The sequence below is a fragment of the Macaca nemestrina genome, chromosome 16 (genome assembly GCF_043159975.1).
Source record: "Macaca nemestrina isolate mMacNem1 chromosome 16, mMacNem.hap1, whole genome shotgun sequence".
NCBI lineage: Eukaryota > Metazoa > Chordata > Mammalia > Primates > Cercopithecidae > Macaca > Macaca nemestrina.
This window is the reverse complement of record NC_092140.1, coordinates 9,404,316-9,548,494: the sequence shown is the minus strand read 5'-3', so window position 1 is coordinate 9,548,494 and position 144,179 is coordinate 9,404,316. Positions and strand designations below refer to the sequence as shown.

General features: G+C 36.5%; 1 long non-coding RNA gene across 9 annotated transcripts; it reads left to right on the top strand.

Moving 5' to 3' along the window:
- Positions 1-34,629: 34,629 nt before the first annotated feature.
- Positions 34,630-101,935, top strand: LOC105485347 (uncharacterized). 9 transcript variants are annotated; one of them, XR_003018856.2, is made up of 7 exons: positions 34,630-34,962; positions 40,805-40,910; positions 53,904-54,149; positions 55,537-55,693; positions 56,014-56,093; positions 65,373-65,452; positions 66,685-67,083. It is a non-coding gene; the product is annotated as an uncharacterized lncRNA (long non-coding RNA). The 9 variants fall into 9 exon arrangements; XR_011614605.1 differs by lacking the exons at positions 53,904-54,149; positions 66,685-67,083 and adding an exon at positions 101,529-101,935; XR_011614606.1 differs by lacking the exons at positions 53,904-54,149; positions 66,685-67,083 and adding an exon at positions 69,505-69,540.
- Positions 101,936-144,179: the final 42,244 nt, after the last annotated feature.

Below are 144,179 nucleotides of genomic sequence, written 5' to 3'. Positions count from 1 at the left end.
TTTTTCATTTTTACAAATTATGTTTCTTTCTTATATATGCTTGCTCTCTTTTTTTCATAGTGCCTCTTCTTATACATTTGATTCCTTTTCTTACATTCTCATTTTAAATATGCTTGTTTATTAGTTTTTTTTTCCAGATTGTCTGTTATCTGACAAACTTGGATTCTCTTTCTTAGGTTGATTGTGTATGTCAAAATTTGCTCACTGTGGATTGATATTTTTTGTGAGTTCCTCTGCCTCATCGCTTTATTCCACATGGCCTGAATTAAGGATGTCCCCCCTCCAGAGTAGTTTGGCTAATTTCTTGGTTGCATTTCTCATCTGGGGGATCTTCAAAACTTTGAGTATTACACATTGGAACTAAAAAACAGAAGACTGGAAACCAAATTAAAAATTATCATGCAAGAGTTTCCCCCTGAGTTGGGATTAAATACCAATTAGTTTCCCTGTTTCTTTCTTTACCTGTGAGATCATTTTTCTGGCCCAACATTACTACATCACTATAAAGCTGTAACAGTTAAGGTCCAAGGTTTATTTGAAGGCTCCTTTCCAACTCATTGCCTCATGTAAGCTCAAGATCTCAACTTCTGTTCAATTATTGTTATTACAATCCAGGCTTCTGAATTACTGCAGTCCACATCAATAACACAATGCGCACACACACACACATACATACACATGCGCGCGCACGCACATACACATATTTTTACATATGTGGAAGCCAACTACGGCTTACACACTAACCATCCTATTTTTCAGTTTAGGATACATTTGCTTTTCTGGCACTTTGGATTTTTCTTTCTTTTTCAGTGTTCGTTATTTTTGACCAGAAGCTCTTGTTGTTAGATGCACAAGTAATTCTGTTTATATATTTTATCATATTGCCACAACAAACAAGAACCTTATTTATAGTTTGTCTTATTTCAAACACGATTTTCTCTATGGGGTCACCTTTATTTTTAAACATTATCGTGTGATCAACTGGAAAGAAAAAAGAAAAACCTACTTGGACAGGAATCATATTTAGATGGTGAAACTGATCAGTTTTAGACAATTTAGGACACCAGTTTTTCAAAGCATTACAGTTTGGAGTCTGTCTTTTCTTATGCTTTCCGCTTTATGCTGAATTGAAGTCTTCTAATATGATTTTTACCTATTTGGAGGCAAAATTTGCCAAGCAACTCTTCCTATCCATATTTGTATAGCTAATGATCATAGATCTGAGCAACCAAAACAAAATGATGTAACTCCTTCTTTATGTTCTTGGCAAATGTTCCAGGTTAGCCTGTAATGGCTACATGCAGATTCTTGAGAAAATTTTGAATGAGATGTGCCCTTCATGCCTTAGGGATGGTGGGATGTCAGTTCCACATGAATTAAATGAGATGGGGCTGAACTACTCACAAGAGAGACATATTTATTACAAGAAGAAGAAAGGGATTCGATGCACATTCTGGACTGGGAGAACAAACTGTAACTATCACAGTCCAGTAGAGAAGCTGGGCCATCTGCAGAGAGATTCTGTAATGACTTCTCTGAGCTCTCACCACTTCTGAGTTGGTCGAAGGCTCTACGACACTGATGACATCGCTGCACTAAACTGTTTGAATATCATTTCTACTCTTCTGTAAATCCATGAAGATCAAAAAATATTTTGTTTCATATTTGAAATCTCAGTCATGAAACCATTGTGATTGCATCAAAAAGGTTATATAAAAGATGAAAACAGAGAGAAGAGGAAAGGAATAAATAAAAAGAAAGGAAGAAAAGAAACATGCTGAGTGAGGTTAAAAAAAAAATCTTCCCAGCACCACAGCCAGTTAATAATAGAGCTGGCAGAACTCAATTTTCATAAACCCAGACAACCACACTTTGTTCTCTATGATTATTCCTAAGTGACAACATAAAAATATTTACAATGCTGGTTAGAAAAACAAAGCTAATGAAACTGGAAACTGAAAAAAAAAAAAATAAGAAAACGAAATGCATTTCACTTTTATTAGAACAGCTCATGGAAAGCATTAGGTTTGAATATGGTTTGTTTCAGGACTTCCAATTTTATCATTTGGTTTCAAGCTCCATTTGCTTGCAAGCCTCGGTTTTGCCTTCCTCTGGGTTCAATGCTATCTCCAGGTTGGTCTTCTCAAAGTACCAGAATGGCTGTGGATATTGTCCCATGAAAGAGTGATTGTCACCTTCAAAACCTGCTATGAAAGATTAAGTTTCAGAGTCACTAATAAATACCACATTGGTTCTGATTGCATGCCTTTAAACACACAAATTCTCCTGCCTAAAAGGTTGGCTCTTGCTGTTTGACTTACTTCATTCAGGGCCACCCAAAATACCCACGTGGCTCAAAATACGAACGTTGGGTTTCTGAAAGAAAATGGTAGGAGTCTAATAGGAAGGAGAACAAAGGAATGCTGGACGGTAAAAGCAACCACCAAGAAACACCTTCCCCCCTAGAGTAGATTGTAATCTCTGTGTGGATGTTGACAGTGGCTTAATCAGATCATACTTTGCCAGCGCATAGCATGCTGCCCATTATTGATGTGTATTTGCTACCACGTAATTGTTTGCTGCTGCAGTTGCTCTTACTTTTACCCTGACAAGTCAGAACTACTCTGTTAGCTGCTTTCTTCTGAAATCATATTCTTCTCACAGACTTGGTACAAACATCTATACAATATTTGAATCCCATATGATGAAAGCTCAGTGTTTTAATTGTTAGGCCTAATGATATATTTACTTTGTATCATGAAATATCAGGCTAATTAAAGATAGTGAGTGATTCACAAATCTTGCTTTACAGGTCCTGTTCTATAGATGTGAGCGTCCACCTTGTGTCATGCTGTTGTTAACTTTTTCCCATTGGGTGCATTGTACGCTCTTAAACTCCACATTTTCCCTTCAATGCATGCAGTGAGTGCGTCTTAATTAGAAGAGGGCTGTCTGGTATACTGAATCCTCCATACCTTCTCTGAGACAAGGAAGTGATTAATAAACTTAAAAGTTGGTTTCCTTTTCTGCTAGCTCCTGCTGGGCAACTGTAAACTATGACATTATTTATGTCAACAAAGTATAATCAGCAAAGGGCTAATCCACATGCTATTACCCAGAGTTAACTGTAACAGATCAATTTCTATGTATAGTTTTGAAAACTTGTCAATATACAGCAGCCACAGAACCCCTGAGCTTAACCAGATGTGAGAATCTGGCTGGCGCTGTCAGTCCCTGAGGAGGCCTTGGCCAAGCTTGCAAAATCTTTGACCTTATTCTCACCCTCCAACAACAGGAGCAATAATCTGAAGTATTTTTTCTTTCTTGTATTGTAGCTTTTTTTTTTTTTTTTTCCTACAGAGGTGCAATTTCCATTTTGTAATTTTCCTTTTGGCGCTTTTCCTATCTATTTTTTTTTTCTCAGAACTTGGTGAATACAGGAAAATACTTCTTCTTTAATTCTTGAGCAAAAGTAGGATAGGAAGATAAGATGTCATTTTGGCAGGTTGAAATAAGTCAGGAAGTGTGTGTTATAACACCTTACGGATGTATCATATTTCAGTTTACAAATCTCTTCTATGTGCATCAGCTCAAACCTCAGCAGGGCCCAGTGGGATAGGAGGCTCAGAAAGTTGAAACGTGTGCGATATCACATGCGTGTGGTGGTTCAGGAATATATACCTACCATACCTAGCTTCACCTCCAACGCCTTTCCACAGCTGTCTCCCCACATGCTAGTATCATGTAGATCATGTGGAATAGGGTAAAACATATGCATTTGTTTGCTTATTTTTAATTACTGTTTCCATTTACTTGATTTACTGTTATGTTGTCTATACTGTTGATCTAAAGCATTATATTAGATAATATTTCTTTCTCAATAGTTTTGCTTCACAATCATAGTTCTAATTCCTTCATAGGCAAATAATTAAGCAGTTCCAAGAATATTTCCCAATCACATACTGAGGCTTCTCTGCGTAGAGTGCTGAGTCATCAGTGTTAACACTAATAATCAGAGTTCAAGGTGAGGGGCTGTCCGGGGATCACACCCATGAGAGGCTGCTTTGGGGTAAAATGACACAATCTGCACCACCTGCACTTAGTCTGAAGAAGGGTATTGACATGGTGATGTGAACAGCTGTGATCCTGGAATTAGAAAAAATAAAGATATGAGTGATATTTTCCTGCTTTCAAATGTTAAGAACTCGAAGCCAGAACTGATATGGAGAGATTTAGATGGATATCGGAATCTATCTGAGGTCAGTGGGCCCGGTTTGTGTCAATAACCCACACTGACGTCTGTGGCAGCAGCCTTGGTAAATTGCAAAGACTCAGGCAGGATGACTTCCTGGTGCACTTGATGAGGATGAGTCTTACATACGGGTATCCCAGAAGTCCCACTTCTCCTGTGATCCAGTACAGCATGAGTGTGGGAAAGAGACTAGCCCAGAAGGCACTGAAGGGATCATGTTGGTTCAGGTTAACAGTATCTAAAACATCTAAGTCATGGGTCCAGCGTAGGAGAGACTGAAAATATTCTAGAATATGCACAACTGTGGAGCAATTAGGCCATCTTTGACCTAACCTTTTCACAATACTCCTTGGCAGAGAGACGCTGCTTCCTAGAAAGAATATACAACTTCAGCTTCTCCTGGAATACCATGTAGCTTTCTCAGACATCAACTGTGTGAGACATGGATATCCCACGAAGTGTATTTAGACCATGACACATGTTACACTTGTTGGAATAAACGTAAATATGTGTTTCCCTCGATTCATTAAAGGTATCAATTCCCTCCACATACTCAGTTAAAGTATCAGTGCAAGAAGTGAATGGTGATGATTGGTTAAAAACACTTGGGTTTACATCCTTTAGCACTTACTCTCCTCTAAAATAATGAATAATAAATTGATTATATATTTGCCAGACTCTTGTGTGGATGGGTTGGGCCACATGACCTAGTTCTGACTTGCAGATCAGTGGAGTACACTGCATCTCCAGGTACATTCTGGGAAACATTTTTCTCTTTGAAAAATAGATGTCACTGTAACCAACAAAGGACTGTGAAGGAGATGTGTATGTTCTTAGTCAAATCCTAAAATGGCGACTGGGTATCTACTGATAGCTTTCATTATTCTTCTGAATATCAGGTTCACTTCAAATTTAAGGAACGTTCTGTTTGAATACCCATACATTCCCAACTGTAGTCCTTACACATATATCTTAAGAGAGCTTCCTCTTTAGTATTGCGAGGTGGCCTTCTTGTATTCACCATTAATTGAGGTGGGATACAAATTCCATAATGTCACCAAGTGTCTGGGTTAAGAAATAAGCTTCCTTAGAAAAACTAACGAGACAAGGGGCAGCAACAAAAGAGAAAAGACAAGTTCTTCTCATCTCTCATTTTATTTTTGGAGGGGGTAATGCCCATATCCTGACAGATATGCCAGCCTCTGTTGTCTGCATACTTACATGCCAGGCAGGTAGCATCCTGTCCATCAGTCTTGGAAGGACTGCTTGGCCAGTTGATAGTCTGGGTTTGCATGGCAGCTGTTCAGTTATATTAACTCAGAAAGCAGACTTCCCACACCCAGGAAACATAGAGGCCACGGGAAGATGGTGGCCTTCTTGCTGGGAGATCGAAACTGCCATCCTGTAGGAGGTGGACTTTGGGTGCTGCTCTTCCTACTGGGAGAAGGAGGATGCCCGTGGTTCCCATTGGCTCATGGTCCAGGCAACACAGACCGAGTGCCAGAGTGATTTTTAGACAATCCTGCCTCTTGCTTCGTGACCTCTTATACAATATTATGATCTGTGTACAGTCCTAGGATATTTCTCTTTAATGTAATAGTAACAGACTTTGTCCAATATTCAGGGATTATCTGTGTTCTAGAAATCAATATTTTTATTTTTATTTAATTTTTTAGATCCTTGGGAGTGAATTGATTGAAGCTAGGCAGTCATCCAGCTTAATCCAGCAAAAATTTTGCTTAGAATTATGGTCTTCATCCCCTGGAGTGAAATGGCATTCTTTGTTTCCTATCCATGAGATAAATGACTCCAGAAAGAGCCTCGAAGTCTCTGAGAGAACATGATTCTGTACACATAATCTAACATAAATCAAGTTTTGATTGGACATCATGGCAGTATTAGCTTAAATAAAATAATGGTGATACTTCAGCAACACATCCTTCATCATAGAGAGATGATTTTGTGTAATAGTATTGGAAGAGGTGCCCAGGGAAATGTAGAAAGTGAGATCAGATGGTCTCATAATATTACAGATATGTTAATGCCCATTTTAACGCATCCAAATTAGTGAAATTTTTATCGATTATGAGAAAAATGAATTTCCACAGGTCTTCATTCACATTTATGAATTCTGCTAGTTTTTGTTCTTTCTTAATCTGGTATAATAGTGGCTTATGTCAAACGAATCATATGCTTTCATTTTGGCATTGTATCTACTCTTTTATATTACACTGTTTAATTTATATGTTCATCTACAAGAAAGCAATACATGTGATTTTATAATTTTATAGGTATACTGATATTCACTAAAACCATTATGAGTACTCAAAAATATCAGCAATATTCTTTCTATGGTAATTTAACAACTCAGAACCTAAATTACAATTTATTTTGTTTAAAATTACAATAATTATTTTTATCTATGCACAGTTATCATAAAGGAATGCTTTTGTACATTACACAAACCTCTTCATTTACTTTAAATTCTTTTACAAATCATATGAACACATGAATTCCCATTCCCAATGTCTACTTTAAAAATAGATGTTCTCAATGAGGGAGAAAATAATCTCAAGGAAAGGGCAGCCATGATGCAAACTGGTGTGTGTGTTTGTGGCACCTGTGTGATGTATGAGGTGTGTGCAGTGGGTGTAAGTGTGGTGCACAATGTGTGTGTGTGGTGTGTATGAGGGGTGTGTGTGTGTATATACCCTAATTCCCCCATTGGCCCTAAGCGGCCAATAGGTGAACAGCACGTATATGTAGTCAGAGGTACAAGAATTCTCAGGCAATGGATATATATACAACAGATTGTTTAGTTCAATTTAAATCTTCTGAATAGAGTTAAGGGTAAATATTTAAAAGCACATTGTAAAGGAGTGGCATGGTTGTCAATCTAGTTTATCTATTTTTAAAAATAATCATCTATTTGAAAACCAATAAATATCAAAGTTAGTAGATATGTATGAAAAATGTAGAAAGTGTGTATAAAATGTAGAAAACAGGTAGAAAATGTAGAAAAAAGAAAATATATGTATGCACAAACATAAACCATATTTTATATATATATACACACATGCACACATATGTTACTGCTATAGGATTAATATTATTTTGTTAAATTTTCCTAGCTTAGAATTATTTTTATATACAAATATCCATGTAATCACAACATATATTTTATGTTATTTCAATAATAATGCTCTTATTATTATTTTTCTATTAGGTAATCTTTACATGCATACAATAAATAGCTGTCTATCTCTATTAGTTTTAAAAAATGTTGGTGCATTAACATCACTGGCACTTTTATAAACATAATAATGCACTAGTTTGTTACTGACACATTTTTGCAAGAAGTTGTTCCTATTACTATCCCAAAGTATGACTTTTTTGGGTTCAAGAAAAGTTTTAAAAACAAAAGTAAAAAGTACTTTGCTTCTTTTTTAAAGATAATAATAATGTCTATCTACCTATCTTTTGTTTATCTATCTTTAGCATAATTTCATCTTCATACAATATATTTCAGAAATACTGCGGTTCATTGGAACAGTGTAGAGAGCCATTTCAGCACCTAACATGATGCATCGTAAATACTTCTCAAATAATGCTGGTGATAAATGTGAAACAGCTTATAGTTTTACAAAAGCTATTCCACATTTAAACATCCTGAAGAGTTTGTTTTTCTATTTTCCCTATGAGACAATTCCTGCTGAAAGGCCTGAACTATCGCCAAATTTTGGATGGCAGTCAACCTAAATTTTCTCTTTATTAATGTGGAGTGATTCAGGCTTTCTGATCTCAGCCTGAACATCTCTGCTCCAGCCTTGATATTTACATCCTGTAAGTACTTGTAAACAATTACCATATCCCCTACTTAGTTGTCTGTTAGCCAAGCTAAACAGATTGAGCTCTTTTAATCTTTTCTCATAAATCAATCTCTCCACTCCCTTAATTACTCCTGATGTTCAGTTTTGAACTTATTCCAATATGCTCCTCATATTTCTAATACTCAGTTTCCCAGAACCAAAGGAGTTTTTTAATGCATTCATGTGAAAATTGTGCTTATTCGATTAAAATAACTGCAGTAGAAGACGTTTTCCGCTGTGTTCAGCTCTCTGTATGGTTGCACAGAGTGGAAACACCAGCGTCAGGAACCTCATTATTAAACCTATTTCTTTTTCAGTCTTTGCGGCCTTTTGCCATAAACCTATTTCTTTTTCACTCTTTGCGGCCTTTTGCCAGATCACAGGGCTAGCATATGAGAGGTAAAGGGTAATGGCTTTAAGACTGCATGGATGGGCAAGGAGACTGTTCATCTAATTAAGAAAAACAAAAAAGATACTGTTTCACGATGTAAATAGGAGAATGAGTTCATTTTCACACATTAGCTTAGCAAATAATTTCCCTTTAGGTATTGCAAGCCAAAACAAGTATTTCACCAACAAATCAATTCACATTTAAAATAAGGCTCTACTATCATCAATGTATTTTTTATTACTGTTCTTGAAATATATATATATATATATATTTTTTTCTAATAGAGACAAGGTTTCAGCCTATCGGTCAGGCTGGAGTGGAGTGCAGTGGTGCAATTATGGCTCACTGTCGCCTCAAACTACTGGTCTCAAGCAATCCTCCCATCTCAGTCTCCCAATAAGCTGGAACTACAGGCACATGCCACCAATTTTTAATTTTTTTGTAGAGGTGGGGTCCTGCTGTGTTTTCCAGGCTGGTCTCAAACTCCTGGCCTCAAGCGCTTCTTCCTGCATAAGCTGCCGTGCCTGGCCTAAATAAATTCTTTATCAGAAATCAAAAGCTATGATTTCGTTTTCAAATTAAGATCTTGTGAACTTAACACAAACCATTTAATATCACTAAAAGGAAAGAGAAGAAGAAAAGTTTGACTTGGCTGTGGTTCTGTAATGCAGCAGGCAGTGTACTAGGAGTCCCCAGGGTCGGTCTTACTGCTGGTAAACCCAGGAGGATGAAACTGACAAACATGAAGACCCGAATGAGGTTACAGTGCAAGAAAGGCTCTGGGATGGAAACTTGCCACCAAGAATGTAGGAATGATTAAAAATGTAGAATTGAGTTGGCCCAGTGGCTCATGTTTGTAATCCTAGCACTTTGGAAAACTGAGACGGGTGGATCACCCGAGTTCAGGCATTTGAAACCAGGCTAGCCAACATGAGGAAACCCTCTTTACTGAAAATACAAAAAGTAGCAGGGCATGGTGGTGCACCACCCATAATCCCAGCTACTCGGGAGGCTGAGGCAGGAGAATCCCTTTAATCTGGGAGGCAGATGTTGCAGTGAGCGAAGATCACACCACTGCACTCCAGCCTGGGCAACACAGTGAGATTTTTTTTTTTTTTTTTAATATGAGGTAGAATTATTTTATAAGTATCAGAATCAGAATTTCATAAAATCTTTATTTATTTATTTATTTATTTATTTATTTATTTATTTATTTATGTTTGAGACCAAGTCTCTCTCTGTCACCCAGGATGGAGTGCAGTGGTGCAATCTCGGCTCACTGCAACCTCCACCTCCCATGTTCAAGTGATTCTCCTGCTTCAGCCTCCCAAGTAGCTGGGACTACAAGTGTGCATCACCATGCCTGGCTAATTTTTAATTGTATTTTTTGTAGAGTCAGGATTTCATCACGTTGGCCAAGCTGGTCTTGAATTCCTGACCTCAAGTGATCCACCCGCCTTGGCCTCCCATAGTGCCGGGATTACAGTCATGAGCCACTGTGCCCAACCACTCATTATACTTTATTATTAAACTCTGCTTTAGAAATTTTTTGAAGTCCTGGAGAGTTACAACCATTTAAAGAATCTAGTAACATAACTAGAAAATCTGAAAGAATTCCACGTTGTGGGAAATGAAAGGGAGGTCTCGGACAACAATCTAGTTTAGTGTAAACATTTCTTTAAATCATAGGAGCCATATTCGGGTATCACTAACCCCAGTGATTATTTCTAGAAGTCTGAAGAAGTCATCTTCCTACTTTCTTTTTCATGCTTCTTTAATTCTGTCACTTATTTTGCTGGAGTTTTACAACTTTTCAAAGCATTTTCAGAGATTTCTAGCAATTTATTCAATGAATCAATATTTATAGAAAGCATGGTGAATGCTAATTATTATTCTTGGGGCTTGATATAAGTGGAAATACACACTAGAAGAAGGGCAATGATCATAGAGGGAAATAATTCCTTCTCCAGGCTTGAAGGTGGCTCTGGGTGCAAGTTGTTGATATATTTTCTCAGCATGAGGCTTCAAGATTTACAAGTTGCATCATATCTCCACCTTCAGTTAATTATACTCCTTTACTCTTCCTGAATGTCTTAGTTTGAGTCACATGAAGCAGACCCCAAGAGAAGGATTCAAAAGGAAGAAGTTGATTTTAGAGGTGATTTCAGGAAACATAGAAGGGAAACTGAGAGGTGGGAGCTGGAAATAAAAGGAAGATAAAAAATCGGTTTGTTATAATCAAACCTGTTATGACAGTGGGTGACAGGAGCTTTTAATCCTGTTAGGCAACTTAAAAGTCAGTGTAAAGCAGGCACTTCAGAGTTATCCCCGTCCCAGGAGTGGGAAGAAATCCATTCTTAGAGAAGTGTAGCCTGGAGGGGTCAAATCATCAGCCCCTCTCGCCTGCCATATAAGCAAGAAAGTGGGGTCCAGAAACCAGAAAACCTCAGGAAAAGAAATGCAAGTGTTGGCAATGAGAACGCAGGCTGGTAGACAGTGGCGTGGAAGAGGTGAGGGATATGAGCAGCACCCGCCCTTCTGCAGTCACTTACCTGCCCTCCTGAGGCCACTCATGCACCATGTTAAGGTCCTTCCACCCCGTCATCAGTTCCTCAAAGGGATTGTTGGTCACATATGAGAATGAAACAAATAAATGAGAAACAAAAACCTTTAGCAGGAAGTTTAATGGGACAAGCGACAGTCCCTGTTGCAGGCCTTGGAACTGCCAGATATAGAACCCCACCATGTCCAGAATTCCAGCAGTTCTAGGTCACTTGTGGACATGCCTAGCTAGGCTGAGAACATGAATGTGTAATGCTGTCTGTTTCAAGTGAATGGAAATTGCTTCTGATTCTCCTTCCTGGTAGAGATTAAAAAGAACACATTTGCTGGATCAATACCTCCATTCAAAGTGTCAGAGGGCATGTGGATTCAGTCAAGTAATGAGGGAACATCCAGCTAGCAGTTGCTATTGGAGCTACCACTTCAAGTTTATGGTTACTTGCTGGGATCTGGCACCGTAGATCCATCTTGTGTCAGCAGGGACCAGACCAGTGAATTAAACAGGGATAGGATGATGGCCACCGTTTCTGAGCTCTGTAAGTCTTTGTGTGTCTCTGTCATTCTATTTAGGATACAGGACTGATTCTGATTTACTAAATTTGTCAGGACCGGAGCAGGGCAGGTATAGTTTTAGGGGCTTCTTTTTGTACTACCCTGTTATTATGTTACAGGTAAAGAAGCCAGTGTGACTGAGGGCTTGACAAATGTAAATATATTCATCTTGGTCATAAGATGATCATAATTTCAGCCTAGTAATCAAGGCTGAAATTTGCATCTTGCAGGATTGGTTCTGTAGGCCCATTGAATGAACTATGATATGGACACGGCCCCAACTCTATTTATTGCCTGGTTCCCATAGCCTCCACTCTAACCAGAGGCCATGACGCAATTACGAGTCTCCTGGTATAAGGGTCACTTCAGACCCTGTATCTAACAGTCTAGATAACTCCTTTACTCTAGTAAATAGCTTCAGGGGAAAAAAAATAGATGAATTACTATTGCTTATGTTTAGTGTGTTCCTGCATTGCAAGGTTTAAAAGTAGCTGTTTCCTCCTTTCATTGATGGGTTCTGAGTCCAAGAATTGTCTCAGGTCTGAAAACTCATTGAAGAATAGTAATTTTTCTAAGGGGTGACATTAGCTACCAGCCCATCTGCTGTTCAATCTTTTTTGCTGCATAGATCAAGTAGCATCTGTTTGTCTTTCTACACCGCTTCTAGGCTCCCCAGGGTCCATCAGCCATCATCAGAGATTGTGGGGACCAGGGGTCTGTGGTTACCATTCTAGCCTTATCGCTCATTTCACAATTATGCCCACCTTGCTTTTGATGCTTGAGGGCAGCCATCAGCTCTACCACCACCTTCAATGCAAGAAGCCCAGTTGCACAGTCATACCTCTTACCATCCAGCCGGGTCCACAAAGGAGAAACACCACTGAGCTTCTCAATGATGCCAGTGCCTCCTCACTAGGCTTTTCTTATTGCTTTAGTAAAGGGACTGTTTTATGATCCCTTCCAGGGCATATGATGACCTGGTGGGTTCTCATATTTTATCCAGTAAATCAATTCTAGAATGCCTACGCCTTGAACCCATTTCATTCCTTCCACAACACTCTCAAGAAAATGCCACAATCTCCCCATCACGTTTCCAAGCTTCAAGGAGCACTTCCTGCTGCACATCAAGATCAGTTTAAGCATCCTTACTAGGAATTAAATAAGAGGTGTATTGGAATAAATGTGTGTCTCCAGACTTCATGTGTTAAAGTCCTAATCATCAAAGTGATCTATTAAGGAGTGGTTAGGTCCTGAAGGTGGAGCCCTCATCAATGGTATCAGTGCTCTTATAAAAGAGATCCCAGAGAGCTCTCTTCTGTCATACGGGGACCTGGTGAGAAGATGGAAGAGGATCCTCATCAGAACTCAATTTTGCTGGCTGGCACCCTGCTCTCAGACATCCAGCTTCCAGAACTGTGGAAATTGCATTTCTGTGGCTTATGAGCTTTACATCCTCCCCTCTCTTAATCTTGGGCACAAAACATCCATCCCGTGATTGTTTTCCCAGTTCTTGACCACATATCATAGTGAAATGTGACACGATAATTATGGAAAATCCCTTTTTCTCTGAACCTGGGATAAAGCTCCCTCTGTACGCTGCTGAACCTCTGAACCAGTGACTGGTCTAGAGTGGTGAGGAGGTGGGAAGGGGCAGTAGGAAGCTGGGGGAAGATACGGGAAATGGAAACATCATCTCATGAGGCAACTGTCTCAGCAGAAGCCTTTCAATATCCTACACATGGAAGTTGCTATGCTCTCACAAGTGGTAGTGAACCATTTCTAAGCCGGAGAGTTCATGGGAATCTGGGTGTTCAAGGTTCTTAAGCCAATACACCCAGATGTCTCCACTCGGTGTCTCAGGGCTCCATTGCTTCCCTATCAAGACACCAACTTCAGTGTCGGAGGCTTGCTGGGCTTCAGAATCCTGCCTTCTTTTTAATTATGTTATTTTCGTAGTTAAGCCCTGGGGCTGTTTTTCCAGCAGGCTCTGCCCTCTGGTCACAGGAGATGAAGGTCTTTAAATTCTCCCATTACTCTATGCCTGAAGTATAGGTAGATTGAGTCTATAATTTTATTTTTTCAATGAGTTGATTGCATTTAACCGCAAGTTTCTCCACAGTCTTCTGCAATGCCATGGTCTCCATATATCTTAAATCCTGGAGATCCTGCATAAACCAGTGAATTCCATCCCAATTCACCACAGTTGAGTTTCTTATTAGTTGTGATGGTGAAGCATGCTAGTGTGTATCACTACTCCCTTTTAACACCAGTAAAGGGGTCCTTGTTGCCATCTTGCTAGCAAGCAGTCTAATTCTTAAATCTCATTCTGAATATCTACTTCCTGTAGCTTTTTCTGCACCAACTGTCTGAGACTAGTTACCACTAGAATAGAACGTGATCTGGGGATTCCAGTGCAAACAATTTTTTCTGAGAGTGATTCCAAGAAGCTTCAGTAGGGGAGTGGGAAAGGCAGAGAGTGGGGAAAAAGCATTTAATAAATTTTACTGTCATGCACTTTGCAATTGAGGGTAATAGGGCTTGATCCCACAGGAGAAGTCTTGGGTGTTAGAGTCCAACTGCATCCCAGAATTATCCCATCTAAGGAGCAAAGAGAATAAAACATGCACATCAATTCCAACTGGTCTTTTATTAAAGGCTGCTTTTGAAGGACATAGATTCCCTGGTATTTCAGGCAGGAACTTGGTCTTCAGACACAAGACAAAGCCAGCAGGCAAAGACAAGGAGGTGCTGGCATTTGGAAGCTAAGCTGAAGTGCATGGAAGTAGTAAGATCAAGGGAATCTGGGTAGGACACTGTCTTTTGGCTACGCTTGGATAAAAGGAAACCTAAAAAGTAAAAATAGCATGTTCTAAAATTATAACCTTACAGCCTTTGTATTCAAGCCTATGATGCTAACATATATTTATCCATTCTATTCTTAGCGCTACTAAAATTTCATTTCAATAGACCCTTCTTATCATTAATAGTTACAAACTAGTTTTATATATGCTATTTCCATTTGCTTTGTCTTGTTATGAAAAGTCCTCTAATTTAGAAAATTTCTGTAATCTATTGGAAGAATAATATAAAATATAAACATAACATCAAAGATGATAAAATTTCTTCTTGCTAAATAGGAAGATGTAACCAGATTGAGAAAGTTTATGAAGCTAGATAGAAAAGTAACAATTTGAGAGGTAAGACAAGCAATTTGCATATATGAATATGCCTGGCTGAAAACACACATATGCATACACACGTGGACATATGTGGGTCTAGGTATGTGCACATATATATAAATATAGGTGCATGTACACGTATATAAATATAGGTGTGTGTACATGTATATAAACATAGGTGTGTGTGCATGTATATAAATATAGGTGTGTGCACATATAAGTAAATATAGATAACATTTCTGTGAAAAACTTAATTTTATCATTGTTGGAAAAGAGAAAGAGATTATCACTTTTAGATGGTGGTTCTGATAAGGGAGATTTATACCATATAATGGTTATAAACACAAACACACACAGACACACACACACACACACACACACACACAAACACACTCAGGTGTACAAATAGAAAGTTGTCCTCAAAATAAGAAGGGTTGAATATTCAGTCCAACAGAGAAGTCATTCTCTGTTGTTGAGATGCATTCTTAAAAATATATTTGCATATCTGTTTATCAAAAATCAGTAATATCAGACATATTATTTGCAAGGAATGGCATGTTCCTGAAATTTTATTTATCTGTATATTCAGTTACATAAATAAAATATAAATAGTTACATATAACTGTATATAGTTATATGTATAGATTCCTATTTAACTATATAACTCTCTACATATAGTTACTAAGCTTCCTGCTGGGGTTACCTTTATTGCTTTAGAATTCCACTGAAAAAAATTCAAAAGACTTGGAAATCCTAGGGCTGCATTTAGCTGACAGTACAGAGACCATTACTAGCATTACTGGTCCTATTGTCCAAAAGACTTACCAATTCGATTGAGGCATCTCCATTTTCTTTCCTGAAAACCACCCACCTATACACAACACTGAGGCAGCTCTTTGCCTAAGTGCAGGTGATTATCAGGTAATATTGCTTGCAGTAGCTTGAAATCATTGGTGATGGATTTACATTTTAAAAGGCTGAATCAGATATAGAAAGCAATTTAGCATGGTCAATACAAAGTATATGTACATTGTCTTATTTAATATGAAATTTTAATGTAGTGTGGTGGCAGAATCTGTGCTGTTAGGGGATATTATTTGGCTCACAAGAGCTGAGAGGGGAATTGCAGAAGCATAAAATGTCAGCTGGAGGAGAGATCATAACAAGCTGATGAAGGAATCGCCTTTGGATGAGAGAAAGGTACAGAAGTGTGGAGAGTGTGCTCAGAATACTGGTCTCTAAGACATATTTTCAGGAGTTTTTCAACATATACGTTATGCATGGCTACTTGATAGCGTGCACAGTGCCAATCCATTCTAATTCTCTATGAATATCAACAAGAGTTTTACATGACAGTGTCAAAGTAGGTTAGTTGAGAGTCATTATTCATTAAATAGCAATTAAGTCACCTAACTGAAACTTAAGGTAGATATCAGCGAGAGAAAACAGCCAAAGAATACACATAAAAATACATCAGATCAAGGGTAAAAACAAAGGACTATCCAAGATGTAGGTCAGGCGTTGCCCTTTCAAGGTAACAAACTGATACTGCAATCTCTTGCCCCTGGTAAAACAGCATAAACTGTTTAAATACAGAAATAAAACCATAATTGAGTTATAAGTGTTGGGAAGGAGAAACTATCATCTCTGAGGCAGCATCAGCGCAGATAGCACATTCCATGGTCAGTAGATGTGAGAGTCTAATGACTGTAGCACTAAGTGGTCTTAGGTATTGGAGAGGTCTATGAAGCACAGAGATCAAGCCAAAATCTACCTGAATGCATCGCATTGGCCAATAACAATAATATGAAAACAATGAAAGAAAAGTCAAAGGAAAGAGAAGACAGGTCCAGATGTTCCAAACATCATCTAACATAGTAGTTCTCAACCAGAGGTGATTTGCCACTGGGCATTTGGCAGTGCCTAGAACCATACTTCATTGTCACAACTGCATAGAATAGTGGAGGTAGTGAAGGTAGCTGGTATTAAACAGGTAAGACAAGAAATGCTGCTGAATATCTTACAATGCACTGGGCGACCCTCAACCCAAATAATTATTTGACCCAAAATGTCAGTAGTGTCAATTTTTTTTAAATGCTAGAAAGTCTGGAAGAAAAAAAAAAGGTGCAATGAGTGGTAAGTGTATTATAGAAAATTATTAGATAGTGTTACAGTCAACCTCCAAATTCAAGTTGTGTGACAAAAAAGAAACATACTTTTACTCAAATAACCATTCAATGCAGGTGATCTTGGGCAGTGAATAAGAGGCTTTTCTCCCGGGATTGATTCAGGGATTCAGCCTCCTTCCATTTTTTAGTTCTCTTTATCAGGAATGGCCCAAGAATCCTGTGCCTGCAGCATGATGAGGGGAAAGAGGAAGTGAACATGGTATATCAGCTTCTTAAAAACCCACACGTCACTTCTGACAGGTACTGATGTGGATACTTCTAGTTGCAAGAGGCTTAAGATAGTTAGTTCCTGGATAAACAGCTATGTCATAATGAAAATCCCATACTGTAGAAACAGCATGGACTTTGGGAGCAACTAGCTCAGTCAAGACTCCATCTGCCCCTCTTTCAACCAAATAACTGCAGGAGTTACTTTTCCAACAGAGACCATTTTCCATCCTTCCCAAGGAAGACAGAGACAAGTCCCATCCACTGTCTGTGTCCAGATCAGCCTTGAGGAGGATGAGATGGATCATAGGCTTCCTCATCTGTTCTACATGAAGGTTAGATGACACATCAGCTTCCCCATTGTTCCCACCACCAAAATCAAATTATAGAGTGAGGGAGCCTCAGGTAATACTGCACAATACCCGAGAGTCACTAGGCCATATGAAATGTGCTATGCAGGCAAGGAGAGGGCCCCCTGCCCTTGCAATGAAGGAAGTTCCCTGACAAGTCTCTGAATCTGCTCTCTGTAAGGAAGTCTCATTGATTGCAAGATTCATCCACTGTACATCCTGTCTTCTGTTTCCAAATGCTGAGAATTCCTCCTTGTTCAGTTTCTTCCTAGACCACATCTGAAAGAATGCCATCTTGGACAATGCCATCTTGGAGAATGGCAGTTTCCTAGCCTGATTTTGGGTTTTTCACCATCATAGGATTACTTGGGTCATACTCAAGGTTTCCTTGGGTATATAATCCCCACAAATGCCATTGGCCTTCTGAGCTATTTGCTTCAATTTTCAGGAACCCCAGGTAAAGTCATTGTCTCTGTGTTCATCTCAAGTTGGCCAGTTTCTTCGCCTGTGTTTTCTGTCTTGTAAACCTAAAGGAGACCACTTTGAAACCATTTAAAACAATTTGGTGAGAAGGAAACCGTCAATCTGATCTTTGCCGCAGGGCTTAGCTTCCCTGTTTGAGTGATGATTCTTCCCGGACCTTGTTGTTCAAAATTTTTACTTTCGGCCTTAATCACTTCACTCTGGTATTCAGCCAGGTTCCGGTTTTACAACGTGCCACATCTCTGCATTCCCTCTTTGGCCTTTACTTCTTAACTCAAACAAATTGACTTTTGCTCAATTTTATCTCTTGTTGCATCAAGAAACTACCACCATGCAACTAATAGTTTTCTAACCTCGTATCTTGAAGCTGTGGGCTTGGCCAGCGTGTGTTCTGATTTCCAAGTTATCACAGCTGGCAGCTATTGTAATGGGTCACCACACACATATTGTGACCAATCTTTATCTTCTCAGAGTCTGGTATCAGTTTCCTGACTGCCCATGACTTGATTATTAAAGCAATACTGTGTGTTTTCATTTCTTTGTGTATTTGCACTCTGAGGCCTATGGAGTACTAGGTAAGGAATAATAGTCACACTTAGATACATTAGGGTACAATTCAGAATTTTGAAAATTAAAAAATGCTAAAAGTTTTCCATAGCAAGAACAATAACAGCTCACAGTTATTTAGCATTTTCTATTTGAAGGCCTAAGTATATCTTTTAACTACATAATTTAACCATTACAATGACCTGAGGAGGTAACTAATATTATTATCGTTATGTTACAGGCATGAAAACTAGGGCACAAATTATTTAAATAGCTTCCTCACATAATGTGTATGTATAGTAAGTGGTATATCCAAAATTCAAATTCTTAATTTTTAATCCTACTCTATGTTAATTTTTCTAGTACCTTCGAAGGAATAAGAATCAGATATATAACATACGCTTCATTATCTCCAGTGAATGCAGAAGACAATTAAGAAATATTGTCCAAGTATCAAGGCATGATAAATTTTATCCTGTTTTATACACAGCTGAAGGAAAATTCATGTTTGAGAAAATATATCACTAATTTAGGTATGTAAGGGATTCAAAAACATACCACAAAGATTGGTTTAAATGTCAGTAAATAGAGGTGTAATCAAGGATATACAATTACACACTGCAAGGCAATTACATTATGACCTAAAAACGTAGCTAACAACAATATGGTAGAGTGTGAAGTGAGAAACTGAGAACAGGGTATGTTATAGGTATTTAGTGTCTCTATATGGTTATACAAATATAAAACTGAAACATGAATTATAAAGATGTGTTACTACTGAAAGAAGAGAAATCACATCTACAAAAAGTCTTGGAACTGAGTGGGTGCTAAATAACTAAGTTAGGTGAATTATTTAATAAAATGGACACAAATGAGACAAAAACAGATGGACCTTAATAAAGTCTGAAAGTCAGACTGCGTGGTGATCAGATGGTTGCGTATCTTGACAGCCTCACACGTACAGGGTGTGTGCATTGCACTCACTTACAAATTCTTGCCCACAGCTCTTCACTGAATGTTAATAAGAAGTATTGGTGGCAGAAGAAGAGAAGTAAGAGTGATCTTCTTTGAGGAAAATCTGAGGGCAGGACAGATAAACCGTATAAAACCCCTCCAGACACACCACGTTTTACAGTGAAAATGTGCAGTGACCACTTGCTGCTTTGGGGAAAGGTGACTGTGCCAAAAAACACAAGGGTAAGCCCACTGGGCCTCCTGGAGTGTGGGAGAATGGAGACACCCTTTGGAGCACTAAAGCCCAAGCTCTGCTGAGCGAAGACCCTGATACTTGCCTCAGATGAGTTGAGTTGAATTCAAGCTGCACTAAATTTAAATCAGCAACAAAGCCCCAGTCTATCTCAATTATAGACAATGGCTCAAATCTGCAAACCAGAGGCCTGATAAAAGAAAAGTCGTGGAATTTTCCAGATAATGTTATTTATTTAACTTCCTGCTGTTCTTGTAAACATTTAATCAACCATTACATGATTCCTAAAGAAGCAATAAAATGTAACTCACACTTAAAATTTCAGCAGAACTAGTCACACAGATGATCAAGATATTGTAATTATCAGAGAAAAACTTTAAAATAATGATGCTACATATTTGAAAGGATTTAGTGAAAAAGATGGGTAATAGGTATGAACATAGCGGCAAATTTAAGAAAATCTCTCTAACCAGGCTTGACATAGTAAGCACTTCATAATTATTGGTTGATTACATTAAAATAAAGATTAAATTTGTTGCCCTTCATGATAATCCTCTGAGCAATGGAATAAAATTCATATAATTATATCAGCAGTTCCCAAGTTGGTTGACACCAGGAGCTGGTTTCATGGAAGACAATTTTTCTACCGATGAGGAAAGGATGGTTTCAGGGTGATTCAAGTACTTTACATTTATTATGCACTTTATTTCTATTATTATTACATTGTCATATATAATGAAATAATTATACAATTCACCATAATGTTGATTCAGTGGGAGCCTGAGCTTATTTTCCTGAAACTAGATGGTCCCATCTGGGCGTGATGGGAAACAGTGACAGATCATCAGGCATTAGATTCTTGGAAGGAAATGCACCTAGATCCCTCATATGTGCAGTTCACTGTAGGGTTCAGGGTCCTGTGAGAATCTAATGCCATGGCTGATGTGACAGGAGGTGGGGCTCAGTGCTCAGGCAGTATTAGTATTACAAAGGGCAATTAAGAGTGGTTTTGTAACTTTTGAATTTCCATTTAGAGCTCAACATTACCTTCCCTTCTGTGAAATTTTTAAGTCCCGTGTCTTGATCTCTGTGAACTTTTCAGACTAACTAAAATGTTTCCTTGATTAAAATAATGGATTTTTATTTAGAATAGAGGCAAAGTGTAGGAAAGAAAGCCCCTGATTTTTCACCTTCTTACTATCCATTCAGTCTTTCTCAAAGTCAGATAGAATTCTTTGTAGTCATTACCTTTTTAAGAAAATTTAATGTTTTTGCTTTTTGAATGTTATTTTTTCCTACCATATATAATTTTATTTCATTTTTTATATATGGTATATGGTAACCATAAGTTTCGTACATGCATATAAGACTAGTTAAGATCAAACTTAGCAATGACAGGCACTAACATGTTGAAAATAGTTTTGTTTAATATTTAATAAAGATTCTGTAGTTTAGACATGCAGTATATTAATGAGATCAATTTAAATCCATCTCAAAGCATGTGTTCTCAAGTATGGATGACCAAGGCACATTGATCTAGATGAGAAACATTTGTTATTTGTAGGTTTTCCTTTACTAGTTCTACCAAATGTTAAACTTGTCTTCTGTGCCACCCTGGAGCCAAATATTATTCAGATAGATCCTACAAGGATGATGTATTAGTCATTTCTCACGCTGCTAATAAAGACATACCCGAGACTGGGTAATGTAATAAAGGAAAGATATTTAATTGACTCACAGTTCAGCATGGCTGGGGAGGCCTCAGGAAACTTACAATCATGGCAGAAGGGGAAGCAAACATGTCCTTCTTCACACAGTGGCGGCAAGGGGAAGTGCTGAGCAAAAGGGGCAAAAGCACCTTATAAAACCGTCAGAACTCATAAGAACTCACTCACTATCACAAGAACAGCAGCATGGGGGTAACCAAGCCCATGATTCACTTACCTCCCACCGGCTCCCTCCGATGACATGTGGGGATTATGGGGACTACAATTCGAGATGAGATTTGGGTGGGGACACAGCCAAACTATATCAGATAACATGATATTGATGTTAAGTCATCCAAAGACAATAAAGAAATTTAACATTGTGAAAAAAGACTCTATCTGAGATACTACTATGGTTATGAAAATAATTTGATGGAATGTGTGCATATGTGACTGTCAGTGTGTGTGTGTGTATTTGTGTGTGTGTGTTTGTGTGTGTGTGCGCGTGCATAATTTAAAGGGAATTTAAAAAAGAAACTTTCAGGCAAGTTTGGGTATTAATTAACTTAATTATTGGCATAAATTTAGAGAATTCCAAGGTGACGACTAGTAGGCTAGTACATCATAGTAGAAAGAGCACAAACTGTAGTGACTAACTTACGTGGAATCCAATGCTTGTTGCACAGTACACCAGTTGTTTGACTTTGGACATACGACATAACCCCCTCATGCCTCAAATTCCACATTTTGAGCATGAGAAAAATAGTAAGTATAACAGAATGTCTGGCATAGAGAAGAAGGCTCTGGGTAAATGTTAGGTCATTTCCTCTCCCACTTTCACCCTTCATGGAATAGTCAAGTCCTAGCAGTTTGGTTAAAACTCTTGGTTTCACTCATTTTTTTTCACTTTATAAAAATCCTCAGATTCTCCTTAGTGCCTAAATTACTCAGTGATTTAAAATAAAGTGTCATTGAAACCTATGTTGTATTTATGGATCTTTTAAGCATATAAGCACTGCAGTTATCTTATTTACAAAGATGCTATTATTAACCTACTATAAATCAAGCTTGGCTTGATTTACAATGGCTCATTCTCAACTGCACAATGTAAAGGATAATAGAAGACATCATTAATCTTTACTTACATTGAGAGAAAAAAGGTCATATGTTCATTTGAGCTTACGTAGAGGGTATCGCGGTATATTGGAGTAGAATTCGGCTATCTTGCAGGTTAGTCCAAATACATGTACCTGCCTCAGGACCTACTGAGGCTTCCTGGTCCTCTTCTCTGATTTGGGGCCACCATAGCTATGGTATGGGCTGAAGATAAGCCTCTGTTTATTAAAAAAATTAGAACTTTAGCTTTACAGAGATAGGAGAAACTTGGAGAATAAGAACACCTCTGAATTTATACATGAAGGTCTGGAGTCCTATATAAGTAAAATGATTTGCTGGCGGTCATGTGGCAGAATCAGGTAGGAAACTCCTGTGTGCTAGTAACTCCTCTTTTCTCCACCATATGATACAGAAGAATTTTTCTTCTTTTTGTGTTCTGTTCATATGATTCCATGCACTGGAGCATATAACAGCACTGTTGAATCTTCTCAGACTATAGAAAATTTGAAGTTTTAACTTTGTTTTAATCTATGGTTTAGCTATATATTCAGAAGTCATTATGGGCACTATAACTCCCTCTTTTACTCTATAAAACATTTTACTTGGTGCATATTTTATACAAAAACACAAAATAGGTGATCGGTAAAAATGGATCGATTATTTAATTTTGAAATAAATTGCAGATGATACTCTCTTATAATAATGAAATACTTTCAAAATACCCCCAAATTATTTTTATGCACTGAAAGTTAGTTGTATTGACTGTAGTTCATACCAGAAGTGCCATTGGCAAGAATTTGGAAATCTTTGTTATATGGGGGATGTTTTAATATTTGTTGTAATGGTATTTGCACACAGCCATGCACTTGTAGAATATTACTAGCTTTAGGCTTTCTCTAACCCTGAACAAACTCAATTCCCAAGCTCCCAGAGCAATTTTTAAGCAGAAAGGGGGAAGGCAGATCTGAAGACAAACATAGTAGTGATCCCATGCTAGGTGAAAATCAGAATTGGAAATGGTAGGGTCAAACACAATTTAATAGTTGTGGCACAATATTCTGACCACTATTACTTTGACATGCTGGGGTGGAGCGTAAGCAAGACCATCTCAATGGAAAAGAGTACTTTCATTATGATGTGCTCCAGATTTCGAGACAAAAACTTACATCATAGCAATATTAATAGTAAGGATATGCAATATTCATTAATAACTTACTACATGCCTTTTGCTGAGAAAGTGTTTTTTAGCTCTGAGATATGTTTAATCTTTGGAAGAAGTCTGTTTGATATACTATAAATTTTTCTATTTTTGTCCAGAATAATACATTCATTAATGGACACATCTGGGACTAAAATACAACTATTTATAAATCCATAGTAATCAAATAATATAATATAGCATCTTTCCATATGAAGTCCTAGTAATCACTTTTGTCAATCTAAATATAGAAGAGAAAATAGAAATATGAATAATAAAACCCATAAAAATATTACTTAATATGAGTGACTTGAGACATGGGCATATTTCTGGACTCTTGATGTTACATATGTCATAACAGGCCTGTTTTCTTGGTAAAGAAAACTCTGAGGCAACTCATAAAAACATTTGTTTTATAGAAATATTTTGAGAATAAGAAAATAGTTTGGTTTATTATTAGGTTTATACACAGTCTAAGATATCAGAAATGTTTAAAATCATTTTAATTGTCTATATTTTCTATGTATTATTCTACATTTTCTGAAAAGGTAGTTTTATTCCATTTTTAAAAGCTTATAGATGAAAAATTTTAAGAGAGACACATTTAGTAGAGTATTGAATTCTAGAAGCAGACAATCCACAGGGAAAGCATGGACTCGTTCCATTGAGATTTTACAGGTCCTCCTATTGGATCTCAGTTACATAGTCCTTGTTTTCAATCTTTAAGGGTTTTAATGGATTTGGCAGATTAATAAAATGTGTTTTTTTCTAAATCTTTTAACCTTTCACTTTTTATTGCATGGTGCAGCACACACTGTTTTCACATAGAGGGCAGCTTCGTCCCTCTGAATTGCAGACGCTCTGCCATTTGTACAGCCTTCTCCAGACAGACGAAACTGAGCAGAGTCCAAAACATTATAATAACATTTGTCTCCGATGTTGATGAGGGCCAACACATATTAATTTGTCATTTGCCGCATATTTATCAACCAGATTGCAGACTATTTCCAGACTGAGGCAGTTAAAAGCCTTTATTAAAAATGATGCTTTTGAAATCTAATTTATGTCAGCATGCATATATTTTTGTCTAATTTTTTTATGTTTTACAAGCTAATAATGTTTCAAAAGTGACAAACAGGAATGTTAGATTTATGAATCTATTTTTAAATTAATTTCTGTTATTACAAAGTCATTTTATTTCGCTTTTTGCTATTCCAGCCTTAAATATTTTAGAGGAAACCACACTACCAGGGTTACCATTACAGTGGTAGCTGGTAGTTACCATGACAATCATAATTTTAAGGAACTCTGCCTCAGACCTTTATAGTGAGATAGTATCAAACAAATAGGACGCATAAAGGAATCAGGATAAGTAATGCAATAAATATTTGAACAGAGCTTTTCTAATCCCACATATAGAAGCAAAGGGTAAGTGTGAGGTTTGTATTTACATATACTGCTATGCTAATATATATAACAATGTTAATTTCCAAGTTATTAAAAACATATAAAGTTTTTTATAAGGATAAGTGTGAATTGCAAAACAATGCAGACTCAATCTATACATACAACTTAAAATGTCTTCACAAAAACCTTTTGGCTAAAAAAGGAAAAGAAAGAAAATAAAAGGAAAAAGAAATCACATTTTAAATATTGAAGAAATACATGTTTGACAAATATTTTTACAAGCAAACTACATGAAATCATCTGATATGTTGCTACATACTTGTATTGCATCATGAATAACCTATGACATTGGTTTTCGACTCCCTCATTATATGTTATTCACCCCGCTTATGTTACATTTTAACGTCTGATCATTGACTTCTCAACTTTAGACTTTGGTTCATATGCTATAAGTGATATAAATATTTAGAAATACGGTCTTTGCCTACTACAAGCTTAAAATATAAGGAAAACTATAAAAATAAATAACTATGGTATTATAAATATTCCAAATTAATGGTAAAAATAGTAAACAATATAGAAATCAGAAGAAATTATCAAACTAGAATCTTTATTGTACAGGTCTGAGAAAATACTAAATGTCGGCTGGTGGCATTTCAAAAACTGAGTTTGATGCCTGATACTGCTACTTATTTTCATATGTCATTTATAAAGTTCCTTTTTCTCTCTAAGCTTCATGCATTCATCAGAGAGCAACCCTGTGTTGGTTTGCTCAGGCAGTTATAACAGAGCACTGTACACTGGAAGGTTTAAACAAGAGACATTTAATTTCTTAAAATCCTGGAAAGCAGAAATCTGATATCACTGTGTTAGCAGGGATGGTTTCTTCTGAGGCCTCTCTCCTTGGCTTGCAAATGGCTACTGTCTCTTCTGTGTCTTCATGTGGTCTTCCCATGTGGTGTGTCTAAATCTCTTCTTCGTACAAGGACACTAGTCATAGTAAGTTCAAGTCCATCCTAACAACCTCATTGTAACTTAATTACCTCTCTAAGGACCCATCTCCAAATACAATCACATTCTGAGGTACTGGGGTTTAGCACTTTGATATATACATTTGGGGGTAAAACAGCAGCTCATAAGAGTCACTAATTGTACTCATGTCATATGAGTGTTGTAACGGTAAAATAGGATATTACTTGTGGGAAAATACATTGTAAACTTAAAATGGGTAATCAAGGTTAAATGGTGCTTTAGGCAGGGTAGGCATCAACTGCTATCATACACACAAAAACAATAATTCTCAGGGACTTAAGACAATAAAAGTATGATACAAACCCATGAAAAATCCATCGTAGATGTTCCCAGCAGGCACATGGTGAATTGAAGACGTAGGCTAGTTCCATCATGTTGTAAAGTCTTGGTGTCCTTTACTGAATTCAGTGCTTCCAGTCAAGAGGTGAAAAAAGATAGCATAGGAATTGTGTAAGGAGGACATGTGAGAGGATCAGGCCCAGAAGTGGCACCCACCCTCCCACACACATTCCACGTTCCACAAACAACAGTCCTGTGGTCCCAATCAGATATGAGGAGCCTGGGAAATACGGTCTAGTAGTGAACAAAGGAAGGAATAAAGAATATAGGTCTTCTCAATTGTGGTGAAAAATTAGCCAATCCTTGCCATAAAAATTATCTGTATATTTATTTTAATTGGACTTTGAAACATAAGTAGGCATCCAAAGATGAAAATGGGGCAGTGATTGCATTCTAAAGAAAATGATATGGCCAACAGATTAAAAAATGTGTGATACTTTAAATCAAGGAAATACAACGTAGAGGTGAAAAGTCTATAGCTGGGGGCTGGGGTTTATATCCTGCTTCTCCCATATTTTTAGCTGAGATGCAATTCATTGTTAAATTCTCGAAGCTTCAGTTCCTTCCACAGTCAATTATCCGTAGTATTACCTTATTGCTACTATAATATAACATCTCATAGGTATTGTTTGTTAGAATTAACATGGAGAATATGAATTGAGTAATTTGCACATCTCGTGTTGTGAGCACTTAATAAAGATTCAATAATATTGTGATGTTCCATGGCAACAGTGGACAAAGATCTACTGCCTAAACCAGTGCATTTTTTCATCTCTATTTCCAAATTTGATCAAAGTTAATATCTTTATTAACTGAAGAAGTTATAATGAAAACTGTGAAGACGAAGGCAGAACAAATAGCTTGGATGATCATGTTAGATACCACTAGTGGCTTGGCAATAGTACTTGAATGGGTCTTCAATTTTTAAAAACTTTAGTAGTTTATGGTTCAGGAGTTCTAGGAAAATTTCACAAAGATGTTTTTCAGAATGGTGTCCAAAACTACATGTATTCATTCTGAGAGGAAACTTACCCACCTCATCTCACCCAGAACCCATTTCAATGAAAAGACTGACTTGCTTAATTAGACTCACACAGAGTTTTGGTTCTGCTGTAAGGTAACCTCGAAGTCCAGTTGAATCATTGACAAAATTCAAGCTAAAGAAATTTTGGAATTTCACTATGAATACTTCTTGGCATTAGTGATAACTGTTGGAGGCTAGACTTTGTCCATAGACTGACTAAAAAGTGAGTTAACTTCAAAAATAGCCCCTCAGAACATTCATTTGCTTGGGCACTTACCAGAGAAGCACTCAGGACTTGGACACGATTATAAATGAAAATGTCAACACTATGAATTACATGTAGAAACAAAGAGGCAGCCAGAGTGGGCTCTAGAGCACAGCTGGTGGAGGCATCACAAATCCGATGACCTTAAGCGTATGGCCACTGTTGTCTTCCAGCTGGGGCTCCTGAGTGTCACTCAGTGCTATTATCCCAAAGCAGATTACCACAATTAGCTCTCAATCATTTGAGGCTCAAACTTCAGAAAATCTAAATAAGCAAATGAGCATGTACCTAGAGGTCATATATTTAACACAACACATGCTCAGCAATATTTCAAAACAGATCCATATAAATTTCCCAAACTTTGTATTGTAATATAAAATATCGTAACTTAGATCATTTCTACCTACCTAAATATTCCTAAGAGCATTCAGATTGGTAACTGAGTTTGAGGTGACTTCTGTATCTCTTAACTGTGACTGTGAATTTTAATATATATATTTTTTATTTTTCCAATACTAGCAGTAGTAGGGATCAGTCAAATTAGCTAAACCAGGTTGAGGAGTCAAAAACATTATAGTTATAAAAAACTCAGTGGCTTCTGGGTTGCAAATGTTAAATTTACTCTCTGATTATCTATTATGTGTTGTAAAGGTATACGTATATTTAGTAACACTTACCTTGTAAGAAATATCAAAAGACAATAATAAACATATTATAATAATACAAAATCTCACTTACTTTCTTCTGGATAGTAAATGTTACATTTATCCTCTTATTATCTATTAGATACTTAAAAGGTATGTATAAATTTAATAACATTTACCTAGTAAAAATATCAGAAGACAAAAAAATAGTTAAATGTATTATGATAATAAAAATATCTCAATTAGTTTCTTCTAGATAGTAAATCTTAAATTTACTTTCTGATTGGCTATTATATATTTAAAAGATACATTTAAATTGAGTAACATTTACCTAGTAAGAAATATCAAAAGACAAAAAAATAGAGTTCACACATGTGGAACCATGTCAAATGAAGCTTTAACATTGTATACATCTAGCAGAATAGTCAAAACATGTATTTTTTAAAGTCTATTTTTATCTTGTGGGAAATTCTGGAAAATACATTCCACATTTGAAGCTTATTAAGCAAAGCAAAATAGCATTGGCAGATGGATACGTTATCCTGAAAGCCGAGATAGCTGCCTTTTCTGGCTCAGGAGAAACTCTCTTTTAGGCCAAAAAGTATATATGCTTCAAATTTGTTCATTTAGGAAATACTTACTGAGTGTCTAGTGCATGTTTGAGTTTTGTCAAGCCATTAGGAATATAAAAGTAAACAAAGCTCTTTAATGGCGCCTACCTTCTAACAGTTTCACAGTGAAAATAGATAGATAATTTTCTGTACAATTTCAGTATAATATGTCATGGTAAGCAAGCTTCCACCAAAATCTGTCCTTCTTTTCAAATGTACACGGGGTGCAGCCCTTTCTCTCACTGCTGCAACGTCGGCAAAAGCCCCGTGTGCCCACTTCTCAAGGCTTGTAAGGTAGCTCCGTCCTCCATCCTCTCTTCAGCTGCTACCAAGACAAGACTCGGAAAACAAACAAACAAACAAACAAAAACTGCAAATGAAATGAACCTCTCATCCTGAGTCCCCACGAAAAGAACCACCACCCAGTGACCAGGAATATTGGAATATTCACTTCAACTTAAAATGTGAGAGTGACATAAACTTATTAGACTCGAACCATTATGCATCGGTTGGTCTATTTATACCGCAGTTGAACTTAATTAACTATTACATGTGGGGAAAATATGACAGCATAAGGGGAAAAGGCATGCCTAGGCAGTTGGAGTGGGGAGGAATTCAACTTGGTCAGATAAGCCCTTCTCATGAAATGACATTGATGAGTAATAGGAGATGGTCTAGGAGCCTTACCCTCCACTCAGGCACCAGGGTACCCCTTGTTCCCTACCCCCACCCCAAGGACAATGCTCCATCCCTTCCCCCTTCACCCTCCTTTTCATACATCTTCCATGTACCCTTGTCACTGACACACTCCCATGCTATTATATCACTCACTTTAAAATTCCATTTATTCCCTCATTTTTTTTTTTTTCCTGCAGGAACTGTCCTTATGTCTACAACCGAAGTGCTAGAAAAGTCTGTCCATGTTTATTGCCTCTCCTTCCATTCTTCTATGGATGATCTCTATTAAGTTTCTGTCAAGGGTACCAAAAACCACGTAGTCTTATGACCATTTCTTGATCCTTACCCTATAAAACCTGCCTGAGGCATCTGAAAATTTTCTTCCTTGAAACGTTGACTTCAGTTAGTTTTCAGGATGCCACACTAACTTGGTTTTTGTTCTATTTTTCTTCCGATTTCTTCTCTTCTATTTGGCTTGTTACTCCTTATCTCCTTGTCCTTTTAATGTTGCACTACTCCAGGCTCAGATCTTGAAAATATTTTCTGTCCTTCCTCATTCCCTAGTTTATTTCATTCGGTCTCATGAGTAGATATGTGCTCTGTCTTCTGATAATTATTCAATTGGAATTTCACACTTAGATTTTTCACAGGGGTGCTAGAGTGGTGTAGCCATTTTCTACTATGTTCAAAACTGAGTCCCCAAGTTCCCTAGATCTGATGCTTCTGTAGTTCTTCCCTTCTTAGTTGTATGCATCCACCTTCCCGACATTATTAAGGCCCGCAAATTTGATGTTGCCAGAGACTTCTCAATTTTATCACCCTCAGTCTCTTATTCCAATTTGTCGGTAAATCCTGGCAGCTTCAATATATAGAATTCAGGCACATTTCACCCTCCCAACTCACTATCGTCTCTTACCAAAGTGCTATAATACATCAATCGTTTCCAACCTGAGCTCATTTCCACCATTTCACCTTGCAGTATCTTCTCAAAAATCAGCCACAGCTGTTCAACTAAAATGCCATTCCTCACTCAAATGTCCATAATGCCTTCTCAGCTCACTCAGAGTAAAATACAAAATCTTGTGACGCTAAACCCTACATGACTTAGTGTCTCTTTGCCTCTTCTACTTCCTATTTTTTCTGCCATCCCTTGGGCACCAGGGCACTCTGGCATCTTGGAAGAGCCTCAGATTTAATTACGGTTCCACCAGGATTCACTTCTCATGGAAACCACAGATGTCAACATGGTGAATGTTCTCACTTTCAGCAGGTGTATTCAAAATTCATCTTCCCAGTGAAGCTATCCTTGGCCACCCTATCTAAAACAGTAACTCTCAACCATGGCAGTTCATGCCCCTGCCTCTCTGCTTTATTTATTCTTTAGTCCTTACTGTCTACAATGTAAGATCTTTGTACACAGACACAAGCTTATTTGTTGTTTCTGCTTGTTTATACACTGTGTGAAGGTAGAGTTGTCTGTTTTTTAACTTTTGCATTCCCAGTGTCTAGAACACAATGTCATACATAGAAGATGCAAAATAAATATTCATGGAATGATTGGCTGAAATATTTAGAAAATACTATAAATTGTGCATGCTATCATTGTGAATAATATGTTTATATATCCAAAGATAACATTGTCATCTTTTTTTTCTATCTTGCTAAGTTATGAAATACTAAAATACTTTTTAAGAAGTATGAATATATAGTTTTAGTCCATTGTGTTGAAGTTTATGTATCAAAATATCATAAAAATACAACAAACATTTAAAATGAATTCTTCCATTTTCTGTAAACCACTTTCCACCTATTACAGGCAATAATGCTAGTATGTCAGTGCTAAATGCTAGATTCCAAGCTTTTTCAAAAGGAACTTTGAAAAGATGAGTGTCTGAAAATATTCTTTTTTCTATAGGTTCCACTTCAGAAACAGAATTTAATCAAAATTGGCTTGTATAGTCCTGCCATGATTATATGCCATTTCCTAACCAACCTGATAGCTACAAGGTTCAAACTCATTCTGGGATTGGAGGATTCACTTTTCTATTCATCAATTATAATTTCTAATAATAATGCTCCTGCCTTTGTAATTTACAATGGTTCTTTAATTTAAAAAATCACAAACTTTCTGAAATAATCAGGTTACCTTCTGGAGTTGCAGGTTTTTTATCTTTTAAGTGAACACTAAACATTCTGCTATATATGACATTTTCTAAACACCTGTTTGGAGATAAGGGCAGTTGTTCTCTTTGTTCTATACATGTGTTTTCTTTTTATGTCTAAAAATGGAAACACACAATTAAAATGCTTCTTAGTAAATTTATTACTGCCAAATTCATAAGTTAAATAAAAAAAATCACATCTTTGGAAATTTCTTTAAAAAATATTCATAGGTTATTTCACAGTAGCAAGTACATAGGTATAAATGCCTGTCATTTAACAAGCTTCTATTCTTCCTTTAATTCCTTTTGATGTTGAGGTCTCTGTAAAGATGAGAAAACCAACCTAAATGGATTTCACTTTAAAATCAAAATGAGTTGAGTCTGAAATGTTCTTGTGTCTGTGACAGTTTAAATCCCTCCTGAACATTCTATACTTCTCTGGTTTTATCACGAGAAACATGGCAAATGGGTTAGAGTATTTTCACTCAGTCAGATGATGGTAGTGAAATAGAAAGAGAGTAAGGATACTGTATCCAGAAGTGGCGATGTTTTATTGCTTTGTGGGCCCTGCAGCCACTTTATGAAGGCTGAGGGAGGGAGTTTCAGAGCGCAGGTGGCTACCGGCTCGCCTTCAGTACCGACCTAAGCACTTACTCTGAAAAAGAGGCCAGGTGACCCCTGAGGAATTATAGAAGGAAACCGTGTAAAAGTTGAAATAAGAAAAACCTAGGGAATAAATACAAAAGCATGTGTTCACAAGAGCAAGCACTCCAAGAAATGCCACCTCAGCAGAAATCTGGTAACTAGGCCAGGCAGAGAACATCCTTCCTAGGTTAAATTATTCTCACAAAAATTTTTCCTATCTCTTCCTTAACCTTCAATTCTGCTGTATTTTTTTAATGTTCAGGAAAAAAATAAGTATAAATTTTAGAAACAGACTCAAATTCAGCAAATTTGATGTTATGTATTTATAAAGCCATTGATTGCAATTCCCCCAACTGGTTAATATATAATCTTCCTGATGAAATTGACAGGTAATTGATGTTTTTATTTTCAGTTTGAGCATTCACCTTAGTATCAGTGTAATTTAGACTATGCAATAATATAACTGCATTAATGAATAGTTTTTCAATTATGTTTTAACATTTCATATTCAAATTTTACAAGAATCCTTGATGAAATAGTATCTTTTAATTGCTTAGATTTATGGACATGATATTATTTGTCAGTTCAGGGGAAACAGCTCACCAAGCTTGACCTATGCTTCAGGCCTTGTGCTAATTAATCAAGAATAGGCTGCAGCTCCTCTTGCTAATGACCTCATCAACAATGGGTATAGTTTCAGGATAGAAAAAACAAAAGGTGAATCCCAGTTATTATTTTTTTTTCAGTTTGGTTTTCTCCTTGAATAGCGTGGGGAGGCTCTGGAGGGAAGCAGACTGGCTGAGTTCATAGTCTAAAAATAATAACTTATATTTACTGTGCCTTTGTCAATGATAGGCATATAGGAAATACTTTGTAAATGAATCCTCTAATTAAATTATCACAACAGTGCTAAGTGATAGAAACTATTACTATCCTCGTTTTTTATACAGACCAAATCTTAGCATGGCTAATTCACTTGTTCAAAGTGATCTATCTAGCAAATGGTAAGGTCAGGATATAAGCCCAGGCATTCTGGTTCTGGACTCTATACTCTCTCTGAATCTGAGTACAGTAGGTCATTGATACATGTTAGTTTCTTTCTAGCTATACAATTTTTAAAACACTTGAAAGCATGATTTTTTTAATTCAAAGAATATTTTTTATTACATAAAATGTTATATATACAGTTGGGCTTTTATTTGTTGTCTACCTGGACCTTTCTGTCCTTCAATACACCAAAGGTAAGATTATGTTAAATATGGTGCATTTCTTTCCAGGCCCATTAGTTATGTGGTTATAAATGTACATGACTCCATAGCACATTAAGAAATGTACATATTCTTCAACTTGGTTTTGTTATCATTATGTCTTAAAATTTACTTTAGTTATCTATGTTAAATTATATAAATGTGTCAAAGTTTACCCATTCCACTATTGACATAAACTTAGATTGTTCCTACATTTTACCAAAGTAATTGGTTTTGTAATGAGCCTACTTGTCACTTTGATTTCTGCATATACAAATTTCAGGCAAAAGTTGCTCATAGTTACTCAATCTATTTTTCCTGCAGGAACATTTCTTTGTGTAGAGACATGACAACAAGTCTGTTAAGTCGTAGGGCGTGTGTAATCTGCTAACTGGGAAAAGCCTGATAGTTCTCCTTAGTCTCAAGAGTAAAGAGTCTTTTTGGACTTGATTTCTGCCATATCATCACCATCAGTTTATAAATCAGATTTGTTGTTTGTTTTTTAAAAATATTTTCTGCCATTATAAAGGTTACAAAATAGTGTATCATTAGTGATTTATTGCGTCTCTCCCTGATGACTGTGTAAATTGAGAATCTTTTCTATTAGTTATTCAGGATTTCTTTTCCATAAACTCATTCATTCGCTTATTTATTTAAGATCTGAAGGGAGTCAAGAGGAAATGCAAAGTGAACACAAGAACATAATGGTAGTGATTTCAGGGGTGAGGCTGAGATCATAGAAGTTACCGTGGGAATCATCAGCGTAAACATGGCACTTACTGTCATATAAATGATACCACACCAATAATGAGTAGGGAGACAGGAGAAAAGCTTCAAGGCTTGAACCTCAATGCTTGAATATTACAAAGTCTCAGAAAAAGGAGGGATAGCCACTAGAAAGAGTGAGACAAACCAAAAAGAAGAAAAAATGAAGACGATTTGATGTTTAGGAAGGCAAGAGAATGCTCCCAGAACGAGGGAGGAAACATCTGGGTAAAGATTGCTGAGAAGACAAGAAAGAGGAGGACCAAAGTTTGATCATTTGAGTTGATATTTTGAAGATTGTGGATAAGAGCAGCTTTGGTGGAGTGGTGGAATTTAGTGAGTACAGACAGTTTTTTCATTCAGTTCTTCCTTTATTTTTCAGCTTTCTTGTTATAATTGATAAATAAAAACTGTATACATTTACTGCATACAACATGATCATTTTACATACATATGTACATACACATGGTGAAATGATTACTGAAACCAAGCTAATTAACACATCCATCACCTCATGTAGTTATGTGCATGTGTGAGAACACTTAAGACCTACTCTCTCAGCAAATTTCAAGTATGTGATACAGCATTACTCACGAGAGTCAACATGCCACACATTAGAGTTCCAGAATGTATTCATCTTGTAACTGAAAGTTTGTAGCCTTTGACCAACATCACTCTGTCCCCTACCCATACCAAGTCCTAGCCCCTGGCAACTACCATTTACTATCTGCTTCTACAGGTTTGACTTTTTAGATTCTGCATATAAGTGAGATCATATAGTATTTGCCCTTTGGTGTTGGGTTTATTTCACTTAGAATAACATTCTCCAGGTTATATAAAGCACACTTTTTTCCCATTCATCCATCAATGGACACGTAGATCATTTCCATATCCTGGCTACTGTGAATAGTGTTGCAATAAGCTTGGGAATGCAGCTATCTCTTGAAGATACTGATTTCCATTTCATTTGGATATATATACCCAGAAGTGGGATTGCTGAATCATCTTGTTATTCTGTTTTGAATTTTTTGAGGAAACTCTGTACTGTTTTCCATAATGGTTGCACTAATTTACATTCCCATCAGCAGGTGCACAAGGCTTTCCTTTCCTCCACATTCTTACCAATACTTGTAATCCCTTGTCTTTTTGATAGCATGTTATATACATGTGTTTTATTTTTATAACACACCAACATCCTGATGTGTGTGAAGTGATTGTTCATTGTGTGTGTGTGTGTGTGTGTGTTTTGTTTTTTTTTTTTTTTAACATAAATAAGGTGTTGTAATGAAAAGGACAATTTCAGGATGGCACCATTAATGTGTGTATATTTCTTTTTTATTATTATTATACTTTAAGTTCTGGGATACATGTGCAGAATGTGCAGGTTTGTTACACAAGTATACATGTACCACGGTGGTTTGCTGCACTCATCAACCCATCATCTACACAAGGTATTTCTCCTGATGCTATCACTCCCCACCCCCGACAGACGCCTGTGTGTGATATTCCCCTCCCTGTGTCCATGTGTTCTCATTGTTCAACCCCCACTTATGAGTGAGAACATGCAGTGTTTGGTTTTCTGTTCTTGTGTTAGTTTGCTGAGAATGATGGTTTCTAGCTTCATTCATGTCCCTGCAAAGGACATGAAATCATCTTTTTTATGGCTGCCTAGTATTCTATGGTGTATATGTGCCACATTTTCTTTATTCAATCTATCATTGATGGGCATTTGGGTTGTTCCATCCAAGTCTTTGCTATTGTGAACAGTGCTGCAATAAACACACGTGTGCATGTGTTTTTATAGTAGAATGATTTATAATCCTATGGGTATATACCCAGTAATGGGATTCCTGTGTCAAACGGTAGTTCTGGTTCTAGACCCTTGAGGAATCACCACTCTGTCTTCCACAATGGTTTAACTAATTTACACTCCCACCAACAGTGTAAAAGTGTTCCTATTTCTCCACATCCTCTCCAGCATCTGTTTCCTGATTTGTTGATGATCGTCATTCTAACTGGCTTGAGATGGTATCTCATTGTGGTTTTGATTTGCATTTCTTTAATGACCAGTGATGATGAGCTTTTTTTCATACCTTTGTTGGCCGCATAAATGTCTTCTTTTGAGAAGTGTCTGTTCATATCCTTTGCTCACTTTTTGATGGGGATGTTTGTTTTTTTTCTTGTAAATTTGCTTAAGTGCCTTGTAGAGTCTAGATATTAGCCCTATGTCAGATGGATAGATTGCAAACATTTTCTCCCATTCTGTAGGTTGCCTGTTCACTCTGATGATAGTTTCTTTTGCTGTGCAGAAGTTCTTTAGTTTAATTAGATCTCATTTGTCAATTTTGGCTTTTCTTGCCATTGCTTTTGGTGTTTTAGTCATGAAGTCTTTGCCCATGCCTATGTCCTGAATGATACTGCCTAGGTTTTCTTTTAGGGTTTTTACAGTTTTAGGTCTTAATTTAAATCTTTAATCCACCTTGAGTTAATTTTTGTATAAGGTATAAAGAAGGGGTCCAGTTTCAGTTTTCTGCTTATGACTAGCCAATTTTCCCAACACCATTTATTAAATAGGGAATCCTTTCTCCCGTGCTTGTTTTTGTCAGGTTTGTCAAATATCAGATGGTTGTAGATGTGTGACATTATTTCTGAGGCCTCTGTTCTGCTCTATTGGTCTATATCTGTTTTTGTACCAGTACCATGCTGTTTTGATTACTGTAGCCTTGTAGTATAGTTTGAATTCAGGTAGTGTGATGCCTCCAGCTTTGTTCTTTTTCCTTAGGATTGTCTTTGCTCAATGGGCTCTTTTTTGGTTCCATATGAAATTTAAAGTAGTTTTTTCTAATTCTTTGAAGAAAGTCAATTGTAGCTTGTTGGGGATAGCAATAAAGTACTTCGGGCAGTATGGCCATTTTCACAATGTTGATTATTCCCATCCATGAGCATGGAATACTTTTTTATTTGTTTGTGTCCTCTCTTATTTCCTTGAGAATTGGCTTGTAGTTCTCCTTGAAGAGGTCCTTCACATCCTTTGTAAGTTGTATTCCTAGGTATTTTATTCTGTTTGTAGCAATTGTGAATGAGAGTTCACTTATGATTTGACTCTCTGTCTATTATTGGTGTATAGGAATGCTTGTAATTTTTGCACATTGATTTTGTATTCTGATACTTTGGTGAAGTTCCTTATCAGCTTAAGGACATTTTGGGCTGAGACAATGGGGTTTTCTAAATATACACTCCTGTCATCTGCAAACAGAGAAAATTTTACTTCCTCTCCTCCTGTTTGAATACCCTTTATTTCTTTCTCTTGCCTAATTGCCCTGGCCAAAACTTCCAATACTATTTTAAATAGAAGTGGTGAGAGAGGGCATCCTTGTCTTGTGCCAGTTTTCAAAGGGAATGTTTCCAGCTTTTGCCCATTCAGTATGATATTCCTGTGGGTTTGTCATAAATAGCTCTTATTATTTTGAGATACGTTCTTACTATTTTGAGATACGTTCCATCAATGCCTAGTTTATTGAGAGTTTTTAGCATGAAGGGGTGTTGAATTTTATTGAAAGCCTTTTCTGAATCTATTGAGATAATTATATGTTTTTATTCCACTGGTTTTGTTTGTGTGATAGATTACATTTATTGATTTGCATATGTTGAACCAGCCTCGCATCCTAGGGATGAAGTCGAGTTGATTGTGGTGGACAAGCTTTTTCATGTGCTGCTGGATTCGGTTTGTCAGTATTTTATTGAGGATTTTCGCATCGATGTTCATCAGAGATATTGGCCCGAAATTTTCTTTTGTTGTGTCTCTGCCAGGTTTTGGTATCAGGATGATACCAAATGAGTTAGGGAGGAGTCCCTCTTTTTCTATTGTTTGGAATAATTTTAGAAGGAATAGTACCAGCTCCTTTTTGTACCTGTGGTAGAATTCAGCTGTGAACCCATCTGATCCTGGGCTTTTTTTGGTTGGTAGGCTATTAATTACTGCCTTAATTTCAGAACTTGTTATTGGTCTATTCAAGGATTCTACTTCTTCCTGGTTTAGTCTTGGGAGGGTGTATATGTCCAGGAATTTATCCATTTCTTCTAGACTTTCTAGTCTATTTGCCTAGAAGGTATAGTATTCTCTGATGATAGTTTGCATTTCTGTGGGATCAGTGATCTCCTCTTTATCATTTTTATTGTGTCTATTTGATTCTTCTCTCTTTTCTTCTTTATTAGTCTGGCTAGCACTCTATCTATTTTGTTAATCTTTTCAAAAAACCAGCTCCTGGATTCATTGATTTTTTTGAAGGGTTTTTTTGTGTCTCCATCTCCTTCAGTTCTGCTCTGATATTAGTTATTTTTTGTTTTCTGCTAGTTTTTGAATTTGTTTGCTCTTGCTTCTCTAGTTCTCTCAATTGCGATATCGGGGTCAATTTGAGATCTTTCCTGCTTTCTCCTCTGGGCATTTAGTGCTATAAATTTCCCTCTAAACACTGTTTTAGCTGTGTCCCAGAGATTCTTGTACATTGTGTCTTTGTTCTCATTGGTTTCAAATAACTTATTTATTTTTGCCTTAATTTCGAGAGATGTGGAGTCAGGGTATTTTTAAAAACTTGTTTGTTTTCATAGTGGAAGAAGGTATAACATATCTTTGGGCTCAAGGGATGATCCAGTAGATACATAAGGAAGTTTATTTGCAGAGGCAACATTCTTGTGTAGGTGAGAGAGCATGAGAGCCACTGAAAAAACAAATAGTTAGCCTTAGAAAGCAGCAGAGAGAGTCATCCATGGAGATGGAAATGAGGTCAGAGTATGTGAGTATACAATGGGAAGGTGGTAGGGTTAGGGATTATGTGGAAGTTATTTTCTGATTTTTCCACATTCACATTTAAGAGACTTAATATTGCAAAATGAAATCATTTATCTCAGATCCCTATTATTCATGTGTAGTGTGCTAGTAATGTCCTCTCCAAGAGAAAGTTTATGAAGAGAAGCTGTGACCATTCTCCAGGTATAAGATAAAAGCATTGGAAAACCTTCTTAGATAAAAATCTGCCTTTTTCCTAATTTTTTTGTGGGCAATACTGCTATTTTCCTTAATATGAACCTATCTCTGCTTCACTGGTAAATGAGGAATTGAACACTGATGCTATTCCATAATAATGGTATATATAGAAACATACTGATAGAGCTTAAAATTGAAAACATAATTTGAAAAAAAACCCTTATATTATTATTTTAAATTTTCTTCAGGAAACATAACCATGTTTCCTAAGCTGATGGCACACCTTTGAATTTTCATACTTATTCAGAATTAATAATTACATATTTGATATGGTTTGGCTCTGTGTCCCTACCCAAATCTCATGTGGAATTATAAATCCCTATGCATCAGGGGAGTGACCTGGTGTTAGGTGGTTGGATCATGGGGGTGGATTTCCCCCATGTCATTCTTGGGATAGTGAGTGAGTTCTCATGGGATCTGATGGTTTAAACGTGTGGCACTTCCCCGCTCACTCTCTCTCTCCTGCAGCCTTGTGATGAAGTTACTTGCTTCCACTTTACCTTCCCCCATGATTGTAAGCTTCCTGAAGCTTCCCCAACCATGTGGAACTGTGAGTCAACTAAATCTCTTTCTTTACAAATTACCCAGTCTCAGGTAGTTCTTTATAGCAGTGTGAAAACAGACTACTTTCTTTCTGAAATAAAATCCTCACTTTTGTAATGTGGAGAGATAGTTACTTTTAGTTCATAAATTGTTTATTAAGTTACCAAAAATAATTATTTTTAAAGTAATTTTCTGGCATATTATTTTTTAAATGAACATATCAGTGCCAATACATAGTCTGAGGAAAGGCTACAGAAATCCAGAGGTCCTGATAATTATGTTGAGCTGCTCCTGGGTATATCGGAGTGTTCATTTCTCTGTGCCAACCACACTGACATAACCTTGCTTAATGAATGGCTACAGACACAAAGACACTAGATTCTTGCAGCATCAGCCCTCTGCTGACATACCTTATCACTGCAATTTGTCTCACCTTTCGTTGTGTGTACTATCTTTCTGAAGTTTTATCTAGTCAACTGCCATAAACTGCTGTTCTAAAACACATTTTTCACATCTAATGAGAAAGGTGATTTTGGAAAAGAAAGTTAATGGCCTCTTTGCTTTTGCCTTCTCTCCCTCAAACCTGCATAGCGGTAGCATCAAATGTCTTGAGATAGATACTGCTGATCTCATGTTTGCTTTGGATACTTTCAAAGCTGCAAAGTGTGACACAGCCTTGGAGAGGAAGAGAAAAAGTGTAAGTATTATTTGGAACTCCGGGGAGGATGAAGAACTAACCTCACAACTGAAAATATGTAATAATCTACACTTGGCCACTAAATGTGGAGGGTAGTGATTTTGTCTTCTTTTTCTTTCTTTCTTCTCTCTCTCCCTGTCTCTCTCTCTCTCTCTCTCTCTCTCTCTCTCTCTCTCTCTCTCTCTTCTTTCTTTCTCTTGCTCTCTCACCCAGGCTGGAGTGCAGTGGCACAATCATGGCTCACTGAAGCCTGCGCCTCCCCAGTTCAAGAGACTCTCTCGCCTCAGCCTCTGGAGTAGCTGGGATTATAGGCATGCACCACCACACCTGGATAACTTTTGTATTTTTAGTAGAGAAGGAGTTTCACTATATTTTGCCAGGCTCATCTTGAACTCCTGACCTCAAGTGATCCACTCGCCTTGGCCTCACAAATTGTTGGGATTACAGGCATGAACCACTGCACCTGGGCGAGAGTGGTGATCTTTAATGTCCATTTGGTGGAAGGAAGAAAATGGGAGCGAGAACTGAGTGAGAGGAAATGAAACCATTAATCCTCTTGCTTTAGCTCCGTGGAGAGACAAGGTGGACAGGCACAGTTGTTGCAGTGGACTCACCTCTACCTCCTGAGTGTGGAAACAGAAAAGAACACAGCCTAAGTGAAGGACATCATTCCCCTCTCATACCGCATCTTTGGTGACTGGTCTCCGAGGTCTGGCCACAGGACTCTTTCCTTACTTTTAGAGGCAATCCCATAATCAAGTTCTTTTCACCTCTGATGCTTTTATGGTTCATGTTCACTTTCTCAGGCAAGGTTGAGGAGGAAACGTGGTCACTTGTTCGGAAAGCTATTTTGTTCATTTTTTTCTCTGTGGATATGACAGAACCATTGTGACAGGGTTCAGCAACGGCAGCTGACAATGCCTGCTTGCCCCCTGCTCTTCTTTGCATCCCTACCTTTCCACCTGCTGATGCTGCTGGAGCCAACTTGGTTGTCAGGTCCTCAGGAAATGCCCATGGGAATCCCTGCAGGGGCCCCCCCATCTGCTCACCCGCCTCTTGGGAAGACTCAGCACGCACACCCCTTCATCCCAACACCATCTGCAATCCACGGGCATAGCACAGGGTCCAGACTAACTTTGCTCTTGCTCTGAGAATTCCTCGGTGACACGTCGCACTGTAGCCTTCACCTTACATGCTTTATCTTAATGCCCTTGATTCTCTCTCTGTCACTTATCTTTAATATTCTAATTGAGAAAAAATCATGGCTTTATGTGGCCTTTAGAGTGTCCCTAATGGTTATTCAAACAGTGAATGACTCCTCTCATGAGCCAGGAAAGTAGATACTGGAGTGTGGATTATATTCTGGAAGCACATCATTTTCCAGAGAACTTGACATCACTGTTTTTCAGATTTGAGTGTCTATCTACCAGGTTTAATTTTTAAAAAGAAATTCTACTTAGGATAGCATGCTTGACCTTAAAGCATGACCTTACTTGTTATGAGAAGAATAGGGGATTTTTTTCTAAGTTTCATTAAATGATAGAGTTCTTGAATGGATATCTGTGTGAATCCAGTGGGACAATTTAAGGAGGGTTTTCAATACTTGAAAAATTGTAATAGACTATATGAGTAAATCTGGCCAATTGCTGTACCAATGGGCTCCCTCTAAAAGGCTCTGTGAAAGACATTCTTCTCTCAGGCTCAGGGAGAGTCATTGACTACCTGAGTTTTCACCCATTTTGCCAACACTCAACAGCAAAGATTTCTTCCTATAGAAAATCAGGATCCAAGTATTTAGTCAGAAGATAAACAAGGAATACAAACATATGTTAAATAAAGTCTCATAAGATATTTGGGAACATTTAGGGTAAAAGTAGATATAATAAAAAAGATACTTCAATGTTTTGGAAATGACTATAATTTTAAACATGTATAACTAGTGGGTACTGGGCTTAATACCTGGGTGATGAAATAATTTGTACAACGAACACCCATGACACGTGTTTACCTATGTAACAGACTTTCACACGGACCCTTGAACTTAAAATACAAGTTAAAAATGTGATGAAACAAAATATAGTATAAACTATGGAGCGTTTTACCTCAAGGCATTTTTCTTCCTCCAAAGATGAAAGTTGCCCAAACAGGCCAAGGGCCTGGTGATTCTCTTAGGGTGGTAGCTGCTATCCCCTGACCTGCTTTTCTAAGCTATTGTTAATGTTCTTTCAACTTAAGCTTCTTGGCTGTCTCGGTTTGGTGAGTTTGCTTCCATCCTTTCGTATTCATTGAGATCATGCATTACATTAGTGATTTGGTGGCTCCACATATGAAGGTCAGAGAGTAATTAATCTGAAATTGCTTACTTCTTAGGAAACTGCATCCTGCTTCCCAAATGCCTACTACATATTCCGTTTGAGTGTCATGCAAATGTCACAAGCTCACTCTGCTTCAAGTATAGATTATTAGATTCTAGAGGAAAAAAAGTAATCTTCAGTTTCTTACATAACATTTGTCAATAATTTCTATGATTCTGAGCTGTTCTGTAGCTCAGGAAGCACCATGGTTCAACCTCAGTATTTTGGAACTTGGAAAGTTTCTATTAGTCTTGTTTGTTTCATGTTTGACTACCTAGTTTTCATGCATTTTGCCATCGCCAGGCAGTACTTGCATAATGTGGAGAGCTAGTGTGGCTTTAGCCAGGAATCATCCTGGGGCTAGGTGGGGGTTAGGCAGGGGTTAGATGGGGTCTAAGGGGGTGATTGTTGGAGGCCTAACTTTCTCTGCATGTTTTACCATGATGTGATGCAGAGTTGGCAGCAGCGGTTTTGGAGTGAACCAGCCCTGGGTTCAAGTTCGGTTCTAGCAGTTTCTTAGGTCTGATTCCTTAGAAGTAAGCGCTGTCTTGACAACTCATGAGCAAGCGATTTGGAGGAATTCCTTCTAAAAAAAACCACTAAGGGAGCCAGGGGAAAGGGAGGGGGAAAGAAGACAATTTCTGTTGTGAGCTCAGGTGTATTCCCAGCCCCACCTCACTCCACAGAGAGTTCTGAAGTACAACTTACACCTCAGAGTTTGCCTCACCTTAAAGCAAGGGGCAGTGATTGTCTTGTTTCAGTTAAGATATGTTCTGGAGAAGGTGTAATTTTCTGGGTACCTCCATTTTTTGTAAACATAGGTGGCTCCCACAGTTCAAACACATCCATGGAAGAAAGTGCCAGGTGCTAGTTATCAAAAGCAAGGCACCCAAAAGACGGGGGAAGAACGGGCATGTAAGTGCGCATGGCATGCATACACACACCATGCAAACAGACACACGTGCACACACAAACATACACACAGAGACATGCACACATGTACATACACCACACACACGCACATATGTACACCATGCACACACAGAGACATGCATACATGCCCACCACGCACACCCACAGCTATGCACACAGCATGTCATGCACACTATGCACACGCACACACACACGTAGATCACACAAACACATGCATATGATGCACATGTGTACACACACGCATGTCCAATGATACAAAGGATCTAAGGGTGTCTGGTCAGAGCATTGTAGTGTCTACTACGACTATTTAGTAGCTGTCACATTGGGGCATAGCTATTTAATTCATTCAGATTGCAATTCAAATCGAATATAAAAGCACATATCACCATGCCTGGCACAGAGTTGCAGTTCAGTAAATGATAGCTTTTATTAATACTGTTACCAAAAAAGCCTTATTTCTATCTTTTCCTTCCGCCTTCCTTGTTATATTCTTTCCCTCATTAATTCCTCCCCAGGCTTTCTTTAATTTTTTTTTTTTCAGATCCATCCATTCCTTCCTATTTCCACAGGCTTATTCCAAGGTACATTCTTGAAATCCTACCAGGAGCCTCCAGTTAGGACCTTCCTAACTCACCTCCATGTGCCTAATACATGTTTTCTAATCCATCTTGCGCAATGCCTGTGGCTAATTGTATGCCTGTAATCACCCACCCCTGTAATTAATCCCTGCATTAATTTTCCAGGTTACACAGTCCTCCTACATCCCTTGGTCTTGGAAATCAAGTATTTCTCTAGCATTAAAAATGGCCGAATTGAGTATTTCAAAATTTCAGCCCCATTTTTCTCTGACGCTAAATTGGTTTTGATCTTTTGAAGAGACCCCACGATTGTTGGTGTCCAAGACTATTTGCCTCCTTTGGCTTGCCCTCTACTCTTTTACCTCTCAACACTCCATTTATAGTCTAGAGCCTGTTTTGGAAAACCAGGTCCATATCTGGAGGCCCTGCATCCTGCAGAATGGTTCTACTGAGTCGCCTCTGCAGTGGCAGTGTGAACTTGGGCATCCCATTAAAGGAACATCCCAGGGGATGTCAGTAATTTTCAGTCATGATTCGTGCACTGCTCTACTTCATCCAGCAATGCCATTCCTCACCCAAATTCTTCAACTTCCTGTACCAGCCTCACAGTTCCTTCCTCTGGACCTGATTGCCTTGCCAATTTGGCTTTCATCACATTTTCTTCACTTTCTTACCGATAAATTCAGTGTATTTTCAGACTGTTGTGGCTAAAATGCATGTGTGTGATTGGTGAGGACTCATGATCTTCTTTAACGGAGGACCCTCCAGCTGGCCTACAGGACTTTAACGGGTAGGGCCAAGAAGGGAAATGATCACCGCATCCTACTTGCCTCTGTATCCACAATATCCACCATCCTCCCTGTGCTTAGGACGTTTTGAAAATGCCTTTGAAAATTAAACTTCAATTTAGTGTGAAAAAATGAGCGTAACTCTATTTCTCTTTTCCAATCCACAGTCCTTCTTGCCTGCCAGCTTCGTCCAACGTTGTGTCCCCAGTTCTTAGCACAGAGCCCAGATAGCACATGGTGGGATATAAGTACATGTTTATCCTTGAATGGATGAGTTTTTTCCCACAGCCTAATCACTCAACTTTACAGAATGATAGGCCATCTACCTCTTAATTCTTCTACCGAAAATCACTTAGCTCAGCCACCATTTAACTGGACTGCTCTGTTTCGATTACTAGAGTATTTTCAGAACATTATATCTTGCATACTTGAGATAAGCATCTTCCTTAGCTGAAATTTACCTTGAGGTCAGCTTTTAGGGGTCTTAGGTTTTAATGAACTCTTGACCTCCTAAAGTCATTAAGATTCTAGAAACTGGCCCCGTTTGATGTGTTTACAGATCACAACAGCCCTTGAACCTAGTCGCCCTTAGTTTCATTTTGCACGTGATTTCTGCTTTGTTGGTCACTTTTACTCATCCAGCTTCACTCTAGCCAAATCTCTTTAAACACAACTACTTATACATGCTGCATTCTTCTACCTCCACAACAGACCTTGTACTTTATTAGTTTATAAGGTTTTTCTGTTCTCTGTACAGATAAATCACTTCACATTTTTTTCCAAGGGTCATATAACATTTTGTTTCCTCTGTGACACAGTCCCTCACCCCTGAAGTTGAAGTACAATGACATTTTCTTCCTCTACCTTGCAATTTTAGCTTGTTTAGAAGCATTAAATTTTACCCTGTGTAGTTCTTCTTTCTTCATTGATTCTTATCATTTTCTTTCTTGAGAGCAGGGACCATGAAGTGTTTTGTTTCTTTGTTGGGTCACTCACTCACTTGCTTTGGTGTGTGCTGGTATGCTCTCAGTAAATATCATTGAGTTAATGAATAAATAAATGAACGATTCTCCAAGTAGTCTAGATATAAAAAATACCAGAAAGATATGAATTTTTAATAGTATAGCTAATAATAAAGTTCTTGAATTAAGGGGAAAGTAGTTTCAAAATAAAAATTGTAAAGATAAATAGGCCATTATACATTTTCTTTACCTTATGTTGCTGTTTTTAAAATTTTGGCTGGATCACCAAGAATGATGAATTTACATGGTGAGGTGTGTCATGATATCAGATGGCTCAGCTGGCAAAGCAGATTCGGGCCAGGGAGATCAATATCATTATTGGTGTAAATGAAACAGGTTTATATTCTTTACTTAAGATTCTCCCACCTTTATGATTTTGCCCTTTTTTGGCTTCTTTGTAAAATTCAGCCTGTTTAAAATGGACTACTTAATTTTATTCTGTTCTCTGCCTAACAAATCCAATAGCCATTGTGCTGATTTTAGGACAAACTTTTAAATGGTCAATTTATGAGCAATAGTAGGGATATAGGTTTCAATCTCAGTAGAGCATACAGAACTCAGACAAGACAAGGCTGCTGCTGGTGTTCTTGACACACTGATGATCCGCAGGGTTTTGTTTTGTTTTTTAAAAAGTCTGGTTTCTTGACGCATACAACAGCTCACTACACTAATCTGAGATTTAGTCAAATGCTATTACTTCAAATCTTCCTATTTTTATCTATGCTATCCTAATTTTCTAATTTTCTTTTTTGCTTAGTGATTGCATGATTTATTTAAACATCTGTGTGAATTTTGGCCTCATTTTAGATTTACAAAATCTTTCTCAGCCATTGATTCAAATATCAATGAGCTATTGCCACAATAATACTGTATAGCATCTATCCCATTCTGAATGACTTAAGGCAACCAAACTTTATCCTACTGAGAGGTGAAGCCAGCTGGGCTTCTGGGTCGGGTGGGGAATTGTAGAACTTTTCTGACTAGCTAAAGGATTGTAAACACACCAATCAGTGCTGTGTGTCTAGCTAAAGGTTTGTAAACACACCAGTCAGCACTCTGTAAAAACGGACCAATCAGCACTCTGTAAAATGGACCAATCAGCACTCTGTAAAATGGACCAATCAGCAGGATGTGGGCGGGACCAAATAAGGGAATAAAAGCTGGCCACCGGCAACAGCAGTGGCAAGCGAGTCAGGTGTAGTTGGTCCACATCGGTGCTGTGGAGGCTTTGTTCTTTGGCTCTTGGCAATAAATCTTGCTGCTGGTCACTGTTTGGGTCGCCACTACTTTCATGAGCTGTAACACTGGCCACGAAGGTCTGTGACTTCACTCTTGAAGTCAGTGAGACCATGAACTGACTAGGAGGAAATAACAACTCCAGACACATCTACACATCTGAAGGAACAAACTCTGGACACGCCATCTTTAAGAACTGTAACACCACGAGGGTCTGCGACTTCATTCTTGAAGTCAGTGAGACCAAGAACCCACCAGAAGGAACCAATTCCGGACACACCATGATCGTGGGTTTGCAGGTTGACTGTGGTTTAGTTGATCATGTCTGGGATCTGCTGAGTGGCTCCACTGCAGGTTACGGGTCAAATGCACATGATGCCTGACTTTACTACCTTTGATGAGTTTACTTACATAAAATAAAAAAATGTAGTTTGCAGTATGTTGACCTTGAATATCAATCATTAAAGAGAGAAAAGAACCATGATAATAGTAGTTTCTTTCCAGTGTCAAGAGCAAGAGATGTGTTCACATAAATGTAAATACTGCTATTTCACATAAATGTAAATACAGAAGAAATCTGGACTCTGTGATGTCACTTTTAAATGACATTACCCTTAATGCCTGTTTCAAAACAGCACTTTGGATCCAGTGTCCAAGATCTTATAAGCAAAGTACTTCCCACTGGGTACACTGGAATGTATTTGCTTATTTCAATGATTCAAATTTATTAAAGAAATAAACACATTGTTTCTTTCGAAAGAAAACCTAAATGCCTTTGGAAGTGCATGGTAATCATACAGTTGAATGATTTGTTGCCTGGAAAATGGATTGTCCTAATGTTACTAACTTTTACTTTCTTCTAGACCGTTTACCCAATACAGTACTGGCTCTTATGAAACTTGTGAATAATCTATGCTTCCAAGAACTACAATTCCATCTCTATAGTATTTTTGACAGATGCCAACTGAATTGACTCATTGGGTATTGATCAAATGTAGCAACTTCTGCATGTATTCCTCATTTTGAAAATGTCTTATAATATATACAGCTTAGCTACAAAATATATTTCAGAGGATGTCAGTTTAAAACACATATTGTAACAGAGGTGGCTATTGCTCACCCATGTAGCACTACTTCAGGCATAGTTAAATCTATTCGTCTATGGATCATTAGTTTTTGCACCATTTACGTGGCCTACATAATAGAATCCTTGTTTAGCAGGAGAGCAAATGAAACCGAAGGTTGTATGAGCATTCTTCCTAAGACCAAACATCCTGAGCTAAGATGTAGAGCTCTGCAATCTCAGTCATCCTTCAACTACTCATTGCGTGTGTGTGTGTGTATATATATATATATATATATATATATTTTTTTTTTTTTTTTAGAGAGAGTTCTTTAACTCTATTGCAATCTGTCTCCAATGATGTCTTCTATTTTTTCCCAGTGTTAAGACTTCACCACAATCACCTAGGATTGTGATTTCCTTGCTTTCTACGTGCTCCAGTTACTGTGACTAACCAAATATTTCTTTTCAATTTTAGTGAAATTCAGCCTAATCCTCCAGGTTTCCTCTGTTCGGATTAGTCCCCAGTGACAGCTGTTCCTTTACTGTTGGCACCATCTTTCTCTCTTTCCTTTCTATTAGTTTACTGTGTTTTGTTGTTGTCGTTTTCGTTTTTTGTCTTCCTTACTCCTAGGTCAAAGGTTTAATGAAATGTTATATCTGTATGCATATGTGTGTGTGTGTGTTTTCATCACAGACTGTAACACATTTGTTGCTTTTTATTATTTATTCAACTATTCCAGAATGAATGTTTTCATCCAGACTCTAAAAGTAGTAATGACACAATTTTCTGGAAAACATTTTTCTCTGGCAGAATGAGAAGATGGTATGCACAACTTTTCTTGAAATATCTTTCTAAATGTACATGGGTAACTGTAGTTCCCTATTTGCAGAAAATTACTTTTTCCTCAAATTGTAATCTCTGTTGACAAATATTTACTAGTTGTTACAAAAAATAAAAACTCAGGTGTAATTAAGTTTGTTCAATTCCCATATCCAAATCTTCAGTTCTTTTCCTCCTCTCCTCTCCTGCTACCCACACTGACTCAGGCCCTGACCTGTTTTGAGACTATCTTAAAATCATCTCAAGGCATTCACCTCCTGCATCCCTTAGGTTTAGAACATTTCCCACCAGCCATCATAGTGTTTCTATAAATGAAATATAAACATATGTATCACCAGCTTTTGTTTCCAGATTAATATGATCTTATTTCTATTATATCTTGTTTTCATTTGTTGGTGTATTAGACGGTTCTCATGCTGCTAATTAAGACATACCTGAGATTGGGTAATTTCTAAAGACAAAGAGGTGTGATGGACTCACAGTTCCACATGGCTGGAGAGACCCCACAATCATGGCGGAAGGCACAGGAGGAGCAAAGTCACGTTTTACATAGCGGCAGGCAAGAGAGTGTGTGCAGGGGAACTGCTCTTTATAAAACTGTCAGATCATGTGAGACTTATTCACTATTATGAGAACAGCATGGGAAAAACCCACCCCCAGGATTCAGTTAACTCCCATCAGGTCCCTCCCATGACGTGGGGATTATGGGAGCTACAATTCAGGATGAGATTTGGGTGGGGCACAGCCAAACCATATCACTTGGCAAGCCACTTTGGCACTTGTATTAGCTTGCCAAAGCTACCCTAAAAAAAAAAAAAAAAAAAAAATCACAGAACAGGTGGCTTAAACAACAGAAATTTATTTTCTCATATCTCTGTAGGTTGGAAGTCCGAGATCAAGGTGCCAGCATGCTTGGTGTCCTCTGAGACTTCCCTTTGGTTGGCAGATGGCTACCTTTTCACTGTGTCCTTCTGTGTGCATGTTCTTCTGGGGTCTTTTCCTGTTACTGTAAGGACACTGGTCATACTGGATTAGGGCCTGTGACAATGGTCTTATTTTAACTTAACCACTTATTTGAAGTCTCTATATTTAGATATAGTCATACTGTGAGGCACTAGGGTTTGGGGGGTTCAAGATACCGGTTTTGAGGAGACACAATTTAGGCCCTTCTAGTACCATATACTGAGAGTTTTTTTTTTAAAGTTTTATACCTGAAACTCAGTAATTCCATTTTAAGGACTCTTGAAAGGAGTAGTTCAAAATAGACAGAAAAATGAAACCCTTTTTACAGAGTTATGCTTAATGCATCATTATTATCCCTGAGATAAAATTCAACATCACAATATACTCATGTCTCTAGATTCATCCCTGTAATCTACCACTCTGTGTTCAACCACATGAGTCTTCTTCGAGTTCTGGGGATGACCTCACATTTAATCCACAAGGGCTTCAGTTTTGCCCTTTGCTCCTTCTGGCTCAATTCCTGTCACTTTTTATTCAACAAGATCTTATCTTATATTTAAGACCTCTTCTTCAACAAAATACTCCCTAATGGTCTCAATATAAATTAATTTCTTCATTACATCACTCCATAGTACCCTTCACTTTTATATCATTGAACTCACGACAATTAGTAATTACAAAAATAGTTGTACCATTATTTGTGTCAAGTGTGTTTCCTCCACTAGATTAGTAGATCCAGAGGGAAAAGGCTGCATCTTCTTTCTTCAACTCTACATCATAGCACCGAGCATATGTGAGGTACTAAACAGATATCTGCAGAGTGCATAAAAGCATGGCACCCACCCCACCCCACTCAGGCCCCATTTATACTTGCTGCATCAATAAATAATCTCCAAGTTTTAGGTCAAATACTTCTGCATGATGTATTTTATTTTTTAACGAGGTAAATTAGATTTGTCCTCCTCAATTCCTTGATAACTTGCACACAGATCCTCCTTACACATCAGTTGTTTGGAAAAGAAAAACTTTCTAAAGAGATAGGAGAACCATGACTAGGCAAACCAGAACTTTAAGTTTTACATTTATTCTTACACTTTGTAAGAATGAATACCAATTTCTTAGATATAAGACATAATTTTCTTGCCCTTGATTTTAATACCTCTCTTGAGAAGAAGTAATAAAAATACAGTCTCACTGGGTCATTCTTCCTGAATTTGTGCCTGATCCTCTAGAAAAGAAGCAGTAATAAAAGACAAATTGAAAGTAAAGGTAATACTTGATTCAATTTCCATGGTGCAATGAATACTCCAAATATTAATTGCAGCCGGGCTGGTGAATAAGGAAGTAACACTAAGAGTGGGGTCTTTGGGTTGGCAACAGCTTTGCATTTAGGACACACCAAATTGCCTACTAGTGTTCTTGGTAGGGAATGAATGACTTTGGTCACACAGTGTGCACAGGTCACACAGTGGACACTGGCAGCAGTAGTAGCAGCAGGATCTTTGATAGTCATAAGGGCCATGATGGTCATTTCTGACTTGGAGAGTGACTAAAGACATCATTAGCATGAGCTAGTTAGGAGAGGATAATGATGGGCATACGAAGAGTAGGTGGAGAATTTTCCCTTCTGCTCCTCATCCCTGGCCACCCCATCCCATCCCATCCCATTGCATGGCATCTTATTCCATCTTATCTCACCCATCTCATTCTTATACCGTTTCATCTTATCCCATCCATCCCATTCCATCCAATTCCACCCTGTCCCATTCCATCCCCTCCCATCCCGTATCATCCCATCCCATCCCATATCATCCCATCCCATCCCATATCATCCCATCCCATCCCATCCCATCCCATCCCATCCCATCCCATCTGATCCCATCCCATGGCATCTCATTCCATCTTATCTTGCCTATCTCATTCTCATACCACTTCATCTCATCCCATTCCATCCTATTCCATGGGATCTCATTAAATCTTATTTCATCCATCTCATTCTCATAACATTTCATCTCATCCCATCCCATCCCATGGATCTCATTCCATCTCATCTCATCCATCCCATTCTCATACTATTCCATCTTTTCCCATCCCACCTCACCCTGTCTCATCTCATCTTTTTCTAACCCATCCCATCCCACACCCTCTACAGAGCTATATGGGAAGGATTTTTTGAGACTGAAATTTCAGCAAATTTAGTGGATATGAAACAAAAAAATGTCTAGTAGGAGTTTTTGTTATTTTGTTATTTCTACCAACAAGATTATATGGCCTAGTAAACACAACTTGTAAAGGAATATCTCTGTTACAGGTATTACAGATGTAACACAGATGTCAGCAACATCTAGAATTATTGCAAAATTGGGCTTGACATAAGTAATTCTCATTTAGAATGAGAATTCTAGATATTTCTAAAGGTATTTGTATCACTATAACCTACATCCCAAATATTATAGAAATATCTCTATAACCTACATCCCAAATATTATAGCAACTCTGGTTATACTTGTGCAAGAAAATCTCTGAAACATTGAGAAATATGACATATCTCCTGGCCATTTTTGGCTCTGAATTTCTTGAGCTGAACTAATAATATCTGTTAATAACTAATCTACCTTTTATATATAGCATCGGTCTGCGCTAAATGTTTTCTCAATATCTTCTCTCTACAAAGCTCTGTATAAGATAGAGGGAAATTGGAGAGAATGTGATTGCATTGTAAGACCTGTTGACACTCAGAATTAGCTATTCTTGTTCTGGCAAGCCTTGATTATTACCAGAAAATTTTCACTTGTTCTGTTTCTCCCTGGTGTTCTCTCTCTCTCTCTCCCTCTCCTTCTCTCTCTCTCTGTATCCTCTTTCAAACATTCTCCATAAGTGGACAGAGGTCATAATGAGATTTCTTCTCCAATATTTATAGTAAATACCAGGACACCTGAAGGGAAGGAGGAGCTGCTACACTAGAAAATATTTTGTCTTCACTGGCATTGAATAGCAAATGCCCCCTTATTTTCTCCACTATTGACATGATTAGACATTTTGGGGTGAAAGGAAATAATTTTTTAGTCAATTTTTTTAAACTATCCTCATATATCATTGCTTAGCTTTCATTTTGTTTTATCTTTTCTTTGATTTTTTTTTTTTTTACATTTGAGCTAGTAAGGCATTAAAATTAGCTGTCAGCTGCATTAAAATGGTGTTGGTTTTTTTAGATCCTGACAGCGGGGAGGAGAGTGAGGGAGAGAGAGAGTCCCTTCCTTGAGGACATGCAGGCTTGCATGAGCTTTCCATCCAGGAATCCCACCAGGTTCTGTGGTAAAGAGCAAGAGAAGATCCTCTGAGGAATCTGGCATGAAAGGGAGAAATCTACCTTTGAGAAATATGCCCAGAGCATTCTCCCGAAGGACACGTCTGCAGATAAAGCAACTTTATCAGAGCCTTCTCTCTGCTGGAGAAGGGTACTGCCTCTTCCACTCTCCCCAATTCCAGCCCCCTCTAGCCTTCTTATCTCACTTTAAAGGGGAAGGAAGCAGGGCCACTGACCACAGAAAAGATAAAATGTGTCCATCTTATCAAGGAATTGCTCAAGGTGAGAGCAATTACAATAATTATAGTTAGACCCATGTCTAACTATATTTCCCTGGTGGAAGTAATATTTCCCTGATTGAAGTAATTACTGCATTTGAGCCCAGCATCTTAAAGAGATACAAATATACCACTGTATCAGTCAGGGTTCTCTAGAGGGAAGGGACTCATGGGTTAGAGGTAGATGTGAAAGCGAGTTTATTACACAATCACAAGCTGAAGCTCCACAGTAGTCCATCTGCAAGCTGAGGAGCCAGGCAGCTAGTCCAAGTCCCAAAACCTCAAAAGTAGGGAGCCAACAGTGCAACCTTCAGTCTGTGGCCAAAGGCCTGAGAGCCCCTGGTAAATCACTGCTGTAGGTCCAAGAGGCCAAAAGCCGAAGAACTTGGATTCTGCTGTTCGATGGCAGGAAGCATCCAGCATGGGAGAAAGATGGAGGCCAGAAGACTAAGCCAGTCCAGTCCTTCCACGTTCCTCTGCCTGCTTTTATCCTAACCGCACAGGCAGCTGATTAGATGGCACCCACCCAGATTGAGGATGGGTCTGCCTCTCCCAGTCCGATGACTCAAATGTTAATCTCTTTTGGCAACCCCTTCACAGACACACCCAAGAACAATACTTTGCATCCTTCAATCTAATCAAGTTGACACTCAGTATTAACCACCACAACCACAAAACATAGAATATCTTCATTTGCCCTCCAAAATGATGGAATTTTAAAAGAGGTTCTCATTTTTTTCCCCAAAAACTCAGTGTGTATGGCCTTCTGAGAAACAGAGTAGGTGTAGAGAGAGAGAGTGGGAGAGAGAGAGAGAGAGAGAGAGAGAAAGAGAGAGTGAGGGTGAGAACTGAGAGAGTTTTGTTTCTCATCTATGTCCCAAAATTCATGGAGATATTTGCAGTGAATGTTTTCTGTAGAGAAGAATATGTAAACGTCTGGGAAAGTCAAGGCATTCTAATATTAGGCCTAGTGGGTGGTTTTCATGTTACATAGTGTGAGCATTTTACATTTGTTTATGTTGATGATGACTTGCCTAGCTAAAAACATCAATGTTGAAATACAAAGTCTTATTCTATGAGACTCTGCAGGGGAAAGGAAAGGGAGCATTAACTCAATAATGAAAAGAACAGCTTCCTTTTTTTGGACCTTGCCATGTACTGGTCCGTTATGTTCAGTATTGTGCATGCTCCATGCAAGGTTGTATAGAAATGTCAACAGGAATGTATGAGGCATGTATAATTTTTATCTCCAATTCACAGATAAGAAAAGTGACATGACTTATGCTGATTGTACAGGGATATCCAGTTACTAGGAAAAACCCGGATGTTCTGACTCTGTCACACGCACTAAATTTTATCAAATGACGCAAAATAACATGACGCAGAAGAGAGGCTAGACGGGTCGATGGATTGAATGGTGAGTGGTGGAAATGATATACATATAAATTTGGATTTGCTTGCTGAATAGGATTTGTGCAAATATTTAAGTAGAGATATTTTTAGGTTTAGGATGTTTGTCCCTAGTTTCCTAAAATTTGTATTCACTGATTGTATAAATTAGAAGTTGTCTCATGATCACTGAAAGGAATGTACAGATGCATTTTAATTACATGAAACCACTAATATTGGGATTTAATGGACTAGTGGACTGGTGATAAAATAATCAGGACATTTGGATTTTTTCATCATAATTTAACTGAATATAATAGCAAAAAATGGTCCTTCCTGCATTTCCAGGGAATTAAGCTATGGTGGTTTACAACTGATATGAAGGTTTTAGAAAACACAAATCGAATAACATCCATCCTGGAAAAAAGGTGAGCACTTACCTATGCATGTGTCTGTGTGTGGAGATATTCTTAGTTTCAGTTTATAGTGAGAAGAAGACATAACTTTTCCTGTCTTAGCAGGAAAGTTAATCTACCTCTAAATATCTAATATCAATATGTTTAAACACAACAGCTCACACTAAAACATATTTTAAATGTGTATTGTTTTGAGTGATTAGAATTAATAGGACTGTTGTAGTTTTAAGAAAAACTGGCTAGATCTTAAGATTTATGCATTTTTAAAAAAGAGATACTTTGCCCTTTGTACTAAAAATTATATTTGCAAAACCCACACAAATATTTTCCATTTGGGAAAAATTTTTTAAATATTTCATTAATATAAAATGTCAGTTCTGTGTCTAAAACAATCAACAAAAATAAAATTCACTGTTGCCTTTGAAAAGATCACAGGTTCGTGAAAGAAAATTTATTTAAATTAAACAGAAATCTTCTTCCCTCCTCCATCCTTCCATCCTTCACTCCCTTCAGCAAAGCAAAAAGTAAAACATGCCCCGGCCCCACAATACCTCTCTACAGCACGATATCACTGGCTTTTATGTTTACCCGGAGTTCCACTTGCTACATGCATATGCTTTTTCTCCTTTGTAGGAGTAAATCTCTGCCTTTTTCAACAAAATCAATCATTTTGGTTTTAGCTTCTTTTATTTCCAGCCTTCCACCCCTCAACCCCAACTGTGCCAGTCGGCACAGTAAGAACCTGAATAAAACTGGCAAAACAGAATTATCTTTGATGGGGAGTGAAGGAAGAGAGGCTATGAAACTCAGATGTTAATGTTTTTCCTGTCACACTAGATTTCATTTTTCAAGTCTTTGTAACATGGCCTTCTTAAATTGCCAAGTTGGTATCTGTCTGCCTCCTGTGCCAAAATACTGAGCCCTGAGAAGTCAGGGCCTTACCTCATGCAAAAACACCGTGTTGGATTCCTCCGTGGCAGGATTTAGGAAAGATGCCTTCCTTTGAAAGATCAACTTAACTCAGACTTTTCCTGAAATCTTCTTTATTTGGTTGTGATCCAGGTATGCAAGTAGAAAATGCCCCTTGTGGTCTCCGAGAAAGTGAGGATGTGTGTGCATATTTGTGAAATATCCAAATGTGTGTATCAGGCTTTAAGGAATCCGTGACATTTGCTGCTTTTTATCACTCAAGTGCTTAGAGATGGCTACAAAAAAGCCAGCAGGAAGCAAAACCCACATGTCATGTTTTGTCCCTCTAACAACTTGTATCCTTCTGTGTGCTGCTAACAGGACTGCATTTTCACACACTCACTTTCTTGAGTTATATGGCTTTAAGCACAGGTAAATGTTTCAAATTGAGTGGTAAGTGAATAATTACTGTAATACGGTGGGAATCGATATCCATTTGCTTGAATTTTCTCTATGACTCACAACAGTCTATGACATCTGTTCAATGATGTATATTAAATTACTCTTCAGATGCAACTGAATTAAATTACCAATTTTTGTTTTATAACACAACTTGCCGGCTAGAGTTTGTTCCTTCAAAAGTCATCTTTTTTTTTGTTTTCATTAACTTTGACATTTATATAAATATGAAGAAAGATGGTGCATAGTTTTCTTAAATTAAAGCAGATTGGGTCTAAAACGGACAGTTCTCCTGTTAACTGCTGTTTTATTCTATCTGTGCAATCCCTTAGCTATTGTGGCTATCACAGAGAGGCTTTAAGCACAGGCATATGGATCTACTTACGAGGCTTCACACTAAATTTGTTCAGTGCTTGATCTTCCATCTCTCTAATGGCACTTTTTTTTTGTTACCAACACATTCATGGCCTACAGTTGACTGCTTTTATTGCTTTTAATTAAAGTCTGAAATAGAAAGTGTCTATTAATCAGCGTGTGAAGCCAATCATGAGGAAGGATTTTATAAACTCTTTACAAGATGGATAACAGTTACATCAATTGTCCCACCTTTGTCATCTTGGCAGAAAGACAATCATTTAAGTCATTAAGGGAACACCTGTAATCTGGAAATTTGGAAGGCAGCAACTATTTTGACAGGTCAGCTACATTTTTTTTTTTTTTTTAGGAGCAAGAGATGTATTTAAAAATTCACCATATTATGGTCGTTGTATTCACTTTTGCAGCACAGTCGAGGAGAAAATGGTGGGTGACTATTGTGTGAGTTCCTCTTAAATCAGAGTATAGTCAACTAATCATTGAAAATGAATTGCAGGCTTTGAATATTCTGTCCTCCCTTCGCTCTCTCTCTCTCTCTCTCTTTCTCTCTCTCTCTCTCTTATATACACACACACATTTTAGTTTTTAATTTTTATGGGTACGTACAAGGTGTATATATTTATGGGGTATGTGAGATGTTTTAATATAACCATACATTGTGGGTCTGTTATATATGGCCTTTATCTTGGCATATGTCCCCTCTCTACCCAGTTCTTTTTAAAGGTTTTTAATCATGAAATCATGTTGAATTCTATCAAATGCATTTTCATCATAAATTGAAATGATCATATGGTTTTTGTCTTTTATTTTGTTGATATGATTTACCACATTAATTGATTTGCATATGTTGAGCCATCCTTGCAACCTAGGGATAAATCTCACTTGGTCATGATTAAGGCTTTTACTAATGTATTGTTGAATTTCATTTGTTGAGGATTTTTGCATTGATTTTCATCAGAGATAGTGTCCTGTAGTTTTCTTTTTTAGAATTGTCTTTGGTTTTGGTACTCGGGTAATATTGGCTTCATAGGAATGATTTTGGAAGTACTCCCTCCTTGTCTATAAAATAATATTTGCTTTATATATCTAGTGTTTCATGCATGCATATTTAAAATAGTTGGATTCTCTTCCTGAATTAACCTCTTTATGATTATATAATGACCTTCTTTGTCAAAGTTTTTGTTGTCTTGAATTCTATTTTGTCTAAATATAGTTACTCCTGCTCTTTTTTGGTTTCCATTGACAAGAAATATCTTTTTCTATCCCCTTATTTTCAGCCTATGTGTCTTTATAGGTGAGGTGATTTTCATGTAGATAACATATTACTGGATGTTATTTTCTTTTAATACAATCAGCCACACTATGTCTTTTGATTGAGAGGTTAGTCCATTTACGTTCAATGTTGTTACTGATAAGGAAGAACTTACTTCTTCCATTTTGTTATTTATATTTTTGTTGTTTTGTAGTCTTCTTTTCTTTCTTTCTTTCCTTCCTGTCTTCCTTTTAGGAAAATCACCTGATTTTCTCTGGTGATATAATTTAGTTTCTTGCTTTTTATTTTTTGTGTATCTGTTGTATGGTTTTTGGTTTGAGGTTACCATGAGTCTTACAAATACTATCTTACAACCCAGTATTTTAAGCTGATAACAACTTAACACTGTTTACAGTAACAAACAGAGAAACAAAAGGAACCTAAAATAACTCTACATCTTAACTTCATCCCCCCTGCTTTTTAACGTTTTGTTTTTACCTATATCTTATTGTACTGCCTGTCTTGAAAAGTTGTTGCAGTGATTGTTTTTACTGGCTCATTATTTAATCTTTCTTACACACCACAGTTAGAATGTTATAATATTCTATTCTTCTGTGTACTTACTTACTATTACCAGTGAGTTTTGTATCGTAATAATGAGTATTTCTTATTACTCATTAACATCATTTTCTTTCTGATTGAAGTAATCCCTTTAAGAGTTCTTGTAGGCAGGTCTAGTGTTGATAAAATTCCTCAGTCTTCTTTAGAGAGAGAGAGAGATACACACACACACACACACACAGACACACACACACACACACACATATATATATATATATAGTCTGGGAACGTCTTTATTTCTCCTTTATGTTTGAAGGATAATTTAACTGGATATACTATTCTAAGGTAAAAGATTTTTTCCTTCAGTACTTAAAATATGTCATGCCACTATCTCCTCTCCTGTAAGCTTTCTACTGAAAAGTCCACTGCCTGACATGATGGAGCTCCAATGTGTTAGTTGTTTCTATTATCTTGTTGTTTTAGAATCTTTTCTTCACTCTTGATCTTTGAGGGTTTGATTGTTAAATGCCTTGGGGCAGTCTTATTTGGGTTAAATCTTCTTGGTGTTCTATTACCTTCTTGTACTTGGATATTGTTATCTTTCTCTAGGTTTGGGGAGTTCTCTGTTATAATTTCTTTGAGTATAATTTCTAACTATCTCTTTCTCTATCTCCTCTTTAAGGTTAATAACTCTTAGATTTGCCCTTTTGAAGCTACTTTTTAGATTCTATAGGCACACTTCATTGTTTTTTACTCTTTTTTCTTTTCTGACTGTGTATTTTCAAAAAGCCTTTGAGCTCACTAATTCTTTCTTCTGCTTGACCAATTCTGCTGCTAAAAGACTCTGATTCATTCTTCAGTATGTCAGTTGCATTTTTAGCTCCAGAATTTCTGCTTGATAATTTGTAGTTATTTCAATTTCCGTGTTAAACTTATCTCATAGAATTCAGAATTCCTTCCCTGTGTTATCTTGAATTTCTTTGAATTTTCTCAATGCAGCTATTTTGAATTCTCTGTCTGAAAGGTCACATATTTCGTTTCTCCAGGATTGGTTCATGGTGCCTTATTAAGTTATTTTGGTACAGTCATATTTTCCTGGATGGTCTTAATATTTGTAGATGTTCATCTGTGTCTGGACATTTACTGGTCTTGCATTCTGGGTTTGTTTCTATCTATCCTATGTGGAAAGGTTTTCCAAATATTTCAAAGGATGTGGGTCTTGTGATATGAGCTGTATCTGATTTAGGGGGCACTCTAAGCCCAGTAAAGTAATGCTGTGATCCTTGAAGACTTGTAGAGATACTGCCTTGATGGTTTTAGACAAGATCTCGAAGAATTATCGGGATTACCAGTCAGAGACTTTTTTTTTCTACCCTTAGTTTCTCTCAAACAAGCAGTATCTCTGGGTCTGTTCTGAGCTACCTGGAGCTGGAGGTGGAGTGACACAAGCCCTTCTATGGCTAGGACCACAGGGATTGTGCTGGGTCAGACCTGAAGCAAGCATAGCACTGTGTCTCGCCCAAGGCCTGCTTTAGCCACTGCCTGGCTACCACCTGTGTTCACTCAAGGTCCTGGGGCTCTACAATCATCAGGTGACAAAGCCAACCAGGCCTGTGTCCTTCTCTTTGGAGCCACAAGTTCCCCAGGCCTTGAGTGGATCTAAAGGTGCTCTCTGGGAGTCAAGGACTAGAGTCAAAACCTTGAAGTCTACCTGGTGCTCTATTGTACTGCAGCTGAGCTCACACTCAAACCACAAGATCCAATTCTCCCCAGGCTTCCCTCCCCTTTCCAAAAGCAGAGGAGTCTCACTGCATTGCCATCAATACCCCAGGTCACAAGGAGTACTGCCAGCCTATAATGTTTCATTAAGGCCCAAGGGCTCTTCAGTCATCTTGTGGTGAATACCGCCTAGACTTTGACTCATCCTTCAGGGTAGTGAGCTCCCCTCTGGCCCAGAGCAGATCCAGAAATGCCACCCAAAAGCCAAGTCCTAGAATTGGGGACCCCAACATTCTGCTTGGTGCCCCACCGCCACACCATGGCCAAGCTGGTTACTAAGGTGGAAGACAATGTCCCCTTTACTTTCTCCTCCACTTTTCTCAAGCAGATGGGGTCTTGTCCCATAGCTACTACAGCTTGTTATGTGTTAAGTCTCTATTGAAGCACGCAAGTCTTAGAGTCTTACTCTAGGACCAGGACGTCCTGCTTCTGGTTATTCAGGGCCCAGGGGCTCTTCAGTTAGCAGGTATTGTATCCTGCCAGGGCTGGGTCTTTCCCTTCAAGGCAGTGAGTTCCCTTCTGGCTCAAAGTGTGTCTAGACATTTTTTCTGGGATCTAAGGCCAGAAAAGAGAGCCTTACAATTCTGACCAGTGCCCTATCCTGCTGTGACTGAGCTGGTATCCAAGATGCAAGACAAAGTCCTCCCCATTATTCGCTCTCCTCTCCTCAAGCAGAAAGAATGAGTCTCTTTCAGAGCTGTGAAGTATGCAGTCTGGGATTGAAGGAGGGGTGATGCAAGCACTCCCTTAGCCCATCTCTGTAGGTTGCATGATCCCCCACTGCACTGGCTCTGGGCCCACTTAGAGCATTAGGTCTTGCATAGGAGTTGTAATCTTCATGGCCTGGACTGCCTTTCAAGTTTATTTAAGACCCCAGAGTGCTTTAGCCCACAATTGTTAGACTTCTGGAAACTGAAGTCCCAATCACTGAGATCAACTATTTCCCTTTAGCTAGGGCTGGTTTAAAGGCTTCCTCCATGGGTAGGCATCTGCTGCGTTTGGGTTGAGTTGCTTTCTGCTATAACAGGGTGGCACTGATTTTAATGTCTCAGAACTCCTGGACCCTCCCTTTCCCCAGCACACAGAATCATTCTCTGCACCATGCTGCTGCCAAGGGATGGGGAAGGTGGTGCCAATGATTCACAACTGTTTTTCTTGACCTCTTCAGTGCCTCTGATCAGTGCCTCACTGATTCCAAGTTAAAACCCAGTACTATGAGTGCTCACCTGACTTTTTTATTCTTATGAAGATGCTTTTTTGAGTATAGGTAGTTGTTAGATTGGTGTCCTTCCAGGTGAGGGGGAAAGATCAGTGAAGCCTTCTATTCCACCATCTTCCTCTGCTCCTCCTCTTAGTGTATTTTAAATGCCTTGATTTTTCACATTTCTCAATTGAGACTTATAGAATATAAACTTCTGATAGTAAAACACTCAGTGATCTATTTCCTTAAGTTTCCAAGAGAGAGAGAAATGAAGCATTGTCTCTTGTCTCTCCTTTTATGTGCCAGAAAGTCTTTTCAAATTCAAACTAAATTTGATTCAGAGAAGAGATATCACAGCTTACTATGGTGATGATAAGTGTGTCCAACCCCACCCATATGCAGAGTTGTGTGGGTTGAAATAAAATTATTAAATTACAACTTAGTGAGATTGATCTGAGACCCTTAAGAGGTTCTGCAGAGTTCAACTTACTTTCAGTTGTACAGGTAAAATGGTGGGATTTGGGTGGATGATGAGTTGGTTTTCCAAATACTTTATCTCCAATAAGAGCATAAGGAAATGCATCTCATAGAAAGAAGTGTATATTATTATTTAATGAGAAAGTCACCATTATTTAGAAACGCAGAAAGGAAGAATCCCTGGTCATAGTCTAGGGGCTGGAATTGGCAAGGAGAGGGATGTTTCTTGGTCAAAGGAACATAGGAGTCCAGAATTTTTTAACTATCAAAATTTGAAACAATTACCACCTGTAAAACCTTGTGTCTGTGTCTTTTATCCCTGTTTCTTGATTTCTCCATCTTATACATGAAAGTGTTGAAATAAATTATTCCAAATTCCTTTCTGCCTTTAAAATATACCGACAATTCTGATCATTGTTCTTACTACCTCTTTCTTACTCTTTATTTTCTTCTTTCCCTTGCTATAGGATTCCTAGAAGTCAAGAGTTGGAGAAAATGGGTATCCCAAGATAAAGTGGGAAAACCATGTATGAGAAACAATGTCTATGAGCACTCTTTGGTTTTACAATGAGAGGCCAGGTAGCAGCTGTAGGGTTACTGTTCACTACTTTACACACCCTCTGCTATCATCGCAGTATCTGTCCTCGTTCTTGCCAAGCTACATCCTATCTCCCCATAGTTAGCATGTACTTCCCTGTCCACTGTCAGATACGGCCACATAACCTGTTTTGGTCAGTAGAATGTGACAGATGTCAGATCTATGCTAACACTTTAATGTGGCTTGTTGGTTTAGACCATCTGAGTTAATGCCCAAGATAGAGGCTGCTCCTCCAATTTTGGTCAAGGAAAAAGAAGGTACATGGAACAGAACCACATCCTGAAGCAGAGCCATGGTCCATGCACAGCGTACACATAGGGTAATCTTATGTGGAACCCCTATGTGAAATCTTAATTGAAATTCAATAAAATTGCAATGACCTACCATAAGCCTGTCTCTCTTCTGGGTATTTCCCGTGCATAGAAAAAGATGAGAACACCCAAGAGCCATTCTTCCAGGAGGAAAGGAAAATACATAAAAATAGGATGTAAGTGGTGCTGACTCAGCTACTTGCTACCTGGGGTTTCTCTCTGTGCACAGTCATGGCGGGCAGGACAGACGGGATGAAGGAAAGCTATGGGACACCTATCTGTTTTATACTCACTGAATATTCATGAACATATTCAACCCACATGCTTACTGGAAACGTTTCCAAGCATGTATCTTCAGTGTACACATAAGCCATTTCCAGCAATGCAGGCCCATTCTGCCTTCCCTTGTTGTCAGTTTTTATTCCTATACAAACCTCTCCCAAAACTCTCCTGTTACTCTCACAAGGAGTATTTACCACTTACTTAGACAACCAGTAACATCATCAACCAGTTACTTCTTCTTTGACATTATTGATCTCATCTGTGACGCTTCTGTACTTAAATATCATTATAATGATGACAAGGTCCTGTTATCCACAAGGAGTGGGACATATGCATTTTAGTTTCAACTGTGTGCTCTACTGTGTTTGGGCAAATCTAGCTGTGTATTTGGCTCACCTGCAGGCCTGCTGTTGGACAAATGCAGATATTTTTTAGTCTCTAGTGTTCTTTACCTGGTTCCTCCCATCCTGGTGACTGGTAAAAGTTTTCCTGAATCTCATTTCACATATTCCAATTTTATTCAAACAGGGAAATTGGTGAGAAGTGTAATTCTGCTCTATTTTTATTTTCCAAGCCAATAGATCATCCTTTTAAATCAATATTAGCCCCAAGCTCTAAACCACAACATATCTTTCAACATATCTCCTCTTTTATAGAGGAAAGTCCACTGTTTAGGAATGAAATTGTTTTCTGGCTCTTACCTTAGGGAAGAGGAAGAGAAAAAAGGAATTACATTTGACTTTATCCAATAAGGTAGGTCATCACCTAGCAAGGCCCTAAGAAAATGAAGCACAATGTAGTCTAGGGGCAAAGATATGGAACAGTGTCAGGGTGTCAGGAGAACAATAAGTTTATGGTGGGGCAAAGAATGATAACTGATGATTATCAATGTCTCCTAGTAATGAGGTCAGAATGAACCTACAATGAACAGGCATAGACATTAGATTTTTCACAGAACAATTTTTTATTTAATTGAAGCCCATTGCAGAGAATTATTCACTTTCTACTGTGTCAGGATATAGAGACAGTTATAGAGATATGGGGATATAGATGTAATAGTGCTTTTTTTTTTCTTCTTTTGCTGCAGGAAAGTAAAAATTTTTCATAAAAAATCTGTAGACTAGTGTTTGAGAAATTCTTGGGCAGAATACTCTGGGAGATAAAAAGGTAAGGATCCAAATGTAAATCACTAGACAAAGATCTAAATAAAACTTCCGGTTTGTTAATGAAGGAACTCAACACATTCAGCAGAAATTATTTCTAAATTGGGTCCTGACTATATACATCCCTCCTGAATGAAGCACTCAACTCAGTCATTTCTAAGGCCTTTAGGTAGGTCTGTTGAATGAGTAAACTAAGCACAATCTAGTCAAACCAGAATAGCCATAAAAATATTCCACTTTTACTAGATAAATGCAGACCATGTCCCTCAAATCAAAGCTGCACCCTTTCAAACAATGGCAGAAAAGAGTTTGTTCTTAAATTAACAAAAGATATTTGATAATTGTAGGGTCATTGATTTGTCAGTAAGTCCACAATTCTTGATAGCAGTCCTTCTAACCAAATAATTCAGATGTATGTGTCTACTATGTATGATGTTAGCCTTTGTTATTTGACAGCACGTTCCTTTTCTAAATATCTTTTGTTTTCTTTGATAGATCTTAGAATTTTTCCAGGGGAAATTGGTGCCTTAGTAAATAAATAGGTAAAACAAGAAATATAACTATTAGAATCCACGTAATGAATGAGTCCAATGTACCATTATATATGGGAATCCCAAACATGGCTATGTTAGTTATCCATCCATTCATTAAACAGTCAACAAAATGTACTGTGAACCTGCCATGTACATAGTCACTGTCTTAGATGTTGGGTATATTACAGTGAACAACATATATACAAAACTCCTGCCTTTATGTTACTTGTGTAAGCTATCATGACCTCAAAGGATCAATATTTAGGGTATTCCTACTTTGTTTAGCAGTCCTAAGAGAGCACACGTATATATACTACATCAATATTTTTGCCTTTATTAAAGAATCACAATGTGTCAAACCCAGTGCTAACTGCTGGAGATAGAAGGAGGAACATGTTATGCTCTGATTCTTAATGGGGCTCATAATCAATTAGGCTTAATAAAATAATCACACTCCAATGCAATGAGCACAATAATGAATTCCAGAGACAGCATAAGCAGAGACGAAAGGAAGAGTATGTTAAAGGCAAGGGCCTGTGGAAGTAAGGGCATCTCAGAAACTGACTTTCTTAAATTTTAAGAATTGTTCTTTTTAAAAAATGTTTTAAACATGTAAGATATCTTCATAGTAAAGCCAAGGTAAATAAAGTCAATTCGCAGAAATATAAATTTCATTTCTGTCCTGTCACCCACCCACACGTAGAACTTGTGAAAGTTGTCAGAATCAAAATGGGGCCTCTTGTGTTAAAGACTGTGCCAAGTGGAGTCAAGGATGGCCATGAACAGAGGTTTCTTATGCACAAATACCTGATAGCAACAACTATCACAAAAGACTCTGCAAAAACCACAAGCTTGTGAAAGAAAGGCCCACTACAACCTTACTACACACAAAAAAAACTGTGAGGACATCTGCACAGCAACTTCCTGTCTAACCTCGGACCGGCACCACCCTTGATATGGATCCTTATAGCTAACAATAATTATCACAAAACAATCTTATAATCTTCTTTATTTTTGCTTTAAAAATCTTTGTCTTCCTTTACCTACCTGAGTATGCATGTAGTTTACTATGGTATGGATATTGCCATTACAATGCCCATTTGTGAATAAATATCTTTTTCTTTTACAGAGTCTCTCTCTGTTTTTAATGTGACAAACTTAACTCTTAAGCTAAATCTTAAGGAAGTCTTTTACAGCTTCCTCAAACAGTCATTGGTTCTGTTAACTATTCAGACTTCCAGGTCCGATGCAGACATGCTGAGGTGTGTTGGATTCTACTATACTTAAGAATGAGACACTTGTTGAAAATGGAAATTTTGGGACCTTATACTCAAACACCCCTTGTCCATAGATTTTGGTGAGTTGGTTTAGACAGAGAAGTAATGGAGCAGTGATAGGACAGGGTGGCTTAAAAGAGAGGTATTCCCTGGGCCCACTACAGAGGTTAGGACAGACTTGGGAAGGCCTTACAGGGCATTTAAGCAGGGGAATGAGGTAGATTTGTATTTAAGCATTTTAGAAAGACAAATCTGGACTCTTTATGGAGCACACATGAAATGATTCTTTAAGTTTGAAAGAAAGGGGACCAGAAAAGGAGCAGGCTCTGTGGTCCAGGGAAAAGAGGTGAAGGTCTGAGCCAGGGCAAAGATAAAGCAGTTTTTCCCAGCTCAGCATCTCCTCCTCCTATCAGACACAAAAGTTTTCTTCAACCTAAAATTGCCATTGACAAATCCAGCAATCACTTACTATTTTGATATTCAGGCTACTCTTGCAAATCATCTCTTCATGTGTTGTTTAAAAGCTTAATTTGTTATTTTAAATGGCAGGTTCAATAGCTAGAGAATGAATTATTCAATCAGTAAATGTAAAATGAACTTTTTCTTGGAAATAAGCACATAGCATATAGTTTCCTTTCACCTGATATTTCTTCTACCTGGTATATAAATATGCTGTGATTGTAATTAGGTGTCTAGGGCATGGATTTAGTAATTATTATATACAAATGTATATTCTAATAATTTCATTTTTTTAAATATAGTATTTGTATATTTCAAGCTCTTTGGGCATCAGCACACATCCAATTCTAATTTATATAGGCCAATTGATATATTATTTTTCACATCTATAAAATAAAGATAACATATGCATATGTAAGTTTAGCAAAATACATAAATATGAGCAAGTATTGACCAAGACAGCCTTCATGTTCCCATCACGTTAACTAATCTTTAGACAGGTTAACATGACTATTGGACTTTGACCTTCTTTATCTTAGAGCATTTACTTAATAAATAAACTTGCAGTCGTAAATTTTTTCTTTGCTCCTTTGGGATGTAGATCTTCTACAACTGAAGGATGTCTTTTGCAAGGACCTGAGAGCCATCCTGTGAAATGTAATCATCAAAAAAGACAAGGATCTCTATCACCCAGTATCTAGGGGTGGAGAGGAGCCTAACTTCAAGAAGAGACAATTAGCAAACACGGATGGCTAATTGCATTGACCAATTTTCTCCCTAATATCTTCCAGCATTTTTCCCAGCAGTTCACCCTCGTGCTTAAAAACCCTACCATCTTTTGTTTCCATGAGGTTGAGTTCAATCTTTCTCCTATTACACTAGTCTTGAATACATTTCCCTTGCCTCTGTAGCTGGTTCAGAGCAATTTTTCTTCTATAGTTCATCCGTGAACATGTAACAAGATACCCTTATTGTATACGTGTACTCTAGCTATACATACACACACATCTTATGTGAAAACACTTTTTTATTTCATCTGTTTTACAAAGGAAAAGTAGTAGTGTTTAATAATATTGTTTATGTCATTCTAAATCACAATTCATCTATCATTTATTCAACAAACATTTATAAGGAATAAAGTCAGGGGGAGCTCACTATACTATGCATAAATCAAAGGTAGTAATAAGGAACTTTGTTCTGTTTAAGAAAGCCACATCCTTCACCCCACTATACCATCTGAGTTGGGAAAAGCAGAACTTTTGTATTATTGTCTTTTTGCTGGTCTTGCTCTGAATGGAGAGGTAAAAGAGAAAACCAATTCCTTTAAACATTTTGTCTTCCCTTTACATACAGACATCTGGAACTATTTCTTAATTACCTGTCATTTTATTTCTATGACTTGAGGTCTGCAAATATCATCTTTAACAGTAAACCAACAACAAAAACTCCATAAGGAGTTTTGATTTGCTTTTTTAGTAGTTGCCTTTACGGAACTGTTTTCCCTGAAAAAAAGTATTGAGGATATATGTTTTTCTTCTAAGCAATTGAGGGCCTGTTCAAAACCAAGTACAAAATTGTGCACAGGCGCTGACATCCTCACCTTGAAGATGTTGACCCTAATGTAATCCAACCCCTGATAAAAGAGAGAATTTTTATTTTGCTTTCTAATTCTTCTTGATTTAAAAACAAGTCCAAGGTAGGTAGTTAAGCTGTAATCGCTTCTAATGACTGTGACATTTAAGAACAATGACCCTCTAAAATGAAACTATTTGGTCATTCATAATTAGTTAACCTTTTGGAAGCTTAAAGCCTCAATTACTTCAAGGAGAGACCGAACTTCAGAATACAAACACGTCTGTGCCTTCAGTGATAAATGGAACAGGATAATCTACCCAGTGACTTTCTGAAAGATGAGTATTTACTCAGGTGTGGAATGAATATCATATCAATAAACAATGAAAATGAGAATTGTTCATTCACAATATTGAGTCTCAGTTAATTACTTAATTTTATGAAAGAATTTTAAAAATGAAAATCTCAAGGGAATTCACTTAAATGTGTAAATAGATTGGTCTATCAAAAATGTCTCACAGATATTTACTTAAGGAAATAATTTTGTTTTCTGTATATGTTCTTCAGTGAAAGAGGAATTTCTACTTCCAGATAAATGTCTAGTGAATTTGACTTGAATGTGCATTAGCATAAACAAATACATTTTTTGCATAACATAGATGGCATTTAATTTGTTTGTATTTCATAGATAGGTGCCTAAATTTTAGTACTATATATAAGAAAATTTATATTTAAGAATTTCTTGAGTGTATTTGTGTATATTATTTTTCTTAGAAACATGACTTTAGAATGTGATAATTTAGAATGTGAAATTCAATCATTGAATATCTTTACCTTTTTTAATTTTTTCATGGGCCATCTATTACTTAAAAAGCATAAGATCATATTATTCTTAATATTCAGAGCAGATAGGCTTAAGAAAGGCATATGAATGTCTAACATTATAACGAATATCAAAAACTTTCTGTACTGGTCACTGGTACAGTCTGTGTCTTCAACTGATGCCAAAGATTATTTGGTTTAATTTAATTTTTACATTTTATGCTATTAGTATATATTGTCTCCACACTATGTGGAGTACTGTGCTTGACACAATACAGAAAAAAAAGTCCTTAAGCTGCTCAAGATATGTGTTTTTACTCTTAGCTACTGCCTGCCAAGTGATTATGGCTATCACTGATTTCATGAGAAAAAAAATTGATCATACTAAACAAATCATGGCATTTCCTCCTTTTTCCCAACATGGGATTGATATTTACAATATTTATATGTGCATTTTCTTTTCAACTCTCATTATCATAACCCGTTACCTTGCTAGATTTAGAAGACATCTCTGTTTATAGGTCTGCATTAGATCAAGTTTTGCTTCTTTATGCCATCATAATGCTGTTTCTTGGCTGCTTTGTGAAAATCATTCATCAGATAGTGATTGTTTTCTATAAGCAGAGAGGTATGTGTGGGATGAAAAGAGGTACCACCGGGAGTAGTCTCTGTATAATTGCTCAGAATATGCTACCTGAATTCCATTTGTCTTCCCGGGAGTTAGGTGATAAGAGAGATGCTTGCTTATGCATCACTCGCCTAGATCATATTGCAAGAACTAAGAATTATATTTGCAAGTACAATTTCAAAGTGCCTGGCAAGACTCACCGTAGTTTTGGAATGAAAAGGATGTTTCCAGGATGCATGGATAATGTGTGTCATACACATTTTTATACAATTTTGTCAAGTGTTTTGTCATACCTTTGATGTAGAAAATTGCTTCTCCTCTCCTTTGCCTCCTTTCTGTCTGCCTTTGTCAGAGCCTTGCTGGATTCTTTGAGAAGCCCATATAAGTTGCAGCTGGCAGAAATAGCAAACTTCCTTGTGGGCCTTTGAGAGAAAAGTACTGCAAATAAAGGACGTAAAATAGTTCCCAGAATGCTGCCTAGATGCAATTGACATTAGCATTTCAATGCCACAATATTTTCACAATTTTATTGAAATCATATTAACCTTTTGCAAATTATAATGTAAAAAATAGAACTGTGTAATAGTTATGATATTTTGGATTTTATTTTCTAAACACACTGGCCATGAAAATTAATAATGCCATGTGATGTAAAAAGCAAAAATATCCAGATACATCTAGCGTCATTACCAGACATCCAGCTATAGATACAGTCAATTTCCAGGAGAATTTAAAAATATAAAGTATATGATTTAGAACCCTAGCAATACAGGACAACATAAAAGAAAGCTCTTTTAGGTGCGTTATCAGAGACAAGTGAAACAAGAAGGTGTGGACAAGGAATCCTACTTAAAGAAACATAAGATTTTAGATGTAATCAATAATGTTATCACAAGCCATTTAGCACCACACAATTTAAATGGATCGAGTTATTGTAATTACGTAAATAACAAAAAGAGGGAGGCAAAATAAGTTGATCTTACCAGAAACATGTAAATTATTAGCCCTTTTATGCTTCCAAATGAAGAAAACTCACTGAGTAACTGAAGCTGTGGGAAGAAGCATTAGAGACGTAGTTAATGAGCAGAAATATAAAATAAATAAAATCAAAGGAGTCTGCCACTGTGTATACAGACTTCCTGTGGCTGGTTAAAATAAGAAGTCATATTGAAATATATTCATAATAAGCATGTATTAATAGTTCTACCTTTTTTAAGTGTCTTTTGAAATATGCTGTATTTAAAAATCTAAAATATGTGATATATTTTAGTTATGTTCATATTACCAGGAATTGAGTCACGGGAAGTTTACATGACTTGCCTTAATCTTGCTTACACATCTGTCACCTCAATCATCTCGTAAGAATTAGGGTTTGTATTTGTAGATATACAATCTCTGTATTAAGAAATATAAGAAACAGAAGAGAAATATCCAGGTAAACACTTTGGAAAAGGGAATAAAGGGTTTCCTGTTTGTATAGTTAGAGACAATGATTTCCACTGCAATTTTGAAATTTAAAAAATGGACTTTTAAAATGTTTTTTAAAATACTAGATTCTGACTGGTGTTAATAGTACTGTTTCCTTACCCAAGTCTCTACATAAATTGAGTACGACGTGCAAACCACAAATATCACTGACAGTAATTTATTTGAATTTCAACAGCAACTGAAAAGAGGAAGGAGATCATAGGCACATTTTGCAAGATTCACCTATTTTCTCCTTTCGCTCCCCTTCTCTCCTTTGCTCCTCCTTCTCCCACTTTTTTCCCCCAAGTGTGGGTGCTGCTGCTTAATTGCCAAGTGATATTGGCAGATTAACCTCTATGAGCCCCAGTTTTCTCTGAAAAACAGATGAAAATACTATCTATTAACAGTGTCATTTGGGGGATTCAATAAGTTAAAACACATGTGAGAGCTATTGTTCATTTGGGTCCGGCCGCCCAGGGTCCTCAGCTGGTTTGCTTGATTATCCCGTCTCTGTGCTTCTGGTGCATGAAGAATCCTTTACACGTGCTCCCTTCTGAGGTTTGCTCTTGGGGTGGTTGAATCCTCCTCATAAGGAAAGGTCTAGAAGTTCCCTCCGAGTCATACAAAACCATATCCTTTGTATCAAGGCGAAAACAGTTCTGAGGAGCTCCTGATGGGGTCAGGCTAAAAGCAGAACTGTGACCAGGTGTGGTGGCTCACTCCTGTAATCCCAGCACGTTGGAAGGCCGAGGCGGGCAGATCACGAGGCCAGGAGTCCTTTCTTTTTTTTTTTTTTTTTTTAATTTATTTATTATTATTATACTCTAAGTTGTAGGGTACATGTGCATAACGTGCAGGTTTGTTACATATGTATACTTGTGCCATGTTGGTGTGCTGCACCCATCAACTCGTCATTTACATCAGGTATAACTCCCAATGCAATCCCTCCCCCCGCCCCCCTCCCCATGATAGGCCCCGGTGTGTGATGTTCCCCTTTCTGAGTCCAAGTGATCTCATTGTTCAGTTCCCACCTATGAGTGAGAACATGCGGTGTTTGGTTTTCTGTTCTTGTGATAGTTTGCTAAGAATGATGGTTTCCAGCTGCATCCATGTCCCTACAAAGGACACAAACTCATCCTTTTTGATGGCTGCATAGTATTCCATGGTGTATATGTGCCACATTTTCTTAATCCAATCTGTCACTGATGGACATTTGGGTTGATTCCAAGTCTTTGCTATTGTGAATAGTGCTGCAGTAAACATACGTGTGCATGTGTCTTTATAGCAGCATAATTTATAATCCTTTGGGTATATACCCAGTAATGGGATGACTGGGTCATATGGTACATCTAGTTCTAGATCCTTGAGGAATCGCCATACCATTCAGGACATAGGCATGGGCAAAGACTTCATGTCTAAAACACCAAAAGCAACAGCAGCAAAAGCCAAAATTGACAAATGGGATCTCATTAAACTAAAGAGCTTCTGCACAGCAAAAGAAACTACCATCAGAGTGAACAGGCAACCTACAGAATGGGAGAAAATTTTTGCAATCTACTCATCTGACAAAGGGCTAATATCCAGAACCTACAAAGAACTCAAACAAATTTACAAGAAAAAAACAACCCCATCAAAAAGTGGGCAAAGGATATGAACAGACATTTCTCAAAAGTAGATATTCATACAGCCAACAGACACATGAAAAAATGCTCATCATCACTGGGCCATCAGAGAAATGCAAATCAAAACCACAATGAGATACCATCTCACACCAGTTAGAATGGCGATCATTAAAAAGTCAGGAAACAACAGGTGCTGGAGAGGATGTGGAGAAATAGGAACACTTTTACACTGTTGGTGGGATTGTAAACTAGTTCAACCATTAAGGAGTCCTTTCTTTAGCTTGCTTTTCTCACCCATTCGTGAGTCTTTCCTGAGGGCCTTCGTTTTACAAGGTGCATCGTAAAAGCCCTGCTCCTTAGCATCTGATCCAAGACACCGTGTACAATAGCGGAAACATTCCCCAGGACATTGTAAGTGCCTAATAAATGTTTATTATTGTTATCATTATGATTACAGGTTGAGTATCATTTATCCAACATGCTTGAAAACAGAAGTGATTTGGATTTTGGACTTTTTCTGATTTTTATAATATTTGAATAACCATAATAGGATATCTTTGGGATGGGACTCAAGTTTAAACACAGAATACATTTCTGTTTCATGTACACTGTACACACATACACTCAATGTAATTATTTTATACAATGTTTTAATAATTGTGTGCATGAAATAAAGTTTTTGACTGCATTTTTAAATGCAATTAGTCACATAAGGTGTGGAAACTTCAAGTTGTGATGTCATGTAAGTGGTCAAAAATTTCTGATCGTGAAGCATTTCAGATTTCTGATTTTTGGATTAGGGAAGCTCAACCTGCAATTCCTTCATCAAATGAAACCACTGGATGAACGCTACTATTTAATAAGCCCTGTGCATGGTGTGAGTCTCCTCTCTAGGCGTCAGTGACAAAGGCCACGGCATTGATGGGAAGCTCATAGGGGCTACACTGCAGGCAGGAGTTGGAGATTAAATGAGGAATATCAGAAATTAGCAGCCTAAGGAAATACATTGGCCCATGCTTTCTAGGAAGATTGTTGTTAACTGATTTTTTTCTTATTTTTATAAAAACATCTGGTTAGGCATGAGATTATCTTTGATAAGCCAGTTTAATATTCATAATACATGAACTTCTCCTGATTTTCATATTGTATTTGCCTATCAAAATCTTGGTATTTGTACTTTGCTGACGCCTTATTTAACTGGCATTTTCAAATCAGCTTCTTAGCACAAATTGTGGTCTTGCTAAATGCCTTATCCAATTAACCAGTTGGCAGGATTAGTTTTTTGCACTAATGGTTTTTTTTTTTTTTAGTTTGTTTATGGCTTTGTCAACATGTCCTGTTTTCCAAAATGTATCAAGATAAACTGTATGAGAGGTTAACCTTCCCAGTTCAATGCTTGTCACCAGCTGTCTTCCCAAAGAAATACTCAGGACAAGGACATACGAATCACATAGTTTCTAGAAAGTATATCTGTTTGCTTTATCAAAATTTCAGAGACATAAATGGAGTCTATTCAATCTCAAGGCACTGTGATTCCTTTCAGTAGAGATGTTCGCATAATATGTATAGTAATCCCTCAGGCAGAGGGCAGGATAAAAATGGTTACTGAGCTCAGCTCTGGAAAAGTGCATAAGAATTTATCTAAAGGTCAATGAATATTATAAAAAACATTCATAACTAAATGTGGTTATGATAATGCAATTAAAAAATTATAACTGAAACTCTGATTTGAAAAAAAACAAATAATCCATAACATCTGATTTTGATCTTGACTACATCATCTACTGGAAAACATGAAGGTATTTGAGACTATTGGCTGCAACTGTACTTTCTTCAACAAGGGTTGATCCCCTCCTGCCATCCGCATCCTTCCTTGGAAGCTCTCAGTCCTACTGGACTCATGTTTTTCCTTATTGCTCTATCACTGCTTAATAATTCTTTATATTAAAATGCCCTGTTCTATGTGATTCCTGTCTCCAGACTGGACACAGGCTTATCCAGTCTTGTCCTATCTTTTTACTTTAACCTACTTTTGTCTTGGTATTTAAAGAACTTCATTACTTGTATGTGGCATATCGTTAAGTCTTGCTTTTTTCTATAATTGACAAATCATGGGATGCTTAGATCAGGTCTATTCAATTTGACTAGTGATTTGGTTAGGTTTTAATCTGCTGTATCAATATATATTTATTATCAGTCCTATTTTTTCTTTGATTCTTTTTTTCTTATTCAGTTTTTAAAAAAATTATTTATTTTTTTAACTATAACTCTTTATTATTTTAATGGTTGTTTTAGGTTTTAGGGTGTATTCATTTAAGTCATCACAATCTATTTTAAATGATAGTTTCATGCATAGTACTAGAAGCTTAAAATAGTATTACCTCCTTTCCACAGATTTGTGCTATTTTTCTGATAAAACTTATTTCTGTTATGTATGTTTTGCTATATGGTGATTAACATTTGCTCAGTCAATTATCTTTCAAATATTTAAATATTTAAAAATTATCTCTTTGTACACTTAAGTACCATTGTCATTATTCTACATTCTTTTTTCTAGGTCCAGATTTCCAACTGGTATCATTGTCTGTCTTTCTGAAGAACTTGTTTTGACTTTTTTTTTTATAGTGCAGAGGTGCTAATGAAAAATTCTCTGAGAATCTATATGTCTGGAAAATCTTTATTTGCCTTCAGCTATTGAAAAGTTTTTCATTGAGTATAGAATTCTCGAGTGTTGAGTTCAGTGAGTGTAGAATTTAAAGAGATTTTTGAACTGTATTATTTACTTTCTGGCAAAATCTAAAAAACAAAAAACAAAAAACCTGTTGTCAATTTATTTTATTCCTTTTTTTTTCTCTGGCTCCTTTTAAGATTTTCTCTTCATCTTTGGTGTTAAGCAATTCAGTTATGATTAACCTTGGTGTAGTGGTCCTTGTGTTTATAGAGGGTTCGCTGTGCTTAGATTTGTGGGCTTTGATAATTTTCATCAAAATTGTAAAATTAAGCCATTGTTTGTTCAAATACGTTTTCTCACCTCTCTTCCTTTTTAGGGAATCCAAATATATGTCTATTAGGCCTCTAAAAGTTGGTCCCATAACTCACTGATGCTATGTTCATATGTAATTTCTTCTTTCTGTTATTCATTTTACATATTATTGTTTACAATACTTAGTATTGTTGTGTCTTTAAATTCACTAGCCATTTTCTGCAATATCTAATTTACCATTATTCTCATTCAGTATATTGTTTATCCTAGACATGTAGTTTCTATCTCTGAAAGTCCAATTTGTGTTTTTGTAAAATATCTTCCATTCTTCCACTTCATTTTTAGAGCATGTAAGATGCAATTATAATAACTGTCTTAATGTACTTGTCTGGTGACTCTAGCAAGTTCTGGGTCAGATTTTTTGTTTCATTTTATTTTTAATTGACTGATGATTGTGTATGTCTATGGGGTACACTGTGATGTTTTAATACTTGTATACATTGGGTATGGTCAAATCAAGCTAATTAGCATATCTGTCACCTGAAATATTTATTTGTGGTGAGAACATTTAAAATTTTCTCATTTAACTATTTTGAAATATGCCATACATAATTATTAACTGGAGTCACCATGTTGCATAACAGAATACCTGAACTTATTGCTCCTGTCTAAGTGAAACTTCAAACACATTGACCAACATCTCCCTTTCCCAGTTCACCACGAGCCCCCAGACCCTGGGAACCATCATTCTACTTTCTACTTCCACGAGTCTGAATTTTGTAGGTTCCACATGTCGGTAAGATCATAGAGTATTTGTTTCTCTGTGCCTGGTTTGTTTGAATAACACAATGTCATCTCGGTTCACGTATGTTGTTGCAAATTACAGAATTTCCTGTTTTTTTTTTTTTTTTTTTTTTTAAGGCTGAATAATTTTTCACTGTGCATATATACATTGTTTTAATCCATTAATCCAGGGGTCCCCAAGCCCTGGACCACTTCTGGTCCGTGACCTGTTAGGAACTAGGCAGGACGTGAGTGGCAGCCCAGCGATCATGACCGCCTTAGCTTTGCCACCTGTCAGATAAGTGGCAGTATTGGATTCTCATAGGAGTGCAGACCCAGTTGTGAACTGTCCATGAAAGGAATCTAGGTTGCACACACTTTATGAGAATCTAATGCCTGATGATCTGAGGTAGAACAGTTGCATCCTGAAACCATCCCCCCACCCAACCCCATCCATAGAAATATTGACTTCCATGAAACAAGTCTCTGGTGCCAGAAAGGCTGGGGACCACTTCATTAATCCATTGATGGACACTGAGGTTGTTTCCATCTCTTGGCTATGGTGGATAATGCTGCAATAACCATGGTAGTGCAGGTTTTCTTTTGACATAGTGATTTCAACTCCTTTGGATATACAACCAGAAGTGGGATTGCTGGATCTTCTGGTAGTTTTATTTGTAGTTTTTAAATGAACCTCTCTACTGTTTCCTGAAATGACTACAGATTTACAATACCACCAACAGTATATAAAAGTTCCCTTTTCTTCACCTTCTCACCAATAATATTATCCTTTTAATAATAACTGTCTAACAGGTGTGAGGTGGTATCTCATTGTGGTTTTAGTTTGCATTTCTTTTATGATTGGAGAGGTTGAACATTTTTAGGTTATCTTTTGACCATCTGTATGTATTTGAGAAATGTCTATGTAAGACTTCTGCTTACTTTTTAATCATTATTTATTTTCTTGTCATTGGGCGCTCTGAGTTTCTCATATATGGACTGCAAATATTTTTTCCTAACCCGTGCCAGTTTTGATTGATTGGATATTCCCATGTTAAGTCGTTTTTTCTGCTTTACATACATGTTAATGCTTGTTTGGAGTGAGATTTTGTGAATTTTAACATGTTAGGGCCTGGATTTTAAATTTTTTTTCTAAATATCATTGACCGTCTTTCTGGATTGCAGTTTAGTCACAGAAAGAATTTGGTATTTTCCGGTTTGCCTGTAATATTTGTTAGTAGGACCAGAGTCATGTCTAGTCTAGGGCTAATGATTTCCCACTACTGAGGCAGAACTCCTCTCTGTACTCTATGTAGCCCCATGAACTTTGTGTTTATCTGGTATCCTGGGTAGAAAAAGACACTGTTGTCAGTACTATGTGAGTACCTGGTACTGTTTCCTCTCACTATTTTGAGTGATCCTTTTCACAGTCTTGGGAAGTTTCTCTACAAGCGAGGTCTGCTCAGTAGTACTGCTGAATGCTCAAAAGGAAGCCTTTTGCAGATCAATAGAGCTTTCTCTGTGCATCTCTCTCCTCTGTCCTGTGAAGTCTCCACCTTGGTCTCTGTGACTCTCAGTTCTTTCTCCTCAAATAAGAAGGTGCAGTGTGCTCTGCCTGGGTTCTTCCTCCTTGATCATGGCCTGGTCACTCTTTCAAGAGAGTACGTTGGGATAACTGTAGGACCCAACCATGTCTGTTTCCTGTCCCACCGTGTGTTAGAGTTCTATTGCTGCCATAACAAACTAACACAAACCTAGAGGCATAGAACAACACCCACTTATCACCTCACAGTTCTATAGGTCACATGCCCAGGGATAGCAGGACTCATTCTGTTTTCTGCTTACAGTCTCCTTAGGCTGAAACTGTGGTGTGGGCAGAGCATGGCTCCTTTCTGGAGGATCTAGGGGACCATCTGTTCTTAGGCTCGTTCAGTTTCTTGCTTGGTTTACTTCCATGTGGATACAGAAGAAGAGTTATTCTCAATGTCTAGAGGCTTCTCCTGGCTCTGAACCCCATTCAGAGTCAATCATAATCGTAGTGGCTCAGGTTTTACCTGCTTTCTAATCCCCTGCTACCTCACCTCTCCTTCCTCCTCTGCTACCACATTGCTTATACTGACCCTTATGCTTTCTGCTGGAGTTGCACTGTCTCTCTCTGAATAAACCAGGATGATCTCCCTATCATAAACTCAGCTGATCAATCACTTCATCTGGAATGTTTCTACAACAACATGTTTGGATTGGTTTTTGAATGAATAACTAGAGGACAGTGATCTTGGTGGGTTATCGTTAGAATTCTGGCAATCACATTCAGCAATCACTATCTTTTTTCTGCTTTCCAATGCCTTGAAAATAATGGTTTCTTTTTTGTGTGTTTGATTGTTTGTTGCAGCAGGATTACAGACATATTCTCCATCACTCCATCTTGGACAGAAGTTGATCTCAATGGTCAGGCTGTTAGGAGTTCTCTTTCATCTACCTTCTAAGCTGGCGTTCTTCTGTTGCTATAAGAAGTGGGAAAGCGGTTGTTAACATGTTAAGAGACGTTGTCCTATTCTTAAGATTGTGCTTATCTCAGATATTAAATATCGGGTTGAGTCTAATTTCTGCTGCATTCCTATCTGTACAGGTGCTGCTGGTCCCATTGCTTCTTTATATTGACACTGTGTTATTTACTGTGCAAATCCATTGCCTTGGTCATTCAACCCTAATCTCTAATGTAGAATTATGCATACACTTTGTTTGTTTTCATTGTTTGTTGTTTGTTCTAACCTTGTTCTTTTACTAGAGAACTGAGACTCTGAGCAGACCCAAACCCTCTTCCCAACCTATTGGGATCTCTCATTGGAAACAGCAACTTCTGAAAATTCTAAATCTGCACAGCACCTGTGGATAAAGGAATGCCACTTCAGGCAAGTCTGTATTTTGACTTGCCCCTCCGAATGCTATGGTATTTCTCCTACCTTGTTCTTGTGGACCATAGAATCGTAGAATTTCTCTTGAATGTTTGCAGCCTGGGACCAGCTTTCTCTGCAGAAGACAAATACTCTAAGTTCTTGGGTTGTGGTCATGGTCCAACTCTTAGTGTGCTGGCTTCTGATTTGTCCTACTCCCACCAGTATTAAAATCTCTTGTTCCTCAGCTAGAAAGAGGGAAGTTTTTTGACTTCTTCCTGGGCGTGAAAAACTTTTTTTTTTCCCTAGTATGTCCTAATTATGATTTAGAATTTCTAGGCTTTCTTTGACTCTGCAAAGAGAAATGAAAAGTACATTATTAAATTTGAAATATATTTCATAAAAGACCCTACAAAAGCATTATTCTATAAAACTGTAATTTCTTCATGTGAACACAATACCTTTCTGTCCTCTCACAGAATACCTATGACATTTCTGCAACTAGACCAAGGCTTTAAGAAGTAAATTCCTAAGTAAATTACTTAGTAAAAGAAGTAAAATAGCAATATGACAGAAAGTAAGAAAAAAGAGCACAGAAAATAAGTTGACCTCATTATTGAATTACTGAATTCAGACAGCAATGCAGTGCAGAGAAAATAAAGATACGGGGAACAGAGGCTTCTGGTAAAGAGTTTTCAGTGGCAAGTATAATGGTCAGTGTGACTGGACTCCACAGCAGCCATCACGGTCACCTGGAAGACAATCAATTATTTTGTTTATGACAAGTAATGTACACTATTATTACTTCATTGAGAAAATTCCACTAAATGTTTCTCTACAGCTCAGCACTTCTTGAGACTGTAACCTTGTGCACTATGAGACACAACATAGAAGCAGGAAACCCAATGTTCTCCTATTTACATGCTTTTAGCTACATAGAGTTGTAATATGACCATGTGGGCAGACAGATTGCATTCAGAAAACACTTCACTGGAACTCACACAAATTTTTAAAATTCAATTTTTTTTTCATAATAATCAATATCAACTTTGTAAGATCAGATAGGTATCTACTTAAAGTTGACATATAAGGAGAGAAAAATGAACCATAACAATGCGTTAACAGGGGGAAAAAAATTCTATCACACAGCAATAGTATGGTGCTTTATTCTAACTGATTGAAGCAAGGTGAGAGATTTGAAGAATGGTGTCATGCCCACATTGATCCATATTGTAGAAAAAAAGAAATGTATTAGTGTTCAGGGAGGTTGATGCTAGACCTGGTATTCTTCCCTATTTTCAAATGCCAAAACTAGAGAGGGATTTAGAAATAAGCATCTAGAAACTGCACCCTTACCTCCATTATCATTGGTGTATGGTTAATCCATTGGAAGAATAAGAATACATTTTAAGAAGCTTGCTGTTTCCCCAACTGTTTCTGCAAAAGCTGTTTCCACACTTCCATTGTCCATTGGCAAAAGTTTTTAATAACACTTATCTTTTGACCTTTTATCCATTTGCCCTTTGGGTTTGTTTGTACCAGCTCTGTGAACCCGTGTGATACAGAGCAATTTACTGGCTATTTGTTCTGTAAATCAAAACCACCTCAAAGGTGCTTTTGCAACTATATGGGACTCTACTTTTTTCTCCAAGATGCCTGCAGAAAACAGACAACAGACAACCACAATAGAAAGATACGTGTGTAAATTTCCGGGTCATTTCCTCTTTATTATTTCCTTTCTTCACTTATGTTACAACAAAATCCACAGTGTCACACACCTCAAAACATACATATAAGTATCAAATCAATAAGAGATACATACACAGCATATGCTTATTGTAAGGAGGTGGGAGAAACTTACTTTTTCAATTAATTTACAAACAAATTTGAAGGGACTGTGTTAAGTGGAATGAGCATAAACTGTTAATATGTTTTTCTTTCTTCCCTTTTACGATTCTTTCAAAAGAATAGAAAGCACCCAGATGTATGTGCAGTACTGGCTGATTTCCAAACTCTGTCGTCAGATTAGTATTCAACTTAGTGTTCAGGGGTTTAGCCATTATAATTAATCATTTCTCTAAGTGCAGAAAGATACTTAATACTCTGTCCTGACTCATTATTTAGATTTTTTGTTCTGTAGTGAAGGGCCTTAGGAAAAGATTAATTAAGTCAAACACTTTGGGGTTATTCTCCCATCATTGAAAAGAGGATTTACATACATAACTGGCATTAATGTTGGGGAATATTCCTCCTATAATGAAACAGATGACTCTCTAACTGAATTTATCCAGAAAGAAATAAGACATACCAAATTTAACTTAATGAGTATTTCTAACGTTTTACTTTTATTATGTAACTTTTTGTACTGCAGTGATAATCAAACAGTTTATATACTTTAGGACATATATGATATGTGTTAGGAAAAATGAAGGCTTACTTCAGCTTGGAAATAACTAACTTCCTAATCAAGTTATGGCATCATACTAGCTGAATCTCATTCTCTCATCTAAAATATGATGAGTTAGAATGTATAATCTCTGTTGCTTATAATTCAATCATACTGTCATTCAATGTGTAACATATTTAGATCTGAAATGAGCCCAAAACATTGGGAATCCAGAAGGACAAAGTCTGGAACTTGCTTTTGGAATAAAATAAAAAGATTACCCATGTTTTGCCAGGGCTAGTTGAAAGTGTCTGAAATCTGTCCTTCAACACGGAAAGATAAATTACTTTTCAGTGTTTCTATTTCCATTTATGGAATACCCATTATTATGTTGAAATGACCCAGAGACTCTTGCATAAAATAGGGATGAGTCCATGCTATGAAAAATGTCTCACCCTAAAAAAAATTATTTATACTCATTCTGTATATACTCTGAAATATTGTCATTGAGGTAGAATAGAGAGACACAAATAGCTTGTCCAACATTCTAGCCCTCTTATATTTTTCCACTATCATATTTATTTTTTCCAAAGTATAGTTCTTTATCTGGAATATTATTTACATACCTCAAGAGAGTCATCCAGTCACTTAATTAAATACATTGGTCTTTAAAATCCCTACTTTAGAGAATCCATCATCATCAACTATTTTTTTCCTATGGCTTAATTTTTCTTTATAAACCCCATTTATCGAATCACAAAATATACATAGGCGTGAAAATGTTTATCTTCTACAGTCATGTTTCTATTCTCAACCAGATGCATACCCTTTTTTTTGTTTTTTTACTTAAAAAGTGATTTCCAAATAGGTTTATTCTTTGCCTATAAATCAAATAGCAAAGTATGAATCAATATTATATTAAATATGTGAACTTTCAAAAGTCTAAATAGATGGAGTAACATTGCCTGTTCATTTGTTTTCAATTCAAATCTTGAAATGTTAGGTATTTCATTGACCTTGGTCTATCCAGAAGAATCAGTTTGCCTAAATCACCAAAGATACTCAAAGATGAATCCAAATTGAATTATTTCCCAAGTGGGAAGATTATGGCCTAGGGAGTTCATTAGACAAGCTGCAGCAAATACTTGGCTATTTATCTGATGTGTATATTTTTCTGATCAATTAGATTATAACTTTTTAAATGCAGTGAGCAAAATTTTATATTTCTTTAATAACCCATGAGACAAAGATTGACAAACCTTTTTTCTGTAAAGGTGTAAATAATAAATGTATTTCCATCTTCATGGGCCATACTGTCTCTGTTGCAAGTACTATACTCCGCTGTTTTAAAGCAAAATCACCCATAGATAATATGTAAACAAATGAACATGGCCGTGTTCCACTACAACTTTATCTACAAAGCCAGACAGTCAATTTGGCCTGTGAACAATAGTTTCTCGAATCCCCTGTGTGGGCATACAATAGTGCATAATAAAAATGAGCTTAAATGTAAAATCAGTATAAAACTTTGTTTTCTTTTAACACTACCTGTTTTCATAATAATGATTTATTTTACCATTTTATATAGCTGATTGTGTAAGATATACTATTGACACACAAATCCACATCAAAAATACCTGTTAACCTAAATATATGTAAACTAATGTAAACCATATACAAATACAACTGTGTAAGAAAAGACTAGAATGCCAATGGTAGCAGTGCAGTTATTGTAATACAGGAGTTTTGTTGCTGTTTTCCAAAACTACTTCAATGTACACTACATTTATTTTTATGAAAAAAGTAAACATTTTAATAATACAATAGATTGAGACTGTACTATATGAATTAACTATGCATAAACATTAAAACAGATATTCATGGTTCATTACTGGGAAAACAATATTTTAAAATATATGAGAGGCATCCTAGTTAAGAAAAGTACTTTCCTTAACATGCCATTAGTTTAGAAGGTTTAATTCCAAATTGTGATATCATATTACAGTAATTCTAGGACTTTATTTTTGTGAGTTAAAAACTTGTTCTGATTTTTAGGACTTTGGCAAGACTATTTGAAATTATCCATGAGATTGTGCATAGTAGTCAGCCCTGTGTGGTTACTGTGAGTCAGAGGCACTGACTACTTGGCCCTGAATTTCGTAACTTGAGTCTTTAATTTTTTTTTCTTAAGCCAGGGTCTTGCTCTGTCTCCCAGGCAGGAGTGCGGTGGCACTATCTTGCCTCAGTGCAGACTCTAACTCCTGGGCTCAAGCAGCCCTACAGCCTCGGCCTCCCAAGTAGCTGGGACCGTAGGCATGTGCTACCATGCCCAGCTAATTCTTTTTATTTTTCATAGAGACAGAGTCTGCTTTGTTACCCAGACTGTTTGGGACCTCTTGACCTCAGGCAATCTCCTGCCTCAACCTCTTAAAATGCTGAGGTTACAGGGTTGAGCCACCACACCCAGCCCAAGAGCTTTAAAAGTTCTTTTTATTATGTACACAAGTCCCTAAAGAGTGCTGAGTTTGTTTTATGATTTTGTTAGAGCAATAAGAACTCAAAAAGTTACATCAGAAAATATTACTATAAAGAAGTTGAAATACATTATAAAAGGCTCTTCCATACCATTATAATTTTCAGTGCATTAGAAATATATTAATGTAAGAAACTGATTTGAAAATAAATAGAGGACGCACTGTATCCACGGGTTCAACATCCAGGGATTCACCAACTGTACATTGTACATATTTTCAAAATAATCAACAATAAAAATAATATAAAAAGCAATACCATATAACAACCATTTGTACACATTTGCATTATATTATGTATTATAAGTAAACTAGAGATTATTTAAAGTATACAGGAGGATGTGTGTAGGTTATATGCACATATGCTACACCATTTTATATAAGGGACTGGAGCATCTGAAGATTTTGAGTATCTGCAGGGGTCCTAGGACCAATTTCCCAAGGATACTGAGGGACTACTGTACATCCACACATGCTTATTTTTGTGTTTGGACATTCACTCCTCGCTGTACTCCATAATTCCAAAATGCCCCTATTGGATATTGATTATTCAATTAGAATTCAAGTTACTGGAAAGAATGCCTGAATGAAACATCTTGAGCCTAAGAAAATATTTTTTCTCCAACAGAAGATGAAGCCTGTAAATTTTCCAAGATTTTTATGACTCTAGAAAATAAAGATGAGAATTAACATATTAGATATGATCCTTAGAGCTTTAAGTATTTGACCTATGTGAATTTCAGTACAAAAAGGAATCTGTTATAAATGTACAGGTGTGTCTCACAAAATCTGACGTCTAGTAGGTGTATCTAATTTTGACTAAAATGAAAGGCTTGGGATATTATTGGCAATCTTGACAGTGCTCTCGCTAAATCTCTTACATGTGGTTGGCTTTCTTCCTGTGTATCTGTTCCTCTACCACATCCTTTACTCACACCGGTAATCTGATTTTTCATCTTCTTTGTTTATATGACAACTTCGGGTTGTCAGAGGGGCAGTATGTACATGTCTTCAGCTACATCCACACAGAAAGATACTGTTCCAAAATCTAGGGTACACATTTAGATTAGGTCAGCCTATACGGATGTCCATCTCTGTACCAAGCCACTGTAAAGTAGCTGGGACCATAACATCACGGGACACCTGCTCCCGTTATGACCATCCACATCAGGAAGGTCAGCAGTCACCAGAGATGAGGTCTGAGAACTTGTTTGAAAAAAATAAAATAAAAATTAGGTGTTCTGTAATGCAGCATGTGTTCTTTAAAAAATAGTTCTCCTAAATTCTTTGAGAATTCAAGAACGAAAGTATAAACTGAAAACTATCATTACTCCCAGTACCTGCATCCAGATATATCATTTATTAGGTGAGGAAATAATCTGTTTTCCATATAAGTTAGTGAGAAATTTTATGAATGTCTTATTAGATTCCTTAAAAATGATGATATAGCATTTCTCACTTGACTTCTTTGCTTAATGTTACTGCATTTCTTAGCATGCAAACTTTTTTTTTCATTTTGGTGCCAAATCTTACATGTTGATGGTATATTTTATTTTAATACAGAACTAGATATTTTTGTTACTATTTTATTGAGGAATTTTGTAATTATGCTCATAAGTGAGGTTGTTGTTCTCTTCTGAAACAGGTAAGGTCATTCCATTTTTTAAATGATTTCACTGTAATATTGATCTCATGTCCAAGGTCAATTTTTTACTTCATTTTACCTCTCAACAGCATTTGCATCAGCAAAGTCGTTTTTCCTTTTTATCACACTTTTTTTCCAACTTGCCAATTTTGTCCACTTTTTTCTCTTGCTAAACAGGCCACTCTACTTCAGTTTACTAATTTAGTCTTTGTGAACACAAGATTCAGTCCCTGGATTCTTCATGTCTCCATCTACCCTTCTTTGGTAAATGTTTCAACTCATTTAGATACTGAAATTTCTAAAACTTGTATCTCCAACTTGGACCTCTCTCACAAACTGGTTCATCCAAGATATCCACTCGTATATGATTAAAACACATCTTTTCTGTTTTCCTTTGTTGGGAACAGGCCCCCATCTGGCCATAAACAAAATCTCTGCAGCACTGTGATATGTTTGATGGCCATGATGCCCAGGCAAGGCGTTCCTAAGCCACAAACAATAGCATGAGCGATCTGTGCTTTAAGGACATGTTCCTGCTGCAGATAACTAGACAGAGCCCATCCCTTTGTTTCCCATTTTAGTTAATCTATAATCTATAGAAGCAATGCTTATCACTGGCTTGCTGTCTATAAATATGTGGGTAAAACTCTGTTCATGGCTCTCAGCTCTGAAGGCTGTCAGCCCCCTGATTTCCCACTCCACACTATATTTCTGTGTGTCTTTCATTCCTCTAGCGCTACTGGGTTAGGGTCTCCACGACCGAGCTGGTCTCGGCATTCCTTAATGAATCTAAATATACTATTTTTCAAACCTGAGATAATTTGAAAAATTCTATTTCTTATCATGTTTAATTCATGTAACTACATTATAATTTCCTCATGTTCGCAAGGTAAATATCTGAAAGCACATTGTAAATTGTGCAAAATATTTGATCTCAATATCTTTTATTTGGTTCATCTAAAATGTTACTTTTAGACATTATATATAAAGTGTTGTCAGTTTTTCGTATTATAAACAAAATTACAAATAACTGACTTATGAATATATCCTTGATGAAACCTAGCAGTCAGAAATTCTTAGAAAATAAATTCATGAATCATAGAAGAGTTTTAATTTTTTTGCTGTGCAGTTTTAAAGACAATTCAACTAATTGAATTGCCCTGCAGAGTTACACTTTATTGATAGCAGTATACAAGATTGCCAAAAATCTCACAAAAATATATGTAAAATGTTAATACTTTTAAGAGTTATACATGAACTTACCTGTTGCTTAGTACTTATTATTGAACTTGAAGGTTTTTTGCATGGATATTAGTAAGATATTTTTAATTTTTCTTTTTGAGATGGAGTCTCACTCTGTCACCCAGGTTGAAGTGCAGTGCATCTTGGCTCACTGCAACCTCCACCTCCGTGATTCAAGCAGTTTTCCTGCCTCGGCCTCCTGAGTAGCTGGGATTACAGGTGCACACCACCACACCAGGCTAAGTTTTTTGTATTTTTAGCAGAGACAGGGTTTCAGTATCTTGGCCAGACTGGTCTTGAACTCCTGACCTCAGGCACACTGCCCACCTCAGCCTCCCAAAGTGCTGGGATTAAGGCACCTGGTCTCAATTTTTTGAAATACCCAATATTAAAGAACTGCGAAGAATTATTGGATTTTACTCTACCTATAAATTAATATGCTAGCTTGTCACAGTTCCTGGATGCTGATGGTGAACACGAGATTCCTGAGCCAAAGACAAAGAATTTCATTACAGCAATAGCAGAAATTACATAGAGACATCAAGAACCAGACAACATTTGCACATGGCAATGGACTGTGCTATAGGAAAGAAATCATGATTATAGAACCCAAATATTTTATAAAGGGCAGTAAACATGCCCAGCCTTCATCCAAAGGGAAACATTGTCTTTATCGTATTGAACAGCAAACAAATTTTGTGTTTGTTTTAGGAGAGACACTCTCTCTATCTTCCAAAGTTATTTGCCCAACACCTTTAGAAGATCATCTAGAACAAATGCAGTAAGGCCAACTGTTTGCAAGAGATACAGAGTCCTAAGGGGTCCATGAAGAATGATCTCTCAACATGAGTCATAGATTTTGCCTGCAGAGGAGGAGTCAAGATAATGTTAGATTTTTTTAATTTAGTTTTTCAAATGTCTTTCCAAACATGTATAGCATTTTATTACCTATGCATATCAAATCTATCAAAATTTGTCATACCCTTTTTAATTTTTATATGTCCCACTATACTGAATATTTTATATTTTGTTAAATATATACTTTTTTTTTAGCTTTTTAATTTTTTTTTTTTTTTTTTTGAGACAGAGTCTCACTCTGTCACCCAGGCTGGAGTGCAGTGCAGCTGTAGTGGTGTTATCTTGGCTCTCTGCAACCTCTGCCTCCTGGTTTCAAGCGATTCTCCTGCCTCAGCTTCCCAAGTAGCTGGGACTACAGGTGCCCACCACCACGCCTGGCTACTTTTTGTATTTTTAGTAGAGACAGAGTTTCACCATGTTGGTCAGGCTGGTCTCAAACTCCTGACTTCGTGATCTGCCCGCCTCTGCCTCCCAAATTGCTGGTATTACAGGCATGAGCCAACATGCCCGGCCTAGGTTTTTAAATTCTTATTCTGCTTTTTGGCTTTAAAAAGGTACAGCCCATCTATGAGAGCAAACAGTTACCTATGCTTTTATGTAGTTGACTTTCAGCCATTAATTTACTTTGGATTTCTGGTGGTGGCTTTTAACATCATTATTTTATAACAGTTATCCAACTGGTCAAGTGACATTTATTTAATAATTTGTAATTTCCCTTTGATTTGAAATAATTCCTTTATAATAAATGACAATTTCACTGAGCTGTACATTTCTCTATTTCTGCATTTTAATCACACTATTGTGAATTTATAAACTATATTAATACTGTTCAATTTTTTTCAGTAAGTATTTGTTAGCTGAGACACTGCACAAATGGGACAAGTGGTCACCAGTATAATTTTGGCCTTCAGAAGGCTGGCGATGAAATGAAAGGCATAAGGAAGAAATATATTTATGAAATATGGAAACTACAGAAACTGATCATAACAGAGGCATCTAACCAACCCAGGATTGGATTGTATGTGCATTGTTGTGGCTCAGAGAGAACTTTACATGGAAGTAACATGTAAACTGGAGGGTAATTGAAGAGACTGTAAGAATGGAGGACACAGAGAATAGGTTTTCATTTGTCATGCCAGGAAAGTGGGTGGGAAGTAGGAAGACCTGAGACGTGTTAGACAACAAGGTCCAGATGGGCAGGCAACCAAAGCACTTTGGATGAGGGAAACGAAAAGCCAGGAAAGCTTGTTTTCAAGAAGACATTTATTCCTCAATTTGCATTTCCAAAGTTGACTCTCAGCACAGCACTGAGAGTAGGTGAGGTAAAGCTGAGAGCGGCCTCGTGGGAGGGTGTGGAGAATCTGGAGACAGCAGGAGCCGCACGAAGGCAGTTGTCATAATTCATGCAGAATTGGGGGATAACTTTACCTAATTATTGAAAATGAAATTTTTTTTTAAAAGCAGACAGATTTAAGCAAAGATGAGGACGTTGAAAGGGCAGGATTTGGGAATAGGCTAAATCCAGAGAGGAGCATAAAGGGAGAAAGTGTAGAGTGATACTGAGATTCCGCTTGTATTCAGATTCCACTTGGTTAGTAAGGATGATCGTCGGTGTTAAAAATATTGAAAGGAAAAGGTCTGTGCATACATGAGAGGTGAATTTCCTTGTCATTATTTTTATTTAAAAAAGTGTCTATTATTCCCTAGTTACTATTCCAAAAGCATTTCAAAGTATTTCTGATTTTAAGCACGCACGCGTACGCACACAGACACACACACACACACACACATTAAAAACACATCTCCCTCCCAAACCTAGGGAGATTTTTGTTGGGATTTCATAAAACTTAATGATCATTTAGTTATTATTGCTAATGTTACAGGAAAGGAGTCCCAATCCAGACCCCAAGAGAGGGTTTTTGGATCTCATGCAAGAAAAAATGCAGAGCGAGTCCATAGAGTAAAGTGAAAGCACGTTTATTAGGAAAGTAAAGGAACAAAAGAATAGCTACTCCATAGACAGAGCAGCACTGAGAGACGCTGGTTGCCCATTTTTATGATTATTTATTGATGATATGCTAATCAAGGGGTGGATTATTCATGCCTCCCCTTTGTAGACCATATAGGGTAACTTCCTGATGTTGCCATGGCATTTCTAAACTGTCATGGCACTAACAAGACGACCAGACGTCACTCTCGTCACCATCTTGGTTTTGTTAGGGTTTAGCCGGCTTCTTTACTGCAACCTGTTTTATCAGCAAGGACTCTAGGACCCGTATTTTGTGCCAACCTCTCATCTCATCCTGTGACTTAGAATGCCTTAACCGTCAGGGAATGAAGCCCAGCAGGCCTCAGCCTCATTTTACCCAGCTCCCATTTAAGATGGAGTTGCTGTGGTTCACATGCCTCTGACAATAATAGTCAGTCTTTACATCCAAGGGTATGATATGTTTTCCTATTTATTGTTTCCATATTTCAATTGTGGTTTTTGTTGACAGTTTCAATTTCATCATGTAAGTAATGGTCGTTATTTTAGAAAGTCATTAGCATCTTTATTTTGTTCACAATATACAAAACATTTTTCAGATCAATTTTTATGGTTATTTCTGTTTCATAACATGTTGATTATGGTAAGTAAATTTCTATATGATCACATTTCCTAATTCACAGAGTTTTTCTTTTTTTCTTTTTTCTTTCTTTTTTTTTTTTTTGAGACGGAGTTTTGCTCTTGTTGTCCCGGCATGATCTTGGCAATGGCACAATCTTGCTCACAGCAACCTCCGCCTCCCAGGTTCAAGCAATTCTCCTGCCTCAGCCTCCCTAGTAGCTGGGACTACAGGTGCCTGCTACCATGCTCAGCTAATGTTTTCTTCTATTTTTAGTAGAGATGGGGTTTCACTATGTTGGCCAGGCTAGTCTCAAACTCCTGACCTCAGGCTATCCACCAGCCTCAGTTAATTCACACAAATTTTCTAATAACATTTGTATTTATCTTTTGAGTTTTCTACTTAGAAAACTGTAGCTACAGAATCTGCTAATAATAATACATTTATTTCTCTATTTCCAACAGGGATGCCTCAAATATCTATTTCTAGTATTATTCAATTGATTAGAACTTTTCAGACATTAATAGGTAATAATGAAAATAGAATCTTGACTTCCTCCTAAAGAAAATATCTTCTAAGTGTCAGAATGCTGTTGACTGCTCTTTTGTCACAAATATTGTATATTACGGTAAGAACTTAGCCTGCGCTTTCACTCAGCTCGCTAAGAAATTTCATAAACACCTTTCTCAGATTGTTTCACAATGATGTTATACTTTTCTCTTTGACTTTATAATGTGATGAACTCTATTAGTGCATTTATAAGAATGGAATTTTTTTATTTCATGGATAAGACCTAATTGTTAATTACATATTCAAATACTGAGTTAAATTTTATATATTACTATTATATTTAGGAGATTTATAACTATGTTCATGAAGAAAATATATATTTAAAATTTTATATATATATATTAAATTTTTTATATATATTAACATTTTTTGATCTTTCCAAAATGACTTTATTGCTATCTCCTGAAGGTACAAAAGTCAATTCTTAACCTTCACCTTATTCACCAACAGCATTTAGAACTACTAAGCACTTCTTCCTTGTGAATATACTTTCTTCACTTGGCTTGCAATATATCATTTTGACCTGAGTTTCTTCACTCCAAATTGCCAGTTCTTTGGCGGTCTTTTTCTGGTCTCTCAGCTTTCTACTGATCCCTTCCCACGGGCAGGCTACAGGGCTGATTCTCCATAACTCTGTTTCCATCCACATTCTCTGGGCTAACTTTTGATTAAAATACTTTCAAAGGTTTTTTTTTTTTTTTTTTTCCTCCACATCTTAGTACTTTGATATCTCTTCTCAGATGCCTAATAGTCGCCTCAAACATAGCCTGTCCCAAACTAAAATGATGTCCCTGCTCTAACAGTTTTGTCTCCACAGATTCCCTCTTGTCAGTTTATGACAGCCCAATTCTTCTCTTCTTGTTTTGTTTTTTTTTTTCTTTTGATTTGCTTGGTTTTTGTTGTTTTAGTTTTGTTGAGGTATAATTGATGTACAAAAAAATTATGCAAATTTAATGTAGACCTTATGATTTTGAACATATGCATACAACCGTGATACTGTCACCACAGTCAAGGCCCTAAACATGTCCACTACCTCTAACTTTCCTTGTGTTTGTGTGTGTGTCCACACGTGCACTCCAGTGGCTTCCCATTTAACTTCGGGTGAAAGCCCAGATTCTGTCTACTCCATGCTGGCCCCCAGCCTCTATGAGCTCACAGCCTAAGCCCCCCCTTCACTCACTGGCTGCAGCCACACTCACCCCTTCTCTGTTCTGGTGCTGCTTCAGGATCTTTTGATTTACTGCTTTGCTTTCCAGGACATATGTTTCCCCTAAACAATGAGAAGATTCCCTCTCTCATATCCTCTAAGTCTGTAATCAAGCAACATCTGACCAGCCTATTTTAAAATGCTACCCACCAAAATAACCTCCCTCCTCCTTCAGCACTGTCCTTCCCTTGACTTGCTTTATTTTTCTTGAAAGCTCTCATTTCCTTATATAATATGATACAATTGATTTAACTTTATTATCTATGGATGGACTTCAGTAAAATGTAACCTTCATGAAGGTAGAAATTTAATAATTCCTGAATAAATTGATTAATAAGTGTTCTATTAAAAAGAGTTTCAAATGCCCCCTCTCTAAAGGAATATTATAAACAATATTACATAAATTTGTTTTGAGAAATTTTTGTAAGAAGCAAATCTGTTTAATTTTATTTAACCATGTTATTTGCAAATGTATTGAATGCCAGACGTGTTAAACTCCAAGAGATATGCTGGACAATTGCATTCTAGTCCAACGACTGTAGCTGCAACCTACAGGTATTGACTCCTCACCAATGAAGGTCGTGACGCTTCAAAACACAATGATGTTATCCCTACATATACTTTAAGCATTACGAGGGTTGAAAAATACTTAAAAACATTTGTGATACAGTGTACTCAAATTTGTGTGCAGATGCTGCTGGTGCCCCACCATATCTCTGTGTCCAACTGCTTCAGAGAATGCAGCCCATCCTCTGTCCAGGATTCGATTATCTCTGACCAAGCAATATCTCTGGCCCACCTCGCCGATAACTGAGGCCAACTGAAAATACCCCATCCCACGACTACAAGACAGGGGTGTTATTCGGAGCCTTGTATTTTCTTCCTGTTCCTACAGTTCCCACAGTTCCCTAGGGCAGGTAACCTACAGTCATCTACCATCATAGCTGGCCTGATAACCCACCCTTTCTTGGATTCTTTTCCATCCTGTCTCATTTCCCCATCTCTCTACCAATGTTACCTTCACTCTTTCCCTAATTACTTACCAGGTTTCCAAACCTTGCCTCAGGATCTCCTTGAGAAGAACTAAAACAAAGGTAATCATTAAATATTTTTAAACCAAAGGTTACTGAAAAACATTTAGTGCTAATATCCCATTCTACAATTGAAGAAGTCTTTAATCTTTCCTATTACCTGTCTATTCTCTATGATCTTTTAATGGCTCATTCTTCTGGTCCATTTTTTTCTTATGTTCTATTTTTGTCTCTCTGCCTTTCTGTATAAGAAACATTTGAGAATGCATGTACTATTTCAATCCTGAAACCAATGCTTAATAGTATTTCCAACCAGCAAACTTTTTTTTTCACTTTTCTTAAATTGAGTGTTTTTCTTGAAAGAATGGTTCTTGGTATTTATGCAGTTTTCAATTCTTGGGAGGGGAAATGTAGAAATAGGAGTTGACTACGTAGATAAAAGAAGCATCTCGTTTTGTCAACATTTACAGATCAGGAAATGTACAGGGAGGTGAATTAGTTTTTGATGACCATAGTGTCTATTTGTCATCAGACGAGTATTAGTTATTGTTTGCTCATATAGCTCTAAGCCATGTTAACTATAATGTGCTATTTGTAAGATATAACAGGCTACAAGGATCACAAGAAGAATTTCATTTTAAATTTTGAGAAAAAGTAACAAAGGTTTTGGTAATATTATATGACAGTATTCCATGCATTTTTATATGGCCATTAACCTTCCACACATGTATGATTTGCAGTTGATTTACAGATTATCTCTGTTTATTTGGGTTGCTCTCCTATCTTAAGATCAGACAATGGCATAAAAACATCTGTCACCTGTGCAAGTATATATTATAACCTGATTTCAACTCTACCTTTTAAATTTTATCTTGGGAAAAGGCAGATAATTATTTTGTAGAAATTGTCTATCCGCGTGAATGGCTTTATACATTGCATTTTTACATTGTTTTCTGTATATTATTATATTTTCACATCTGAAAAAACCTTTCTGGGGGAGAAATTGTCTTTCCAGCGCTAGCCAATTCTTAGACATAACAAGGCCCAGCCAAGAGCATGTCTTTGATATGCAAATAATTCATGAAGAACCATAGCTTCTCTATCTGACCTGCACACCTCAGAGGGCAATGTTCTTCTACCTCAGTCATTATAGGGACAGGTGTTCAGCAACTAGGAACCACCCCTAGCAGTCGTGTCCAAACTTTTGGCTTCCCTGGGCCACATTGGAAGAATTGTCTTGGGCCACATATAAAATACACTAACACTAACCGTAGCTGATGGGCTAAAAAAAATTGCATAAAACCCTCCATGTTTTAAGAAAGTTTATAAATTTGTGTTGGGCTGCCATCAAAGCCTTCCTGGGCTGCATGTAGCTCACGGGAAATGGGTTGGACAAACTTGGTAAAAGACAACAGAATTATGCACTCGAGCCATTCGTAAGATGTTCACCTTGGCCCACCTTGCATTTCCCACAAAAAACGCAGTAACAGCAGTGGCCAGAGCTTTCCCCTGGCTCTTGTCTTCTGCTGTATTAATGATCTGGTGCCTTTACCAGGTAGTACTCTTGGCGTGCTGTGCCTCCATCTCTAGGACTTGTGTGTTAAACTTTATGCTAGTGAATCTCTTCTCTGCCTCCTTTTGTGGGCGTACTTGACTGAATGTATCATAAGAAAGAATACTAAACAGTTTCTTATCTCAGGGGAGCTTGCCTCATACCACAGAAAGAATAAAACGAGCACCATGTGAATTAGGGATGCTGGTGCAGGAACATCACCTCCATTGATTATTAAGTAATAATTTTGATCTCACAGTTTCTTCACATATAGAATGAGCCCCCAAAGCCTACTCCAGTACATATTAAAGGTTTAAATAAATTAAATAAATTAAGTAAATTAAATAAAAGTAAGTAAAATTAAGGGTCAGGTGCAGTGGCTGGTACCTGTAATCCCTGCACTGTGGGAGGCCGAAACCAGAGGATTGCCTGAGGCTAGGAGTTCAAGACCAGCCTGGGCAACAAAGCAAGATCCCCATTTCTTAACAAAGACTTTTTTAAGTAAGTAAGATTAAATAAAAGTACTTGTATAGTGGCTGGCAAATATTAGACTTCCAATACATTTGAATTCCTTAATTACCTTTTTTATACCTTATCCAAAATTTTTATAAGCAGACAACAGCTGAGTAACTATTCTGTCTTTTACATGATAAATGTTTATCACCTTTTAAATTTTTTATTTTTGTGGGTACATAGTAGGTATATATATTTATGGGGTACATGGGAGGTTTTGATACAGGCACGCAGTGTGTAATAATCACATTATGGAGAATGGGGTCTCCATCCCATCCAGCATTTATCCTTTGTATTTCAAATAATCCAATTACATTATTTTAGTTATTTTAAATGTACAGTTAAATTATTATTGACTATAGTCACCCTGTTGTGCTTTCAAATTCTAGGCCTTATTCATTCTATTTTTTTGTAACCATTATCCATCCCGACCTCTCCCTCACCCTCCCAGTACCCTTCCCAGCCTCTGGTAACCATCCTGCTTGCTATCTCTGTGGGTTTGTTCGATTGTTTTGATTTTTACGTCCCACAAAAAAGTGAGAACATGCAATGTTTGTCTTTCTGGGCCTGGCTTATGTCATGTAACAAAATGTCCTTTAGTTTCATCTATGTTATTGCAAAAGCCTGAATCTTGTTCTTGTTTAATGGCTGAATAGAACTCATTGTGTATAAGCACCACATTTTCTTTTTCCATTCATCTGTTGATGGACATTTAGGTTGCTTCAAAATCTTGGCAATTTTGAACAGGGCTGCCATAAACATGGGACTGCAGATATCTCTTCAATATATTAATTTCTTTTCTTTTTGGTATATATTCTGCAAGGATCAGGTAGTAGCTCTATTTTTAGATTTTTGAGGAACCTCCACACTCTTCTCCTTAGTGGTTGTACTAATTTACATTCCCACCAACAGTGTAGAAGAGTTCCCTTTTCTCACCAGCATTTGTTATTGCTTATCTTTTGGAAAAAGGCATTTTAACTAGGGTGAGATGATATCTCATTGTAGCTTTGATTTGCACTTCTCTGATGACCAGTGATGTTGAGCACCTTTTCGTATGCCTGTTTGCCATCTGTAGGACTTCTTTTGAGAAACGTCTACACATCTTTTGCCTTTTTTTTTTTTTTTTTTTTGGAGTCTCGCTCTGTCGCCCAGGCTGGAGTGCAGTGGCGACATCTCGGCTCACTGCAAGCTCCGCCTCCTGGGTTGACGCCATTCTCCCGCCTCAGCCTCCCAAGTAGCTGGGATTACAGGTGTCCGCCACCACGCCTGGCTAATTTTTTGTATTTTTTAGCAGAGACGGGGTTTCACTGTGTTAGCCAAGATGGTCTCGAGCTACTGACCTTGTGATCCGCCCACCTCAGCCTCCCAAAGTGCTCACGCCTGTAATCCACGTCTGGCCTTTTGCCCATTTTTAAAACAGATTACTAGATTTTGTCCAATAGAGTTCTTTGAGCCTGTCTATTCTGGTTGTTAATTTCTTATCAGATGGGTTATTCATTTTCATGGAATTTTTCAAATATAAAGAAGTTAACTGACCTGTATTGTCAGCTTGCATCTAAACAAAAATATATTTGAGAAACAAAACATTTCTAAATCTTGTGAAAATAAATTAATAATGACTTTGGTTGTGAAGAGTTAATTCTTCCATAATTAGGAGAAATCAGAAAGCATTTATAGAAGACTGGAAGATGACTTCTCTAACAAATAGAGGCATTAAAAACAACCTTAGAGAAGCTCAGGTTTAGAATTTTCCAAATTTCAGGGGGGAAATAAGCAAGGACACAGTGGGTTAAGTATCTCATTCATTTTGTTCAATCTTTGATAATTAGAGAACGGGCTAACGTTCAAGTGTTTTCAGATTTATATCACTGTTTTGTTGTTACTATTGCTGTTGTCGTGGGACTGGTTTTTAATTTGTTCACCTCACACCCTGTTTCCAGGTTAATTGGAATTAAACAGCTTAGGAAAATTTAACTTTTTAAATAGTTTTAAAATTTGGATTCAGAGACACTAATAAAAATGCATAAATGTAGAATAAACTGTTCTTTACTGTGATACTTCAAACCCCTCAAGCTTTAAGTAATCAACTGTTTGCACGCAAAAATATATAATTATTTAAGTGAAAATTGATTTGGTAACACCTGTGTGAGACTCTTGTTTTTGTATAACGTAGGAGTTGATGACTATCTTTAAAAATGTAAGTCATGTTATTCAGCTCCAGGATAAATGTTTTAAACAACTCTAGGGAAATACTGAGTGATAGTATGTATTAAATTTATTACTAGAACTCTTGCCCTGAATGCTACATGATATGATTTAGTGTATGACTTAGTAAGTAGATATCAGTGAAGAGAAAGCATAAATGAGTTTACAGCCTGTGACAGCTTGCAGAAACTCAAGCAGTACACACATTACCTTAGTAAATCCTAAACACTGGCAAAGGTTTTAAATTCTTATAATTGGTCTAACCAAATAAACAAGTAACTAGATGAATAAAGCTGGTTTTTATATTGTAATCATATACGCTATGTGACTAAAATAAATATAAAATTCAGTAAAAAATGGGTGATAGTTAGAAAATATGGTGATGGTGCCACGATCCCTGATTCCAAAACTGTGAGGCTGTGTAGTCACATGTTCTGGAGTCCCTTGAAAGGGTCTGGACAGAGGGCCTAGCAGGGCAACAAATCCCACCAGTGGTTTAGTCTCAGTGAATGGCTGATATAATTGGGTAGAAGATATGGCAATTTTTTTTGAGACAGAGTCTCGCTCTGTTGCCCATGCTGGAGTGCAATGGCATGATCTTGGCTCACTGCAACTTTCACCACCTAGGTTCCAGTGATTCCCCTGCCTCAGCCTCCCAAGTAGCTGGGATTACAGGTGCCTGCCACCATGCCCAGCTAATTTTTATATTTTTAGTAGAGACGGGGTTTCACCATGTTGATCAGGCTGGTCTCAAACTCCAGACTTCAGGTGATCCACCCAACTCAGCCTCTCAAAGTGCTGGGATTGCAGGCATGAGCCACCATGCCCAGCGGGCATTATTTTTTCATCCTGAAATTAAAAGATTACTTCCAGCATATAATGATTTTTTTGACTGGGTATTTACTGACAAATATTTTTTTTTGCTTGGCCAAACTTTAGTCAAGCTTCTGCATCTTCTGATAGACCCATCTGTGCACTTCCTGGTAAAATCTAATTTTAGCAAAAACCTGCTAGGTCACTTCAGCAAGAACTCTCCATCCTTCATATCTGCTCAGATACCTCATCCTCTACCATTCCCCATGTGATGTTGGATCACCCTGGTCTGTTTTCAGCAAGAATCATGTCCGCTTGGCCTAAGCAAATTCCCCTTGACTCTGTTATGTTTCTTTGATATTCTATCCACTGATCTCCACACCTCTTTTTGGTTGTAAATTCCCACTTGTCCATGCAGGATTCCAAGTTCAGCCGAATCACTCTCCCCCACTGCAGGATCCCGCTGCAGGGGTCCCTATATCTTTTGAAATGGCTCTGAATAAAGTAGTCCTTACCGTGATTTGACAAGTATCATTGATTTTTTTTTTCTTTCTGTAACATTACTGATATGGTTTGTCTGTGTCCCCACCCAAATCTCACCTTCAATTGCAATAATCCCCACGTGTCAAGGGCAGGGTTAGGTGGAGGGTGGAGATAATTGAGTTATGGGGGTGATTTTCCCCATACTGTTCTCATGGTAGTGAGTAAGTCTCATGAGAAAAATAAAATGGGTTATGCAATAACATTTAGCTTTAAAAAACAAAAGAAGAAAACCCTGTCATTTGTGACAACATGGATGAACCTGGGGGAAGCGTTGCTAAGTGAAATGCGCGAGGCACAGAAAGACAAATTACACTTCTTTGTGGAATCTAACAAAGTTGAACTCATAGAAATCTAGAGTAAAATGGTGGTTACCGGGACCTGGAGGAGGAGGGGGTAGAAGAGATGTTGGTCAAAGGATACAAAGGATACAAAATTTCAGTTACTTTGGAGAAATAAATTCAAGAGTTCTATTATATACCATGGTGGCTATAGTTAATAAGAATGTATTGTATCTTAAAAATCACTGAGTAGATTTAAGTTTTCTCAACACACACACACACACACACACACACACACAAAATAAGTATGTGATGTAATGCATATGTTAGCATGTTAATTAGCTTAATTAGCCATTCCACAATGTATACATATTTCAAAACATCGTGTTGTATATGATAAATATACACATTGTTTGTTAAAATTAAAAAATGAGAATGACAAAACCCCACTAAAATCCCAAATAGATTATAACCACTACAAGAAATCATGATAGATGATGCTGGGGACAAATCACCAATGCACACTATCAGAGTGGTATCAACATTCCTTCAGGAGGAAAGAGAAAGAGACAATTTGACATGTGACGAACATGAGACTGGATCACTCCCAGATTACAACCCGGCCTCCATTGGCTATGGGCAGGCCAGTTATACATAGTTTCCTGTCATACTCTAAGTTGTGTATAATTACCGTGAATCCATGGTTTAAGATGAGGCAGTTGGGGGAATCTGAAGTCTATAAAACCTCCAAAATGCCTTCCACAAGAAAACCCAACATTGAGGAGAGACCACTTGAAAAAGACTCTAATTTATCAGAACCAAAGCAATAGGGTCAAAGAGACAGCCATGTGTAAAATGAGCTAAGGGAAATGCAAGATAATTTCGAATGGTAAGTGACCCTATCTTAAAGAATTACTGAAAATTATAGGAGAGAGTATGAGAGCTGTGAACTTCAAAAAACTTTCCTGAACCACCCCACTCTCTTAAAATTTTGTGAAACTAATTTCATGTGAAAACAACAAGAAAAATCTCAATAAAATTCTATACTATGTCTTTACAGAAAGAAAAGAAAGAAACCTCCGATAAGATATGCCACAGAAGAAATGGAAATGTCAGTGGAATGTTTCAAAACAAGCTAAAATAAAGAAAAGGATGAAATATATAAAACCTGCATATATCTTAACTTAAAATAAAAAGAAATGAGGTGATAGTGCACCGAAAATAATTTGATTTGAAATAAATGAATACAATTATTTTAAAAATGAAGACTAATGAAGACATGCCGACAATGCCTTCAGAGAAATAAAATAAGTAAAGGAAGAAACATTTTAAGATCAAAGAGAAATAGTAAGAGAGATCAAACAGATTAAAGAAAAAGTGCCTTGTATAGAATATGTTTAAAGAATGTCTAATCGACCTATAGTAGGTTACCTCATTTATAAAAGCCAAAGCAATAAAAAAATGTGAAATTGTAAAGTTGCTCAGAAGTATATTCTATATGTAAGATATGAAGATGTATCTGTGTGTGTATATATATATGTATAAATATTTTTTTTTAAATAGAGACAGGGTCCCACTCTGTTGCCCAGGCTAGTCTCAAACTCCTCCTGGGATCAAGTAATCCTCCTGTCTCAGCCTCCCAAAGTGCTGCGATTACAAGTGTGAGCCACCCCTCCCAGCCTAAATATGTCTCCCTTTAAAATAATTATCTGCTGTCCTTGATATGTATGATTTTTATTTCAAGAGGAAACTTGGAGTCCTTTCTTTATTTCCCAATTCCCTTAACTCTTAACATTAAATTTGTTTCCCAATGATGTTGTTTATTCCTTCACCAGGCTCCTGGCATATATCTCTTTTGAGTTTTATCTTAATACAAATAAAACTCTATTTGTCGCACATATTCTAAGCTTTAGCCAGATCATTCATTTAATAAACATACATTGAGCTTCCCTAAGTGTGTGTGAAACTGCAGTAAAAAAGATACAGCACCCCAACCTGCATGTATCTCCCACCTAGTGGGGATGTGTTGTCATTTTTCATTTGCTCTGTAATTATTTGAGCCTTTGCAAACATTGTGATTTCCCCCAGCTGAAGCTGCCTCCACTTGGGGCATTCTGCAGTATGAGGCAGAGTCCAGGTTTCAGAACAGTTGGTCTATAACATCATCTCTGGCTCATACTAAATATATAACTTAATCTTCCTAAGCCTCATTTCCTCTGCTGTGAGGAGGCCATAATATTTTCCTCTATGGGTTTATTGTGGGGATTAATAGAGCAACATATGAAAGTGCTTTGTAAACTTACAGCGCCATAGAGGTTTAAGGTTACACTACTGCTGAAAATTTCCACATCAAACTCAATGCATCTAGTATGGAATTTATTTAATAGTCATTCAAAAAGCATTTAATGAGTGCCTGCTAGCTTCCAGGCTGGGTTTTAGTTGCCGCTTTTCCTTATAACCACTCCCTCTCAACTCTAATATTTCATGTGCTAAGGCCCATATTTTTGCCCTAATAGCTGTCATCTTTTTATTTGTGCATTTTAAAAGACTCAATGTCACATTAAATCATTTCTTCTTAATGTATCAGTATCCAGTATTCCTGGCTCGCTGACGTTTTCTTTGTGAAGTTTCTGACTTCTCTTCCCTCATTTCTTATATTTCTGCATCGATTTAAGGAAACCACAAAGATACCACTTAATGATCGTACAATTATGTTTAAAAATCACCCTATTGTTTTCAAAATGAAACAAACATGTTTTAACTATCCATTTTCACCAAAGTTGCTAGTAGGGTGACTTATTGCAAAATATATTTGAAACTCAGCAATAGAACAAACATAGAAAGTACTTTTAATATCTAATGTCTACGGCACAGCTAGAAGGGTAGGTATGCCAAACTTTGGGAATGTGTATGAGTAACAATATTCTCATAGAGCAAACTAAACATGGATATAGAGAATTTTGCATAATGACCCGGAAGAGAATCCCTGGTGTTCAGCATGGCCACCTTTCATTACTGACCCAGAGGGTGAAAAGAAGTTCACAGAAGGTAAAAGTCAGTAGAGATGAGCTTTTCTCTTCACTGGGGCTGCCAACAGGTACACGAAGGTGAAATAGTGCTTTGCTGTGGCGTGGAGTTTAGATGAGATGCAAAAGCTGTGGGAGATGGGTGAGAAGGCCCTCTTTAAAATCAGAGGTAAGAAATACCTTTCAGCAGGACTCAGGGCAAAAATATCAGGCCATTGGCACACATATACCCACAAACACAATTTAAACATGAATAAATATCTGGAGATTGAAGGATAAAAGTAGTGCTAGAGATTCATTAAGGGTTTTGTAGAATTAAAGAAATGCTGTCCCCAAATCTACCTTGATTTCCAAGAGAAGGAGTCTCAAGAGACCTTCTCTAAGATAAGAGTCCTGGTCGGGTGAGTCCCAGGGAATCTGCATTCCCTGTGAAAGTCACAGTCTAGAGATCATAAGGGTGTCAGGCTTAAAAAAACCTACCAAAAAAAAAAGCAGTGTCAGCAGAAACAATCTCCTGTTTCCTCTTTAACACAACAAGGATTCCTGAGTGCCCATGGACTCAAATATGAAAGATAACTCATCTCAAGCCACCTTAAAAACGTGGGGTGGTCAAAGCCAACAGCATTGCCTTTGGACAAAGAACACCTAGAAATATGTATCTATGACTATATGAGCAAATAGCCATCACTCAGGACCATCTATGTAAAATACCAAAACTGGAAAAGAAGAAATCACAAATGACATAGGACTGATAATGAGGAAATTATGATATAGAAGCTATTAAAATAATTTTTTAAAATGTCATTGCTTAGTTCTATAAAACTAAGTTTGCAATCTTAAATGAATTCAATAATTTTCTAGGAAAATGCAAATTAACCAGCCTTACTTCTACAAGAAATAGAAAAAATTATAGAGAACTACATCCAAATAAGTAAGTACCAGGCATAGCAAATTTCAAAGCATATTCTACCAACTATTTAAGAAATAGTCTTAGTATATCAAATGAAATATCTAGGAGTAAATTTAACATGAAAAGATATTTGCATTAATCAAATGTAAAACATTACTTTTCCTCTACTGGAGAATTGAAACAAACAAAAAAGAAAAACCCTTTAATTCTTAAAACTGAAGCTAAGATTACCCTGACATTTTAAAAAGCTCAAAAACATAAGACAAAGAAAATCACAGACCAATCATTCTTTTGAATAGCAATGAAGAAATCTCAAGTAGGAAACAGAATCCAACTTCAACATGGTTTTGATACCTCATAATCAAGTAGGGTTTGTGATAGTAATGCAAAGATGCTTTGAACTTAGAATGTTTTATTGGTCATACTAATAAATAAAACTTTAAAAAGATCTTCTCATTATAGTCGACATGCAGCTTAAAATGCATCACCCATTCTTTATATAAATTCTTAAAAAATGGAAAATTACTTTTATAATGAGTAAAATGAATTCTTATCTCTTTAAAGAAAATATAAAAATTCATATAACAACATGATAATATTAGAAATCATATAAGATCTTAGTGAAAGTATTCTCTTTAGGAATCATAGAAAGAATATCTTTTTCTTCATCATTATCATCACCATCTTCTTCTTCTTACTATAATTAAGCATTGTTCAGGATGTACAGACACGCTTGAAACAAAAAAAGCCTCATAAAAGAAACATAAATGTTAGCAAAAAAAAAAAAAAAAAAAAAAAGATGTAGAAGAGAATCAAATGGACATCTTAGACCTGAAAAAAAAAAAAAAAAAAAAATTCAGTGACTTAACTCAGCAGCATAATGGAGGGGATACAGAAGAGAAACGGTGACCTAGAAGATAGGGCAGTAGAAATTACCCAATTTGAAGAACAGAGAGAGAATAGACTGGAAAAAAAATGAACAGAGACTCAGGGACTAGTGGTACAATAACAAAATATTTAATACACATGGTTTTCAGAGTTCTAGAAGAAGAGAAGACAGTGGGACCAACAAAGTTTCAAAGAAAGAATCCGTGAAAGCGTCCATATTTGTCAAGAGATTAAATTTACATATGACAGAAACTGACCAAACCCAAACAGAACACACCCAAAGAAAACAATGGCTTTTTTTTTTTTTTTTTTTTTTTTTTGAGACAAAGTGTTGCTCTGTCGCCCAGGCTGGAGGCTGGAGTGCAGTGATGTGATCTTGGCTCACTGCAACCTCTGCCTCCTGGGTTCAAGCAATTCCCCTGCCTCAGCCTCCCAAGTAGCTGGGATTACAGGTGCCCACCACCATGCCTGGCTAATTTTTGTATTTTTGGAAGAGACGAGGTTTCACCATATTGGCCAGGTTGGTCTTGAACTCCTGACCTTAGGTGATCCACCCACCTCGGTCACCCAAAGTGCTGGGATTACAGGTGTGAGCCACTGCACCCAGCTGCACATCACTATTAATCTGCTGAAAACAGAAGACAGAGAAAATAATCATGAAGAATGCCAGAGAAAAGTGACAACTCACCCATAAGGAAAACACAATAAGAATGACCATGGATCTCTCAGCCGAAACCATGGAGGTCAGAATGAAGAGAGACCCAATTTTCAGATGTTGAAAGGAAAGAACTGTTAACCCAGAATCCTATGACCAGTGAAAATATTTCCCAGAACAAAAGGAAATTAGGATATTTTCAGATGTAGAAAAACTAGGAATTGTTCACCAAGCTTCTTATTCTAACGTGCTTATGACAAGGTGAAGGGTCTGGAACACCTAAAACAATCTTGTTAAAGAAGAACAAATTGGGAGGAATTACTCTATCCAATATTATTTATGACTATAGTAATCAAGACAATGTGATCTTAGCTGAGGGACAGACATATGGACCAAGAATCAGAATAGTAAACACAGAAATGCACCCACACTATTATTTCTGACTAATTTTTAGCAAAGGCGTAAAAGCCATCTAATGGGGAAAGTTAGCCTTTTCTACACGTGGTGTTTCAACTACTGGACGTCCATAGGCAAAAAAAAAAAAGAGAAAGTTTGACTTAAGTCTTACATCTTATACAAAAATTAACTCAAAATGGATCATAGAATTAAATGTAAAATGTAAAACTCTTAAAACTTTCATTTGAAAAATAAAACATTTTTGGGATACAGGACTAGGCAAAGAGTTTTTTTTTTTTTAACAGCACAAAACACACTAACTTTAATATCCTGCGGAGAAGGTAATTTGCTGGATTACATACATGCATGTTAAATGGGAGCATTTATTAGAATAAGTCAGACCAAAAGAACACTTTTGCACAGAATATCTGTATAATGGAAACAAGGATTTCTGAAAAACGGCTGCAGTTTTCCAGGTGACTTTACAAGGGCAGGGTGGGTGTAGAGTAACTGGGAGAGACTCTCCTTTTAGAAACATTCTGGGCATGAAAGGTGGTTGTGGATCCAGCCAAATAAGCTGCAAACTTCCCGATGATTTATTCACTGCTTTTCTACATTTTGTGATAGTAATAAGGAAGGTGTTAACTCTCGTCTGCTGAATGTTTGAACCTGATGCATTTTGTAATCAGCAGAATAATGGTCCCCAAAGATGCCTACGTCTAACTCCTGGAAGCTGTGAATATGTTGTGTTATATGGCAAGGATAAACTAAAGTTGCAGATGGGAATTAAAGATGCCAATCAGCTGGGCTGGAAATAATGAGCGTGCCCTGGATTCTCCAGGTGAACCCAATGTCTGGATTCTCCAGGTGAGCCCAATGTCTGGATTCTCCAGGTGAGCCCAATGTCTGGATTCTCCAGGTGAGCCCAATGTAATCACAGGTTTCCTTAAAAGTGGAAGAGGGAGGAAGGTGTGTTGGGTCAAAGTGATTCAGTAGGAGCAGGATTCAGTTTGTACTGGCGGCCTTGGAAGATACAGGAAAAGGACCACAGGCCAAGGAGTGTAGGTGGCTTCTAGAAGCTGGAGGAGTCAGTGACATTTTATTGCCCTAGTGCCTCCAGAAAGAACGCAGCCCTACTGATACCTTGGTTTTGGCCTCGTGAGACCGACTTTGGACTTCTCACTTCCAAAACGGTAAGTAATAAATTTATGTTGTTTTAAGCCACAGCAGAGGTGTTGTTTCAGTTTGTAGTCATTGCTACAGCAGGACTAGGGAGCTGGTACGCACTGCCGGGACTCACTTCTGCTCTGGCACTTGGGCGGCACTGTAGGTGCCCATGTCCGTGGAGGTAGTCAGCAAAGGGGGCTCTCTTGGCTGGGCTGGCCATGTCTGCTTACACAGAGTGCTCCCCTCTTCCACTGTGGTAATAGCCTTGTCTTAGTCCCTGTGCATTTGGAGTGGCATTGTGTACAAAAATTCTTTGTCAAAGGGACAAACTTAATGAGCTATGATGCCATTCAGACTGATGTGTTAACTTTTAAGCTTTCCTGTGAGGAAGATAGTTGTTCTGTGATATGAGGAGTGACATTGCATGCAGTATATTTCTTTTTTTTAAAATTATACTTTAAGTTCTAGGATACATGTGCACAACTTGCAGGTTTGTTACCTATGTATACTTGTGCCATGTTGGTGTGCTGCACCCATCAACTCATCATTTACATCAGGTATAACTCCCAATGCCATCCCTCCCCCCCACCCCCCTCCCCATAATAGGCCCCAGTGTGTGATGTTCCCCTTCCAGAGTCCAAGTGATCTCATTGTTCAGTTGTTTGGTTTTTTCTCATAAATCTGTTTGAGTTCTTTGTAGGTTCTGGATATTAGCCCTTTGTCAGATGAGTAGATTGCAAAAATTTTCTCCCATTCTGTAGGTTGCCTGTTCACTCTGATGGTAGTTTCTTTTGCTGTGCAGAAGCTCTATAGTTTAATGAGATCCCATTTGTCAATTTTGGCTTTTGTTGCTGTTGCTTTTGGTGTTTTAGACATGAAGTCCTTACCCATGCCTATGTCCTGAATGGTATTACCTAGGTTTTCTTCTAGGGTTTTTATGGTTTTAGGTCTAACATTTAAGTCTCTAATCTATGTTGAATTAATTTTTGTATAAGGTGTAAGGAAAGGATCCAGTTTCAGCTTTCTACTTATGGCTAGCCAATTTTCCCAGCACCATTTATTAAATAGGGAATCCTTTCCCCGTTTCTTGTTTTTGTCAGGTTTGTCAAAGATCAGATGGCTGTAGATGTGTGGTATTATTTCTGAGGGCTCTGTTCTGTTCCATTGATCTGTATCTCTGTTTTGGTACCAGTACCATGCTGTTTTGGTTACTGTAGCCTTGTAGTATAGTTTGAAGTCAGGTAGCATGATGCCTCCAGCTTTGTTCTTTTGACTTAGGATTGTCTTGGCAAGGTGGGCTCTTTTGTGGTTCCATACAACTTAATTTAGATTAAAATACAACTCATTTAATTGGCCAGATACAAAGTTATATATCTTTTATGTAGATTAACAGTGAAACAGAATATATAATCAATATAATTAAAGAATAAACACTGTGTCAATTTTTAAAACACTCCAGAAGGATACAAACTTGCAGTAAATCAAATATATTATGTTCTAGAAAATGAAATCTCATTATATTTTAAAACATGTCTTTTCCCTAAATCAATTTATATATTTTTATGTAATTCCAATACAAATGTCAATTAAAATCTGTTTAAAATATCAGTGGGATTGTGAAGTCCTTCTGAAAAACAAATAATAATACTTCTCATAATGAAAGATAGAAAAAAATTTAATCTGCCAGATATTAAAATTAATAAAGAGTGTGAGTGACACATAAATGTGTGTGTGCGCATGTGTGAAGAGACAGGCAGAGAGAGAGGGAAAAAGAGAGGTAAAAGCAAAAACAAGTTTGAGGACTAAGCAATAATACTGTAATATATTATGTAATTAGTATATGTAAGAGAGGCATTTCAAGTCATAGAGAAAAGATCTCTTATTAAATAGCATGGTGACATTTGAGTTAAATATACATTTTAATTTCTACTTTATAATTTATATTAAAATAAATTCCAGAATTATTGAATAATGAAAGAAAAACATAAGTGCAATAAAATAAATATAGCATATTTAATTTTAATTTGCTTTGTCAGTGGGTAGGTCTTTTTCAACAACATACAAATTCCAGAAGGTATGGTACAAAGATGATTCATAAATTCAAACTAAATAATTTTTAAATGCGACAATTGTTTAAAAGCATGACAGCTGGGGACAGTTGACCATTTAATGCCCAGTCTCTCAGGCATACTGCATGCCTACTGGAGAAGAATTGCTCCACATGCACATGTGTCTTCTGGTTGAATCTGGATGACCTAATCCAGATGGGGTTCTGCTGGGTGGCTCTGTTGGAGCCTGCAGACCAGCTGGGCTTGGATTCTGGCTGTGGTTGGGCTAAGGTCTCTCCATACGTTTACTATAGGGACCACAGGAGGAGGACAATGGCGATGGTGATTAGAAGAAACCTCTTCTAATTGTGGATCACAAAAGACCAGTATTTTAGAATAATCTTTTAAACAAATTTTAGTTCTTCACTACTGTCACATCTACTAACTCATCTTTGGCCAAAATGAGTCATGTTGACAAGGACAAAGTCAAAGGGCAATGAAGTACATGCTCTCCTGAAGCAGGGAGGGCAGAGTTTCTATGTATAAGACCAACCAAGAGAAGTGAAAAACGTGGACTAATTTCAGCTTTCGAAAGTGAGACTGAATTTGCAATTCATATTACATTAAAAAGGGAAGGTTCTGTGTATACAGTTTCTACAGATCCATTGGAATTAAAGTGCAAAGGAAAATTAACAAAAAATATGACTAGAAAGTTTTCAGAAAATAGTCTTTAATTATATGCAAATATGTTGTATTTCATTCATAGTAACATAAATATAAAAATTTGGCAAAGATTTGCTAAATGAAAAACAAAATAGAGCTACCTTTTATTGTAATATGTGAGGCATTCTCATACATTACTGATGGGCTGGTATGCTGGCATAGCTACAGAGGAAATTTACATAAACATTTACATATATAGTTTATCTACATCATTTACATATGTATGTTTAAAATGCACATAATCTTAGACTTAGGGATTTTTTTTCTTTATATATATTTATCCTACAAATATATTTCCACATTTGCTAAATAATTGTATACAAAGTCACTCATGGCTATGGTTTATTTTAAACAGTAGAAGATTGGAAACATCTAAATAATTTTCCACTTCTGACTGGTTATTTAAATCATGATGTATCTACACAACTATATTCAGCCGTTAGAAAAAAAAGTGGCCTGCTTTGTGTGTACTGAGATAGAATGATCTTCATTGCATATTAGGAGTGTGGAAAGCAAGGTGAGAATAGAGTTTATAGTAGCCTCATATTTTTGTAGGAAAACAAAGCAACAGAGTAATTTTCAGTTTGTAGAAAAATGGATAAATTTGCAGAATATGCCTGAAGAATAAATAAGAAATGAAAAAAAATGCTGTCTCAAGAAAGGGAAACTTGGAAGCAATTAGCCGCTGTCACTGAGGTGAAAGCTGAGAAAACGTTATTCCCATCAGTAACCATCTGAAGAACCAGGATTGTTTTTAAGCATTTAAGGAAAATGTGTCAGTGTATGTATACCTCACATTTTGACTGTAGACCTTGTGATAATTTTCTGTTTCCGATCTGTTTTAGCCTGATAGTGCTGAAATGCTTTTCATACATTTTATGATATATGCATCTGAGAAAAATAGTAGACATTTTTGTATGTAGATTCCCACTGACCATTCTTTCATTTTTAAAAAATTACCCAGAACTATTCCACTAATGATTTTAATAATGATCGCAATTCTGATTATAATTTTCTTGTTATCTTTCTGCCTTAGAAAATTATCTGCTCCAAAATTTTATAATACTCTAATTCCTTCATTATAAATGTTATCTTCTGAAGATGTCAGACATAGCAATTGAAAGGAAACTTTAACAAGAATAATTATTTTCTTGTCGAGGAATTTCTCCCACTTCAGATCTGTTGACCGATTTTCTTGAAAAAGGATGGACATAATGAACTAAACTATCTGGTATTTTTAAACTATCTGGTATTTTTAAACTATCTGGTATTTTTAAACTATCTGGTATTTTTAAACTATCTGGTATTTTTAAACTATCTGGTATTTTTAAACTATCTGGTATTTTTAAACTATCTGGTATTTTAAAACTATAGTTTTCTCTTGATATGCTAAAACATAAAATACATTTCACTCAAGCACTTGTTCCCTCTTAAGAAGTTGCATTTCTTTTAACAGGATTTTGTCATTACAGTCTGATACTGGCTTATTTATTTGGGCTTCTATTTTATACAACTAAGTGAAGTTGAAGGAACTTGGTCCAGTTACTTCTATAGTCTGTTATAGAAAATCTTAAAGAATAATGAAATAATTTAGAAAGAAATAATGATGCATGAGTGGTCTAAATTCTTCTGTGGATTAAGCGATAAATCAACAACTTTGTGACCTTGAGAAATGTATTGAAGTTTTTTATACCTCAGTTTCCTCACTTATAAAATGCAGATAATGACTTCTTAGACTTGTGAGAGACAGATAAAATATATTAGAACAATGCCTGAGGAGAAAATAATTAGTAGCTAATGTCGTTATTTTTATCAAAATTCTTCTTGAATGTTACTATGACACTTTTAATTTCTTCTGCCATGTCAGGTATTTATCTCAAAGGTTTGTAAGTTTAAACAATTCATGACAACCGGTGTTAGCTAAGCTTAATAATAAACTTAATAATAAACTGAATAATGAGCTCTGCTTTTATAACATTTAGGACTTCTTATTTGGATGGATGGATAGATAGATGATAGATAGATGATAGATACATAGATAGATATCATGTAGTATATTAATTTAACTTAGTAAATTAATATACTATCGTATAATTGCTATGTTCATCTCTCCAGCTTCTATCTCAGATATTTTCTGCCCTGCTGATACTTCAGTATTCTATTATCTTACTTAAGTCACTAGAGGAAGTGAACAGATATAAGACAATGATTTTTATAGTTTTCCATAAAAAATTAGTTTATCTTCTTTCTCTTAAATACACATTTGGGTTTCAGTAAACTTGTGAATTTGAGCAACAATCTTCCAAACAATTTCATCAGGTGGTTTTGAATACTCTTAAAGAAGAGTTCTGGCTTCAAAAGTGACAAGATATTTTTGGAAAGAATAGTGACACAAGGAAATATCAATAGAAACATTAGTATTGCACTTGTAAGAATTATCTACCAGAAGAAATCCAGGAATTCAGAGGGAGATACTTGTGTTCCAATAACTCTGTAATCCACTCACCAGTAAGAAAACATCCAAAGCAGAATAATAACTTCTACCTTTGCAATGCACATTCAATTTTATAGAAGTTATTATATTTAATCTTATTAAAATTTTAGTGTGAATTAGTGTGCACATTTCATAGATGGGAAATTGAATTCAGAGGATTTCAGTGATTAAATATTTCCTCAAAGTCTCCCTGAAAGTGGGTTTAAAACTTAACAGAGTACAGTTTTTGATGTAGAGCCCAAATAATTGAATGATGAACATTGGTGGGGATAGTAAATATAAGGGAAGAAAAAATAAGATTCACTTATATTTAATACTACCGTGGTACTAATCATAAGAAATAAGTTTCTTATAAATAGTAATAGTCTAAACTCAAGGATACTGCACTAAGTAGAAAAACACTTTATTCTAAAGTTAACAAGTAAATATGAAAAGTTATTATAATATCATCTTCTATATAATGCAAATCAGATAACATTACATGTATCTTATGTTCATTTAACACAGAATTGATAATACAGATAATTAGGTATATGTTAATGTTTAAACACTCATTTATATGACAATTTTATATTTATAAGCACATAATTATGAAATAACTTTGCCTTCCAGTAGAAATATGTATTATGTTGTTTACTTCTCAGTAAGAAAAAAAAAACTTGTTAGAATACTTTAAAAGCTCAAAAAATTGTTAGGAATCTCATAGTATGAGAACCTCATTGTCATTAAGTATTCAGATTGAAAGTGAATTTATTTTACAGAACCAAAAGCCAGTGACAGCCACAGGATACTTAGAATGAAAGGAAAGATAGTCTTTGGATCACTGAGGATGCATCATATTAAAGCAAGCATCTTTCTATTATGAAGAACTGAAAGCCATTGTTACAAAGTCAGAGCCATGCAGGAAAGGCTAACACTAGCCTTGAAACTCTGTATCAAAAAATGAGACAACTGCAAATTAAAACAAGGTTTGTTGGGAGTTTTGCTAAGCATTCTCCAATTACAGGGAGCAAAAATGATGAGAACTGACCTATTTACAAGAAAGTTGATTAGAAACTAAATATAGAACACAGATTAAAGTATCCACTAACAAATTTAGCACCAAATTCTAAATACAGACTCATGGTCTCAGAGGGAAATAAAAAAGCTATTAAATTAACATAAGGCAGATTTTATAGTGTGAATTGTTAAATTTATAAGACATTTTCCCAGTGGTTTATCTCACAATGCCTGGTTCGATAATGCAACAGAAATTGCCTAAAAACAATACTTCTAATTGTAATAAAAACAAATCTTTAACACAGTTTATACACTAGACTGAAAACTCATGTGTTTTTCATGGAGCTTCTACCACCAATGATGGTGAATAAGCCACTTCGCTTTCTTCCTCCCATGTCTGGAATGCACTCTCTACAAGGTGAGCAGGGTTGATTAGAAAAACAGGAAGTATATAATACTACGAGTCTATGCTCTGTGATAAATGGGCTGGTACAGAGGCTCTGATTTAGTATCACTGCTTTTCTTGTCAAAGCAAACATCAGGACATTAGCAAAAGTAGTGTGGGCATGGCTTTAAGAGGTCTGTCCAAGCTGCCCAATAGTTCTCACCCTATAAACTCATCTTCTTTTTAACAAGTGGTGCTTTCTAAATAAATTCTTTTCCCCAAATGTTTACCTTTCTTTCTTGTAATCCCATTTTCTTCTTCTCGTGTAATCTTGCAAAAGAAGACAATCACCCTCCGTTTGACAAACAAACGTATTTTCAATTTTTTCCCTCAAAGTTGCCAATGCATGAGATTGTTATTTTTTAATGATAAAATATTAGATCATTGGCCAACATATTAAAATTCTCTCACTTCTTCATCCTCAAATGTTATTCCACTTCCGCTTGGAGCCTAGCACTTGGGATAATAAAAATGTTGCAAGCCAGATACAGATTTTAGTAGGTCTCTAGGGAAGCATCATTTTACCTGCTTCCAGGAGGATGGAGAAATTTACCTGTTTATGAAATTTTTTAGGAATAGGACTTGAGGCTTCAGAGCCCTGATGGTTTCCTTGAGTACTCTAGGAATTCATTAGTCTTGGCCAAAAGGAAAATTTGGCATTCTTTTTTCTTTGCTTTTTCTGAAAACAAACTTTTCTATATGAAATGATACAGGGTCCTTTATGCAATTTTCAGTGAGTCCATTTTGGTCTCTGATACATGGATAGACATAAATCAATATTATTACAATTTGACTTGGAATCTCAATTATGTTGATAAATAGAGGTGCAGGAAGTATCAGAAAGTTCCCAGGCTTTCAGCTACATTGTCCCCAAATTATTCTAATTATTAATTATGATTTTTACTTTCTGATCTGCAAACCATTCCTAGGAAAAATAATTTAAAATAGCATATCTTTATTATCATATTCAATAGCTTGTGGAAATGCAGCTAAGCAACCCATGTTTGTGAGATAGATAGATAATGGATGGATGAATGGATGGATGGGTAGGTAGATACATAGATAGAAGACAGTTAGATACATGATAGATAGATGGAGGAGAGATGAGAGAGAGAACAGTGAAGTGCCAACTCTTGAAAAGTAAATCTAGGCGACAAATGATCTGCCTTCCAACTCATTACTGGGAACGTTTGTATTATATTTAGTCACCTGTAAAAGAGTATTGAATTAGTATTTAATTTCCAATAAAGCCACTGAAAGAAACAACAAATATTTTTCTCTTGGATATTGTTTTATTTAGGCTACTCATTTTAATGTATTACATTTACTTATAGTGTTTTTTGATTTAACCTAGACAGAACAAAGTTAAATAGGGAACTTAACCTCTCAATCCCTATTTAATTTTGAGATAAAGCAAGTGAAGTTTATATACCTGTTTAGGCAACTGTGAATATTAAGACATACACATCACATTTCTGTCAAATACTTATATGCTAAGATAGTGGTAGATAGATATCAGTCTCTGATACTCTAATGTTTTTATTTCTGTAGCATCATAAAACTTTTGAATCGATATTGGATTTTGTGGGGGTGAGATTTGGTACATAGTTCAACAGAAGATCATCTTTAAGATCTAGAAAGAGATTTCATGTCTATGAACACAGTTAATTAAAAACATTGATGTACCTGTTTATCTGAGTGCACTTGTACTTAAAGGACAAAACTGATATTTTTCTCTATAGGGCTAACATGGTACATTCAGTTGACTATATTTAGCCTGATATATATTGACTGAATCCAAATGTGCCAAATTACACTTCCCTCTGTGGGTGAAAAGAATTATGCGTTACAAAAAAAAAAAAAAAAAAAAAAAAAACCTATCATAGCACTACAATGATGGGAACTGGGGACTTTTGAAGTTAATAATATAGAATTTGAGTTATTTATTTAATTGGTTCCAGTCTACTGCAGTGTTTAACAAGCTCAGATAAATGGGCTAATCTTTCACAATTAGTCTATTAAAGTCTGGTTATTTTTAAAACTTCTATCAGTTGTAATCACAGGGTTTCCTAAGGCATAAATTGTCCAGCACCTTTATACATAGAGGACATTTAATTTGCTATTTGGCTATTTGCTCTATGAACTTTGTTTTTTTTTTTTTTTGTTTTCTTTTGCACAAGGAATTCCATAATAACAACAGACATCTGAAAATCCAGATGGCTTCAATGAATAAAATAAGTTAATCAGTTATTAACGACTAAAAGGGATCCTCAATTTCTATTGAATAAGCATTTCCTATTTTAAAATGTGTAACATCACCACACAATATAAAACATAATGCAGTGACAACTTTTAGACAGGGCTCATAATGGACATTAATCTGTATGGTATTTCTTCTTGAATGAGGATGCTAAATTGTACCAAGTTGATTCTAAATATGGGATTTTCATTTATTTAATCTCAAGTGGAACCACATGTTTAACCTTTCACAATTTTTATAACTTATTGAAGGAAAAAATTATGAATTCATGGTTTGAAAATCTAAACTTTTATTTTATATAGTCAGTCACAAGCAACTTTATAAAATGGATGCATGGAAATAATTGACACACTGTCACCTCAAGGTCAGACATAATAACTAAATATGTTTTCCAGTAGAGATGAAATGCTCAGAGCACAGGTTTAATGACCTGTGATCTTCTAATTGATCCCTGGCCCCTTCCTCTATCTCTTAACTTTCTGTGACCTCTGACAGACAGTGCAGAGTGTCATATTCAGTCCGTTTTTCCAGTTTTATGTCCCCTCTAAAGTCACTTACAGTTGTGCTTTTTTTCATCCTACTCATGTGTGAACTCTTTTTCAACACATGTGCTTATAACTTTGTGCTACTAGATTTTGATGAAGTTTCAAAATAAAACTTCTCCTTACTCTGATTGCCTAAGAGATATTTGAAAATGAAGTTGATTTTCTAATTTGGTTACATTCATTCCAGCAGCTAAAATCACACATATGCTCCTGTACTCTTCACATTAGGCTCCCTTGAAAGCTGAAATGCATGAACATTTAAAGAAATACTCAACAACGCTACTAATTTTAACGTGATTAAATTCAATGATCACAATTTTAAAATAACAAGTGCATTGTCTACTAACCCTCTAAGAGCAAGAATAACTCAAAGTTTGTGCCTGTGGTTAAATTGATTTAAGAATAAGAATAATTGGAGTTCTAAGGGTGATAATAATAATATAGAAAAAGAGAATAGAGGATATATTTAATTATCCATTATGAAACATTTTAAATATCATTACTGACATTTAAATGAGAGATCTCTGATACAAGATGGTGAATTCAATTATAATTAAATGTATAAAATAATTGAATAATGGCAACATTAAGACTAATAATAAAATTACATACTCACACTTTTCAAAAAGTGAAAGAAAAACCTCCATTGACCAAACATATGCTTCCATATCTGGTATCTTTAGCAGCCTATGAGTGATTAAGGTCTAGAACTTAAACATGGTGCATACACAGGCTCTCAACCAAAACAATAGGGCCTGTGGAAAGGAGGCCAGGAACTCAAGAACCTGTAAAAGAACTCTTAGAGTCAAAGTTTTAGAAGACAGTGGAGAAGATGCTTAAGATAACCCTTTAATGCTTCTGTTAGATCCCAGAACTTGCCTGAATAAAATTCTTTAAAGAAAATGTCAACTATTATCGAACACATGAGGAAGACCAGCTAATGGAAATATGCGAAGTAATTTCAATGCACAGAAGACAATATGATGAGAGTAACCAGATAAGCAATAGGAAATGTGTCAGAAGGGAAACAACAAATATATCATAGTTGGAGATGGAAGAAGTATTTGAAATGGAGTTTATGGTCAAAGGTATTATCTTTATCTGTAGTGTTCTAATATGATATAAAAAGAATATCCATATTTTAGAAGTATACATATGTAAGTATACCAGTGTGTCCTTATACATACATAATGTGTATTTGATACAATGTATTAAAATATTAGCAGTAATTGACACTGGATGGTGGTTATTTGAATAATTATGAATTTCTAATTAGCCTCAGTAAATATGAAGTTAATGAGGAAACAGGAGATGAAAAGTCTGTGACCTCCTATTATACTTAGAGACCCAAATAAACCATGAAACCTTCTTTTAATATAACAGATTGGAAGCAGTTCTTAGACTTTTACAATGTGCCAAAATTTATATTTAAAATGTGATACTTAATATTCTCCCATTTTAAAAAAATGAAGAGTGGATCTTCAGTTTTGACATCACTTTATTGATGGAGAGAGAGAGTTGGGCATTTTTCTCTTAGGTACTGTGAAAGTGGCATACTTTACATGGTCTGCTTGTAGCATGTGTATTTTATAACTTCTGAAGAAAGAAATAGAATCAGTACTTGCAATGTCCAGTTTGCTCTTTGGAAGTTAACAACTTACTTATAAATTATTATGGCATGACCTTTGTAAATTAATTAACAAAAGGCCTTTCTATATTTAGTTTCTCGTGAGAAACTGTGGACTTTTTTGGCCTTAAAATTTAGACAACAACATCATTGTTTCAACTATGAAGTTTATTCATTTGTCTGATCAAAGAGATAGAATAAATGGTTGAGAAAGCACATACTAAACCCCCAGGCACCTCTATTCTCTCAGGACAGAGATGTCAGGAAACAGATCCTGTACTTTAGTAGGGATAATGTAATTATTTCAACCCAGGAAAAACAGCATTAGAAATATGAACTCTATGTTACAGAATTTTCAGTAAAAATGTAGACACTATATTTAAGTAAGACTATGAATATATGCACAATGTGGAGTTTTAAAATTCACAATTACGTGCATTTTACAGTATTTTACTATCATTATTTTGGAAGGTCTTCTTGTGCAAGATAGCCTATTAGCAACAGTTAAGTAAATTGAGAACTGGATGATTGAAATGTCCTTGCTTACCAGGCTAAACTTTTATGTCAGAACCAGAACCGTGTTCTTTTAACATGCAATCACTTGGGAATACCATTGTACCACACTGCCTTACTTACCTTCCAGAGACAGTAGAACACTGTTTCTCAAAGCGTATTTCCCAGAACCCTCACTGAAGTAGATAATAATATATATTCTGGTGAGCTGTGATGTTAACATTATTGTCGAAAAAATTTCAAACTGTTCAGCTCCTACTGGATATCTCTGAAAAGATACATCATCGTCATCATCATCATCATCATTATCATCATATTACACGCACACACACACACATTCTTTATCATCTTTTTAACTTTAACTTAGCATTTTCAAAATTTTCTTACCAAGAGAGCGATTTGTCTTAGCTTTGACTGCCATAACAAAATATCAGACTGTGTGACTTAAATAACAGAAATACATATTCTCCCAGTTCTGGAGGCTACAAGTCCAAGATTAAGATGCTGGCCAGTTCTGTTCCTAGTGAGGGTTCTCTTCCCAGCTTGTAGACAGCCACCTTTAACACTTTTGGTTGAATGAATAATACGTTCAGATGGGGCAAATATCAAACAATATTTAAAAACAGATACAATAGAATGTCTTTTTCCATTCAACATAATTATCAGACCCAAAATACAAACACAAATAAACAAATCAATGTTATGTACCACTCCTTCACTTAAAACTTATAAGCCCTTTCCATCTTGACAATATTATCTATTAATATTTGAATTTTTTTTTTACCATAATTTGATGAATCTGCTCTGGCATTATAGTCTGTTTTCACTCTTTTGCTGCAGCAAAAGCAAATGTTTCGGTGAAAATACTGGCACCTATTTCCACATAATTGTTTAATTTCTAGAATTTTAATTGCTAGATAAGAGTTACATGCATGTACCATATTTTTCACAGATAATTGCCAAACTGCCTCTGTGGGGATATAATATAGGCAATTGCTGGCTTCAAGACACTACGTTATTAAATTTTTATGTTTTTGCCAATGTGATAGGTAAAATTGTGTCTCTGTGTGGTTTTAATGTGTGTTTTTCTTATGAGCATGCCTGGTGCTCTCTTCAGATACTTCAGAGGGTTTCTGTTGTTTTTGTTTGTTTGCGAATCAGCAACATTTACTACTTATTCTATTGAGTGGTCAATCTTTTATTGTACATTTACAATAGCTATACACATTTCAGGGAAATTGGTCTTTTGACATGAATATGAGATGAATAAACTTTAATCTTTATCTCCTGACTCCTTGGTTGAATCACAGGAGAAAAGCCTTTCTTATTTTAAATGCTTATAATAATTCACATAGGTAGTACTTTGATGATTTTATTTTTAACATTTAAAAGTTTTGATCCACTAACAATCATCTTTGATTATAGCAGGAAATATGGATGCAAATTTATTATTTTAGCAGAAAGCTAAACAATGCTGTGTGCACTATTTTAAACCAATTGTCAAATATTATTAGCTTCTAAAATATGCATTTGATACCCCAACGAATACGAATTCCTTTGTTTATTTAGGTCTGTCTCTGGACTGCTAGTATGGTCTTTCTCCTACTATTCCATTACTTTACTATACAAGAATCACAACATTTTATGTTTTTTATTTTATACAGTATGTTTCCGTTTAGGCTAGTTGTAGTGACTACTTACTATTCTTTTTTTCCTAGAGTTTCCCTTGGTGTTATTATTTGTTTATTTTCTTCTATTTAAACTTAAAAATCAAACAGTTAAAAATAATTTCTCTTGATATTTTAATCAGGATATTGTTAAATTTATAAATTAACTAAGGGAGAATTATTTCACAATGTTGAGAATCTTCTTATCCAACATCATTTTATGTCATTTCTCTTGTTTAAGGTATGTTTTGTGCTGATAAGAAGCTTTTAAAAATTTACTTCATATAATTCTAGGACCATCATTTTATACCTTGTTATTTTATATAAATATGCATATGCATTTGTATTTGTGTTCATATACATTTATGTTTATATATATTTTAATTAATACATATCATATAATTAAATGTAAAATATATATAAAATTATTTAAAAAATGAACGTTCAGTTTAATGAATTCTTAAAGAGTGAATGCCCAGATGGCTGATCTATAAATGAAGTATATTTTATAGAGATGTTGGTATGGCTTGGGTCTGTGTCCCCACCCAAATCTCATGTGATATTGTGATCCTCAGTGTCGCAGGAGGGGCCTGGTGGAAGGGGATTGGATCATGTGGGTGGATGTCCTGTTGCTGTTTTGGAGATAGTGAGTTCTCTCAAGATCTGGTTGTTTCAGTGTGTAGCACGTCTTCCTTTGCTCTCTCTCTTTCTCTCTCCTGCTCTGCCATGGGCAGATGTGTCTGCTTCCCCTTCACTTTTGTCTACCACTGTAAGTTTCCCGAAGGCTTTCTAGCCATGCTTCTGGTTCAGCCTGCAGACCATGAGCCAATTAAACCTCTTTTCTTTGTCATTTACCCAGTCTCAGGTAGTTCTTTATAACAATGTGAGAACAGATTAATACAGATGTATGTAGCTCAGCTCTAGATTTAGAGCACAATAGCTGTAGTTCATTTATTTTAATTAATGTATACTATGCATTTCATGAATGCACAACAATTTTGTGGATGACCATTTAAATAGTTTCCAATATTTGCTTATTAGGAGCCATGCCATTATAAATGTTTCTGTACAACATTCCAATTCACATGCACGTAAACTCTTTGAATACAGATACCTAGGAAGGCAATTACTAGAATTATAGGGTCTGGGCAGCTTTAAATATACACAAGTCCAGTGTTTTGCACGATTTCAGTACAAGACCTTATATTTGAACTACAGTCCGCTCCATCAAATGTTCATTTGCCATTACTATAAAGTCTAAAACAAATAAATCCCAAATTGACTCATTCGTCTTTTCTCACATCTGAGCCTTCTGCAGTGCTTCCTCTCTCAATGATCAAAGCCAGTAACCTCTGAATCATTCCTGACACCTCCTTCTACCTCTCTGCCTTTATTATTACCTTTTGTTGATTTTCCTCCACTATATCTTTAAATGCGTCCACTTCTTTCCAAATCTGTGACCAAATCCCCTGATTTAGGCTCCCAACCATCTATTGCTTACAATACCAATGCTTGCCTCTAGAAGGTTCCTACCGTATCTTTTGTTGACAACCCTCATCTCTTCTTCACAATGTGATCTATTAACCCAAATTTAATCATGTGATAGCTCACATACAAGTTCATTGATTATGGAATAGTAATAGTAAAGTTCTTAGCATAACTTTCAGGGCTAGTATGATCAAGTCTCTGACAAGACCTCCATCATCACCTTAGTTTAATTTTGCTACTTCAGACTCGGGGCACTTACCTTTCCTCAGGGCTGTCCTACATTCTGTTCCTTTTGCCCAGAATGCTTTTCCACTACTTATCTTTGGTTTCCATCCACTCTTCTACTGCTATTTCAACTGTCACTTCCTCAGCTAAGTTCTCCCTGGGCGCTTCCCTAAAAATAGATCTGGGTCAGTCTGTCTTAAACTCTAAAATAAATGGTTTCCACATATAGCTATAGTTATTTGACATCGTAAGTCACATAATATAATGTTTCCCTATGTAGGAAAACATTATGTGACTTATGATGTTAAATTGTATGTACAATGTTTCCCTATATATGCATTTATATATAATGAATGCATATATGTACATAATGCATATATGTATAATGCATATATGTATATAAATGAATATATATTTATAAGTACATATATTTTATATATAAATGCGTATATAAATGCATATAAATATATATACACGTGTGTGTATATATATGTATGTGTATATATATGGTATCACATAGAGTATTTATATTTAATAAAAAAGCTTTCTTAGTGACCAGGTGTGGTGGCTCATGCCTGTAACCCCAACACTTTGGGTGACCGAGGGGGGGACAAATCACCTGAGGTTGGGAGTTCGATACCAGCCTGACCAACATGGAGAAAACCCATCTCTACTAAAAGTACAAAATTAGCCAGGTTTCGTGGCAAATGCCTGTAATCCCAGCTACTTGGGAGGCTGAAGCAGTAGAATCGTTCAAACCTGGGAGGCAGAGGTTACGATGAGCCGAGATCTTGCCATTGCACTCCAGCCTGTGCAACAAGAGCGAAACTCCATCTCAAAAAAAAAAAAAAAAAAAAAAAAAAAAGCTTCCTTAGAATGTAGACATAGATTTTTTTTGTATTCCTCTTGTGCATACAAAAGAAGAAAATAAGTGAAATAAGTTTAAGTTATGATGTGAACTTCATGTTGAGCTCAAGTCTCCCAAATCACCTTGCTACTCAGAAATATCAGTGCCATATATTTTTACACACAACATCATAGCGTCTACCTTCAAGACAGTTGGGGATGCAGCATTATCAGCAGACTAATAAATTGATGTCTGACACAACAACAATAGTCCTTTTTGACGCAAAAATTTTTTACACCAGATTCTCATGGCTTTACGTTTTTTCATCTATCGAGCTATTTGAAAGTTTATCTTGACATCAATTCCATTGTTTGCTGTGCTATTTGCAATACTAACTCAAGCAAGGTGCAGAAGAGTTTTATCAACCTATGGATATCTTCCTTAGGACTCATAAAGCACTTTCTTGCTACTTTGGAAGAAAATATGAAATTGTAATCATTCCTCCAGTGACAAATATTTCCTTCACTGATATTAAATTTAATTCTTGCTGCTTGAGTTCCATGCTCTTCTATAGAACCAATAACTTACTGTTTTAACGCTAACTCATAGTATGATTTTTTGAATGTATTTTAATTGACAAATATCGTAATGTAGAACAAAAAATATACAACTCTTTTAAAAATGAAGACACTCTAACAAACTCTGACCTATGGCTTTCTAGGCCAAGAAGAAATACATCCTTCCTTTTGCTTACTGATGACAATTGTAAGACACATTCTGAGTTCACACATATTAAAATGTGAAAATGTGTACATCTCATATTGGATAAAATCTGGCATTTTAAAATTTATAATGCTTACCAGGTTCATGCCAGTGCCTGAAAATAAATCCAAAGGATCAAAGAATGAGTATGTAAGAAAAAAAAATCAAGCGAAGCAAAAGATTATCATTAAGACAAAACATGAAATGATTCAGCTTGCTTTTAATTCCGTTTATTTTTATATGGCTTACATGCAAATCTCTTCCAAATATGCACTTACTGATTGATAATCCTGATCTAAATGTTCTTAAGTGGTTGTAAGTAAATTTCAAAACTACAAATCACTGCAAAGAGTCTCAACTGCCTTTCATTATCCACTGATGGAAGACTGGGTTTGATGTTAGTGCCCTGCCTTGGTGAGTCACATGACCCTGTGTGGGGTACATGAAGACGCTCCTTCCTCAGATCCCCCAGGCTCAGGATTTCTCTCCCGCCCAGAGAAACAGACTAGGTTTCCAAATGAGGTTTGTAGAATTACTTCACATGACATGGCTTTGCTGGGAACCATACACACAGCAGCTATCCCTGGTTTGAGTCAGGTGTTTGGGGATTGCCCAATCTAGGGTTGCATGCTGGTGTCTCTACAGATCTGCAGTTTCAGGGGCAGGCCTGCCCCAAGAATCCAGTAAAAATGGCCTTCCTCAGGCTTTCTGCAAGGCCTAGCACTCTCGGCCTATGATGGGCATGGTAGACTAGAAGGTCTCTGAAATGACTTCCTGGTCAGTCTCTCGTTGTGTTGACAAACAGCACCTGGCTTTCTTCAGTTCACTAATATTCTTGTAAAATGCAGCTTGGGCCACACTTTTGGTTTTCTCTCCTTAAAAAAAAGTCCATTTTGTGCTGCTATAACAGGACACCTGAGAGTCAGTAATTTTTAAAGGACAGAAATTTATTTTATCTCAGTTCTGGAGGTGGGGAAGTCCTAGATGAAGGCACTGGCAGATTTCACTGCCTGGTGAGGGCTGGTCTTGGCTTTTAACATGGTGCTTTGATGCTGCGTCTTTCAATGGGAGAAATGCTGTGTCCTAAGATAGCAAGTGAAAAGTCAGTGAGCTAAAGGCTGCAGGAAACCTCTTTTATAAGGGCAACTGATCCCATTCAGGAGGGAGGAGCCCCCATGACCCAATTACCTCTTGAACATTCTACCTCTTAATACTATCACATTGACAACACCTGCATTTTAGAGGGGACACATTCAAACCACAGCAATAAGAATTCACGCAGACCACTGCCATAAGTATTCTGTCATACTTACTGCTGGAATTTATTATTCTGTCACTTTGATTTAAATTATGGTATGTGCTTTAGACATGAACCAATATTGAACATTTCTGTTTACCTTGAAGTAAAAACAAATCCCACCACATTTCTTCCAATATTCTTTTAAAATCAAGCAAAAACACTTTTTCAAAAAATAAGCTGAAAATTTCAGAGCAAGCATCTAATGGAAATGAAGTATAATGATGAACTTAATATGTTTCCTACAACCCTTAATTTTTATTAATGAGAATAGCACGAGTGGCCCTCCTGGCTTAATGGCAAGTTATTAGTATAATATTCCTGGTACCTCCAAAAATGAATCCTAGTAACTTTAGGATGAAGCTAGGTTCTGACATCTGCTTATATCTCGGTGAATTCACTCTATCCTGTTTTACATGTGATTAAAGATATTGTTGAAATAAAAATCTTCCTGGCTAGCTGATTGCTTGGCATGTTTTCAGCACAATAGATCTTAGGTTGAAAAACAATAAATGAACATAAACATTTTCCTCAAATTCAAGCCCCTTACACTTGAAATGCAACACTCTGTCATTTGCTGGTCAGTATTTCTGTTGACCTCTGCACTCAATGAATGCAGCAGCTTGATTGAAAAAGTATTTGGAAGACAGTATTATATTATTTGTGGAATGAGGTAATTGGAGAAAAACTGACAGTAAGTTTCACAGGGTCCAAATAGTAGCTGGGATGTAGGATGAGAAGTGGAAGAGAGAAAGAGATAGTAAAAGAAAGAGAGAGAGAGACCAGAATATGGAAATGCTAATAAAGTTACAGGGATGAGTCCTGTTTCTGTGAACATTCTCTAGTTTTATTGTTATTGTTGTTATCTCTATATTTATTTTCAATGTGGCTGTTAGGTGCACCAAATTGGATTCATCATAATCTTTGATTCAAAATTATTGTTAATGGTTCATCGTGGCCCTCATTAATTAAAATATGAATCCTTACAGACATAGCTAACAGCTCAGGAACTTAAAAGAACATGAAACGTCCGGGCGCAGTGGCTCACGCCTGTGAGCCCAGTACTTTGGGAAGCCGAGGTGGGCGGATCACGAGGTCAGGAGATCGAGACCATCCTGGCTAACACAGTGAAACCCCGTCTCTACTAAAAATACAAAAAATTAGCCAGGAGTGGTGGCGGGCACCTGTAGTCCCAGCTACTCGGGAGGCTGAAGCAGGAGAATGGCATGAACCCAGGAGGCGGAGCTTGCAGTGAGCCGAGATTGCGCCACTGCCCTCCAGCCTGGGTGACAGCAAGACTAGTCTAAAAAAATAAAATAAAATAAAGTAAAATAAAATAAAATACCCGGCTACATAAGCACGAGTGTTCATCCCAAACCTGTTACCTCTGCTTTCTCCCAGAAGGAAACAGTGCCTTCAAATGCACGTTCATCAGTACTTTTATGTTTAAAGTTTCTAGTATATATATTTATGTCCACAATGTGTATTTTTTTTAGTGATAGTTGCTTTTGAGTTTTATTAAAAATATATATATTTTACTATATGAAGACATCTATGCCTGGGTTTCCTCACAGGGTAAGGCTCAGTTTTCTCCATATTATTGCATATATATGTAACTGACTTTCCCTCTAATAATATTCCAGCACATGAATAGGTTGTAATTTATGAACATACTCTCATCAGAGAGTAAATGTTTCCAGGTTTTCGTTATTGGCTGTGCTATAAAGCTTCTAAATGTTTCTGGTCACATGCAAAAAATTTTCCCTTGATGACATAAACTAAGTGGCATGGCTGTGAAAAAAGAGGTATGGACAGTAACTGAGTATGATGAAGAGTTTCATGTCAGTTCTTAATCTCACTGACAATATGTATATGTATAACCTGTGGATCCACTTCTTCACTACTATTTGCTTTAGTCACAATTTTTACCAGTCTAGTGGGTATAAAATAATAACTAATAATGGCCTAATTTATATTCTCATGTTTACTGAAAGAGTTGAGCATCTTCTCTCTTTCCTGGCTGAGGCTTTTATTATTCCAACCTGTTTTCTTTCTCTTGTGGTTAATGATATGCTTTTATAAAAAGTTATGACTGTGTGTGTTTTTCTATTTAAAACTGTATTTACAAGGTTTAACTCCACCTTACCTGGGGATTAATGAGCTATTCTGTTTGTATTCACTTACGCTTTGGGCTGAGTGGATGCAGCTTGCATACATTTAGTAACCGAACACCTTAGTTTAAATTATTTGAGAACTTGACTATTTGAACTTATAGAAACCACACAACTTTCCACAAATTATTTAAATATATTTTGGAGAAAAATTTGAGTTCAGTTTTAAATAAAAATTAAATACAAGTTCAAAGCATTTTTATAAACTCTCTTACTTTTTATTTATTTATTTATTTTAGACAGAGTCTTGCTATGTGGCCCAGGCTGGTCTCAAGTTCCTGGGCTTAAGTGATCCTCCCACCTTTATTTCCCAGTGTGTTGGTTTTACAGATGTGAGCCACCTCACCTGGCCTCTCCCTGGTTATTTTAGAATCCTAATAAAAATTCGAATCTAAAATTTAACACAAGGCAATTATCTCTGTATTTCTAGGTAGTACAAGTAAAAATGTTAATCACTAGATTTTCCCCTTTTTACTTTGATATTTTCCAAAAATGTTTAAATATCATGAATTTTATAATCATAACAATGTTATTACTCTCATCAGTTGTTAATCAATACCCTGATGTCCATGTTGAGGATTTTCCTGCCTGCCTTGTCTGCTTCTCAAAGCCTTTTAAACCAGTGTAGCCACAGACCATAATATATCAAATCATTTAATGGCAAGTGTTGCCAAAAAAGGAGGGGAGGGCTATTATTTTTGTAATTTTCAGGAATGATACATTTCTGCAATCAGGTATTGAACTTACTCAAAAATTTATGTATGGAGCATTTTCTTTCTGATTGCCCTGGGTTCTGGTGCTGGACAGATAGTGGGGAACCCAACAAAGCACCTCACTTTATGGAGCTTCCTTGTTAGAGGAGAAAGAGTGTGTGCGTGTTAGTGTGTGTGCGTGTTAGTGTGTGTACGTATGTGTGTTGGTGTCCGTTATTCATGAAAACATAAAAAGCAATGTAAGGGAAAGAAGTCGGGTGAGCAGAGTGAATGGCTTATATCTCTGACTTCTATTCTCTTCCGCACATGGTCCCAGGCCTACCTCCTCTACTTCCTCCAAAATCACGTTCATTTGATAATTCTTCCAGGAGGCCTTCCTAGACTGCGTCAACTGGAATAGGCCTTACTATCCTGTCCACTTTTAAATACATTTTTAAAAATGAAAACGAATTACTCAGTGAATTCTAAATAATTATCTGGTAGTTTAGAAATAAATACAGCTATCTAGTGTTCTGTTTTATGTAAAAGGTGTGTTTCTCTTTTCCAGTTAATCTTTACTGTATAATGAATTTGAGAGTTTGAATTTTTTGAAAGAAGTTAGAAAATAAAACATCATCTCAGGAAAGGTATTTTGGAGAAAAAAGAACTTCAAAGACTACAAATCACAATCATGACTAATTAGAAGTAAGGTTTTGAATCTCCCCTAGCATTCACTAGTTATTGAGGTTCATGGAAATATAGCTAACCAGCTAACCCAAATGTAATTAATGTGCATCAAAGAGATATTCACTAAAGGGGTGGCATAATAATACAGTCAGAAACCATTTATCAGCATTAAGTAGGCATTGGTTATTGCCCTATTGATGTTCTTTTGCTTACCCATCCAATTTTTAAAAGGACTTGAGGTGCTTTGTCCTGACATATAGGCATGTTAATACATTGAAGATGTTTCTTTATTTTCTCTTTTAAAGAGTTTTTGCTGTGACGTAACAATAACTGATTTTCTGATATATTGCCTCAGTAATTTAGTTGCTACTCCATTTCTGTGAAACACAGCCAAGTAATTAATCTTTTACCTAGGAGACAGCACTGGCGATGTTAATAAAACACAGGAACAGGAATACATTTATATAAGAGAAAGGACAGAAAAGACCTGTTTAGGGTGTGATTAAAAGAGAATGTTTTGGCAGGCATGAAGAGAAATAGAAGGCTGATATCAGTGCATGGAATATCTCATTACTGCTTAATAGTAGTGTACAGAAGACACATGGGGAGCAGCGTTTGGCTCACAAGAAATACACTTTAAAAAACCCAGCAAAAATGAGGCTGGAAAAGCATTCATTAGTGTGTGAGCTCCATGTATTGCCTTCACTCTGAAGTTGTTCAGGGCACTGGGAGCATCGTCCACAGACAGCAAAGCATCTCTTTCTCCCAAGATGCACATTATGCTAATTAAAGACATGTGATTAGGATCAAGTGAGGTTGTCATGCCCATTTTGATCACAGTGACTGGTTCAATATGTAGGGAAAATTCAGCACTCTGATGCTTCTGCAGTCTGAAGTGGGGTAATGTTGTGAAAGGGTGTGTTTTGCATATTCTGAAGTCATAGGAAGACAGTAAGTTTTGGTGTAGTTCTTAGGCAACCTGTAACTATTTAGAATACCTTTAATTATTTTTGAAATGACAGTTTTTAACACGTGATGATGGTCTGGAAGCGGAGGAAGCAATGTATGGCATAGTTCTCCCAAAAGCTTATTTTCCTTCTGAAAATCAATGTCAACACCATCTCAAGTGTTGAGTGGAAACACAGAGCTTATAAAATAGATTACAGTTTGGGAGGCCAAGGCAGGCAGATCACCTGGGGTTGGGAGTTCGAGACCAGTCTGACCAACCTGGAGAAACCATGTCTCTACTAAAAATACAAAATCAGCCGGGCATGGTGGCACATGCCTCTAATCCCAGCTACTCAGGAGGCTGAGGCAGGGGAATGTCTTGAACCTGGGAGGCGGAGGTTGTGGTGAGCCAAGACTCACACCACTGCATTCCAGCTTGGGCAAGAAGAGTGAAACTCCATCTTAACAACAACAACAATGACGAAACAAAACAAAAAAAGATTACAGAAACATATATTTTACTGACATATATAAGCAGTTACCAAAAGAGGTAGATAAGGAGTAAAAAATTATTTAGCTTCGGAGATACTTGCCAGTTCCAAACGTGTTCAATCATATACTGTGAGTCCTCCTAAAGAATTATTGAAAGTGATAGTATTTTCTGTTGTTTTCCTACTATCAAAATATATTTCAAATTGGAAATATGAAAATATTTCCTCTTTGGAATTTGTTTTCCTTTCTCTTCACTTTTTTAACATTTGCAATATTCAAAATCAACTGATTCCTCTAGTGTCCTTTAAGCCTTATATGGAGGCTCTCAATTGAGCTTTTTATATAGTAGTTGCTCTATAATTATTTGTGTCCACAGAATACCCTTGTTTTTGATCTTGAAGTTCTAAGTAATGTGTTGCTGTGGACGTGTAATTCTTCCCAAACTGTGGTACTATGTTGAGTGTCAGGCTAAAGTCAGGGGAGCAGGCTCTGGAGGCAGGTATGATACAAATGATGGGAGGTGCATACCTTCTGGGTCACAGCTGCTTTATCTTTACAAAGAAAGGATTATACTAAGTGATTTCTAAGGCACATAATTTTACTAGGTTGGTGCAAAAGTAATTGCAGTTTTTGCAATTAAAGGTAATTGTAACAGTCAATGCATATAATTTCAAGTATACAACAAAATCTATCTAGTATAGCATTTTCCCACACATACCTTTCATGTTTAAAGTCCTCAAGTCCAGAAAAAGGGAAAAAAGGGAACACAAACTTTGAATATCTCTTTGTTAACACTAATGGTCAAAAACCTCAAAAATTTATTTTAAAAAAATTCACTTTTATGTGGATTATGCTTATAAGGAAAACAGGTGTTTTATTGGCTTTGCAAATAAACAAATCTACATTAAAATAATTTTTCCATGATAACTGTAAAACTTAACACCACATGCAGGAAACTTAGGCTGTTTGTTCAAACAACTTAATTTGAAAGAAGAAAAGCCAAGTTTAGTTAAAAGATTAAAACTGATAAATTGGCATTTGAAAATAATAACTCTCTGACTATTCTAGTAAATGGATTATTTTCAAAACAGCTAGTGGTTTAACTCAATACAATTTTCTTTCATGCTTTTGTGGAAATAAAAACTGATTCGTGAATGAACCAGAATCAATTCTTTTTTAACTTAACAATATAAAGACTTGTGATTTATTCACATTATTTTCTATCAGAGATGAAGAGCTACTAAATCACATGGATGAGATATTTACATTTTCTGCCAGAGAGCTAACAAAACGCTATCTTGTTGTAATAGGAAGTGTAGGAAATGGAAGAGTGTTTGGAAAATACTGAGAGATCCTGTGACCAGAGCCATGGCTCCTAGAGGAAGTTGAAATCTTTACTTAGGTCCAAATGCATCAACACCAATCTTGACTACAACCCAAACTACCATTCACTACAAGAAACGTGTCTCTATTGGAAAAATGACTGCATAATACGAAGGTAGGCAGACACTTCATTTTCAGAGATACCCACAATTTTCCAAACTGGCTTGTTCTTTTTTAGTTAATTGTCCACATGCAAAGTTCACCAATTCTCTAAGCTACAATTCTTACTCATTCTCTGTCAATTCGACCCAGATGGCAAAATTAAAGGCCCTTCACATCATGGCACAACAGTAATTTTAGTTCATCAAAGATTCTTACCCCATGCCGTTTTTTCACAATTAATATTTAAGTTCCTGTTGGGCAAGTGCTTCATGAACAATGACATGTACTCTGTAACTGGAGGATCCATCTTCTTGTCAAAGCTGATGGAGAAAAGAAAAGTGGTCTGAGGACATGATAATTACATAGTGCCTGAAAAGGTGGAAGGTGAGCCGCTACAGATGGGAGGAGAGATGAAAGAAGCTCTCAGTGCCAAAGAATTCTGAGAACAACTGCCAGTTCTGAGTCCTACTGTACCACAGTCCCTAAGCCCAAGAGAGGCTAAATCAAAAGAGCTGTGGGGCTTACTTTTAACAGCAATTAATAACAAACACAGAGAGTATTCAGATGATGAAAGCCATTAAACAGCATACACACGAACACACAGTTATCTATTTGGAAGCAGTAGCCATTGATATAGGCATTTTCCATAATCATTCTGCATCCGTTGTTTCTGAAGCTGAGGAAATAGAAGTCTCTATTGCTTAGGAAATATATACTTCCATGAAATCGACCAAAAGGCATTTTTCCATCAGTGTTAATTATAAAACACCTATCTTATTTAATAATATCATGGAGTTATAGATGAGAAAGTAGTCAGAAAAATATTTCATCTCAATTCATTTTTGCAACAAAAACAAATGGTTGGATTTATCATTGCAATTTCTTTTCAAGGAAAAGAAAAAGCTTCAAGACATTCAGTGATTGATTTGATACTACAGTTAGTAAGAGACAGATTTGAGGATTTAAAATATATCTTCTGGCACCAAGTTTAATGTTCTTTCTCCCAATCCAAATCTAGCTCCCAAATCCTTTAGGAAAGACACTATCCTTAGGAAAGACATGTGCCTGAATTTAATAGTCAGTTTCAGTGATGTTAAATAGAAGGGATAGTGGCCACTTACCAATAAAATGAAATGTTACTTTATTCTGTAACTTCCCCTGATTTTAAATCCTAGAGGTAATGTAGCAGAAAATGTTGATGGTCTTTGTTCAAAATAGTCGTGTAATAAGTCGAAACAATAACGCAACAGTCTCCAAAATGAGTTATTAAATGATGAAAGATATTTGACATTTAAAAATGTTTAAAGAATAAATGAAAAAAAGAAAAGCATATTTAGGATAAAATATCCCTGTGAAAATAAAATTTCATTGAAAAAAGAGAAAACAACCGACTCCTTATCCTTTCATAACTGATGTCTTCTGGAAAAGAAAAAATAAAGTTGACTTTGCTATTTTTCATAATAATTTTTTCACAATTCCATAATATTAACATAACAGTTTTTCTCTGAAGGAATCATCATGGAAATAGCCACGGTGGTGATGATGATAATGATGATGAAGGAGGTAATGATGACAAAACCGAATAGTAATTGATGACTTGACATAGCCATGTAACAAGAATTGTGCAAACAGCTTCATCTCAACTAGGAGGAGTTACAATTATTATCACTATTTTAATGGGCAGAGAAAGGAGTCAGAGAGATGAAGTCACTAGCATAGGCTCACCGCCCCAGCAAGCAAAAACACTGGATTAAAACCCATACACCTGAATTCAGATTTTCTCTTTTTCATGTGCATTAAGAGTTGTATGTAAAACACCAACACACAAACAAAATCAAATCTTCCCTCACAAATTATCATTATCTAAACTGAGATAGTTAAGAAAAGAGACTTAGCAAAAGCTTGAATCATTAGAGTTTTAATCTAATTTTTTCTCTACAGTTTGTATATAGAAAAGACGTGATCACATATTACATTGAAAGTTAATCATAATGATTGTATTATAATTATGAAATTAGGTCATTAATTAAAACTTCCCAAAGTTTGTAGTATATTTTACCGAAAGTGTTACCTCAAGAAACTTTTAAGATTGTTTATATCACCTGGCTAGAATATATTTTTTTCTTTCCCTGACATAAAAAACAAAAAACAAATTCTGACCACATTTTTATTAATTCTTTAAGCCATGGCCTAATTTTCACTGCCTTATACAGTTTTTAAAAACACTACAGGTATATTCAATACTGCATTTAAGTTCTCATCATTCATTGTACATAAAATCATTACAGCATTTATGCCTTTCATTGCTTTCTTAAAGTACACATGTAACTATCATGCTCTACTAGTGTATAAACCAGGTAATTTTGAAATACGAAGCTTACTATTTATTTGGCATTATCAGGGCTTATCATAGTGTCAATTCTATGTTAGATTCCAAATTAATACTAATTAATTTACAATTAGGCCCCAAACAGCTTTTCATGAAGTAGATGCTTTTAAAAAGTTGATATTATTTATTTTCTCTTAATTTCATTATGTATTTTATATCCTTTAAAACATGCTGTTCAAAGAGAGGTATTAATATATATACTTATTAACTGTCCTATATTAAAACTTATAAAACATACAAAAGGTCACATGAGGAAAATACATTTCAAATCTAAAATCACTTTGAATTAGAACCAAAATTAAAAAAAAAAAAAAAACTTGGCCGGGCGCGGTGGCTCAAGCCTGTAATCCCAGCACTTTGGGAGGCCGAGACGGGCGGATCACGAGGTCAGGAGATCGAGACCATCCTGGCTAACACGGTGAAACCCCGTCTCTACTAAAAAATACAAAAAAAAAAAAAACTAGCCGGGCGAGGTGGCGGGCACCTGTAGTCCCAGCTACTCAGGAGGCTGAGGCAGGAGAATGGCGTAAACCCGGGAGGCGGAGCTTGCAGTGAGCTGAGATCCGGCCACTGCATTTCAGCCTGGGCGACAGAGAGAGACTCCGTCTCCAAAAAAAAAAAAAAAAAAAAAAACCCGCAGAACTTAATACCTGTATTGATAATTTGAAAAAGGTCAGTTAAAACCTCAAACACAGATTTTCTAGAAAATTTTTTATTGCTGTTTTTGCCTTTCGGCTATAAAAAAAATTATTATATGGCCATGCTATGAAAAATGCAACTAATTTTATTTGACAGCATTTATTCTTTAAAAGTCTTTGAAAGCATAGTTTACCTCCTCTCAAGAAGTTTAGAAGAAAGGCAGTGAAAAAACACAGCAGAAGGTTTACCACATGATGAAAGAACAGCAATGATTTTTAATTTCTTCAAATTCTGAAAAAAGGGGTCCTGAGAAAAAATGTTTATATAAATTTTCCTAGTATTTTTTTGAAGTTATATTCTCTTCCTTCTGTGTCTACATCTTCACAATGAGGTCTAGAGATATATAGGTTAATTTTAAATAAACTGAAATAGTACTATTTATTAAACAGTGTCACTGTCACATTTTTCATGTAGGTTTTTGCATTTAATAGCATATATAGCATATATATCTTAATTTGCATAAATCCAAGAGCAGTGAGCTATCTGAAGAAAAACTGCTTACAAGATGTGAACAGACATCTGTTAGATTTTGGAGTTTTAAAAATTGGGTACGGTTGTGTGTTTTGTCATAATTTAATATGTAATTCCCATGGGTCAAAAATTAGGTAATGGTGAAGTTGTAAATAAGCTAAGTGAGAAATTACTATATTTAAAAATTTGTGTAAAATCCCTGTGAAGTTTAAGTCCAAATAGCAAGTTAATACATGCCAGAATGTTTTGATATAGGACACAAAGATATAGAAAACATACTCAAATTTTCTGCCAGATTTTTCACTTTCTAAGGATTTTGTTGACTACTATGTATGATTCTACTTAGAAAAATATGATTTCTGTAACGTTAAGCATTTTCTGATCTCAACCAAAGTGCAATCAATTGAGCTATTAGGTGTGTGCACAGTACCCAGAAAGTTATTTCATATTCTTTGTAGCTATTTATTTCTTCATAAAAGCCATTCTGAAAGTCCTGACAAGCTTGGGAGGGATTGCACCCTGGCTGCAGTTTCTCATTTCAGCTGGATCAATAACCTGTCCACAGGATGCAATTCTGAGACCCTGTGGTACCCCTCATGCTGACTGTGCAGTTCAAAGTTCATGAGTAATAGATCAATTACTATGACACGATATGAAATAACAGTTTCATGCCTATTCGTAGAGAATTGTTAGATTAGCTGACAGCAAATAATTTTAAAAAACTAATGATTTTAACAGGCTGAGCCTTATTCAAATCTAAATAGAGTACCTACATTTACAATTTTAAAAAGTGTAAAAATCCCCACACACATTCAAACAACATCTGAATAGCTCTGAAGTCACTTAATTTAATTTGTAGAAAGAAGCTTAAAATAAAGGAGAAACTTTCATCTGAATTTAAATCTTTAGGGTCTTCCAGTAGATTAAGGAAAGCATGCTGGCAAATGAGCTTCCCCACAAGATAGAATACTACAAGCAGGAATTTTCCCAAATGTGATTTCTCTGACAAAGCTAATAAACTGCAGGTAGGGCACATTCCAGGGCTGAAAATAGCCCCAAACAGAATCTTCAGATGGGGCAGCGTCCCATCCATTTACTCCAACTGTGCCAAGATATTACAGATCCGTGTGTATCAACAGATAATGCATACCATCCACGGTTTTTTTGCCGCCACCCACAGTGGGGGATGACGTCAACTTCAATAAAATTACAAAAAACACTAAGTAAGAAAGAAAAGGATTGGAAAAATCACTGCTGGATTTTATTATGATTCTTGAATCCACGGGCCTTAAATTCTGAGTTTTCTAGAAAGGCAGCAATTTTATCTGTAGCAATATTATTTACAGCTGGCTACTTCCATCATCGTCTAAAAGGTTGTTTGTTTACTCTATTCCTGTTTTTAGAATGCAGCACACTTTCTGGCACATAAGACGTACGTATATTCATGTCTATATCTCTGTCAATGTCTACAACTATATACATAGATATCCATCTATATAGAAATATGCAACATAGGTATATATCTACATCTATATCTTGAAAATACAGCTTTGCAATAAATAGCTACATATTATACAAAGTATACAAAATATAGAGGCATACATATCTAAATATATAGATACATGCATAAATATAGATTCAAATATTAAAATGTGATTGCTTAAATAATAATTTATGCTATTTGAAGAAGCATTCCTCAGTAACTTTTTAAGAAACAAATTAGTCAACAAGACAGTATACCGTAGTCCCTCCTCCTCTGTGGTTTTACTTTCTGCCATTTCAGTTACCAGAGGTCAACCTCAGTCCAAAAATAGCTGAGTACACTACAATATAATATTTATATAGAGAGACCACATATAACTTTTATTATAGTACATTATTATAATTGTTCTCTTTTATTATTGCTGTTTTTAATCTCTTACTGTACCTAATTTATAAATTAAACTTTATCCTAAATATGTAGTCATAGGAAAAGACATAGTGTATATAGAATTCAGTACTACCTGAGGTTTCAGGTATCCACTGGGGGTCCTGAAATATATCCTCTTTTGATAAGGGGGGATCACGGATGTATTTTGGGGGCCTATGAATTTGGCAAAAGTGGAATGGAGGACAACTAATGCTAGCAAGTACCAGGAAAATGCCATTCCTATTCATTAATTATGCCATTTCAGAAAAAATCTTGACAATAAGTATATAAAACGTGGAGAGAGCCATGTTCCCTTCTATTCCCTAATTGTTCCATCCAGGTAATTATTCTAAAAGATATACAAATCTTTTAGGTATAAGAAAAGTTTATTGCAGAGATGTTTATGAGATCATCATTTATATGCCAAGACTTGGAAACAATCTAACTAGCCAATTATGTTATGAGCGTTTGATAAATTATGGTTTATATACACAATACCTTTGTATATAGCCATTAAAATAATGAACATTAAAGTTGTTAGTGATATGAGAAACAGTTTAAGTTTTTAAACAAATTATAGTCTGACAAAATTATATTTTGATATATATCTGTCAATGGTAAAAATATTTGAAAGAAATATAATAAAATATGAATTTTGCCTGGAGGAAGATCAATGGGTAATTTTTCTTTTTCTTTCTCCTTGCTTGTTTTTACCCTTTTAATCTACCCCAGTCCCTCACATTTTCTGCCAATGGCATGCATTATTGTATAATAGCATAATATGATTAGTATTCTATTGTTTTTAAAGGAAGATACGTTGCCGTGAAGAATATGTACTAAGTACTGTATGCTAGGCATGGTGAATAAAAACTAGATGGGTTTTTGTCCTCATGAATTTTATAGAGTTGTCTAGAATCCAAAAGTTAATAAATAATCATGCTGGCTAGGGAATAATGGTTCAGGCACCCATGTTAATGCCTTGAGGCTGTTAGGGAAGAGAACGGCCTCTGTGGCCTGTTCTTGGGTGTAGGCAGGGAAAAGGGGAGAGCCGGGAACCCATGGATCAAGTTTCTGCGGAGCTGAGGAGGGGTCAAACCAGACCAGGCAACAACTTGGTCTCTGTTCAGGACCTTGGCTTTTGCCTGGGAGCCAGAAAATCTGTGTAAGTTCTGAATAGAGGAATGATGATGATTTCAAACAGGATGAACTAAGCTGGGTACAAGGAGACCAATGAGGAAGGTAGCACAGCCGTCCAAGTGTATTAGTCCAGGCTTGCACCTGAGAATGGGTAATTTACAAGAAAGGCAGTTTAATTGGCTCATGGTTCTGAGGGCTGTACAGCAAGCATGGTGTCAGTGTCTGCTTTAGCGGAGGCCTCAGGAAGCTTCCAACCATGACAGAAGGTGAAGAAGATGCCAGGATGTCACATGGCCAAAGCAGGAGCAAGAAAGAGAGGGAGGTGCCACATACTTTTAAATAACCAGCTCTCCCGAGAACTCACTATCAGAAAGTCAGCAACAAACCATGAAGGATCCATCTCCATGATCCAAAAACCTCCCACCAGGCTCCAACCCCTGAATTGGGGATTATAATTCAACTTGAGATTTGGGTGGGGACAAATATCCAAACTATGTCACCAGGTAATAAGTGAAGTTGAGTGAGTTTGGACTCGTTCTTGAAAGAGTAGAATGATTTGGATTTACAAAAGTTAAAGCTGTCTCTAATCAACTGTGTGACTGTGGGAAATTCCATAGCATTGATCAGCCACACCCCTCATGCATAAAATAGATATGATAATGTTACCTGTTTGATAAGGTCGTTGTGAGGAGTAAACAACATAATTCATACAAAACATTGATCTCACAGCTGGACACCTCTCCAATGTTCAATGTGAATAATTTTTACTACCTAGGTGGTAGCAGTAAAAATGTAGAGAAGTATATGAATATAAACAACTTTTAGGGGATGAAGTGAAACTGGAAATGTGTGAACTATGGGAGGCTATGGGAGGAAGTGCTCAGAAATATGTGTAATTTGTGGAACTGAAAAGATAATGGCAGCATCCCTTGAGAAATGATAAACAGTTTGAGAATCAGTTTGTGGAGAAAACTGCAGCTTGATTTTTGAGTATACTGAACTTAAAGTCATTCTGTGATGTCCATATGGAGGTGTTTGAAAAATGGTGGTATCTCCAAGTATATTAGAGGCCTCTCAGGACATAGAGCTGTGAATCAGGGAGACATCAGGTAGAGGTTGAGGTCTTGGGTCCAGGCGATCACCTGGAGGTCATCTAAGGCAACCTAAGGTGAGCCAGATAGAGGAATGAGGCCAGAGACCTGGAACCAAAGCATAGCAAAGAAACTAGCTAGCATCAGAGTGAACAGGCCACCTACAGAAAGTGAGAACATTTTTGCAATCTACCCATCTGACAAAGGTCTAATATCCAGAATCTACCAGGAACTTAAACAGATTTACAAGAACAAAACAAACAGCTCCATCAAAAGTGAGCAAAGGATATGAACAGACACCCATCAGAAGCAAACATTTATGCAGCCAATAAACATAAAGCTCAACATCACTGGTCATTAGAGAAATGCAAATCAAAACCACAAGGAGATACTATCTTAGTCAGAATGGCAATTATTAAAAAGTCAGGAAATAATAGATATTTATGAGGCTGTGGAGAAATAGGAATGCTATTACACTGTTGGTGGGAGTGTAAATTATTTCAACCATTGTGGAAGACAGTGTGGTGATTCCTCAAGGATCTAGAACCAGAAATAGCATTTGACCCAGCAATCCCATTACTGCGTATATACCCAAAGGATTATACACCATTCTAATATAAAGACACATGCACGCATATGTTTATTGTGGCACTATTCACAATAGCAAAGACTTGAAATCAACCCAAATGTCCAACGATAGACTGGATAAGGAAAATGTGGCACATATACACCATGGAACACTAGGCAGCCATAAAAAAGAACGAGATCACGTCCTTTGCAAGGACATGGATGAAGCTGGAAGCCATTATCATCAGCAAACTAACACAGGAAGAGAAAAGCAAACACTGCATGTTGTCACATATAAATGGGAGTTGAACAATGAGAACACAGGGAGGAGAACAACACACGCCAATCTATCTAAAGATGCCCGGAGGTACCAATGAAGCCAAAGGCTCACCCAACACAGATCTCAGCTTCCAGAAGCCCAGAAACCACACAGATATTTTGAAACTCTATCACGGCCTTTCTTCCTCCTCCCTCGGTCTCCCAAGAGGAAGACAGTGTCATGGAGTTTTATTTTCTAATTTACATGGATTACAATACTCTCTAAGAAAGCACAAGCTAATGCCTGTTTGGTTTCTCGTAACAATACCTTTTCTTGGTGATATAAACATGCTTGCATGTGAAATGAACAAAACAAAATGTACATTGAGGAAAATTTATGCAAGTGTTATTTACAGTGGTATATCAAGAAGGAACTAAGAGTACATCTGAAGGTTTAGACAATAGCAAGTAAACAAGGATAAAGACATTAATCCTAAGAATTGTGAGCGGTACAGACAGATGAAGATGGCCTGGTCAAAGCCAGAACACAGGAATGAAAGAGAGCCACACAAGACTGAGTTAGGGAATGTGGGCAAATATAAAATAATAAATTACTATTTCTTGTAAATAGAGATGTAATTATAACCTCAAAATAAAACCTGGTACTGATGGGTTTTTTCAATATCAAGAATAATGCGTAAATCAGAAAGTAATAACACATCATTTAGAAAAAAATGAATTAAAAAGGTTGACAATTCTTAAAAACGATGATAGGAATATGGGCAAAGTCTTTTAAGGGCCTGTGACTAGAACTAGGTCAGAATGAGACACTTGTGGCCGCCTTGACCCTGGGTGTGGACTAAGGTATCATAAGGTTTAGAATTCTGAGATCACATTAGAATCAAATTTTAAAGAAGAATAAAACACTGTGGTATTTGGTCAAATTGGGCAGCATAAAATCCATGAAATATTGGTGTGTGTGTTGCTGCTATGGGCAGAGAATACATTCATAGACATGATCCAGACTGACCGCATTAGCAAATGAAAACACTGAAATGGCAGGAACTAGTACTTGTTGGAAGGTTGTTTCACAAGGCAAGCCTGTTTGTGTTTGCATTTATTTATTTATTATGGAACTTCACCTTCCTCACTAATTAACACCTGATGGCAATTTCAAATGGGACTCCATACAGATCATTCCAGGAAGTGATTTTAAAGGTATTCATTAAGCTCTATAAAGAGTTTCTAAACCATCGACGTGAATACATTTTTACAAATTCTCTGTACATATTTGGCCACCTGCCTTCTTGTTTCACTGCCTATTTTCACAGTCCTGGCATATAGCAGTGCATATATTAACATAAAAGAGCATGTCTGTAACTTTGATACTGTGTATATTTTTTCTCCTGTAATTTTTTTTTCCATTTTGGTTCAGTGGTTATACCTATTTATTTTTCAAAATTCAGAGTTTCTTTTAAAGTGTGAAGTTTATTTTCACACTTCTGATCGTCAGAGGAAGAGGAAAGAGAGTGTCACACATCAGACATTCAAATCCAGACATTATGCAATCACAATGACAGGGATTAATAAAGATTAAATTGGTTCCCACTTAAAAAGTCCTAGCACTTCAGCAATACCATTGCAAGTCTTGCTAGGGAAAGAATCATTACTATCTGCTTTCGAAACGTGCTTTGTTGTTGTGTTGCATCTTGCTCTCCGTGTTGGCAGATTGTTTTCATCAAAGTGTCTTCTAGCTACTATTTTTCAAGAAGCTACAGCTAGAGAATAGGATTTATGAGGCAAAGTTTTAAATGTATCAGTGGGAAAATATCATCTGTATTCAAATAGCCACTTTGTTGGGATTGCTTCATTTCTTTATTTTGGGCATTATTAGTTGTATTTTTTAAAATACAATTTATTTTTAAAAAGGCTTTATAATACTATCTAACACATTGTTGTATATTAAAGATTTTATCAAATAGGTTGTCTTCATGGGACTATGTGATGTTTTGTTTTGTTGTTGTTGTTGTTGAGATGGAGTCTCATACTGTCGCCTAGACTGGAGTGGAATGGCATGATCTCTGCTCACTGCCACCTCTGCCTCCCGGGTTCAAGCGTTTCTCCTCCCTTAGCCTCCCCAGTAGCTGGGATTACAGGCATGTGCCACCACACCCAGCTAACTTTTTGTATTTTAGTAGAGACGGGGTTTCACTATGTTGGTCAGGCGGGTCTTGAACTCCTAAGGTCAGGCAATCCACCTGCCTTGGGCTCCCAAAGTGCTGGGATTACAGGCGTGAGCCATCGTGCCTGGCTGATTTTTTTTTTTTTTTTAACTTATCAAATCATCACTTATAAGAACAACTTATTCAAACAATTTCTCACCCCCTATTCCCAATGTGGACATTTGAATGAACTATCTAACTATTCCTTATGGTTGAGTCAACACAGGGCAAGCTGCCACGAAGACTCTAGTGTAAAGGGGTGGTTAATAGAGTAAGCAAACAAGGGATAATATGAATGCCAACAGACATACATTTTCTTTGCCTTCTTAAATAAGTAGTTCAATTCACTGCATATTAGTTGAGGTTTTATGACTCAACCTTGGCCTGTGAACCAAATAATTACCTAGTGTTTCAAAACAAGGGGAAATGAGCATCATTGTATTCCAAATGAAATGCGTATTAGTTTCCAGTAGCATATCTATACACTAAAAATGAGCTACCCCCCAAAAAATCAAGAAAATGATCCCATTTACAATAGCATAAACAAAAGACCTTAGGAATAAATCTAACCCCATAAAATGAAAGATCTTACAATAAAAACTATAAAACATTGATGAAAAAAATGAAGACAAAACTAAATGGAAATATACTCTATGTCTATGGATTGGAAGAATTAATAGTATGCGAATGTCTGTATGACACAAAGTAATCTACAGATTTAATACAAGCCCTATCAAAATTTTCAAGATGTTTTTCACAGAAATAGAAGATACATTTTAAATTTGTATAGAATCACAAAGAACTCCAAATAGCCAAAGCAATCTTGAACAAAAAGAACAAAGCTGGGGACATTATACTACCTGATTTCAAAATATATTACAAAGACATAGAAGTCAATACAGCATGGTACTGGCATAAAAACAGACACATAGACCACTGGGGCAGAATGGAGAGCCTATAAATAAATCCGTGCATGTATTGTCAGTTGATCCTTGACAAAAGTATCAAGAACTCACAAGGAGAAAGGACAGGCTCTTCAATAAATGGTGTGGGAAAACTGGAGATTGACATGGAGAAGAATGAAATTGGACCCTCCTCTTATCCTGTATAAAAAAAATTAACTCAAAATAGATTAGTGACTTAAATGTAAGTTTGTAAAAAAAAAAAATGTACTAGAAAAGCTTATTTACATTTTTCTGAGCCATGATTATTTGGCAATGACTCCAAAAGCACAGCAGAATTAACTAGCCTTAAAAATGAAAAAGGAAGCCCTGCCATTTGTGACAATGTGAATTTACCTAGAGGACAAAATGTTAAGTGAAATAAGCCAGGTACAAATGCACAAATACTTCCTGATATCACTTACATGTGGACTCTAAATGAACTGAAGTCATAGAAGAATTGAATAGAACGGTGGCTGTAGGGTGGGGTGGGGAGAGCGGAAATGGAAACATGTTGATCAAAGGACATAAAGTTTCAACTAGAAAGGATGAATAGGTTCTAGAGATCTA